The sequence below is a fragment of the Acartia tonsa genome, chromosome 4 (assembly GCF_053477335.1).
Source record: "Acartia tonsa isolate MP-2025a chromosome 4, ASM5347733v1, whole genome shotgun sequence".
NCBI classification, from domain to species: domain Eukaryota; kingdom Metazoa; phylum Arthropoda; class Copepoda; order Calanoida; family Acartiidae; genus Acartia; species Acartia tonsa.
This window is the reverse complement of record NC_137263.1, coordinates 416,240-560,418: the sequence shown is the minus strand read 5'-3', so window position 1 is coordinate 560,418 and position 144,179 is coordinate 416,240. Positions and strand designations below refer to the sequence as shown.

At 32.4% G+C, this 144,179-nt stretch overlaps 10 protein-coding genes and 2 long non-coding RNA genes across 13 annotated transcripts; 7 read left to right on the top strand and 5 right to left on the bottom strand.

Moving 5' to 3' along the window:
• Window positions 1-5,047: 5,047 nt before the first annotated feature.
• Window positions 5,048-16,105, top strand: LOC145318127 (uncharacterized). The gene is made up of 3 exons (XM_080159476.1): window positions 5,048-5,058; window positions 5,448-5,684; window positions 15,982-16,105. The coding sequence occupies exons 1-3, from the start codon at window positions 5,048-5,050 to the stop codon at window positions 16,103-16,105; spliced, it is 372 nt and encodes a 123-aa protein (XP_080015602.1).
• Window positions 16,106-32,935: 16,830 nt separating this feature from the next.
• On the top strand, window positions 32,936-35,650 carry LOC145318126 (uncharacterized). The gene is made up of 6 exons (XM_080159475.1): window positions 32,936-32,949; window positions 33,211-33,280; window positions 33,918-34,054; window positions 34,250-34,382; window positions 35,156-35,218; window positions 35,522-35,650. The coding sequence occupies exons 1-6, from the start codon at window positions 32,936-32,938 to the stop codon at window positions 35,648-35,650; spliced, it is 546 nt and encodes a 181-aa protein (XP_080015601.1).
• A 1,868-nt stretch (window positions 35,651-37,518) lies between these two features.
• On the top strand, window positions 37,519-39,570 carry LOC145318125 (uncharacterized). Its single transcript, XM_080159473.1, has 5 exons — window positions 37,519-37,636; window positions 38,021-38,072; window positions 38,420-38,456; window positions 38,882-39,023; window positions 39,394-39,570. The coding sequence occupies exons 2-5, from the start codon at window positions 38,027-38,029 to the stop codon at window positions 39,568-39,570; spliced, it is 402 nt and encodes a 133-aa protein (XP_080015599.1). The 5' UTR covers window positions 37,519-37,636; window positions 38,021-38,026.
• Window positions 39,571-47,562: 7,992 nt separating this feature from the next.
• On the top strand, window positions 47,563-69,954 carry LOC145318124 (uncharacterized). Its single transcript, XR_013879240.1, has 3 exons — window positions 47,563-47,687; window positions 69,465-69,624; window positions 69,917-69,954. It is a non-coding gene; the product is annotated as an uncharacterized LOC145318124 (long non-coding RNA).
• On the bottom strand, window positions 50,264-55,414 carry LOC145317944 (uncharacterized). Its single transcript, XM_080159233.1, has 11 exons — window positions 55,097-55,414; window positions 54,343-54,553; window positions 53,995-54,157; window positions 53,712-53,765; window positions 53,518-53,576; window positions 53,310-53,435; window positions 52,770-53,097; window positions 52,504-52,643; window positions 52,157-52,385; window positions 51,380-51,931; window positions 50,264-51,283 (listed from the first exon to the last, which is right to left on the bottom strand). The coding sequence occupies exons 1-11, from the start codon at window positions 55,258-55,260 to the stop codon at window positions 50,703-50,705; spliced, it is 2,607 nt and encodes an 868-aa protein (XP_080015359.1). The 5' UTR covers window positions 55,261-55,414; the 3' UTR covers window positions 50,264-50,702.
• Window positions 59,732-62,457, top strand: LOC145316370 (uncharacterized). The gene is made up of 3 exons (XM_080156815.1): window positions 59,732-61,621; window positions 61,827-61,901; window positions 62,245-62,457. Exons 1-3 carry the CDS (start codon window positions 61,583-61,585, stop codon window positions 62,455-62,457), a joined length of 327 nt encoding a protein of 108 aa, XP_080012941.1. The 5' UTR covers window positions 59,732-61,582.
• LOC145315605 (uncharacterized) lies at window positions 63,557-65,238 on the bottom strand. The gene is made up of 2 exons (XM_080155582.1): window positions 63,779-65,238; window positions 63,557-63,672 (listed from the first exon to the last, which is right to left on the bottom strand). Exon 1 carries the CDS (start codon window positions 65,084-65,086, stop codon window positions 64,499-64,501), a length of 588 nt encoding a protein of 195 aa, XP_080011708.1. The 5' UTR covers window positions 65,087-65,238; the 3' UTR covers window positions 63,557-63,672; window positions 63,779-64,498.
• A 6,382-nt stretch (window positions 69,955-76,336) lies between the features above and the next one.
• Window positions 76,337-103,517, top strand: LOC145318123 (uncharacterized). Its single transcript, XM_080159472.1, has 15 exons — window positions 76,337-76,343; window positions 76,420-76,483; window positions 86,942-87,109; window positions 88,047-88,118; window positions 94,365-94,520; window positions 94,823-94,893; window positions 95,621-95,706; window positions 96,657-96,807; window positions 96,861-96,865; window positions 97,143-97,225; window positions 99,524-99,619; window positions 100,173-100,275; window positions 101,416-101,481; window positions 102,013-102,267; window positions 103,506-103,517. Exons 1-15 carry the CDS (start codon window positions 76,337-76,339, stop codon window positions 103,515-103,517), a joined length of 1,395 nt encoding a protein of 464 aa, XP_080015598.1.
• LOC145315604 (uncharacterized) lies at window positions 82,687-84,987 on the bottom strand. Of its 2 annotated transcripts, XM_080155581.1 has the most exons (3): window positions 84,425-84,983; window positions 83,191-84,181; window positions 82,687-82,790 (listed from the first exon to the last, which is right to left on the bottom strand). In XM_080155581.1, the coding sequence occupies exons 1-3, from the start codon at window positions 84,515-84,517 to the stop codon at window positions 82,774-82,776; spliced, it is 1,101 nt and encodes a 366-aa protein (XP_080011707.1). In that variant the 5' UTR covers window positions 84,518-84,983; the 3' UTR covers window positions 82,687-82,773. The 2 variants fall into 2 exon arrangements, with proteins under 2 accessions (XP_080011707.1, XP_080011706.1); XM_080155580.1 differs by having other exon boundaries at window positions 83,191-84,987.
• A 1,137-nt stretch (window positions 103,518-104,654) lies between the features above and the next one.
• Window positions 104,655-110,996, top strand: LOC145318165 (uncharacterized). The gene is made up of 5 exons (XM_080159510.1): window positions 104,655-104,716; window positions 104,937-105,019; window positions 105,620-105,724; window positions 108,816-108,939; window positions 109,909-110,996. The coding sequence occupies exons 1-5, from the start codon at window positions 104,663-104,665 to the stop codon at window positions 109,996-109,998; spliced, it is 456 nt and encodes a 151-aa protein (XP_080015636.1). The 5' UTR covers window positions 104,655-104,662; the 3' UTR covers window positions 109,999-110,996.
• Window positions 110,997-134,049: 23,053 nt separating this feature from the next.
• LOC145315601 (uncharacterized) lies at window positions 134,050-135,347 on the bottom strand. The gene has a single exon (XM_080155578.1). The coding sequence runs from the start codon at window positions 135,325-135,327 to the stop codon at window positions 134,149-134,151; it is 1,179 nt and encodes a 392-aa protein (XP_080011704.1). The 5' UTR covers window positions 135,328-135,347; the 3' UTR covers window positions 134,050-134,148.
• A 1,472-nt stretch (window positions 135,348-136,819) lies between these two features.
• On the bottom strand, window positions 136,820-139,075 carry LOC145315602 (uncharacterized). Its single transcript, XR_013878089.1, has 3 exons — window positions 139,017-139,075; window positions 137,553-137,643; window positions 136,820-136,867 (listed from the first exon to the last, which is right to left on the bottom strand). It is a non-coding gene; the product is annotated as an uncharacterized LOC145315602 (long non-coding RNA).
• Between the last annotated feature and the right edge of the window lie 5,104 nt (window positions 139,076-144,179).

The following is a 144,179-nucleotide window of genomic DNA, read 5'->3' as shown; positions in this document are numbered from 1 at the left end:
CCACCATTACAGGGGTAAATTGCTTTAAATATACTCAAATGTTTTAATAAGGTTTGGTAACTAAAGTTTTTTAGCAGGGAGGAGATAGGTAAATGTTTATGTGCAAATAAAATTCCAATTGTGGTATCTTTGTGTATGGCAGAGTATTTGAGGCAATTCATGAAACTGTTAATAAAAATAGAAAAGGACTGTTGTTCTGGTCGCAGCATTTTTAGCCCACCATTAACCAAATCTAGCTCTATCCTGTGTGATGCTATCTTGTATCTAAATGCTAAACTGCCATCAGGTTTCTTGATACTCCATAAAAATTTATTAGAAATTGTCCAAATTTTTTGGCAAATTTCTTGTCCTGGTGGAAAAACTCTATAGATGTGAAATGCCAGGGAGGATAGTAGGGAGTTACACAGGTTGCGACGTTTTAAGATGTTAAATCCAGATTGCATAGGCATACTGCAAGCTTTTCTCTCAAGTTTAATGCATAATTCTTTGTAAGTTTGTTGTCTGGCATATTCAAGGTCAAAACTTAAAAATATTCCCAAGTGTTTTATTTTGTCTACAATTTGACCGATTGAAGAAAGGTTTTCTGGAAAAGTGCCAAAAACTAGGCTTTTGGTTTTGTTAAAATTGATACATAGACCGAGACCTTTTTCTAATTTAGAGAGTAAACACTTGAGTTTTAAAACGTCTGTTGAAGTTTTAATTTGAGTAATTGCAAGGTTGTCGTCTGCATAGCTTTTAGGCCTTAAATGTGCATTGCCAATTTAAAAAAAAAATATGTTTCAGACTTTTGCTTTCAAGTAATGCAATAAATATATGGTTTAGAATTATGAATTTTGACCCTGATGGTGGATCCCCTTGGCTAACTCCACGTTTGTACTTAATGTACCCTGAAAAAAAACCATTAATACAGGAACGAAACCGGCCGTTTTTTGTCAAAGTTGTAAAGGCTTGAGCGAAATTACCTTCAGGGAATATAAAAAATAGAATGTCATCCATGACACAGTTAAGAACTGTGTCGAATGCACGATGAAAATCAAAACTTATTACTTGGGCATCTTGTTTAACTTTGACAATTTTATTAATAGCTGTTGTTATATTTAATGAAGCATTGGCCATATTTCTCTTAGGAACGAATCCAAACTGTTCACTGTGCACAATTTTATCTAGATGCTTACAAAGTTTCTTATTTAAGGCTTTAGAAAGAATTTTGTAAATTATTTCAAGCAGGGCTATGGGGCGAAAATGCTCCGGTAAAGATAAGTCAAAACCTTTTTTGGGAATATAGATTATATTCCTATCCTTAATGTATTTAAATGGACTAGAATCTATATCTATAAGATATAAATTGTTCAGTGCTTCAGTGATAAATTTCGGCAAAAAGTTGATTAAAAACCAAAATAGTTGTTTTGGTTCAGAGCTATTACCAGGAGCTGACGTGCTTTTCATGGAATTTATGCAATGTTTAAATTCTGCAGCATTAGAAAAAGGATTAGTTAATGATTTAATTTTAGGAAAAATTTTGTCTAATGAAAGGTCATATTCATCCAAGAGTTGTTCTAAATTTGAGCTAGGCAAAGTTTCTGGACTTACAATGTTGGCATAGTTATTGGCAAAAATTTCAGAAATTTCTTTAGGACATGTAATGTTTTTACCATCAATTTTAAATTTATAACTTTTTGACCTAGTTTTCCTAATGTGCCTGAATGTAAAGCTATTATTTCCGCCGTCTGACTGAATTCGTTGCATTATTTTAAATTCTGAGTTTGAATATACTAGAATTTTAAAATATTCCTGTTGTTCTGTTTTAATATGTGTGATTTGTTCCGCTGTTATGCTGCTTGGATTGCATTTGATTTTGTTGATTAGCTCATCGATTTTTTTCTCAAAATTTTGGACTTTTTCACAATTTGCAAGTTTATGTTTAGAAAAGTATTTATCATGTTGTTTTTTTAGATGAACTATTAAGTTAAAAAAAGCAGAGGTTTCATGATATTCAAGATGTGAAAAATCTAATTCATTTTCTAGTAATGTTGGATTATTGAGATAAAAATCCTTGCTGTTTGTAATTTTTCCAGGCTTAGCATTATCTATGAGAAAGGATATTTTTCTTTTTTTAATATATCAATAAAATCTGCTTTGTTGAATAAAAACGTCTTCCACTTAGGTGGACTATAAATAAATGGCTTTTTAAGGAAAACAGTTGCATGTTTATGGTCAGAGAAACTATTGTGTTGAAATTTGATAGTTGAAAAGCCATCAATGTTAGTAAAAAAATGATCAATTGTACTAGTATGAAGCTTTCCATTGCGTAAGGCATGCCAGGTGAAATCTGGTTTGCAATTTAGTTTTTCTGTTAGATCAAAAAGCCTGAATTTTTCAAGAACTTTAATTAATTTTTTTGCTTTTGTTATGTGATTTTTAGACTGAAAATCGATATTAAAATCGCTATACAAGCAAAAAGAAACAATATTCTCTCTATCCAAGAATTTTTCAATGTTGTGTAGCACTTCTAGACATTCTCTTATATTATTAGGTAGATAGACTATTACATTGTTTATGCCCCTGTTTTTTAAGTTTAACTCAACAAAAACAGCATGTTTAGAATGAATAACATGAAATGAGTTAAGATCTAAAGTTTTGTGTCCATACAATAGTATGCCTCCATTAGTGTTGCTTGTTTCTCCTACATACTGAATGTGATTGGGTAATTTAGGGTTTTTTTTGTCAGGTTTTAATTTTGTCTCAAGTAATGCATAAAGCGTAGGGGTTCCATAATTATTGTAATAGTCTAGCTCCTGAATTTTGGATGATACTCTGCTTGTTCTGTAAGATCCATATGTCTGCCCTAAAGAGGCATTCAGGCCTCTAACATTTCCAAAAACAATGTTAAAGCTGAAATCACCAGTCATAATCTAAAACAAATAGAATTAAATATATATATACAAGATATGGGGGGGGAGGGGTGAAGCACACCCCAGAAAGGGTTATAGAAGCCTAACTTCTATTTTTCTTTGCCTGAATTTTAATTAGTCTATGGCTTCAGACCAAGCCAAATACACAATTGTTACCTAAAAAAAACACCAATGAAAGATTTCCCGTACATTTGACATTTTTAACACTTTGTCTACAAATTATAGTATGCAAGGGTTTCTTACTATCATTATCTTTTAATAAAAATAGCTGTAACGAATTGTTATTAATTGCCAAAAAAAATTAGCTCTCTATTATAAAAATAAGGATGTTAACTTCTACAAGGGTAAGCTCTAAATACATCAGAAAGGGTAAGTGAATAATAACTCTTGTAGAGTGTCAGAACTTAATAGTTGAATGTTATTTTTTAAGACTGAATTTTTTAACTAATTTTGAATTCCAAATAAGTAAATGTACGTTCTTACCATTTAGGATTTGATTATAGAGATGCTACACTTATAATATTGTAGCTATTAGTCATTATACAACAAGGATGACAACATCTATAAAAGCGAAGCTCTGAAACGGTCGTACAAACAGACATTAACACTTGTATAGTGTCAGAACTGAATAATTATAGCATAAATGTATAGGAGTCAAAGCAAAAATGTAAGTAATTTTGTTGAAAAAAAACTGCTTGATTCAGGACAATGTTTATGGACATATTTACATTTTTAGGACTTGATTATAGAGTTGCTTCGCTTATTACATTATACTTTGTTGTCCCAGGAATCAATATACCAAATATCAGATCAATCAGATGATAAGTTCACATAAAAAATTTTTTGCTAAAAAAAAACAAAAAAATCAACATGTTTAAGATGGACGTACGGCCATATTGGTAATGATTATATAGTTGCTCCGCTTTCTAAATCATACCTAACTACTAAGGGAATCACCAAGCAACTTTGAATCGATAGGACAATTCTAACATGCCTAAATTAATGAAAAAAGCTATCCGTGACGGACGTACGGACGGACCGACCCTAATTATAGAAAAGCTTCGCTTTTAAAAATGAATGAATAGTTTGTTATTTTATGTGAATATAGATAATAGTTTTTTTACACATCTGAACTGAGTAGGGGTGTGTTTGGGGGGAATGGGACGGGGTGGGAGGAAGAAATTTGTGGGTAAGTTTGATAAGGAGGAGATTGGAGGATGGGGAAATTACTGTTATAACTATAAATATAAGGGTCTGAAATAATCCCTGTGTGAAGAAAGCTTGGAGTTGTAATGGGAGGAGGGATTTGGGATTGGATAAAACAAGTTGGGGGGTGGGTTGGGGTACATGTGGTGTTGGGTAGATGGTTTGATGGGGTGGAGTTGTTGTAATTTGGCTCATTTGTGGTGTTGGGTAGATGGTTTGAAGGGGTGGAGTTAATGTGACTTGGCCCATTTGTAGCTGGTTGGAGGGGGAAAGGAGGGGGGATTTTAGGCAAAGTCTCATCTCTCCCTTTGAAAGCTGAAATAAAAGAAGAATTAGGTCTGGGAATTTTTTTGCCCCTTTCCTGATTGATATCTTCTCTTTGTAGCGGCCTCTTTGAAGGAGATCTAGTAGTCTCTCTATTTTGTGTACATCCTGTGTTGTCCATGCTCTTAGCATTGTCTCTTTGCTCTCGTCCTGCCAGCTTATCTGAAATCAAATTATGCAGGGTTATTTTGGGGGGAGGAGGAGGAATGCCTTCGCATGCTTGGATCTTTTTCACATGTTCTTTGATTAAATCGGCCAGGGATGGGACTTGTTCTGAGTTTTCTTTGGCAGAAATCTCGGAGCTAAAAAAAGAAACTGTTTTACACTCTTTTGTTTTGCTCCATGAACTGTCATTCCTGCATTTCACCTGATAAAGAGGGATAATTACATTATCTGATAAACAAAAGTTCGAAATACAATATTTGGAGATTTCGTTGTTGGCCTTCAGATTGTGTAGGATGCTAGTTGTCTGTTTAACTCTGCTTTGTACGTCTGGAAAACCTGAAAGAGAAAATTGTATATTAGGCTGTTGAAGTCCATTGGCCTTGCACTTGTTGCGTAAATAGCTGACGGCCTGGCTTCTGTGAGTTTCAGAGCTGAAATAAATGTTAATTGGGTAAGATGTCCTGAACCATTTATTTTGGACTGTAGTTGGACAATCTTGACTATGCTAGAGCTATTGCCAAATACTTTAGCGATGGAATCAAAATGTGAATCTTTGAATTTCCATTCACTTGACTTGTTTGTAGTTTATTAGGTCTATAGGGGTAAGACAATGGCCGATAAATTGATGTACTTACCCAATAATGATAACAAAATTACCACTTCTCTAGATTTCAATTACGGGTTAAAATGTTTCAATAAATTAAAATTCAATAAAAGTCCCCAAAGTTGTTGAGCCAACTTATAAAACTTTGGGGACTAGTGTAATAAACAGCCCAATGTCCTCTCCCCCAGACAGCATTCAACTACTTTAGAAAACCATATTAATACATTCATTTTTAGGGCCCGCCGTGCAAGAACAGAACTAGAAGGCGAACTCAAGAAACAAAAAACACCGCCGCCGTCAGAAACCGTCGATTCAACCACCAAAACTTTATCAGCGGCTAAAAAGGATTGGTCCGAGCGGTCATCGACTACTAGCCGGCGGTCACGGCCCAGCGGCCGGTCACAGCGGTCACAAAGGTCGGGACAATCCCATCGGTCGGATGGAAGCGTTCAGTCCAAGCATATTACTATGAGGTATGTCTATCTATCTATCTATCTAATTAACAATCTATCTAACAAACCATCTATCCATCTATCTATCTAACTATCAATCTATATATCAAACCATCTATCTATCTATCTATCTATCTATCTATCTATCCATCTATCTATCTATCTATCTATCTATCTATCTATTCGTCTATCTATTTATCTATCTATCTATTTATTTATCTAGCTATCCATCTATCTTTCCATCTTGAAGTGAATGACACTTTTTGGTCTAAATATAAGAATGATCTATCTATCTATCTATTGATATTTATCTATCCATTTATCTATGCATCTATCTGTCTATCCATCTATCTATTCATCTATCAATTTATCAATCTATCTACGTATATATCTATCTATCTGTATATCTACATTACCCTGTCCCGTTTTAGAAAAAATTTGTTAAAATTTTTGCCCCCAGCCATAATAAGGTTTATTTATGCAAAATAATGACCCATGCAAAATATTTTTTCTGTAATGCAAAAATTGCGATGGTACAAGCACTGCAAAATTTTTAAAATTTGCAAAAAGACCTGTTTTTAAAGCTCTTGTACCATCTCAATTTTAAAGATTTTTAAAAAATTTCAATTCTAGTGTGTCAAAATTAACCTGAAATTTACCAAAAAAAATGGGGGCAGTCTCAATTCTAACATATGAAGAACAAAGGTGTAGCAAGTAATCTTTCAAAGTAAAAATTGCCAGATTTCATACACAAATAATAGGCTTAGGCCGGATTGGATGGATACAGATATCCGGCTGATCTATAATTCTGGATATCAAGTATTTAGGTTTATATTGACACACTAGAATTGAAATTTCATAAAAATCTTTAAAATTGAGATGAAACAAAAGCTTTAAAAACGGTCTTTTTGCAGATTTTAAAAAGTTTGTACAATAAATTTATAGTATAGATGTATAAAGTGCTTACTATTTGATTTCCAATTGCAAAGACCTAAGGCTCAGCAGACGAAAATAATATCATTAAACTTTGCTTTCTAAATTCAGCTGTTTAATGCTTTCTTCTGCTTTTTGAAAAAGAAAGGGACAATTTTTGTGAAAAATTGCCATTTCTGTCTAAACTTATAGAAAGTATTTGAAACTGCCATTATCAATTTCTCACAACTAAGCTCCTGACTATAAAATTATATTCATAATCATCTTTTCCGATTTACACTACTGTATTTTTCAACCTAGTTATTTATGATTAACAAGACATTTTTCCTAATTATGTAAATACTTTCTTGTAAATCATAATTATCAAGTTTTTTAGTAACACCTAGCGACAAATATAGAACTAATATGTTGCAGATGTTCCCAAATTTATTTTTTGCCTGAATTTACGTTGTTTTTAATTATTTTTCCGTAAAGGGTTGAGCTTTCCATGAGGTGTTGGAAAATTATCTATGTCCTTATTTTAAACTTTTGGGTTATTGTCAGTTATATGAGATCAAGAGATAATTTTCAAAATATTTTTCAACAAATGAACAGTATTTAAACAATACAAAAACGAAATTAACTAGGAAAAAATGCAGAAATCATTAAAGGTCATACATAGACGTCCAAGTACAGGGTTTAGGGGTGTTTACCCCTTTAGACTTTGAATCTCTTATTTTACACCCCTCAAGTTTTTTAAAAATACGTTTGATCACTCTCCTTGAACGTATAGAACCCCTAATTTTACCCCAATACAAAGTAAAAAGCTTGGGCGTCCTTGTGTTAACATTAGTTTACAATCTGCCTTTTGTTTTTTTGCCAGCACCCGGTTGTATTTACATTTTTGAAAGATTCAGCTGATTTCAAGGACCCAACCCAAAGTTAGTAAAAGGCCTTTGAGAAGGGGTGATTGTTACATATACTATTTATCGCTCTATATATATTACTTTAATGTTTGTACCATCTCAATTTTAAAGTTTTTACGAAATTTCAATTCTAGTGTGTCAATATAACCCTAAATACTTGATATCCAGAATTATGAATCAGCCGGATATCTGTATCTATCGATTCCAGCCCAACCCCATTATTTATGTATAAATCTGGCAATTTTTACTTTGGAAAATTACTTGCTAACCTTCTTCCATTATATGTTAGAATTGAGACTGCCCCCATTTTTTTTTGGTAAATTTCAGGTTTATATAGACACACTAGAATTGAAATTTTGTAAAAATCTTTAAAATTGAGATGGTACAAGAGCTTTAAAAACTTTTTGCAAATTTTGAAAACTTTGCAGTGCTTGTACCATCGCAATTTTTGCATTACAGAAAAAATATTTTGCATGTGTCAATATTTTGCATAAATCAACTATATTATGGCTGGGGGCAAAAATTTTAACAAAATTTTTCAAATCCGGGACAGGCTAATCTACATATATATCCATCTATCTTGAAGTAAATGACACTATTTGGTCTAACTCTAAATATAAGAATGATATATCCATTTATCTATTAATATATGTATATCTATCTTTCCATCTATTTATCTATGTATATATCCTTCTATCTATATGTCTATCTATCCATATATATATATCCATCTATCTATCCATCTATGTATTCAATCCATCTATCTATTCATCTATCTATTCATCCATCTATCTATCCATCCATCTATCTATCCATCTATGTTGAAGTGAATGACACTACATGGTCTAAATATAAGAATGATATTTATTCATTTATCTATCAATATCCATCTACCTTTCCATCTATCTATGTATCTATCCATCTATTTATTTATCAATCTAAGTTGAAGTGAATGACACTACATGGTCTAAATATAAGAATGATATTTATTCATTTATCTATCAATATCCATCTACCTTTCCATCTATCTATGTTTCTATCCATCTATTTATTTATCAATCTAAGTTGAAGTGAATGACACTATTTGGTCTAAATATAAGAATGATATTTAGTCATTTATCTTAAATATATTATATATCTATCCATCTATATATGTATCTATATATATCTATCTATCTATCTCTATTTAACTATCTATCTATCTATCCATCTATCCATCTATCTCGAAGTGAATGAAACTGTTTGGTCTAAATATAAGAACAATATATCCATTTATCTATCATTATCTATCTATCCATCCATCTATTTATTTATCAATCTAAGTTGAAGTGAATGACACTATTTGGTCTAAATATAAGAATGATATTTAGTCATTTATCTTAAATATATTATATATCTATCCATCTATATATGTATCTATATATATCTATCTATCTATCTCTATTTATCTATCCATCTATCAATCTATATATCTATCTATCTTGATGTGAATGACACTATTTGGTCTAAATATAAGAATGATGTTTATTCATTTATCTATCAATATCTATCTAGCTATCCATCTATCTATGTATCTATCCATCTATCTATATATCTTGATGTGAATGATACTATTTGGTCTAATTATACCCAGCATCTACTAAAGTGGTTTTGTTTCTTCAGAAAGGTTGCATTGACATGTCGTTAATTTTCAATACGTCTTTTTTGTGACGTATTTAAAGAAAATGACTTATTAATATGGCCTTAATTGTTTTTTATTTGCCATTATTTTTCTTAAAAAAAGAAATTACAAATTAATGCCTGATTAAATATAAAAATTAAGGTTGTTTCAATATGTCATATTCTATTTTTTTCCACATATTAATATATGTTATAGAATTACATATTAATGTGACAGTAAATAAAATAAATAATGTGGAATCAAAACGTTCTTTATTTGTAATAAGTCATCTTTATTAATTAAATAATTTAAATGACATATTGATAAATAAGGACGCATTAAAATGATCTTATATAAATTTAAAAAGGAAATGGATCAAATAGTTACTGATTTTGACACCAGATGGCAGTTGAAATCACTAATTGTTTAGCTTTGTTTTCTCAATGTTTTGACCTTATTTTTAGTTTGACAATTATTATTCTGTAATGAAATGCAGGATATTAGAATACAGACACCACTATGAATTTATATTTTAGTTCCTTTATGCATGTATATAATGAAAACTAATTTTTTTGGTGAGACCTTCTAGAAAGAATAGAACCATATATATAGGTCATGAAACTTTATAGTAAGCAATGAAATAATAGAAACATATTATGTGTTTGATTCAAAATTGTTAGATTAATTTTAACCCTGAATTATTTCTACTATTTTGTTTGTAAGTAAATAATACATTACCAAATTTGGTAGTCAAATTGTTTTTTTTGACGTTTTATAAAAATTCGACGTCTTAATACAGCCTTAAATGATTCAAATTGAATTAAATTTAATCATTTTATTTACCACAAATAATAAAAAATTATAATACAATTTTGAAAGTTTGGCGGCCATCTTGTTTTTCTGGACGTTTTAAAGGAAAAATTGACGTTTTAATGCGCCGTTATTTAAGATAAAATGTCATTAAATTCAAAATATTGTTATTATTTATATTTTTTTGTGACGTTTTTTTAAAGATAACGACGTGTTTTTGGTACACAATACGTCCTTTAAAAAAATTTAAAAAATATGAAACATCATTTGTATAGTAATAAAAAAGTTACGTCATTAAGGACGTATTAATACGACATGTTTCTTAAAATAATGCGATAAAAGTATATGCTGGGTAAGAATGATATTTAGTAATTTATCTATAAATATTTATCTATCTATCCATCTATATATTTATATGTCTGTCTATCTATCTGTATATCAATCTATCTAGAAGTGAATGACACTATTTGGTCTAAATATAAGAATGATATTTAGTCATCTATGTATCTATGTATCTATCTATCTGTCTGTCATCTATCTATCTATCTATCTTGAAGTGAATGACACTTTTTGGTCTAAATATTAAATGCTATATCCATTTTTCCATCAATATCTATCTATCCATCTATCCAACTATCTATCTATCTATGTTGAAGTGAATGACACTATTTGGTCTAAATATTAGAATGATATATCACAATTTCAAAATTTACATTCCATAATATACACACAAAATATACGGTAATATTTCATATTTTACAAAAATGTCATTTATCCCCTCCCCCATCCTCTAATTTATCTTTCAGATAATAATTTTGTCAGTGTGGCGTGGGAGGGGACAATGGGCTCTTTATTACACGAGTATCCAAAGTTTTATAACAACTTTGGGGACTTTCATTGAATTTTGATTAAATGTTCAATAAGTTAAGTGCTCAAACGTTTCAACTACAAATTATAATCTTCAGAAGTGATAATTTTGTGTATGATTATTGGGTATTTACATCAATTTATTTGATCATTTTATATATTACTAACAGAAACCTTAATCTACCATGTAGTATCAAAAAAAATTGTTTTCAAAAGTTTATATATATGTATGATAGTGATCTAAAGTTTAAATGATATTATAGATACTGGTAAGGTTTTAGGCTATTTTAAACTGAAAGGAAACTGTTCTCTAAATTCCAAATAATATATAAACTCTAAATATTTGACACTATTCCAAATATTCAGACTATATATTACTCAGGGATCTAAAGGGATAAGACAATAAAAGATAAATTGATGTACATCCCCAATGATGATACACAAAATTACTTCTTCTGTAGATTATAATTAGTGTTTGAAATGATTAATGAACCAACCAATCAAAATCAAAAAACCCCAAAGTTGTTAAGCCAACGAATAGGAAAACATTATTATAAAACTTTAGGGACTAGTGTAATACACAGCCCAATGTCCCCTGCCTCCACGTGTTCTAAAGCAAATATTTATGTCTATTTTCTAAGATTTTAAAACAAAAATTTTGTCGTTTAATGAGCAAGCGTCTACGCATCTATATTTTTTTAACAGGAGCGATCTCTTGCTAGGGTGGAGGCCCCCCCCCCTCCCCCTTCAATCAAGTAATAAACTTTCCCTAGAAGCTACTCACTGTAAAAGGATAATAATATCAGTCCAGTGGTTAGCGATGAGCTAATTTAGCTATAGACAGACACAAAGACGCCTGGTTACTTTATTATAAGGATAACATATATCTTATTTTTTGTGAGGCTTTAAAATGCTTATGCTTTTATTAAATTGCGTAAAGTTCCGCCTCTTTAAACATTATAAAACGATAAAAATATCTAACAAACGAAGCACGAATTAGGCTAGCATATCTAAATTTTTAAAGTAAAATTTAGTTTTTAATTTTGCCGCCAGATGTATCCTTGAATTTAATTAAAATGTTTTTTTCTTATATAAAGTAAAAATTAAAAAATAAAATGTCTTTTTTATGATTTAATGTAAAACATTTTAAATTATTTAAATTCCAAAAAATTGTTTCTTATTGTAAATGTTTTAAACACTAAAAACATATGAGTTCTTTTTTACATAATTATAAAACTCAACAGTATAATTGCTCGCCACTCTAACCAAATCTCTAGTATTTATTGCCGGAATATTTTGAGGGCCATTGCCCAGTAATATAAATTTCTATTATTTTAGTCCTACATGATTCGTATCTTAACCCACTTACTCTTGACGTACATTAATAATCAAAACTGTATTTCTTCATTTGCTTAGAATTTTTGTATCAGATAAAACTTTATAGTAGTTTTCAACCAAATATATATTTTCAAAATTGTTTTTCTATACCATATGATTTTGGAAATATCAATGGACCAAGACCAAATTCCAAGGTTATAGTTTTGATTAAATATCTATAAATGCAGCTAGCTCCCAAACGGCGGCTGTAAAATTATGGTGTCTGCATATCTTTAAAACTAGAATTAAAAGGCCGAAAAGAAAATAAGGAATAGTTTAGAACTTAAAATTTACAGGGATGGCGCAGCAAATCTTTTTTGTGGGGCTTTAAAATGCCTACGCATTAATTTAATTACGTTAAGTTCCGGCTCTAAGCTACTAAAACATTATAAAAAGATATAAATATCTATAAAACGCAGTGGGCAATATTATCTATATTTTTTAAACAGTCAATATGTAATTTTGAATTTTGCAGCTAGGTATGTTATTTTATAGTTACTAAAAATGTTTTTTTCCACATAGATGATAGATTTTTAATTTTTTTTCTTTTTAAATAGATTTTAATTTCAAAAATTGTGTTTTTAGTAGTAACTGTTTTTAAATTAATTGAAAAGATATCTGATCTTTTTACTATAGTAAAAAAGGCCAAATAGGAAGTATCAATCTATCGCGCACAGAAATGGACTTGATACCAAAAATATATTTCGGGCTAGTATTAGAAATTTTGAGTATATTAGGACATTAAATAAGCTTAATTTCACTACATACTATTTGATATAAATTAATCCTGTCATAAAAAAGTAATTAGGGTGTTTCTGTAGCTTAAGATTTCAATAAATGCTTACCAAAATGAGTTCTTTATTATATGTAAGCTTCACATAAGTCCCAGGGTAGTTTTATGCTATTTTTAGAAGCATTAGATTTAAGAAGTTTTTATACGAACTAACTTAGCCTTGAGTTACTTTTCAATATGAATTTTAAATTGATTTTATTTTTTGTGCGACTTTTAAATATTACGTAAAGATACAAAAACTTATGTATATTTTAAGCAAACAATAGTAAAAATTAGAACAGTTTATCAATAACTTTAAGAATATGTACTATCTAGTTTATAATTTTGCCGCTAGATGTATCATTTTGAATTTACTATAAATGTTTTCTTCTCACGTATAGATAGATTTTTAATTTATATTTCTTTTTAATATGAAATAAAAGATAAAATTTTTTTTTTTATTACAAAAAGTAGTTTTCAATTGTAAATGTTTTCGAAACACTGCTGATTTTTAAAAAAATTTTATTGACTGAAATAAAACTAATAGATTCATGTATCAGATAGACGAGCACATAAACTATATTGCCGAAGAATATTTACAGGGCTAATGCTCAATTATATTAAGATATATCATATATCCCTGGTATTTTAAAACGCATTGTGAATCGCTCCAACCGTTGACTTAAATTAATAATCAATATCTAGTATAGGCTAATAACGTTTTTATTAGAAAAAATATTTAGCATTTTCCAAGAAATTATATCTCAAAAAGCTGATTTTTCATAACACCAAATTGGTTTTGACTAAAAATCTTTAAATGCAAGATAGCTTCCAAACAGCATGCATTGAAAGATCGATAAATTAGACAAGAAATAGTTAAGGACTTTAAATTTACATGAATAGCGCAGCAAACCAGAATGCGCGATAATTTTTAATTTTCATCGACAACAGATATACACACGAACATCCTGTTACTTTTATAAAGGGATAAAGCACCCTATATTAAGTTGCAATTAATCTGCGTTTAGTATTAGAGAATTTTTGTTTAAATTTTAGTTCTGAAATAGCCGCTAGGTGTAGCTATTACAAATATAATACGTTAGATTTTTTACAGTTGAAAATTATAAGCTGTATAAACTACGTAATACTTATTCATAAACATTTTTTCAATCATTGAATATTGTTTTATTTTAAATGTATGATATTTAATTTTAAATACATTTCTTTTTAAAGTCATTTATTAAATATAAACAAATCACAAATGGTATGTCTGTCAAGGCCAACTTTTTGCATTAGACTCAGGTAGTTAATTTATGCCGGCAATTTGCCTTTAACAATTATGGTTCTTGCTAACCATGGAATTTAAAATTGATGGTATTCACAGAAGAAATACTTCCAAAATCTGAAATGAACAATACATCCAGTGCTATTTATATATACTAGCGGCTCCGCCCCCTGGAAGACTCTAGGGGCACTAAAGGTAGGAGGGGGAAAATTCGACCTCATCCCATTTTAAATTTGAGTTTCACAAGAGTGAAAAAATATTTTTTGGGAGGAAGAGGGGGTTAAGACACCCTCCCCAAAAATAGTTTAAAACCTTCCCAGGACCTATAAGAAGCTTCACTGTAAAGGAGAACAATATCGGTTCAGCGGTTAGCGAGATCCTTCGGGACAGACAAAAAACACTTACTACTTTATATAATACTAGCGGCTTCGCCCCTAGCCTCTAGGGGCTTTGCCCCAAGAGGTAATAAAAAAAAATTATGGCGAAAATCGTAAAGAACCATGGAAATCTCCTTAAAAAAAAAAAAAAATGGGGGGGGACCTCGCCCCCAAGAAAATAGCTTAAAACCACCACAGGACCAATAGGTAGATACCCTGAAGAGTAGAATCCGATCGGTTCAGTGGTTACCGAGATCTTAAGGGACAGACAGACAGACGGACAGACAGACATCGTTCTACTTTGTATTATAGATTAGACTAGCACCTAGGGGCTTTTTATTTGAAGGTGCTGAGAGGGGATATTAAAATGGTTTAAAACCAACCCAAGACTTAAATTGAATAGCCTAATACCATTACATGACTTATGTAAAGCTTGCTTAAAATAGAGAACCTAATCGGTCGAGTAGTTACTTAGATTTTATGCTTCATACAAAAAAAACTTCTCTCTACATTTAATGGGGTTACAAAGAAAGCAAAAAATTGTCAAAAGCTATTAAGAAATTAAATAGCCTAAAACCATCCCAATATTACCTATGTAGAAAGCTTCCTAAAATGTAATATTTTTCATTTCAAAAGTTATTGAATTCTTAAGGTTAATTAAGGCCCCTTTTTGGTCGAATCTTCTAGCACCTGAAATTTGCTAATAGAAAAAATTCTTATAGAAATAGTTTATTTATTTGCCGCTAGGCGTAACTATTTTTTTATTTTAAAAGTTGAATTTTTTCATATCATGACGATAAACAAAATTTTCTCTAATATTCGTATTTTAATTATTTTCTATATTACATATATATTTTTGTATAACCCAAAATATACTTATATTTTTAAAACATTAAATTTTTGTTTTTGTTTTATTTAAATATTTTAATATGCTCTATAAAAGTCATGTTGGTCTATCTTCGTTTGGCTAAGTTTTGGAGTAATTCTGTTAGGCACTATATTTTAAAATAAAATTAAAAGTGCCAATTTATATAATAAATATGTAGACTAATCATAGATTCCTTCAGAAGCAGTGCTTGACCTCCCGTTCTAGATTAAAATGTGAGTATCTTTTAGTCTCCGAGGACGAGTACCAGCACATTATCTATCTTTTAGTTATCCACTATCTATACTCTTGCTATCCTAGGATGAAATGTGAGTATCTGAGTGTCTCTGAGGATAGCGGGGACGAGTACCTGCACATTATCTATCCTCTAGCTATCCACTATCTATACTCTAGCTATCCACTATCTATCCTCTAGCTATCTACTATCTATCCTCTTGTTGTCCTAGGTTGAAATGTGAGTATCTGAGTGACTCCGAGGATAGCGGGGACGAGTACCAGCGGGACGCGGACATGACCATCAACATCCATCCAGTTAAACAACAAAGTTTTCCAGGAATAATAAATACTTAATCTTAACATGATGAAGTGATGGTGATTTCCCTTAAAGTTGCTATCAAGCACCCCCACCCCTTCAATATAAAACATAAAATAATAGTATTTAGTGGGACTCTAACCCTGCAGGGCCAATAACTGCAGTGCCAAATATAACATAACTTAACCTCACTTTAACTAATAAAAGAAGGAGTTTTGTGCTAGACTTTCAAATTAGTTTTAAAAAGAAGTGAGAATTGAGAAGTTAAATTCTAAAGGAGAACCATATCGGTTCTTCAGTTAGCAAGATCATTTAGCACAAACAGACAGATAAACTCAAACACATCTAAAGGTATAAGATGAAGGCCTATAAATTGATGTATATTCCTAATTTAGATACACAAACTTACCCCTTGTCTAAATGAATATTAGTGGTTGAAACGTTTGAACACTGAACTTATTTATTCAACCAATCAAAATTTACTAGGTCCCACAAGTTGTTAAGCCAACAAATTAGAAAACGCTATTATAAAACTTTTGTTACTAGTGCAATAAACAGCCCATTGTCTCTTCTCTCTGCAGAGACATCCTGGCACTTTTATAAAATGATTAAGTATTTTATTATGAATTAGATCCACCCTATTCATCACCTATTAATCAGCCTGGCTCTATGCCCGATTCTGTACCGGTAAGTTTTAGTTTTTTTTTGTCGCTAGATGTCTATTTCTTACATCAAAGTTTTACTTTTTAATGTTTATATTATGACTTTATAATTTATGTATAAATCTTTGTTCTTAAAACAAAAATTTAATACTTGGATTTAATAATTTTTGTTTATTTGTAAAATTAAACAACGAAAGTAAATACTTTGTACGTTCTTATTATAAACAAATAAATTTGTATGTAGTGATCATTGCCAGCCTTTTTGTATGGCTTTTAACCTACCCTACTAATTTAAATTTTGCAGGATAATATTCCTCTTTACAGTACTAATAAATAGTGGCAATGCCCTTAGCATCTAGAGTAATTTTAAGGGAAGGACAGAAAAACAGCCTAAATAAGACCTATATAAAGCTCCTCTGAATTGGAGGACTCAATAGGCTCATTAGTTATCAAACTCTTAAGCTATAGACAAAAAAACCTTGATTCTATATATATTTGGACTAGCGGCTTCTCCCCTAGCCTCTAGGGGCTTTGGTCAAAGAGGTTTGAACAACCCAATTTTTCGTATTTTAGATTTTTTAAGATAATGTTAAAAAAAAAAAAATATGTGGTCGGCCCCCATTTTATGTTGTTATTTTTCTCTGTATGTTGCACTAGCGTCTATGCATCTGTTGTATGGGGGAGCGTAAGTTTTAGTTAAGTTTAATGTCGCTATGTTTCTATATCTGATAATTAATTTTAAATTTTTTAGCTCAGTCAATCATGCATATATTTTAAGAATTTATTTCTTTGTATAAGTAGAATTATTTAAAAATAGTATTGTAACATTGTTTTGATAAAATGATTAATATTTATTATAGACCTTCCTAAATTTTATTTTCATAATATAATAATAATGATTCTAACATACGTTTACTAGTCGTTGTTTATTCCCAGTAGAGTTGTCATTTGTTTCGCGAATTTATGTCAGGTCAAAGACCTTATTTACATTAATAGTTACCATTTATCTTCCAACGCAAGTATTGAAGCACCAACATCTTTGCATTCTTTGTAAAGTATGAATATTTCAAACTATTCCTGCAACCCTTTTTTTCAAATTAAATGAGTGTTTCACAGCATCCCTTTCCCCTTCTCCCCTCATAAATGACTTTATGTAAGGGTGCCTTCTTTTAGACACTCGTAATTTTGGGGTAAAATATTTTGTGGGGTTATTTACCTCCCACTCCCCCCCCCCCCCCCTCCCACCTTTTAGACATCAAAACACCACCACAATATTTTCCCACTAAGTAAGGATAAATTAATTGAAGTTCTACATATGTTGTCTATTTTACTGAATACATTCTAGTAAAATTTATTTCCGCTAGATGTCATTGCAGATTGTTTTGAATTTCTAAACAACACAAATATGAACTATGTTTACTAAGTTTTTGCGTTTGAAAAATTTTTCAAATATTATGATATAACATATATATTGTGTTTATTTTTTAGATTGAACTGTAAGTAAGAGAAAAAATGTTTTGTTAATTGTTATAAATAAAATTTAACAGACTTTTTGAACGTCACATAATTTTGCGAATAAGCGCCCGATAGACAAAAATTTAAAGTTTGCAGGACAATGTATCTTCAATATGAGATTCTTTTGTACAAACATACAGACAGATTTTTATATAAATATTAAATATTTTTAATAATAGGGAGGGAGGGGACATTGGACTGTTTATTACACCAATACCCATAGTTTTATAACAACGATATTTCATGTTCTGTATGTCTAAAACTTGGGTACTTTTACTGCATTTTCATTTGTTATTTTAAAAGTAGTAATGTCCAAACGTTTCAACCAATAATTACAATGTACAAAAGGGTTAATCTTGTTTATCCTCATTGGGGATTTATATCAATTTATCGTTTATTGTTCTTTCCCTATTATAATGACACTTTTTGTTTTAAACAGTTACAAATACTCTCACATGTAGAAGAAATTTTATTAAATCTGCATTGTTTAGTATTTAGTTGAATTTATTCCTATTAGGTGTCATTATATATTAATTTAAAATTGTTTAACAACAAAAATATGAAATTAATTTTAATTTGGAATACAAATTTTGTTTTAGAAACAATTATAAAGAACATTTGTCAAAATAAGTAATTATTATAATAAATGTAATTTTAAGTAGAAGTACTTACTACATTTTTTATAATAATATTTAAATTTTAATTTTATCCTTAACAGTAGTCCACATGATTCGATACATCCGATCTTAATATTTGAAGGATTTAAATCCTCTAATAATATGCTTAAGTGAACTACACTCGATTCATGTAAAGAATTAAACTAGAAAAAACTCTTCAAATCAAACATTTTACTTCAAATATTGATGCCTCATTTTGAATAATATATTTTTTTTTCTATCATAAATACAGTTTTGTTTTATATTTTTTGATTACTTAAATTTTATAAATTGTTTTAAAAGCAAAATTAACTTGATATTGCTTTGTTCTCTATGGATATAATCTACCTTGTTATTTCAACCAGAGAAGGAGTGGACATAATGCTGTTTATTACACTAGTACCTAAAGTTTTATACAAACTTATTCGTTGGTTTAACAACTTTAGGGACTTTTATCAAATTTTGATTGTTTGGTTCAAATGTTTTAAGCACTAATTATAATCAACAAAATGGGTAATTTAGTGTTTCATCAATGGAGATGTACATCAATTTACAGGCCATTGTCTTATCCCTGGCTATAAACACATGTAAAAGAAATTTATGAAGGCTGTGCAGTTTAGTATTTAGTTATTTTATCCCCGCTAGGTGTCATATATTTTAATTTTAAAATATATAGTTGACAGAAATACAATTTTATAAAAATTTTATGGATTTGTAGTGTATTTTAAAAAAAAGTTTTGATCATTTAAAAATGAGACAGTTCATGTTTATTAGTAAATTTAGGCTGGAAACAGACTGTTCATTACTTTTTATTATAATTTGAATAAGTCAAAATGAATTTATGATCAACCATAATTTTTATTCTGTCGCATATGTCATTACTAATTATGTAGGATTAAATCCCATTTGATTTAAATCGTACTACCTTGAGGATATTAATTATTCAATATTGAATTTACAGGGGAAAGTTTGTTGTCAATTTGGGCTGCTAATATGGACCTCATTATTAGGTCAAGAGTACCCGCTAGTAAAACAACCTAGTATTGATATAGTAATTGATGAAACACATTGCCTTTTACCAGAGATCTATAGGGATAAGATAATGGCTGATAAATTGACACACAAAACTATTCCAATGACCCCCCCCCTTCCCTCCCTGTGTATGCCGTATTTATGAGTTTTAGTAGATTATGATAGTATTAACAAATCAATAAAAAATACCGTTTTAGTTGGTAAATAGCTGAAATATTTATAAATTTGAGAAATCCTTAAAAACATACAAGTTGACCATAGTTATATAGTAGCTGAGCCTCTTAAAAATCTCCCCTTTAATTTTCACCCTTCCAAAATATACAATACAGCCATTTTTTTAAATAAAAAACGGCAAAAAATGGTTGAATTTATTCCGCTAGGTGGAATAGCATGTTGATTTGAAATTGTTTAATTGACAAAAATGTACATTTGAGAATTGTTTTGAATAAAGAATTTAGTTTTGGAAACAAATTAAAACATTTTTTTAAAGATAAGTATTAATTATAAATATGTGATTTTAAGCAGAAACACATAAAAACGATATTTTTTATATACATAATTTAATAAATTGTTGAAAAGTCATTAGAATCGAGTTGCAGCATTTGTAACCCGTCTTGATCAATATTTGTAGGATTATTATTATCCCCTAACAGAAAGGTAAAGTCAACAAGATCAATTAAAAGGTAATAGACTGAATCTGGAAACCAACTCTTAAAATCATCTAATGGGAAAATGGAATGTAGATAAAAATTATTTGGGAAAATTTAATAAAATCTAATTATTGCATACTTCTTGGTTAAATAGTAGCTGTATCTCAAAAATATCTCCCATAAAATTTGTTCACCCTTCCCAAAAATGTTTTCAATATTCTTAATGATTTTGAGTATTTTTATATAGCCTAAAACCAACCATAGACACATAGACGTCCAAGGGGGGGGGGGGTAATGGGGCGATTACCCCCTCCCCCCCAAACGATGTTGGGGGTGCCTACGGCACCCCCAAATTTTTTTTCATTTTACCCCCCACATTTAAAATTTACCCCCACCCATTTAGGAGGGGGTATTTACCCCCCCCTTAAAAAATTTTTACCCCCCCCCCAAAATAAAAAGCTTGGACGCCCCTGCATAGACATGCTTAAAGCTTCCCTGAAAATTAAAATCTATTCCGACAAAATAACCTCACTACTTTTTAGGATAACATATTGATTATAATATTTTCTTGTGCACAATAATCTTGACATAGATGTGCTTTCTTTCAGCGATCTAAAGGGATAAGACATTGGTCGATAAATTGATCTACATCCCCAATTATTAAATACAAAATTAGCTCTTCTGTAGATTAGAATTAATTGTTGAAACGTTTGAACATTCAACATGATAAGCAACCAATCAAAATTCATAAAAGTCCCCAAAGTCGTTAAGCAACAAATAAGGAGGGGACATTGGGATGTTTATTACACTAGTACCCAAAGTTTTAAAAGAACGTTTTCTTATTCATTGACTTAACAACTTTGGGGACTATTAATAAATTTCGACTGGTTGATCCATTAATTTTTATGTCCATACGTTTCAACCAATAATTTTAATTTACAGGAGGTGTAATTCTGTGTATCATCATTGGGTCTGTAAATCAATTTATCAACAATTGTCTTATCCCTTTAGATCCCTGGCTTTCTTTGAATATGATTGACCTTGTTGTTTAAGAAGGGAGTAATGAACATATGTTTCGTGTTAATAGTCTGTTGAGGTTTTTAGTTAATTTGTTTAACGCTAGATTTCAATGCAGATTATTTTATTTTTTGTAATTAACAAAGAAAAACGTTTTTTGGGATTTTTAGATAACATTTTGGTGTTTAATTTAAATTTTTAAAATATTCATAAGAAATTTATGTTTTTTTTATGAAAATAATATTTGACGAAAGAAATTTCAAGTATTTTTACCTATATAGATTCAAATTGACAATCAACAGGTAATCCAGAATTCTTGGCATGCAATAACATTTGGTTTTATTAAACAATTATTTGTGAGTCATAATTTCCATAAACATGGAGTGCTTGACTTCTAAACCAAACTATATTTCTCAGTAAAGGGGTTAAATTAAAATGTTATAAAAGCTATACACTAACGGAGAATCTTATCAGTTATATAAATATTGAATATTTTTCACTATTATAAATACAGTTTTTTTTCATCATATCCTATGATTATGATTATATGGAGGAAGGGGACATTAGACTGTCTATTACACCAGTACTCAAAGTTTTATAACAACATTATCTCATTATGTAGGTCAAGAAAATTAAGTAAGTTTTAAAGTAGTAATGTCCAAACCCTTTAAATAATAATTACAATGTACAGAAGAGTTAATCTTGTTTTTCCTCATTGGGGATGTATACCAATTTATCGTCCATTGTCTTATCCCTTAATATCCCTGTTTTAATGAACCTTGTTATTTTAACCAGCAACAAAAACACTCACATGTAAAAGTAAATTTTATAAATATGTTATAATAAAGTATTTGATTAAACTTACTCCCGCTAGGTGTCATCATATATTATTTTAAGATTGTATAAACGACAAAAATATCCAATTAAGAATAATTTTTGATATTATATTTTGTATTTAAAAATGATAAATGTGTGTTAAGAATAAAAAATAGTTATAATAAAATATGTAATATAAAACAGAAATTCTTACACTTTTTTTTATTAAATATCAAATTATTCTTTCTTAGTTGGTAGCTACCCTAGTATCAAACCACGTTTTCGCGCTGTCTTTGAAGGATTAATATCATGAATTTCATGATTATATCTATAAACTTATTATAAATCAGAAATGATATTCTAAAACTTTAACTTGCCGTGAGTACTATTGGTAAATTCGTTTGTCTTTAATCAAGGGGGGAGCAATCTACACCAGCTGTTATATACACTGGTCCCAAAAGTTTCACAATAACTTTTTCTTATTTGTTGGCTTAACAACTTTGGGGACTTTATTGGATTTTGATTGTATGGTTCAAATGTTATAACCACTAATTGTAATCTACAGTAGGGTAAATTTAGTGTACAATTAATTTGGGGATGTACATCAATTTATAGGCCATTGTCTTGCCCCTGGCTATAAACACATGTAAATGCAAATTTACTGTTTACTATTTAGTTACATTTTTTCTCGCTATTATTATCTCGGTATTATTTTAAAAATGTATAAACGAGAAAAATATGCAACTAAGATTAATTTTGAAAAAATTGTTTTGTTTTAGAAACAATTATAAAAAAAAACATGTGTCAAATTAAGTAATAATTATAAAAAATAAATTTTTAAGTTGAACCACAATTACTTGTTACATTTATATATTAAATAATAAATTTTTACTGTTATCCAATTTTTTGCATAGGTCATTAATTTGTCTTCTAAATATTTGAGGAATTATATCCACTTGAGAATGATTAGGTGTACTATACGCTAGTCAAGAAAGACATAATCTTGAAATAAATCTCTTCAGTTCAAACATTTTGCCTAAAATATTAATGCATCAAATACAATTCTAGTTCATAACATTTATATGATTACATTTTTATAAATTATTTTTAATGTTAAATTTAACTTGATATTGCATTGCTTTCTTTGGGTACAATCGACTTTTTTTAACCATAGGGCTGTTTATTACAATAGTCCCCAAACATTTTTAATAACTTTTTCTTATTTGTTGGTTTAATAACTTTGGGAACTTTCTTATGAATTTTGATTGCTTGGTTAAAACATTTTAACCACTAATTGTAATCAACAAAATGGGTAATTTAGTGTTTCATCAATGGAGATGTACATCAATTTATAGGCCATTATATTATCCCTGGCTATAAACATTAAACATATATAACAGATATTATCAATAAAAATACCATTTTAATAGCAAAGCTCCAATGTTTTTTAAATCCTTCAAAACATAATTGATGTCCATCTATAATACAAAGTAGAACGATGTCTGTCTGTTTGTTTGTTTGTCTGTTTGTTTGTAGCGAAGGATCTCGCTAACCGCTGAACCGATCGGGTTCTCCTTTTCAGGGTAGCTTCTCATAGGTCCCGGGAAGGTTTATAACTATTTTCTTGGGGGGTGGAACACCTTAAACCCCCCAAAAAAATAAAAAATACCCTCCCAAAAATTTTTTTTTTTTTTAACTGAAATCAAAATAGTGGGGTCGACTACTCCCCCCCCCAAAAAAAAAAAAATTCCCCCCCCCAAAAAAATTTTTTTTAAAATTTTTATTTTAAATCAAAAATACGAAAAATTGGTTTTATTAAACCTCTTGGGGCAAAGCCCCTAGAGGCTAGGGGCAAAGCTGCTAGTATATTTATATAGTACCTGTACCTCTTAAAAATCTCTCCCTTAACTTTTCACCCTTTCAAAAAATACAATACAACCCATTTTTAACTAAAAACTACAAAAAATGGTTGAATTTTTAACCGCTAGATGTCAATACAAATTGTTTTAAAATTAGATTATTGACTAAAATATGCAATAAGAAACATTATCAATAAATGTTATTATTTCTTATAAAATTTAGAAATAACATGTATCATGATAAGTGATAATTATATTAAATGTAATACAAAGAAGAACAACTTATTACATTTTTTATTTAAATTAATAAATTAGTGTGAAAAAGCAACAACCTGATAGTTTGACCCTTTGACCGGTGCCATAATATATGTAGCATTATTACTAACCTCAAATTAATATTTATGTTATTAAGTTTCATTTCACGTAACACATAAAGACATAATTTAAACACAAAATCCGTTATAATGTAAACATTGACATACATAGTTATATTGTAGCTGTGGCTCTTTAAAAATTTGCCATCCTCCCCAAAATGCAGGCAATATTCTTAACACTTTACGATTACCCGCCCCCCTCTCTCACTCCAATCATTGTATACCGTGTATGAATTTTAGCAGTTATTATCAACAAAACATTAAACATTTTTATCATTATAACATGAGATAAATAAACGTCTTAGTTATGTAGTATCTGTGCCTCTTAAATTCCCCCCACCCTAGTTTTTTTTTCACCCCCATTAATATAATGCAAGGTTACAACCCATTTTTATTTTTTCTAATTTTAAAGTAGAAAATTAGGGAGGGGGGGAAAGAAGTGTGACCCCAAATAACAGAACTCAGCTACTATGTAGGTTACTTACTTTATATTTATAATTTGTGGATTTGGAAACATATAAAGAAATATGAAGCTTTTTTGTCTGTAGCAAAGGATATCGATAACTGCAAAATCAATACTGTCCTCCTTTACAATGAAGCTTCGTATAGGTCCTGGAAGGGTTTTAGAGTTTTTTAAATTATAAAAAAGTGTGCCCTTTCATATCTCTAAAAATGCTTGGGGCATTGCTGCTAGTAAATTATAATTGAGATATCCAATAAAATGCCATCTTAATGATAAAAAAAATTCCTAAAAATTTTTCTATGACTATAATTGCTTCGCTTAAACAAAATATCTTAAAACCAACCAAAAACATGTATAAAGCTACCCCGAATAGAACAATCTATTCCGACAAAATAACCTTAATATTAGCTTGATAGAGCTTTCTTAGGGATAAGACATTGGTCGATAAATTGATGTACATTTCCCCAATTATGAAACATAAAATTAGCCCTTTTGTAGATTAAAATTAGTGGTTGAAACGTTTGAACACTCAACTTAATTAGCAACTAATCAAAATTTATAAAAGTCCCCAAAGTCGTTGAAATTACAAAGAAGAAAACTGTATTATAATACTTTGGGGACTTTTAATGAATTTTAACTTGTTGGTTCATTAAGTTAGGTGTCCATACATTTCAACCACTGATTGTAGGTATAATTCTGAGTATTATCATTAGGTCTGTATATCGATTTATCGACTATTGTCTTATCCCTTTAGATCCCTGAAGAAATATTTACTTATGTTAAATTTCAACATAATGTTGAGGTTTTCAGTTAATACTTTTCCCGCTAGATGTCTATACAGATTATTTTATATTTTGTAATTAACAAACAAAAAGATTTTTGGACTTTTTAAATAAAATTTTTGTATTCTAATTCAAGTTCTAAAAAATATTTTATTGAAGCTATGTTTTTTTTATAAAATGATATTTGAAAAGAAACTAATTTTAAGAATTTTTTTATATACTTTCAATTTGTCAATTTTTTATCATCATTAAAATAAACAGTCTGATCATTTTCAAGAAATATTTTATTGCCAAGGCCTCTCATTTACAATAATCAACATACTGAAAGATCACCGATTGTTAATCAAGATTAAGATGGGATAAGCATAAATATAGATCAAAACCATTACAAGCTTGTATCCTAACAGAATTCTGAGAAATAGACTTATTATTATATAAATCTTACACCTGAGAATATTGTGTACTCTAATAAAGTGAAACGTGTAGTTGGTTTAAATAACCATTCCACCCGACCCGCTCCTCCCTTTACACTGGATGTAAGTACTGACCAATAAATGTTAGCAGCCTAATATTATTTAATAATAAAATTAGAAAATACCCATTCTTCTGGACCCTTATTTGAAAAGAAAAATTACACCCCCACCCCCTCCTCTTTCAAGTAACTTGGCCCTAAAAATCTTCCATATTTTACCCCTTGATAACCTTCCATGTTTGTTTGCCTGCCTAAATAATAAAGAGGGAGGGGACATTAGACTGTAAAGTACACTTGTACCCAAAGTTTGTGAACACAATTTCATACTTAAAAATTTATTGAATTTAATAATTTTGATATAATATGGTTTACATCATTGGGACGGGTTTATTTATTGTCTTATTCCTTAAGATTCCTTCCAAAATAAAATAGCAACTCTATTATTTGTTTTTGGCCTTACTTTACAAATTACTAGCGGCTTCGCCCCCCTACAGGCCTCTAGTGGCACTTGAGGAGGAGGTAAAAGTAAAAAAAAAATTTGGGGGGGGTCTCATCATCAACCCCTTTTTTAATTTCAGTTTTTAAAAAAAATTGCGGGGATTAATTTTTTCTATGGGCGATTTCTCTTAGGAGGGTGGTGGAACCCTCCCCGAAAATAGTTATAAACCTTCCTGGGACCTATGAGAAGCTTCACTTTCAAGGAGAACCCGATCGGTTGAGCAGTTAGTGAGATCTTTCGGTACAAACAAACAAACAAAAAGACAGACGGACATTGTTCTACTTTGTATTATAGACGAAAAGCTACCCTGTAAAGGAGAACCCGATCGGTTCAGCAGTTAGCGAGAATGAGATCCTTCGCTACAAACAAACAGACAGACAGACATCGTTCTACTTTGTATTATTGATTGTCAAATGTAATGTAAATCGTATATTTTGAGAAAATTGTATTCAAAAAGATAATATTTATTTATGTAGTAAGTATATTTGCCGCTAGGGGATGATTTATTTTTTTTTTTTTAATTGCAACACAATTACCTTATTTTGATTTTAATGTAATTAAAATCAATTTCTATCCTTAATTTTTTTTTTTATAATAATTGTGTTTAAATTAAAATTTTATAATTTTTTAGAACTGTATAAGATAGTTTACAAAATTGTATATATTGATATTTTTTGGACTGGAGAAATACTATTAGGGACTTAATACCCATTAATATACCCAAATATTATTTGTTTGTCATGTTCTCCAGAGTTATGGAGTGAGTGACTCACCAGTTGGTATGGAAATATGTTATTTATGGGAACGTGAATAAAAAATATTGAGATGAATGCATGCTCTTTAGAGGAGGGTGGTAGGAGATAAAATAGCCTAAAACCATCTCACTTCAAAATAATAATATTTAAAGTTTCCCTAACATGGCCATCTGGTTTGAGAGTTAGAGGGGTATCCTGAATGATGATAAACAAAATTACCCCTTTTTGGAACGAATAATTGGTCAAACGATAGGACACTGCAATTTAAAGAACCATCCAATAAAAATTTAATTACTTTTTGGGTACCAATTTAATTTACAGATCATTGTCCCCTCCCTACCTTTGTCGACAGACACACACGACCAGACAGTGAGGCCCTAATTTTAAAGTAAGCTTTTTTTTGGTGTTTATAGACTTTAACAGCTGTTTTAGATGAAATACATTATTATTTTAGTTTAAACTATTTCCGCTAGGTATTGTTAAATTTTATTTAAATTGGTTATAAAGATAATTTAACAAAATATTAATTTCAGTGGATTGTAATGGGTTTTACAATTTATTTATTTAAATTTATTCCAATAAAAGATTTTTTTTTTATTTTATTTTATTTTATTTTATACTGAGAATAAGGTGATTTAAATACTATACAATATCTTAATTTATAATGCATACCTTTCAAGCCTCCTGGACTATTGTGCACCTCTATTTATAGGCGTTGCTAACATTTATATAAAGCCGATAATTTGAATCTTCATAAAAAAGGCAATAAGGATTATTTGCAGGACTGAAAATAGAGCACTCTGGAAAGACCTATTTGTTGAACTAAGACTACTTCCTTTTAAAAAACTAATATTATTCAATACCACTAAGTTCATGTTTTTGTATAAGATACCTGGAAGTTGAATAGAAACATTAGAGAAAGAGAACTAAGGAACGATAACGATTTTCATGTGCAATTTACTGACAAATCCTACTTAAAGTCCTTACCATTAAATAAATTTCCATGCTTATGGAATAATTTACCAACTAATATAAAATCCATACAAGACAAAAATGAATTTAATAAAAAACTTTTCCTTTATTTGTTGCTAACATATTAACGATCCTCACAAGCTAGTCATACGCAAGACAAAGATGGACACAATTAAGTTATAGAGTAACAGTGCAATTTCTATCTATCCATGAATAAACAATTCGTTTAGGAATGACTGTAGTATTATTTATTTATGTCATAGCAGCATTATTATTATTATTATAATTAACAATAAATTAACGAAGCTTACTATTAATTACTGGCAGGATATTAAGTAGCAGGCGATTGTTCATTAATACATTATTATTATCGTAAGAGCTGTGACATAAATAAGCGAGAATACTGATTATTAATCCAATATTTTGACGCTCTGATCAGGTCGGCCACCAATCTCAGAGTCGGAACTCTCAGTGAACGTCGCGTCGTGGGAGGATTCATCACCATGGGAAGGCCCATTGCCATTTTTGTGGTCAACGCCAAGGGCAGCTCCGTCGGCCCCCTCCTTACCAGAGTGTGAATCCGACTCAAGGGACCACTCGCTGACGTTGTTGGCGCCATTGGCAAGGTCGTCGTTGCTTAGTTCGATGGTCAGCTAAGGTCCAGTGCAATGTCGTACACGGTGAGCGCCATCAGGTCGCTCTCCTTGTAGCCATTGCACCGGGCCTTGAGCTCAGAAATCGACTTGTTGTTCTCCTCTCGGGTCCGATCAGAGGAGGGGAGAGCCTCCTGCAAGAACTGAAAGTGCTCTATCCCCTCCAGAAACAACTTGAGCGCCTCATCATTTATTACGAATTGAAATCCGGCTCGAAAAACCAACCTACAGATTTCCCGGAAATACTTTTGTAGGAGTCGTCTGTGGTAATACCAGTTCGGCATTAAATCCGGAAACAAAGCAGGCTGGGGGTCGGCAAACGGCAAAGGATTGGGAGGAAAGTTGATGGGTTGATCGTCGACTACTGCTGGCTCAGGGTCAGGTTGTGGGGCCACTACCAAGATCTCACAAGCAGCGTTGAGCAATACTCGGAGATTATTACTATCACCGGGCCAGACATGGCGAGTAGAGAATGAAAATCGTAGAAGCGTGGGATTTAACTTGAACTTGACTTGTTGACTATATGAAGGTCAGTGAGCAATTGAGCGGAAACACTCGTTTTTCCACTCAGTTTCTTAAGAAGCGTCCTTGCCCGAATAGGGTCCCCTCCCCAAGGATACCTGACAGTGGTTGACTCCCCACTCCCCTTATACATGTCCCCCTTTTCTCTTAACATCGCCCATGCACTTGCTCATCATGGACAGCTCAACACTTACCATTTATCTTTCCATTCTTAAATATACCCCCCATTGAACCCTTTTATTATCAATTATGATGAAATTCACTTTGATTACACAGGGAAATATAGGGGAGGAAGCTCATGTGCTCCCAGAGATTCAGGGAAATGAAAGATTAAATTCAGATTGCCCTTGTAGATGTAAATAAATAAGTACTCTTTCTTTTCATTTTTTCATTATTTTTTTCACTTCCCTTCCCTGGAAATAAAGAGCACATAATTCAGAAGAATTTTTGCAAGAATTTTTGTTGGAATTAATTCTTCAAAACCTAACAAGGAACGCTCTATGCATATAAACGAAACAAGTCAAACCAAAGTAAATCAAGCCATCAATATTTAAATTTAAAATTTAATGTTTAATATTTAATATTCAATTAAATCGCAGCATAAAACTCAATCCCAACTTAGCAGATATTAACGTTTTCTTCAAATACATACCTTACTCATATATTACCACTTACTTATTATTTTTTGCTTATTACTTATTATTTGTTAAAATTAACTTAACATCGTGGAACACTATGATAACTTTATTTCATTACACCACTACTTAATTATTTTGATTACTTAATCGAAATTGCACTCTTTTAGACAAATCTCACGTCCCCCCGTTGTGCCCACCCCCCACGCTCCCAGGGTTGACAACGTGGTCCTTGGACACGTTGTACTCTTTGATGCTTGGACCAGGTATGATATGCCTGGCTCAGGATAAGGACAGTATAACGTGTGAACTAACGCAGCAGCTTGTCGGTCTTAATAGACTAAAATCACAATAGTGATTGGGTGTGATTTCATTCACACCTACGACACCCCTGTAGGATTTCAATAGATACAGCATTGTGGATACAATTATACTAAATAAATACATATAACTATCATTTTTATATAAATGTAAATAGTAAATTGTAGAAAGAACCAAGTGTTATTGACCAATTCCGCATAGCCAGTGTGGCTATTAAACAATGCAATATTGTATTTTTTGTTGATATTCAAAATAAATTATTATTATTATTATTATATAAATTCTTGCATACAATATTATTTAATAACTATTTGGGTCATTTTGAAGAGCTTCACTTTTAAAGGACAATTGTCTAAATAACAAGACTAAAGAAATGATTCTCTGGAGTTGAGGGGAAATTGGTATGCTTATTGCTATAGTCCCCAAAGTTTTGTAACAATGGTTTCTCAATAATCTGCTCAAAACTTTGGTTTCGTGTAATGAAATTTGAATTATATCTAAGTAACAGGATGTCCATACTGTTATTTTATCATTGTATTACAAACAAATTTCCACAAATAATAAAAAAATTAAAATAAGACCATATTAGTTAGCAATAAATAGATATTATCCAGCTATAGACAAACTATTTAAAACTTTTTTTTTATTTTCAGCTTGATATGAGGACAGATCCAATTGACTTGCTTAGAGATCATTGTAGTGGAAGGATTACTACTTGCTGTGAAGGTAATAATAGTAATATTGGCAAGTAATAGTAATAATTATTACCCAGAGATCATTGTAGTGGTAGGATTACTACTTGCTGTGAAGGTAATAAAAGTAATATTAACTAGTAATATCAATAATTATTACTCAGAGATCATTGTAGTGGAAGGATTACTACATGCTGTGAAGGTTATAATAGTAATATTAACTAGTAATAGTAATAATTATTACTCAGAGATCATTGTAGTAGAATAATTACTACTTGTTGTGAAGTATCAATATTATTATTAACTAGTAGTAATAATAATTATTACTAAGAGATCATTGTAGTGTAAGAATTACTAATGGTAAAGAAGGTAATAATAGTAATATTAAAACTAGTAATAGTAATAATTATTACTCAGAGATCATTGTAGTGGAAGGATTACTACTTGTTGTGAAGGTTATAATAGTAATATTAACTAGTGTAGTAATAGCAATAATTATTACTCAAAGGACATTATAGTGGAAGGATAACTACTTGTTGTGAAGGTAATAATAGTGATATAAGCAAGTAATAGTAATAATTATTACTCAAAGATCATTGTAGTAGAAGAATTACTAATTGTAAAGAAGGTAATAATAGTAATATTAAAACTAGTAATAGTAATAATTATCACTCAGAGATCGTTGTAGTGGAAGGATTACTACTTGTTGTGAAGGTTATAATAGTAATATTAACTGGTAATAGCAATAATTATTACTCAAAGGACATTATAGTGGAAGGATAACTACTTGTTGTGAAGGTAATAATAGTAATATTAGCAAGTAATAGCAATAATTATTACTTAAGGATCATTGTAGTAGAATGATTACTACTTGTTGTAAAGGTAATAATAGTAATATCAACAAGTAATGGTAAAATTTATTACTTACACAGAGATCATTCTAGTGGGAGATTTACTACTTGCTGTGGAGGTAATAATAAAATATTAACTTGTAATAGTAATATTTATTACTGAGAGATTATTGTAAAGCAAGGATTACTGGTTGTTTCGTGAAGATAAAAATAGTAATAATATTTATGGTCAGAAGATCCCTTAAATGGCATGTTGCTATAATTTTTAAAATTTAGTTGGAAGGAGGTCAATAGCCCCACAAAATGGACGGTCGAGCCCCATTAATTTAGACTGCATCTCAAGAATCTTGGATTTTCATCCAGGGTAAGTGGATAAGGCCAGGGAGGGAGGAGCCATTCGTGTGTTTATTAGTCCCCAAATTTTTATAATAACTTTTTCTTATTCGTTAGGATTGATTGGTTCAATATGTTGAGTGTCCAAACACTTTAACCACTAATTGTAATATACAGAATGGGCAATTTTGTGTATCATTATTGGGTATGTACAATATATCAATTTATTGCCCATTGACTTATACCTTTAATCCAGGGTAAGTAGATAAGGCGATTTTATACAATGTAACCTTTTGAGCAATGAAAACCCCATCCCCCCTGTCGGTTTTAAAATATAATGGGGGTGGGAGAGTTATTTCTATTTAGAAAATAGGTATACCTAAATGATCAATAATTGTATGGAGTAAATAAAATGAAACATAACATTTTCTTTAACATTTAAGATGAAAAAACAAAAACTTAAATATTGTATGTAAAATTTCATTGGACTTTCTGAATAAATATTCATTCATTGGAAATTTCAATGAATCATTAAATTTAACAATGATTCAGGTCATGTTTTTTTCTCTATCTATCTAATCTATCTATCTATCTGTCTATCTATCTATCTAGAATACTTGACAAGAAGGATGATGAAGGATATACACCACTCCACCTAGCGGTTATTTCTGGAAACTTAGAGGTAAGGCTTTCAACTTGATATATTTTATATTTCTATTATACAAACAGAAAACTTTTGTTATTTAAACTAAATCTTGATTGGTTGTTCAAATTAGGAGTGTCCAAACTTTTCAACCAATCAACAGTACGTCAATCTATCATACATTGTCTTATCCCTTAAGATCCCTGAAAACAATGAAAAGAATAGATATTGTATAAGTGGATAAATTGACAGAGGAAATTTGTTTTCAATTAAGGTTGCTAATATGGATTTCATTTATTGGTCTGTTCATTCGTCTAGTATGAGGATAGAGGATGGGGTAAAAGGAGGTGGAAAGGGGTAACGTCATTTTAGCCAGCTGCAAGCAACACTTTATTAGAGCCCATGCAAATCTGGTGTAACATCTAAGTAATAATATATCCATTGTTTAGGTGGTGTAAATCTTGATTGAGTGTGGGGTATCACTATTTTAGTCAGCTGCGAGTATCACTTTATGAAATATAGTATACCTGGATGTATTGACATGCGGAAATTGGTTGTCAATAAAGGTTGCTTATATTGATTTCAGTTATTGGTCAGGTGGTTCATTCAGTAGAGGAGAGGGGATGGGGTAAATCTGGTGCAACATCCAAGTAATAATAATATATTCATTGTTTAGGTGGTACAATTCCTGATAGAACGTGGAGCCGACGTGAATTGTGTCGACATCGAGAAACATTCTGTTCTACATTGGGCCGTTGTTTGTGGAGAGTTGGACATTCTAATCCTGTTGTATAATAGCGGCGCTGATTTGAGGTATATAGTAGTTATTTACCAAATCGTATTATAGGCAGCTTTCCGCAGATATTGAAATAAAAAAAAGGGCAGTGTTCATAATTATTTTTTTTCAGTATACCAGATTGTCATGGGGCATACCTGCTACACTATGCAGTCCAAATGTGTGCTGATGAGTCTAAAAAGCAGGCAGCTTTTATAATTATTCTTTTTCAGTATACCAGATTGTCATGGGGCATACCCGCTGCACTATGCAGTCCAAATGTGTGCGCATGAGTCTAAAAAGCAGGCAGCCTTCCTGCAATGCCTACAGAAACTTATTGAGTTTGGTGCAGATATTAAAGCATTGGTGAGTTATTGTTTTAAATTGTGAAGCTTCTCTATAAGTCACACTTGTTATTTAGATGATAGGGAGGATGTGGACATTAAACTATACTGGTCCCCAAAAATTATATAAAAATCATGTTCTCTCATATGTTGACTTTTATAATCTATAAACTCTTAGTTAGATGTTACACACTAGCAGTGTCCAAGTTTTCTACCAATTATTTTGATCTCTTCACAAAAACAGTATACATGTACCTATTATGGCTAATTTGTTAGCTATTTATGTGCTATTAGGAACTATCTTTTAACAATATAAAAATCTTAGAATGGCATTAATATTTTATACTGGTTGATATAATACCAATTAAAATGTTTGACAAGAAATTTACATACAGACTCTAATACTATGTAAAGCTGGCTCAACTGCGGCATAATAGTATTGGACAGGAAGGTGTCGGGTTTAAGCCTGGTCCACACCATTATATTTATATTAAAACTGTTAAAAATGGTGATGCTGCTATGTCTGGCATGTAACACTTAGACACAATCAATTACAATGCACAACTAGGACTTACAGACATGGGTCATGTAATCAAAGGGTAGGTTATCTGTTGGATGTTACTTGACCTAATATTCTTGGGTATTAGAGTATCACATCCTATCACAAGTGGATGATGCTATGGCTTCTCTAGATTATTACTTAAATCAAAGGAGAATTCACCCAAAAAAGATAATTAACTAGGTATAGTCTCCAATGCTATGTAAGGCTGGATTGCAAATTTTTTTTATATTCAGGATCGTGATGGAAGAAATCCTCTGCTGTGGGCTGGTTCCTCTGGCTCTGTGCCAGCCATCCAGGTAAATAGATAATTTTTATCGACTTTAATAATTAGTATTTATGGACTATGGACATTGAATATTCAAAAATAGTAAATAAACAATAGTAATTGCAATTTTATGATTTGCTGTATTCTTAATGACTAACTTTGTTAAGTTTTAAAACCTATTGACCCACCTCAACCCAAGGCTTGTTTATTTTGAATTTAATCTCTGATGACTTACTTTATTGTGTGATATTTATGTTTCTCATTGTTAAAGGTTCGAACTTTTTTTGGCATTTTTGGGGTTGAATTTAATTTATTCTAAACATTTATTGAGCAGGTGCTGCTAGCTGCTGGTGCAGATGTGAACACATATGATTATGATGGGTTGACCGTCCTGCACTGTGCTACCTCCAAAGGACACTCCCATCCTCTCAATAAACACATATTAATATTCAGGTGCTTCTAGCTGCTGGTGCAGATGTCAACACATATGATTATGATGGATTGACCGCCCTGCACTGTGCTGCCTCCAGAGGACACTCCCGCACACTAAATATTCTCTTAGAACAGGAAAGTTTTCTTAATTTAGTAGATATACATTGCTGTATTTTCTTGCTGACTCATAGGTAAATTTATTCTTATTAACCCAATTCCAAATGGGAGAGGTTTTTACTACCCCCTCCCCTATGTTTTCCTCCCATCATAATGTACAGTTTTATATCCTTAAGAGCCAATGCTTTGAAAAAAATAGCCTTAAACCTTTCATAAGATAATAACCAACTTCTTGTAAACACTATCTTACCAATTTATGGAATTGAAATTAAAAAAAAAAAACTTGGCAGGAAAACATTCTTGTTGACTCAACTGATACAAATGGATGTACAGCCCTCTTCTATTCAGCTGCTCTAGGAACAGTGATTCAGTCATTTGCTTTTATAGGGATTATGTAGAAGTGCCAGGCAACACGTCCCCCCTTATTTTGAAAAAAATTGAAAATAAAAAATATTTTGTGTGTGTTTGTTTTAACTTAAGGTCAGGATAGGTTAAAGAATATTTGGTACAAGGAAATCTAGCAGGGTTAAGGCACAAAATGTATGGGCCCTAGAGTTTAGCTCCTATATGGATCAAGAATAGGAAAAGAAAATCATATTTCCTTAATTTCAATCCATTTAAAAAAAAGGAGGGTCAGTCACTGAGTTCTGTCAATCATAATAAGTCCCCAAACTTTTCAAAACCTGCTAAACCATTCACAAACACTTTAAGCAAGTCCCCAAGGTTTTTGTTTCTATTTAACATACAAACACTCATTCTATTACTTGATTGAACACTGTAAATATTTGGAAAGGTCATAACAAGTGTACAGAAGTTTTAATACTGAAGGGGGCTGATGTTAACAAAAAAGACATCAAAGGCAAAATGGCGTATTTTTGTATATTTTTATGTAGTGTATAAAAGTCATTATATAAATATAACAGGATGTCTGTCTGTAGAGTACGTTCTTACTTACCAATCAACCATTGAAGTTCTCCTTTACAATGAAGGTTTTGGGGGGAGAGTGGACCAAACCCCCTCCTGAGAAATTGCCCCTGATAAAAAAAACTATTTTTTACAGTTTCTTTTAAGTACTGAAATGAAAGTTGAGGGTTGACTTACACCCCTTTAGCCCTACCTCAATTGTCTTAGGGGCATAGCCACTGATAAAAAATACAACTATACTTACACTAGATAAATATCATTTGTTTCATACTAATTATTGTAACAATATTTTATTTCATAACTATTAAATCTATAAAAAATTGAGAAATGAATTTTGATTCATAATCCCTTTAAGCTTGTTAAGATTAGATATAATACGCCATTGCCATGCTATACAGGACGTACTCCCTCGCATTGTGCCGCAGCCAAGGGCGTATTAACCAGTGTCAAGTGTCTACACAAGAACGGCGCTGACTTGTGGATTAGGAATTTCAAAGGGGACTTCCCCATACATGAAGCTATTCATTCAGGTAATTAAAGTACCCAAGGCATACTAGTAATAAAAGTTTTAAAACTTGGTCTATCATTGTAATTTGTTAATTTGGGGTACTTGCCTGTCTGTATATCTGTATTTCTATCTATCTGTGTTTCTATCTATCTATCTATCTTGATCTGTTGGTTGCTGGTGCAGAACCCTGACGCTGTGAACTAGCACCCAAAGTTTAAACTTTTAAAACTTTGGGTACTTATTTAATCTATCTATCTATATATCATAGGTAACAAGGAGCTGATCTGTTGGTTGCTGGTCCAGAACCCGGACGCTATTTATCTATCTACCTATCTATCTATCCTAGGTAACAAGGAGCTGATCTGTTGGTTGCTGGTGCAGAACCCTGACGCTGTAAACGCAGTGAACAATGATGGAAAAGCTTTGCTCCACCTAGCAGCCCTCTATGATAAGATTGAAATTTGTAAGGTAGTACAGATAGATAGATAAATTATTACTATGATGTTGAACCTATTTTCATGTACTCAATGTACTCATGTAACAAAATGATGCTCGCAAAAAATGATAAAATGATACTCGCAGCTTGATAAAATAAAGATACTCAAACAATTACCCCCTTTAACCCATCCTCTTCCCTTCTACTGGATTAAGGAACTGACCAATAATTGCGATTCTTATTTGGAAGCTAAATCAACAACAAATTTTCCTCTGTCAATATTTTTATGTATATCCTATATCCATTATAGAGGCATAGTAAATAGTAAAGACTGACAGAAACCATACTCCAGGGGGGTTGCCACCCCCCCCCCCTCCCCCAACAGAAGGATTATATTGACCTTCTTTGCTATTTAGGTGTTAATGGACCAAGGAGCTTTTATCAACCCCATAATGAGGAATGTTAGAGGTCAACTATTGACACCCTTCGATGCAGCTATGCACAGGTATCTACCTATATGTTTATTTAACTTTCCATCTATCTATTTATCTATCTCTCTAACATAATGAGGAATGTTAGAGGTCAACTATTCACTCCCTTTGACGCGGCTATGCATAGGTATGTATGTATCTATCTATATGTCTATCTATCTATCTATTTATATATCTATGTATCTAACTATCTATCTGTGATAATGAGGAATGTTAGAGGTCAACTATTGACTCCCTTTGACGCTGCAATGCATAGGTATGTATGTATGTATCTATCTTTCTATCTATTTATCTATCTCTCTATCATAATGAGGACTGTTAGAGGTCAACTATTGACACCCTTTGACGCGGCTATGCATAGGTAAGTTCGTCCTTTTTTGTCTGAGTGAAGAGAAGATACTCTACAAGATTGTTTTTCATAGTTGTGCACAGTGGGGCAAAATTATAAAACAACATTTTGTAATATCAATTAGTATTAAAGGGTTTCTGCGAGAATAAATTACTCATCTGATAATCAAACCTTAACATTTAACAGATGATGTTAAGGTTTGATAATCAGATGAGAATTGTTTTTGTGCACAGTCCCTTTAAGCTTAATTACATGACTTAAAAATATCTGAAACTACACAATAGGGCAAGATATATTAAAACAACAAGAGTCAAGGATAAGGGATTGGTCATCAGGCCAACAATTCTAGAAAAATGTCAACAAAACCTCTTGGCGTATATTCAATGTGGCTGGTGCTAACTTTATTTATTATAACTGTAGTGTATTTTTGTGTTTAGGTTAAACAAGGGATGTGCAAAATATCTGAAACTGCATGGTGGGGTGGGAGCAGCTAAAATCACGGATAAGAATGCTCTACAAAAAGCTTTGGTCAGAGCTTTCTCAGAAAGTCAAGAACGGCTGACAACAACTACCCCACAGGTAAAGAAATTCAAGCTTCTCTGAAAATTCAAGTATTATAGTAATATGATATTTATCTGTCTGTTTCTGTTTGTTTATAGCAAAGAATATTGTTAACTGCTGAACTGATATGATCTTTCATAGTAAAGCTTCTTATAGGAAGGTTCTGGGAATTAAAATTCCTAAAGTTAAGGAGATATATCACACAAAAATGGATTTTAAAAATGCTCTAATAAATCAGAATGTTAAAAAAGAACAAATATACAAAGGTAATAATTATAGAATTGCAATGCTTTCAAAATTGTACGTAACTGAGACAAGAATCATCAAGTTTGAAATCAATAAAACAATTCTAACATGTAAGTTTGATATAACTTCTACCCTATTCTAGGGCAAGGTGTCTGTGTTGGAAGCAATTAAATCCATGGATGAAAAATCAATGATGACAAGTTTTGAGGAAATAAAACCAGAGCTGGCAACCATGGCCGTACAGACATTGGTCATTGAGACACAGTCTAAAGCTGAACAGGTAAATTTGGCAACCATGGCAGTGCACGCATTAATGTAGTAGGCATTCTATTTAGCAACCATGGCTGAACAGACATTGGTCATTTCAGTCTAAAGCTGAACAGGTAAATTTGGCAGCTATGATCGTGCAAACACGATTTTAGTAGGCATTGTATTTGGCAACCATGGCCGTGCAGACATTGGTCATCAAGACTCAGTCTAAAGCTGAACAGGTAAATTTGGCAACCATGGCCGTGCAGGCATTATTTTAGTAGGCATTGTATTTAGCAACCATGGCTGTGCAGGCATTATTTTAGTAAGCATTGTATTTGGTAACCATGGCCGTGCAGACATTGGTCATTGACACTCAGTCTAAAGCTGAACAGGTAAATTTGGCAGCTATGGTTGTGCAGACATTTTTTAGTAGGCATTGTATTTGGCAACCATGGCTGTAAAGACATTGGTCATTGAGACTAAAGCTGAACATGTAAATATGGCAACCATGGCCTTACAAAGATTTTACTTGGCAACCATGGCTGTGCAGACATTGATCATTGAGACTCATTCAAAAGCTGAACAGGTAAGTAATAAGTTGTTTTGGCAGGTACCATCAATAAATTAAATATTTGTAGTATTAATTATACTTTTTTTATGTTTGTCTGTCTCTCTATATGTTTGTTTAAAAAAAATACGTGTATTTCAAAGTGAAAAATATTTCAAATATATGTAGGAAAAAACAGTGTTACCTCTGCGGAAAACCATTGTGGAAGTATCGCAACCAGTAAGCTATCTTAACAACGTTGCCTGTAAATAGCTATTACATTAAATTTTTATTCAAATTGTATATACATTAGAGACAAACACTAGAGGGAGAAGGGGTTAAATAACTACTGTATGTCCACTCTCAAGTGTTTCCTTAAAAATCAACCAATAGTGTCGAGAATATTAAACCAGAAAAGAAATTGCTAGCAGACGAAAAGGCCCTTGTAAAAGGGGAGGGGGGAGGAAGTTATCTGTTTATACATCTATACTATATATGTTATGTATATATGTTAAAGAATAATGAATTAAGATTAGGACAAAGGATAGTCAATATTGACTTTAAAGTCCAGGGTGGAGGGGACATTGGACTGTATATTAAACACTAGTCCCCAAAGTGTTAGCCTTTGAGGACTTTTAATAAATTTTTATTAAGTTGAGGGACCAAATGGTTCAACCACTTATAGTGATCTACAGAAGGGATAATTTTGTTTATCATCATTGGAGATGTATATCAATTTATCTTCCGTTGTCTAATCCATTTAAGTCCCTGTTGTACAGTTACCCTAATATTGTCAATGTAAATAGATAAAATTATGTAATTTATATTTATGCATTAAATAATATATGTAAAAAAATTAATCTGTAATATATTGCTGAAAAACCGATTAGATTCATCTCTAGAGGATAACGCCGTATTTTGATTTGTTACGTTCATCAAGTTGAGTGTTTAAACGTTACAACCACTAATTGCAATTGCACAGAAGGGGTAATTTTGTGTATTATCATTAGAGATATACATCAATTTATCAGCCATTGTCTTATCTCTTTAGATCCCTAGATCCTAGATCCTATCAATCCGTTACCAATATCTTATGCAACAAACTAACGTGTTTTTATTTTCACAGGCTGAATGTGATACAACAGACACTAGCAGTCAGATAATACAGATGGTGGAAACTAGGGAACAACAAACTCTGCCAGAGCAACAGAAAGACGTTGCCAGCAATGAAACACAGGTAGATATAGATAGATATATAGATACGATAGATAGGTAAATAGATAAATAGATAGATAGATAGTCAGATTATTCAGATGGTCGAAACTAGGGAGCAACAGACTCTGCTAGAGCAACAGAAGGACGTTGCCAGCAATGAAACACAGGTAGATAGATAGATATGTAGCTAGATAGATACATAAATAGATAATTCAGATGGTTGAAACTAGGGAGCAACAAACTCTGCCAGAGCAACAGAAAGACGTTGCCAGCAATGAAACACAGGTAGATAGATAGAGGGATAGATAGGTATAGATAGATGGATAGATAGGTATAGATAGATAGATAGCTAGTTAGATAGATATTCGTAAAATAAAAAGTATTTGGCAGCAAACTACTGACCATTTAATGATATTGTGATGACAAATCCGCAAAGTTAACAGGAAAAATCTACAAGGTAATACATAATAGGCTGATTTTAGTGAATATAAGACTAATCCACAAGAAAAATATGCCTTAGTTAACTTTTGAAGCAGCTGGTGGTCAAACAGTGGATCACAAAGACTTACACCAGACATTATAAGAACTGGCATTGTAGTCTAATTAAAAAAAACTGGTATATTTCAGGTTCTTGTGTGCATTTAAAGCGAGCTCACATGAAAAATTAACAAAGAAGATCAATATTATGCCTATTTTTACATATTGTTCACTTATATTACACTTCAGATTCTTGAATATTGAGAATTTCTAGTATGCCATGTCAAGATTGTTCTATTTTTGTGCTTAGAAAGTCTGAGCGACCCACAGTTTGGACCCAAACTAATCTTAAAGTTCACAAAGCAAATATTTTCTTGTGGGTTAGTCTAAATTCAATAAAATGAACCTCTTATGTAATACCTCGTAGATTTTTTCCTGTTTATTTTGTGGATTTTTCATCATTACCCTATAAAATGGTCAGTAGTAGGCTGCCAAATACTTTTTATTTTACTAAGATAGCTCAAATATTAAGGGAGTAATAAGCATTTAAAAAAAAACAGTTTACGTGGGACACCCTGTATATATATAGATAGATAGATAGATAGATAGATTGATTGATAGATAGATAGATAGATAGATAGATAGATAGATAGATAGTCAGATTATCCAAATTGTGGAAACCAGGGAAGAACAAACTCTGCCAGAGCAAAAGAAAGACGTTGCCAGCAATGAAACTCAGGTAGATAGATAGATAGATAGATATACAGACAGACAGACAGACATATGGATGGACAAACACATAGAAACTTACAAATAACTAATTATATATCAAGAATGGATTCATATTACTTGGATATCTTACACCAGATTATCATGTACTCTAATAAAGTGAAAGTTGTAGCTGGCTTAAATAACAATCCCCCCATGCACCCACTTTACCTCCACCAACTCCCCTCCTACCAGAAGAACGATTAAACCTAAATTTTTCCCCAATATCCAAGTATATTCTTTTTCAACTTTTTATTTAGACCAATGCAATGTATAGAAAGCCCTATAGACATCTGTAAAGGATAGATAGATAGACAGATAGACATACATATAACTAATAATTATTTAGACCAATGTTGAAGAGAAGAAAGCCCTATCGACCGTGGAATCATAGACATCTGTAATACATAGATAGATAGAAAGATAGATAGACAAACAAATAACTAATCATTATTTAGACCAATGTTGAAGAAAAGAAAGCCCTATCGACCGTGGAATCCCAAACATCTGTAGATAGATAGATAGTTAGATAGAAAGATAGACAGATAGATAAATAGATAGAAAGATAGACAGACAGACAAATAATTGATTATTATTTAGACCAATGTTGAAGAGAAGAAAGCCCTATCGACTGTGGAATCCCAAACATCTGTGGAGGACCCCCCACCACCCTCCAAGGAAATGTTCACCAAGGGGGCACAAACCTCCATTGAGGTTGTCCCCGAAGAAAAAGAAGTTGTACAGGTTTGTAATATTTCATCTACCATTGTCTTATCCCATAATATTCCTGGTATAGTTCAGGGATATAAAGGGATAAGACAATGGCCGATAAATTGTTGTACAGGTTGGTAATTTTCTTCTATTGTCATATCCCTGGTATAATTCCACTGTAAATTACACTGGTACCCAAAGTTTATTAAAATATTATCTTATTCGTTGACTCAAAATTTAGGGCACTCTTGTTAAATTTTGATTGGTTGTTCCAATATTTTCAACCAATGATGTTAGTTTACAGAAGAGGTAATTTTGTTTATCCTAACTGGGGTTATATATATAAATTTATCAACCATTGTCTTATCCCTTTAAATCCCTGATAATTTTCTAATTTAAGACAGAAATTTAAAAATTTTATCTGCTATAGCAATGGATACAGAATATATTATACGCGGATATTGGATATTATGAAAGGAGAATTTTTTTGTCAATTTAGGTTGCTAATAAGAACATCATGTATTATCTAGTGGGAGGGGAAGGGATGGGGAAAAGGAGGTTAATGGGAGGATTGTTATTTATCTACCAGTTTAACTTTATTAGAGTACATGATAATCTGGTGTAAGATCTATGTAATAAAAAATCCATTGCTTTAGGAGATACCAGTTGTAGAAAAATCCAGCCCACCACCAGAAGAGCTGCCGCCTGAACAGCTAGAGCCGCCGCCACAGGATCAGCCGCCAGGCGGAGCCACTCTCTCCCCAGACCCCAAGACATACGATGTGCCAGATGATTTGTCATCTGTCAGTGATATATCTCTGGATTCAGCCGATGTTGATGGTACCCCTACTAAAGGTAATTTTCTAAGTTTCATGATTTTTTATCTTTAACTTTTTATGGCTATTTATCCCTGACCATATGATGTTCCGGATGATTTGTCATCTGTCAGTGATATATCCCTGGACTCAGCTGATGTTGAGGGTACTCCTACTAAAGGTAATTTTGACATGGAGGGAACATAGGCCTCTTTATTATTCTAGTCTCCAAAGTTTTATAATATTGTTTTCTTATTCATTGACTTAAAAACTTTGGGGGCTTTAATTGAATTTTGATTGGTTGGTTAATAAAGTTGAGTGTCCAACGTTTTAACCACTAATTGTAATCTACATAAGTGGTAATTTTATGTGTTACAATTGGGGATGTACATCAATTTATCGGAAATTGTCTTATTTCTTTAGATCCCAGGCTTAATATTTTCTTTTCTTTAAATTCCTTTTGTTTTATAGGTGAGCACATAGTACTAGATGAAGAATCCAAGGCGCGGCTAGAGAAAGCTCGCCTTGAAAGAGCACAATTCTTTGAGGAGGAAGAAAAAGCGGCAAAAGAACCCACCCCACCTAAGACCCCAACCCCCTCCCCACCTAGGACACCAACCCCACCTCCAAAATCGCCGACTCCTCCACCACCGCAAAAATCGCCAACCCCACCGCCACCAGCAAAAACGCCACCGCAAGTTGCAACCGCTGATGACGCGGCGGCTAGCCTGGCAGCTGCCCGGGCAGTTATTGAGGAGGGTGAGACCCGGCTGAAGCAGACGTATGAACAGCAAATATCCTCCTTGGAGCAGAATGTAGAGAAGCATAAGAAATCCTTTGATGAGCTGGTGGCCTCCAGATTTTCTGAGGTTAGTTAGATATATGACAGGGAGGGATAGAACAGTGGACTGTAAATTTCACTGGTACTGTATAACCATGTTATCTTATTTTTAAGCTTGAAAACTATGGATACTTTTCTTCGTTTTTTTGGGGGTTTAGTGGCCAAATTTATTGTCATTGGGGATGTATAAAAAAAATGTGTCATCCATTGTCTTATCCCTTATGATCTCTGATTAAAAAAAAGATGGATGTTGGTTGATATTTTCAACTATTTCTTTCAATTTAAGGATTAGGGTCAGTGATTTAAATACAAATTCTTTAAAGATAAAAATATGTTTCATGTTATTTATAAGGTTTTGGTTAATACCTTCATAATAATATTCTTTTAAGGTTTAGGGTATTTATGAGATAAAAATAGATCAAAAATGAAAGAAATGTGGTTACTTTTATTTTGAGTATTGGGTTGTTACATTCATTAATATTTTTTAAGGATTGGGGTATTTATGAGATGAAAATAGACCAGAAAAGGAAGAAAGATGTCAATATGGTCAATGAGGTTGTGGAACAAAATCTCAGTAAATTTCAGGTAAATATTTAATTTCATTATTGAACCTGACAAGTTCTCCCTCCATTATAGGACAAAACCTTAAATGACAATCAATTGAAGGAAAACTGTCAATGACAAACTTTCCCATATTTTAGGAGAATGCTGAAAATATAATGACCAACATAAGTTGCAAGTTCACTGAACAGTTACAAAAGACAAAAATATTCCCAAAGAAGGTGTATCAACTATTTTTTTTATAGCTAGCCGGTTCTTTTAGTAAGTAGTAGATGTAAAATTTTTCATAGAATTCAGATATGCAATCGGTTTTTTTGTAGACCTCTTATTTTTTAAGTAATTTAAGTTTAAAAAAAAAAAAATTAAGTCGATTTTAAGGTACTAAAATGCAACAAAAAAAAGAAAGAAAATGGTCATTATGAACAAAAATAGTAAGATCTTTAATTTGACACCTTACTTTTTCAATTCTGTCAGGTAATTATTGAAAAAATCGATTTTTTTAAACCCACGAGAATAAAAACTTTGAACTTAATTTTATTATTTCACAAATAAAAAAATATGGGTTCATATATACCATTAGAATCAGAAAAATATTACGAATCCATTGTAAGCAAAATTGAAAAAAAAAGTTTACAATATAGTATATAAACTACAATAAAAGGAATTATATGAAAATATCATATTATGTTGTACAGGCAACGTCTTAATTCTTCAATTGAGTATAAAAATGGGAAGGGGGTAAAGAGGGGGTAAAGAGGGGGTAAAAAAGGGAAGACAATAGTGTTGTCTGAACAAAAAAAATAATTGGCCATTTCTGTAATTTTTTAATTTTTTAATTTTTTTCAATTTTGCTTACAATGGATTCGTAATATTTTTCTGATTCTAATGGTATATATGAACCCATGTTTTTTATGTCTGTTTGAGAAAATATTTAGGTCTAAAGTTTTTATTATACCGAGGTTAAAAAAATAGATTTTTTCAATAATTACTCAACAGAATTTTAAAAGTAAGGTGTCAAATTAAAGATCTTACTATTTTTGTTCTTACTGACCATTTTCTTCTTTTATTTTGTTGCGTTTTAGTACCTTAAAACCGACTTAATTATTTTTTTTAAAATCTTAAATTACTTAAAAAATAAGAGGTCTACAAAAAAACCGATTGCATATTTGAATTCTATGAAAAATTTTACATCTACTACTTACTAAAAGAACCGGCTAGCTATAAAAAAAAAAGTTGATACAACTTCTTTCCCCTATTTTAGAAATGTTGAAAATTTAAGAGCCATAATATGTTGCAAAATGATGGAAGAGTTACAACAGACAAATAATTACATTTGAGACAAATTATACCCTTACAAATTTTCCCTTTGTTAAAAGACAAAACTTTTATTGTCAAATTTTCCCCTACTTCTGAAGAATGCTGAAAATAAAACGACCAACATATGTCGCAAGTTGACGGAAGAGTCACAACAGATAAAATTACACTAATATGACATAATTTACCCTGACAAATCTCCCTCTACAGGACAAAATTGTCAATGACAAATTTTCCCCTACTTTAGGAGAATGCTGAAAATATAACTACCAACATATGTCGCAAGTTGACAGAAGAGTTGCAACAGATAAAGATGACGTCAGAGAAAAGGCTTTCACAAGAATTGGACCAGGAAACTGTCATATTTACAACTATAGTAAACTAATATACTGGTGTTAATCATTGAATTTTGAGAATAATTTCCAATTTTTCCTTCAGTTTAAATGATTATTATTGAGACCAACTGTATAGTTTTCTATACATTTTATCTCAAGTGAAAACTTTAGGTATAACCTATTAAAAAGGTAATTTTTTCTTTTGTTGAATAACACTGTCTAAATTCAAATATTCAAAGATATCTAAAGTATGAAATTATATATTTTGTTCATTGCTGTCCTCCTTCAGATGGACAGACGGATGGACGGACAAACAGAAATTATTCTACTTTGTATTATAGATATGCTTATAAAATCTAGCTTTTCTGTCCTTTACCTAGCAAAATCTTGCAAAATATAGCTTTTCGGGCCTTTACCAAGCAAAATCTTGCATCATATAGCATTTCTATATCGTCAATATGCCTGGTGTAGGAGACCTCGCACGTGAAGGCTCTGTTCAAGGACATGGAGACCCTGCAGACATCATTCTCATCAGATTTTGATAAGAAGAAGGAGGAACTGGAAAATATTCTTCAGAAAGCTGACACTGTCATCACTAAGGTATTTGTTTGGGTACATTACACTGGTACCCAAAGTTTTATGTTTTTTTTATTCATTGGCTTAATAACTTTGAGTATTTCTACTGAATTTTGATAGATTCATTCCATTGTAGTAGTAGTACCCAAAGTTTTTGAAACAATAATGTAACTTATCATTGTGGATGTATGTATGTCAATTTATTGTCCATTGTCCAATCTCCTTAAGATCCCTTGGATGATTGGATGTGCATAATCTACTTGGTCCGTTGGCCTGTCAGTCATGCATTCAAAGAAAAAAATACATAATTTTTCTAAAGGTTTCGTGGTTTTATGATTTCTTGCAAGTTCTCTTTCCTTTTTTATATGACAATTGGTTTTCTATATTTCTACTGAATAATATTATACTGTCCTTTAAAATTAAAATCATTGTTCGAGCGTTTAATATTTTATTTAGTTATTTATCGCATATATATTGATTAACAACTTTGGGGACTTTAATGAATTTGGATTAGTTGATTCATTAAGTTAAGTGTCCATTAACAGAAGCTAGAAAAATGACTGACTCAGATTATGACGTCCAAAAAATTAACCAATGAGTGGCCAGTATGCACTGTAATTGACTAATGGTAAAATTTATAGTGGACTCTCATTAATTAATTTTTTGATGTCATAATCTGAGTCAGCCTCTTTTACTCAATGATGTGTCTACTAGATATTTAAAATATTAACTATTCTAAACCCTAAACGTATCGTATTTCGAGAAAATTTGGAAGGGAATTTAGAGATATGAAAATATTGAAATTGGGGAATATTTATATACGTGTGCAAGAATTCTATTTCAAAAATAGGATATTTATTCCCCTCTCCCTTCGTTCAAAAATACATCCCTATTTCTATTTTTCTAAATATTCAAATTTCTTAATATTTATATACGAAGTACTTGGTAAATAAATAGAAGATTTTGAAAAATAATAAATTTTTACGTTTTATATTTCTATTTCGAAATAAATCACGCAATCTTAAATTAAGTATGTTCGTTAAACAATTCCGAAATAAAATTTACTAGATATATTAGACTTTTAGGTTCTTTCTATGAAATTAATGTGATGACATAATTTCCTTACTCCAAAAAGTCTACCTGTTAAGAATACGACATTTTAGACGTCTTACTTTTTTCATTGCTTTTTTTACAGGGTAAAATAAAAATTCTTCCTAATATTAAAAAAGGATAATTTTGCATTACGTAAAAAAAGTATATAACGATAATGAAATATATTAAAGTTAACTTATAATAGTTTGTAATTGTATTTGTAACAATATATTTATAGATTCCCTGTTATTTGATATCATCCGTTTCCGGTGTATGCTGTTATATCAGGGATAAATATATACACAAAAATTCCTCCAACAAATTTTTATTATTTACCGTGGTCAAAACATATTAAAAAATCTTATTTTAAAAAATGTAAATATAACGAAATAAATTATATTGAAGGTTCTAATTACCCATGTACATTTCTACCTCGTGCACCTCGTGCACACACACATAGTTCTTCAGTCCTTATTTGAATTTCAGAGTGTATTGACACGTCATACTATGCGTTAGTTAGATACAAAGAAAAGTGAAAAATAATAAAAAATTTAATATTCAATGTGAAAACTTCAAATGGAATTATATTAATACAATAAAATAAAGTGATAAATATTATTTGCATAGTTATAAAAAAAAGAAGAAAGAAACAAAGTCAAGTGTCAACACAAGAAGATCTAATTCTGTACTGTCGTCCGAAAAAAATTATTGTAGTCTATTGTTTTGTGTGAATGTCATAAGAGTACATACACGTCAAAATAATAGGCTATGTTTTCTATTTCGGAAGGCAGTACACATAATCATTTACTGTATATTAAGGTAAGGATTTTGTAATAATTTGTAAATATAAAGTGATAAGTCTGTTCGTTATAACTTAATTATTCTTATTTTGCCTTTTGGTAATTTCAATTTTAAACGCACAGATTTTATACTGTGAATAATTCGGCAAGCTCCATACTTTGTTTTTAATTATGTTTATTTTTTATTTTTTTATATCGTTCCAAAATTACAAAGTATCGGGTGTGTTTTATCGATAAGTCTTACCTAAAAATATTGAATCCCTGTGTTCGAAAAGAATTTCCGTGCATTTTTTTACGTCGTTCAGAACGGCTCGGCTCCACATTAGTTAAAAGTGAGTTTTTACAGTAATAATATGATTTAACGGTCTATTTCCTTAAATTAAACTTAAAAACCATATGTTACCAAATATACACACATCCGCAGCCGTATTTCTAGATTCGGCTCCGCGTTTTTTTGCGTTGAAACTCGGTTTTAAATGTACGCTCATATTAAACCTGATTATCAAGCTGTTTTTAAACAAATTTACTTACAATTTTGCTTAGACTCTTATATATTCGCATTCTGATAATTCAGTTCTGACATTAATGTCCGTATTTTTTTTACATTTTAACAACAAATTTTTATGTGACCTAATTATCCGATTGGTCTGATTTTTGGTTTACTGATGTTTGAATGTACAATAATATAAGCGAAGCGGCAAGTTCGCATTTTTATTTTTTTCCATCACCCTTTAATTGAAATTCAAATTTATTTTTGGATATTTAGTATTTACTTTCATTTGATGTCCAACTTATTTACTCTAGAACCTCGAGCAAGAGACCATCCACGCATAAAGACACAAGACAAGTATGATTTGAGTAATGTTTTTGGCTTCGCTACTTATTGATTATTCATCCTTGTTAAATTAAATAACAATACTGCAAAAAAAATAAATATATCAATAAACAGTTTTTTGGGTTTTATTACAACATTTATTTTATAATGGTAATGATACAGATATTTAAAAAACACAAAATTATTTCATTAAATTATTTGTTTTACTTTTACTTCTACTTTATTTCTTTCCAACATAATTAATATGATAAACATATTTACAAAAATTATTTCACTTTTCCAGTTCCTTGGTTGCTGTCTTCTTGGTAACTTTTACCTGCCTATCCCAAAATGCTTGGACTTCTTGGGGACTAGCTTGTTCATCTTCAAGAACATGATGGCGTGGATGGTTTCTTTCTCTAGGTTATAGCGCCTCGATGAGTAAACTAATTTGAGGTGTGAGAAAATTCTCTCACACCTCGCATTAGAAACAGGTAAGTTGTTGAAGTTGGTCATCAAACTGACAAGTCCAGGTGGATAACATATCTTCTCTGCAACATGTTCATACCTGGCAGTAAGCATCCTGTGGCTTGCGGTCATTGCTCCTTGTTTGTACAGTTTCTGGCGTTCTTCAACATCGAAATCCTTGGACTTAGATTTTTTGACTTTCGCAATTTCCTCCTTTATCTTAGCGACTTCACGTTGGTAACCGTATGTCAAGGCATGCAACTTGGATTCTTCTATGTTATTCCAATCCTTCAGCCCAGCTTTCAGGTGTTTCTTCATGACGTCCAGGGGATCCTTCTGTTTGTCACGTTGTTCTTTCTTTTTCTTCTTGGCTGCTGCTTGAGCCTGAATTTCTTTGAACTCTTGTTGTTTGTTCCATAACATCTTTTGGATGGGTGTCATCATGCCTGTAATACATAAATATAATTAATAAAAATGATAATTGAATTATTTAACTAATGTTATTATTATTATCTATTTTAATTAATATTGTATATCTTTACCTGTGGGAGGTGCAGTTTCTGGAGATTCGTACTCGTCAGCTTCGGAATCCTCATTGTCGGCATCCGCATTAGCTCTACGCAGGTCGGCCTCTTCATCTGCCTTTTCTTCAGGACTTAGGTTGGCTCTCAGTGAGATTCGGTGTAGCCGTTCACCCAACAACCTACAATTTTTGGGTGCTTGTTGTAAAATTGTTTTTGCTTCATCCTGTGTCACCGTAAAGCTTTGTGTGCCACTCGCAATCATTTCCAAATGACTGCGTGACAGGGGGTGTAGGTAGAGACAGACTTGCCAGCCTGCATTAGTACGGACAATCTTGTTAACTCTCAGGTGAAGGAACTTGAATACACGTCTAGCGAATAAGTTGCCAGGCATACTTGTCCGTAGGGTAAAGAACACCGTATCCAGCATGGTGAACATCTGGACGATTGTGGCCTCATGGGCTTGTGCGGGAATTGTCAGCATGGTATCCACACACTCCAACACTTGCAGGACTTCTCTGAGGGCAAGAACCTGGTCAGGTGTTGGCCACAGATTGTCAAACTTCTTGTTGACTAAAATAAAAATTAAAAATTAAAAATTAATTCTATTGATATATACAGTTCTAATTTTTAATTAAGGGAACGAGAGAAGAAATAATTTATTTAGTTTAAATTTTAATAAACTTCTATTTGTTACCTTTCTCTTTTGTTTAATTAAGGGACAGAGAGAAATTTAAGTTGGTAATTTTGTTAGTTTTAAATTGTTGTTTAAATTATAATTAACTTTTTTGGGTTTACCTTTCTGATCCTGCACGGATTTTTTCACCTTCTGAAGTAGTTGTTTGTTGTCAAACAACTCTAAGAACCGCTTTATCATGTTCATTCTGGAGCTCCATCTCGTCTCCACGTATCTGGTAAGCATACGTTGTCCACTCTCTACCAAAATGCGACGCAGCTTCTTGTTATTCATAATTTTACTGACCAGCTTTGCCAGGTTAATTATGGTTCTGTTGTACCCCTTCCCTTTCTAAAAAAATATAATATTTGTTAATTTTCACGTTTTTGTATAATTTATTATTTAACTTTTTAAGTTACTGTATAAGTTATTTAGTTGGTTCTATTAATCATTTAATTAATTTACTTACAACTTTGGCAGCCTGCTTCAACGCCAACTCCACTTGGTGGTTGAGGCAAACACCTCCCACTATAAGTCCACATTTCTGCTCATCACATATCATTGTTTTCTGGATGTTCTCTTCTATTAGTTTCCCGAAATTTGTGATTGCTGAAAAGAAATAATTTAATAAATTAATATAATTTAGTTAAATGCATTTCGTGAAACTACCCCTGTAAATCATTAAATGTAATTCATTGAATTTTTTGGGAATGAATTTAATTTAACTTTACTTACCCTCTCTTTGTTGTGGATCTTTGATGGCGATGGACCTGTAGAAAATCGCACTTGATATGCCGCCATCGCCTTGTCTTGTTCCTGCCAGGGTTTCTTCACCTCCATCCTGACCCTCACCTTCGGCTTCTACAACACCATCCTCAACCTCATCTAAATCTTCTATAACCATATCCAACGGGATTTCATCTTCACTATCAGCCTCAGGTGTGTCTTCCTTATCACTATCATCATCATCATCACTGACTCCCTCATCTTCATCCTCATGGTTCATGAAACTTGTATACTCTGTGGGGGTTTTCCCGTGCTCTTCATTGAGTATCTTGACGGACTAAAGAATGAAAAATAAATTAATGATTTACTTTCTAATGGTATTGTTTTAGAATATTAATTCTCGTATTCATTCAAATATTCATCTAAAAAAACTGGTTTTATCTTACAATTGTACATTTTACATCCGCGGAAAGCCATTTAAAATACGATGCGAGAAAAAACTATTAAATAGTTATGATTTTATAATTATAATTTATAATTTTTCATTACCTTTACACAGTTGGCAGCCGAGTCGGATGTGGAGCTGAGAAGTTGATAATGCTCAAGCCCAAACCTTTTCAACAGTTCTTCGAAATATTCGTAGATGCTGCGGCCGGAAGCATCGGGTTTAGGCATCTAAACATAAGTAATTAATCAAATTATCATTTAGGTATTTGTGGTCATTCTAAATTTCTAAGAATTAATTTTAAACTTATACCTGTTCACAGGCGAGCAACAATTCTTTGGGACCGTCTGCATCGGTATAGTTTGCAGTTACTGAAAAATTAGTAATTCTTTTATATTATTCATTCATAATAGTTTACTTTACTTTATTTAATTCAGGTTATGTAGCTGCTGCAGTTGTAATTGCATTAATAAATAATAATAGTTTATTTATTTTATTTAGGTTACCTGCAATGAAGTCGGTGTGGTGAACATTGCCGAAGTCGAAGGAAAGGTGCAAACCTGCGGAAACAAAGATAATATTGATTATAATTATTTGTTATTTAAAATAATTAAATATTAACATTTTTTCCGCAGGTGTGCACCTTTCCTTCGATTTCGGCAATGTACACACCCGCGGAAGTGAAGATAATTTAAATTAATTATTTGTTATTTCTTTCAGATTTTGAAATTATTTAGTAATGTTTTAGTTTATAAATTATAATACTTAATAGTTAATAGTTATTAATACCTTTATTTTCTAAAATCTTCTTGAAGGATTCCATGTAATACTTGTGCTGCCCCTGCAGCCAGTTATGAAGCTGTTTGCTGGTGGGTGCATCCTGCTTCTTGCCTTTCTCAAGTAAACCGACCTGCTTGGCGATGAGATGGTCAAAGGCATTGGCATCCTTATCCTTAAAGCGAATTTTTTAAAGTTAGTATGTTTTTCAACCTATTTTTAAAAAATACACTATTCTAACTGACATGAAGATATATTTCGATTTTAGCAATCATTTTCAATTAATTTTGTTTAAAAAAATATAGGTATGAGACATTAGATAACAGCAAATATGATCAAAAATATTAAACATACATTTACCTTAAAGCGAAGGAAACTTTCATTATTAACCAGTTTTCCTGTTATGTGGCGCAGCGCTTCTAGGGCAGTGACGTATATTTTGACTTCATGGATAACTTCAGCATCTGCCTGGGCCTGTTGAAACTTCCTCTGAAAGCTGGCCAGGTTCACTCCCTTCCTATACTCTCGGTAAACATCTCTGTGGTCAATGATCCAGTGACGGGTAAACCTCCTAAACAGGTAAGCAATTAATATTATTTTTTTTAGCAAAGCTACTCTATAATTCACCTTGTCCGTCAGTATATATTTTTAATCAATGTTTATGAATACTTAATACCAGTGTTCTGGAGCCAGGAGCAGCAACATTTTTTGTGGAGCCGGATCCGGAGCCGTATTTTTTGTTAAAAACGGCTCCGGCTCCGGACTAGGTAAAAATGATTTTTTAAAGTAATATTATAATTTGGCAACGGTCTATTTCCATATAATAAACTGAAAAACTATTGTTACTTAACAAATAGACACACATCCTTCTACTTTTATATAGCTTTAATCAAATAAAAGCAAAATATTTTATATTATTTATCTTATTTTATCAAATTCAATAATGGAAAAAAATTGATATATTAATTTTAAGGTAGGAGCCGGAGCTGGAGCCGGAGCCGGGAGCCGTATTTCCAAATACGGCTCCCCGGAGCCGGAGCCGCATCAAAATTATACGGCTCCGGCACGTTGCGTTAATACATCATGTTATTTTATGTCAACTTAATATTATTACCTAAGAAGGTTAGTTTCTTGCAGTATAAATTTCTCTCTTGCTTTTCCATCTGTGGGGTATTCTTTCACGTGGTATGTGCCATCCCAGGTATTGAAGTTACAGTATTTGCACCCCCGCCCCCACGGGGTCTTATGCTTACCCTTTCCAGGGTAGTTGGGGATCATGTAAGCATGATCTTCAAGCACTTTAACCAAGTAGACATAAACCTGAAGTAATTTTAATTTTATTAAACATTTTATTTAATAATCTCACACCTGTAACTCTTTTTTTAGTTGTGTTCCTTTCTTGACTTTTAGTTTTGCTTTCAAAAAGTGTCACTTTTGCCCCCCCCCCCCCCCCCTCTACATTTTATTATTATTTTTAGTATTTATGTTTGTACCTTATCACCATTACTATATGTTATCCTCTTCCCATCAAGAATTGCCCCCCCCCCCTCTACATTTTATTATTATTTTTAGTATTTATGTTTGTACCTTATCACCATTACTATATGTTATCCTCTTCCCATCAAGGCGGTCATAGAGCGAGTGTGTGTCCCCTTGTACTGTACCCACGCAGTCTAGGTAATCAATAGAACAGTTAATTTAATATATAGGTAAAGTAAAACAAACTAGTATTCTAGAAATTTATGTATTTACGGTTGAGATTGTATGGTTATTAATTATAAATATAATATAATGTATTTTATTTAAGTACAGACAAATAGACATCCTGTCAATTAAATTTTTAATGTTACTACCTATGTTATTGATATTAATTATACTAATTTAAGCTTACCTTTGATGAACATATGTTCCGTACTGTCACTGTTCATCTTGGGTTTATTCTTGGATCCTGCTTTACGGCCACCTCTCCCTTTTGGCTTTTCTCCAGCTGGGGATGACTGTGCTGAAGAAGGTGTGTCTCCAGCTGGTGTTGTAGGTGTGGCTGCGGCTTTAGGTGTGGCTGCGGCTTTAGGTGTGGCTGTTGTACTTGTAGGTGATGGAGACGGCGGCGGCGTTACGTTGAGTGGGCGCATTGGTGATGTATCTGGTGTTGTTTGTGAAGCTGGTTGTGGGCTTGCTGGTTTTGACCTTAAAATAATTAATTAATTAATTAATATTATTTTTCCCTTGCCCTCTGGACAAAATATAAAAATTATTTGGCTACTTGTTTTTTTTACCTCGATTGGGGAGAAGGTTTGGGGGGTGAAGTTGGATTTTCAGGTTCTGGGCTGTCAGGTTTTGACCTTAAAAAAATAGCCTATTATTTTAATTATTAATTAATATTATTTTTCCCTTGCCCTCTGGACAAAATATAAAAATTATTTGGCTACTTGTTTTTTTTACCTCGATTGGGGAGAAGGTTTGGGGGGTGAAGTTGGATTTTCAGGTTCTGGGCTGTCAGGTTTTGACCTTAAAAAAATAGCCTATTATTTTAATTATTAATTAATATTATTTTTCCCTTGCCCTCTGGACAAAATATAAAAATTATTTGGCTACTTGTTTTTTTTACCTCGATTGGGGAGAAGGTTTGGGGGGTGAAGTTGGATTTTCAGGTTCTGGGCTGTCAGGTTTTGACCTTAAAAAAATAGCCTATTATTTTAATTATTAATTAATATTATTTTTCCCTTGCCCTCTGGACAAAATATAAAAATTATTTGGCTACTTGTTTTTTTTACCTCGATTGGGGAGAAGGTTTGGGGGGTGAAGTTGGATTTTCAGGTTCTGGGCTGTCAGGTTTTGACCTTAAAAAAATAGCCTATTATTTTAATTATTAATTAATATTATTTTTCCCTTGCCCTCTGGACAAAATAAAAAAAAAAATTATTTGGCTACTTGTTTTTTTTACCTCGATTGGGGAGAAGACTCTTTTCTTCTTTTCTTGACCCTTGGAGGTGAACACAACTTTGTTATTATGCGCTTCCGTTGTGGATCAGCTATTTTTGAAGTGACTGGAGTGCAACTGAAATTAAATAAATAAATAAATTTTCAATTTCTCTGGTTCTTTTTAGAACCCACCAAATTTACCAAATTTGGGATTATATTCTAAAAAAAAATGGCCTCTCTTGGTGTGTAGAGCACCGAGAGTTGCTGAACATGGAAGGAATTCGCCCCGGAGGATGGATTACTCAATGCGACCCAACCTAACCTGACCAAAAGTAAGTAAGGATATTTTTTTAACATTTACCTACCCTAAGATAAAAAGTTACTGTAAAAATACAAAGGAACCCACTACTTTTCATAATCCCATTTATTATAATTTTATTAGGGGTATGCATTTGAGCTTAATAGTAAATAAAAAGTAAAAATACGACGAAACCCACTAATTTTATAAGGGGTAGTTTCACGAAATGCATTTGAGCTTAATAAATAAAAAGTTACTGTAAAAATCCCATTTCTATACTTTTTTTAGCATGGGTAGATGCACTTCGTGAAACTATCCCTTTTAGTTTTTTTATAACATTATTAAATATAAAATGAAAATATTATTATTACCTAATGTTATCACTGGGGGTTATTTTTTTTGTGGGGGTCCCCAACCCCTCCTTTTCCTCCAACATTACCGACCCTGGAGTGCAACTGAAAATTAAATAAATAAATAACATTTACCTACCCTAAGATAAAAAGTTACTGTAAAAATACAAAGGAACCCACTACTTTTCATAATCCCATTTATTATAATTTTATTAGGGGTATGCATTTGAGCTTAATAGTAAATAAAAAGTAAAAATACGACGAAACCCACTAATTTTATAAGGGGTAGTTTCACGAAATGCATTTGAGCTTAATAAATAAACTTCGTGAAACTACCCCTTTTAGTTTTTTTATAACATTATTAAATATAAAATGAAAATATTATTATTACCTAATGTTATCACTGGGGGTTATTTTTTTTGGGGGGGACCCCAAACCCTCCTTTTCCTCCAACATATCAAGGTCAACCTCATCCAAAATATCGGGTATGCTTGCATCGTCGATCGTCTTACGTTCACGCAAACTACGAGTACGCGTAACTGAAGAGTCAGGCATAGCTTGGACAACCTCACTGTCAATATTAATAACATCCGAAACATCGGACATGTTGTCATCATCGTCACCTATAACTTTATTAGAGTCAGGCTCAGCCATTCTCTAACGATGTTGTAACTGAACTAAAACTAAAATAAAAAGATTAATATTAATTATGACTTTATGACTTTAAGCCTAAGGTGGTGAAAATGGCCAGGTTACCGCTTACATTGGATGATTGGGGGAAGAAAAGGGTTAACAACTTAACAGTAACTCCACCCATAATTTTATTTTTTGGAATAGTAAGGGATAAAATAAACACACATAAAAGAAAGTGTGGGGGGGGGGGGGTATAACTATAATCCGTATCCAATTACTACGAAGTACGAGGGAAATCATGGGATGTGTTGGAAAATATTTATATGACATGTAAGACTAAGAATTCTCCTAATTTCCCCTTGAGGAGGGGGGAGGATTTGATGCTTAATCTGCAGAAGGGGTAATTTAACACTTAATTTACCCTCCGTAAAAGATTAAAGATTAAAAGATTAAAGATTATTTGAAACCTGCCCCACCCCCCTTTTTCAACACTTCTTATTTGAATATAATTATATGTAATCTTTTTTTCTCCACCCATCATAACGTAATGGTTAGGAGGAGGGGGGGGGGGGGAACCAACAAGATTTAATTTGGATTTAATACGATGAAATTTTAGTAAATAAATTAGCCGTTAGAGGCTGGATATTTCAAATTTGTTTTTCAATTTATACTTAAGTTTCATCATTCATTGGTAAGAAAAGTTAAAAATTATATTTCAAGTTTTAGAAACCTATTTTTAAGAAAAGTTACATTTGAGATGAATAGAATTAAAAAAGTATTCGGTAATGTAGACAAACAAAATTGCTTCATAGTTACATATTGGAAGTTACATAACATTCAAGGATTACCATTTTTATTGTCAGCTTTGATGTCACTTTATGAAGGCTTTTTGGCCAATTATAGAATAGATTGATGATAATGATATGATGAATATCTGTATCATTTCATATCTTTTAAAAACAAAGTTTTATACCAACGTTTTCTTTTTGGTTTGCTCAACAATTTTGGGGAATTTTGGGACTTGGTTGCTTCATTAAGTTGAGTGTAAAAACGTTTCAACTATTAATTGTTATTTACAAAAGGGGTAATTTTGTGCATCATCATTGGGAGTGTACATCAATTTATCGGCCATTATAATATAAGGTTATAATTTATAAAGGTGTCATATATATAAACCTTTCTTAAAAGTTAAAAAAAAAACTCTCTCCCGTCACCCAGCATTAGTGGAAAATTTTTATAAAGGAAAATTTAAATAAATAAAGGGATTATTCATTATTCTTTGTATTTTTTTTTGGGGGGGGGGGTTATAATAAAGGTGTCATATATATATTATGGAAAATTTTTATAAAGGAAAATTTAAATAAATAAAGGGATTATTCTTTGTATTTTTTTTTGGGGGGGGGGGTTATATTCAAAATCAAGTTCAACCCTTTCTTTTCATATAGCAACCCTTCTTAAATAGGGGAGGGGGGGGAGACTAGTGTAAAATAAACAGCCCATTGCCCTTCCCTTTATTTTGGGGGGGGGGGACTATAAAGGTGTTAACTGTTACTTACATGTAAAACCCTTTTCCCCCACCCATATATGTTTGATGATATTGACCTCTAGGCTCTAAATGCGGATGCCACTTATTTTAAAGGGTATGTAAAGATAAAATTTTTTCATGCTATTAGACTATTAGTATTAACAAATTAAAAATCTTAACATTTTCTAAATAATAAATATCGAAGATTGATTTTACGGCATTAGGTTGGTTTATTCGAAGATTGATTTTACGGCATTAGGTTGGTTTATAAAGATAATTTACATTTTACAAATTTGTAATTTAAAGTTAAATTGTAGGTTGGCGACGAACGAGAGATGGGCCAGCCAACTTCAAGTTACTTGGATACTAAGGGGAGAAGAAACGGCGGCGCAACCGCCGAAAACTGCCGAGAAAAGGCAAAATAAATTTCAGCGGCTTATCGGAAGGTAATGAGGAAATTACATTTTTGCATACAACCCCTTTATTTTAATGGCTTTCTCTACCTTTTGACCGCCTTTCTCTTTCTTTTAATGCGTAATTAGTTTTTATATACGCATAAAATAAACTTATAAAGTTAATTATTTTTTAATATTTGATTTTGCAGTGTTTTTATACGTATATTGTGAACGTTTTGAAATTGAATTGAAATTGAAATTAATTATATCTGCATTTGCATTATGAAAAATACTAATTATTAAATTATTATTTATTACCTTAATAATTTATTTCAGTATAAATATCCGAACGAATAATGAAATCTAGACCCAGCAGCACGAAACGAAGGAGCCAGCGAATACTTGAACGACGTCAACGACTTGACCCAGGTATAATATATATTGAATTCTATTTATTTTTAGTTATTCCAAGTGTAATATAATGAATAAATAATCTTTATACAAAGGATCTCGCTAACCGATGAACCGATCGGGTTCTCCTTTTTACCTTTTAATTTACCTTTTTAAAAGCGAAGCTTTTCTATAATTATGGTCGGTCCGTCCGATTTAGAAAGCGTAGCAACTCTATAATCATTACCAGAATGTCCGTACGTCCATTTTAAACATGTTGATTTTTCGTCCGAGATAGTTAGCTTTTATTCGTTAATTTTAGGCATGTTAGAATTGTCCTATCGCTTTCAAACTTTGCATGATGTAGTTACGTACGATTTAGAAAGCGAAGCAACTCTATAATCATTACCAGAATGTCCGTAAATCCCTTTTAAACATGTTGATTTTTCTACTTTTATAACAACAAAATTTTATGTGATCTAATTATCCGTTTGATCTGGTTTTTGGTATATTGATTCCTTGGACAACAAAGAATAATATTATAAGCGAAGCAAGCAACTCTATAATTAAGTCCTAGAAATGTAAGTATAACCATAAACATTATCGGTTATCCTGTATGAAGCAGTTTTCCAATAAATTTACTTACAATTTTGCTTCGACTCTTATACTTTATATTTAAATTATTCACTTCAGACACTATACAAGTGTTAATGTCCGTTTGTCCTACCGTTTCAGTGCTTCGCTTTTATGGATGTTGTCATCGTTGTTTTAAGTATAGCTACTCTTTAGTTTAATTATATTACTGTAGTAAAGTTTAAACTTTTTTAAAGTTAAACTGTCCGTTTGTATAAACTATAGGACTAAGTTAATAAATTTATTTAGTGTATAAGATTTAATTCATTAAGGTGTGGCTGTTGTAATACTTTAACACTCCTGCGTTTGTCCACTCCGACGTTTGGGACTCCTGCGTTTGTCCACTCCGACGTTTGGGACTCCTGCGTTTGTCCACTCCGACGTTTGGGACTTTGAAATAATAAATAAGATTTAATTTATTAAGGTGTGGCAGCTGTTCCTCCTGTTGCTGTTGATGATGGCCATGGACGGGTTGTTCAACCAAGAGGACAAGGTATTATATATAATCATATTTTTATTATTACCTATTCCAAGTCTTATATATCTTGTACATATTAACCTAACCTAACCTGTACAGAAATACTTAAAATTAATATTTTAATTTAACACTCCTGCGTTTGTCCACTCCGACGTTTGGGACTCCTGCGTTTGTCCAGTCCCCTTACTTTGAAATAATAAATAAGATTTAATTCATTAAGGTGTGGCTGCCGTTCCTGTTGAACCCCAGCCTGATGGGAATCGTCGAGGACGCCGTAATGCTCCAAGAGGACAAGGTATTATATATAATTGGGACTCCTGCGTTGAGATATTTTATGATTTTGAAAAATTAACCATTTAAATTAATAGTAAATATCATACAGAATTGCTTACATGATTATTATAAAACAAGGATGAAAACATGCATAAAAGAGAAGCTCCAAAAAAATGCGTCAAAAAATCTAAGCTGGATCTTTAATTAAAATGTATTTTTTTTGGCTCTTTAATTAAAATGTATTTTTTTTGGCTTTTATGGAACTAATTGTAATCTACAGAAGGGAAAATCACTGGGGATGTACATCGATCTATCGACCACCCTCCTGAGAGATTTTAATTTTAATTTTGATTTAATTTATTAAGGTCATGCTCAACAGGTTTACCAGATGGGGAACCATAATAATGTTGGTGTTGCTCCGGGCCCGGCTCCCCATCAAGCACCACAGCCCCCGCAACAACAGCCGGACCCCCCACAACAACCAGACGCCATTCCAAACCCCCCCCAAGAGCCCCCCCAACAGCCCCCCCCACAGCAAGAACCTCGTGAGCGTGTCGTACCGGCTATTTTTAATTTAACTATAGGTGCGCACGCAACAGTCAATATCAACAATAATCAATTTGAATTCTATTTAAATTAATATTTATAATTTTGTAATATTATTTCATAATAGAATTCAAATTGATTATTGTTAATTTTGCAATATTATTTCAATTTGTATATACTATTTAACTATTTTTCTATTTTGTGGTGTTATCCCCCCCCCCCCCCCCCGACTAAATGACTGGATTAGGTAAGGCTTTTCTCAAATTTATACCCCCCTCCCCCCCCCCCCCCCCGACTAAATGACTGGATTAGGTTAGGCTAGGTTAGGTTATATGGCTAGGGGGCCGAGCGCCCGCGGTTATTTTTATTGGTGGGGGGGGGGATAAAAATTGTAAAAATCTATTTTGTATTTTCAAATTTTGTATATACTATTTTTGATATATTTATACTTTATTTACTAAATTTGCAGATTTTTTAAAGGGGTAGTTTCACGAAATGCATTTAAACTTAATTTAGTGAACCGCATATTTTATCCTGGTTAAATGGTTAAACTACATTTATATGGCATATATTTGAAAAAATTTCAATTTTCTACCACATAGTTTTTAAAATGTCAAGACTTGAAAATCGTCTTTTTAAATTGCATATATCACAAAAAAGACAATTTTAAGGTCTTGATATTTTAAAAACTACGTGGTAGAAAATTGAATTCATTTCAAATATATGCCATATAAATGTAGTTTACCCATTTAACCAGGATAAAATATGCGGTTCACTAAATTAAGTTCAAATGCATTTCGTGAAACTACCCCTTTTCTTTAGTTTTAATATTTTCATTTAATTTTTTTTTCAATTTCATTGTTTCATTTTCATTTTTTAGTAGCAAATCTACTTTATATTTCTAAATGTAAATATGTCTGTCTGTCTGTCTGTCTGTCTGTTTTTTTTTCGTTTTTCAATTTCATTGTTTCATTTTCATTTTGTATTTCATTCATTTCATTTCATATTCATATTCGTGATAAAAATAAATGTGATAAGAAACTCGAAATAATACACTTTTTTATTCATTCTTATGGTCGGTCCGTCCGATTTAGAAAGCGTAGCAACTCTATAATCATTACCAGAATGTCCGTACGTCCATTTTAAACATGTTGATTTTTCGTCCGAGATAGTTAGCTTTTATTCGTTAACGATGCAAGAAATAGCTATTGATAATTTTAAATACGTGGAACGCTTACCTAACCTACCTAAGTTTTATCAAATAACTATATCAAACGTCTCTCTTCCTTGGATACAAACGGCTGCGCCCCTAGCATTTAGAGGCTCTATATTCGAACCTACCTACCTACCTACCTAAGTATATCAAATAACTATATCAAACGTCTCTCTTCCTTGGATACAAACGGCTGCGCCCCTAGCATTTAGAGGCTCTATATTCGAAGGGATATGAAAGGGCAGAAAAATAGCCTAAAACCATCTAAGGACCTATACGAAGCTGTACTGTAAAGGAGAACCATATAGGTTCAGTGGTTAGCGAGATCCTTAGCTACAGACAAACAGAGCTTACTTCTTTATAAGTTTACTAGCGGCTACGCCCCTAGAGGCCTCTAGTGGCACTTTAAATGTTTTTGTTTGTTAAAGTTAATACTATAGCTATTGATAATTTTAAATTTATGTCTTCAATTCAAAGTTAAAATAAGTACACAAATAATCACGGCAGAAACATAAGTATTTCGTAAACATATATTAATTAACGACCTAACTAAACTTTAACTATATCAAACGTCTCTCTAGCCTAAAACCATCTAAGGACCTATACGAAGCTGTACTGTAAAGGAGAACCATATAGGTTCAGTGGTTAGCGAGATCCTTAGCTACAGACAAACAGAGCTTACTTCTTCAATTATAATTCAAATTATAGAGCAGCATCGCAATTACAAATTAAATTAAATAAAAATAAGAAAATTATTTTTCATAGTTTTATTATTATAGCATATATATGTCAAGTTATTTATGTGGAATCTAACTAAATATTCACAGGAATGCGATCTCAACTCAACGCAACATCAATGATCAATCCATAATGATCACAGACTCATCAGAGTCATCACCTTCACCTTCGCTCGCGCCACCTTCGTGTTCCAGAACTTCCAGGATGGCGTCAATATCGTCATCATCGGAAGATGGATTTACATCGCCGGAGATATCGGGATATTCGTCTTCATCTGATGATAGATCTACTGTGCCATCTAAATTAATCGCACGGTCATAGACAGCTAACGCCTGGATAACGTCGTCACGGTAACCGTTGCATTTGGCTTCCATTTGCTGCAGAACAAGTTCATTTTCTTCGCGTGTACGCTGAGAAGATGGAAGGGCTTGGTGAAGGAATTGGTATATACCAATTCCTTCACTAAATAGTCTGATCGCCTGCATATTACGAACACTCTGAAACCCCGACCTGTAAAGCAGGTTAGATATATCTTTAAAAGATCTGTGTAGGACCTGATAATGGGCGTACCATCCAGGCATCAGGTCGGGGTATAAACTTGGTTCTGGATCTGTGCAGGTAAGAGTACGGGGGAAGTAAGGAACCAAGTCATCCATCGCTACCGGCTTGCGCCTGCGCCCAACTCTGACTCTCTGTCCTTGTTCCGCCATAATAACGATAGCAAAAATAAAACAAATGTTCAAATGTTGTCACTTCAAAGGTCTGTAAGCAAATGAAATTTCAAGGAATCATTAATTACCCCCTACAAATTTTTCTTTGTTGTTGGTTTCCAAGAAATTATTAAGATTTATAATATTCTAGATATCTTCAAATATGAAGGGAATGGGATGTGTGAAATATTTTTAACAAGGATGACAATATCCATTAAAGCAAAACATTAACATAAATGCATTAGTATAATCAAAATTATAAGTAAGTATTCTGTCTATAAATTATATAAATACTAACATACTGACGTCTATAACCAACACAAATTATAGAAAAGCTTCGCTAATTCCTAGTATTTTGAATTTTCCATATGTTTTGTTTTGTTTTGTTTCTTGGGGGGGGGGGGAACATTAACATAAATGCATAAGTATAATTATAAAGTAAGTATTCTGTCTATAAATTATATAAAATAGTAATACTAACTGACGTTTATAAATTATAACCAACACAAATTATAGAAAAGCTTCGCTAATTCCTATTTTCCATATGTTTTGAATTGTTAACTTATTTCTTGGGGGGGGGGGGAGGGGTCAATATTTGTATCGTAAGTTGTAACGGTCAACCTTCAAATAGGGGAGGGGTGAGACTACACTAGTATAATAAATTATAATCTTACCCACTCCCCAAGTTAAAAATTAATCGTGACCCCCCCCTCCCTCTCATATATATAAACATAGTGAAAATGAAATTATAAGAATCCTTGTTACTCTATAATTAAGGTATGTCCATACGTCCCTCCGTCCGAGTCTTTTTACGGAAATACACTATATTGTTATATATAGAAAAAGATTGTTATAAATGTTTTATCACGTATTTTACAATTTTTTTGTCCATTTTCACCGCTCATTATGAATATGGGCGGAGTGGTAATGCGCGCCCCCCCCCCCAAAAAAAAGGGGGAAAAACATAAATATTAGGAGGGGATAGGACAGTGGACAATAATAATAATCTATATTCTATCTTTATATATTTAGAGGTGTAATTTGTAAAAATCTCATAATTTTTAACATTTTCTCCATGTAACCCCCTGAAATTGGGGTTGGTGTTGTATGTAATAAATATTAGGAGGTAATAGGATATCTGTTTAGCTCCCCCCCCCCCCCAAAAAAAAAAAGGGGGAAAAACATAAATATTAGGAGGGGATAGGACAGTTGACAATAATAAATAATAATCAAAATGCTGAACTGATAAGAAATAATTAATAAACAATTTTAAGTTTAGGCAAATTTAGGATTATGTAATTGTAAATTCAATTGTTTAAGTTTTAACGTTTTTCTATTAGCTTAATGCTTCAAAAGACAACCATACATTGTTCCAAATGGTCTATTTATTATTCATAATTTTAGAGCTTCGCTACTTATGTATGTTTTATTAGGTAGACATGTAAGAATTCTGCTAATTTCCCCTTTGAGGAGGGGGGGAGGATTTGATGCTTAATCTTTCATGTCACACGGTCCACGGATAAAAAACAAATATATAATATCGTAACCAACCTGGTAATGGTATGGTAATAATTGGGATGGGGGGGGGGGGGGGGAGAAACAAGATTAAATTTGGATTTAATACGATGAAATTATAGTAAATAAATTAGCCGTTAGAGGGTAAATATTTCAAATTGTTCTTAAATTTATACTTTCATCATTCATTGGTAAGAAAAGTTAAAAATTATATTTCAAGTTTTAGAAACCTATTTTTAAGAAAAGTTACATTTGAGACGAATTGATTTCACAAAGTATTCGGTAATGTAGAAAACAAACAAAATTGCTTCAAAGTTACATATTGAAAGTTGGAATATAGATATCTTCAGTGATACTATATTCTCTTTATAACACTTTATGAAGGCTTTTTGGCCAATTATATTATAGATTGATGATAATATCTGATAATATCATTTCATATGTTTTAAGTTTTAAAAACATTCTTTCGCAAGGAAGGGAAATTTAAATTTTTTAAAAAGGGTCAACTAAATAACATGACACGGATATGAAGCAAAATTGTAAGTGAATTAGTTGGAAGACTCTAATTGCAATAAAACCTACTCTTTTTGAATAAAACAAATATACAAAGTTTTTACTTTTTAATTCGTTCGTTCTTTAAGACAGATAGCTATTTCTTTCATAGTTAAACGGCTCCTCGGGGCTAAAAAAACTGGTTTTAATAATCAAACGATTGTACATTTCTGTTCTGTCTATATATCATAGTTATCATTGAAAACCAAAGAATAAAATAATAGGATGTCTGTTAATCTCCACGGATAAAAAACAAATGAAAAAAATTATATTTGATTTGCAATAAAAACTACTCTTTTTCTGTTCTGTCTACTCTATATATGTCATAGTTATCATTGAAAACCAAAAAATAAAATAATAGGATGTCTGTTAATATCTCTCTACCAAGGATCTCAAATTGAAATCTGAATCTCGTTTTTATGGTAAATAAAATTAACATATCTTCGCTTAATCGCTGTACAATATTTTTTTTTTGGGGGGGGGGGCGGGGAGGAAAAATTTATGTCACCTGATTAAGGAAGGGAAACTGGAAGGGTCAACTTAACTGAACTCACATGAGAAATATGAGATCTTCATACAGAACAATAATTTTCTATAATTAGGGTCAGTTTGTCCGTCGACTATTTGTCGACTATTCTGAACTATTTAAGTGTTATTATCCGTTTGTTATACAGTTTCAGAAATCGTTTTAATCTTACAGAACAATAGCTTTTTTATAATTAGGGCTGGTCAATCTCCGTAAGAAAGCGGATAGCTTTTTTCATTTCTGGTAATGTAGGCATTTGCTTCCTGTATCCGTTTGTCATAAAGTTTCAGTACTAGTTTTTATGGATGTTTTAATCCTTGTTAATATTCCCCAATATACAAGGTATATTGATAAAAGCGTTTTTTTTTTGGGGGGGGGGGGGGAACATTTATGACCGCATAAAGCTAAGGGTCAACTCATGATACAGGAAATATGAGACCTTAGAGAACAAGGACAAATCGTTACAATTTACAAAACTAACTCCAATCCAAATAAAATAAAAATATTTATTTTCATTTTATTTAAGTCAACATAGTTTATTTATTTATTTAGATTATTTATTTCATTAAAGTAAAAAAAGTTATGATTATTGTTTTGTTAGTATGTTAGGTTAAATAATAAATTAGTACATATTACTTGAGTTAGAATGATTAATACATTATTTAATGGTTATTGGTGGTTTATTTTTTAACTTTTCTTTCACTTTATGATATTAGCAAGTTTGATATATGGTTGAGTTGAAATGTAGAAGACAGTAAGCAGGGTGGAGGGTTGGATAATGTAGGGTGTTGGATCTTTGGAAGGTGGATTATTATAGAGTAGATACGCTGAAAGCCTGAAACAAAAAATCTTAAGTCTTAACAGCTATGTGAGGGAGAGGGGGGGGGGTGGTAATTTATCTATCCTTTACAACCCTCTCACATACTCACACGACAATACAAATACACATAATAAATACTAGGATATGACAATGAAAGAAAAATCGAGATTTTTGGAATAAAGAAAGGGGAGAATAAATTATTTAAAAGTCTTATCTATTATACAAATTTTATATCTAAGTTTTCATATTTATTGAATTGTTTACAAGTAAAACTGATATGGTTCTGATATCGCAAAAACCAATCAACCAATATTATTTTTTTATAATTCATTCTAAAAAAATAAAAAAAACTCATCAATATTTAATTTTTAAAGTTTTCATATTTATTGAATTGTTTAAAAGTAAAACTGATATGGTTCTGAGTTCTGATATCGCAAAAACCAATCAACCAATATTATTTTTTTTATAATTCATTCTATAAAAATAAAAAACTCATCAATATTTAATTTTTAAAAAAAATTGTATAAAAAGTAAAAAAAAACACTGAGAAAATATTAGGTGTAGAGGTTTCGTGTTTTTTCTAGACAGCCATATTGGCTATTTTTCCAAATTTTGACGAAACGAAAAAATTTATTGGAAAATATCAGTAAATATTAACTTTCAGGATCGTAAAAATTTAGAAAAGATTTTAATATTTAGGTTTCCTGTCCAAATTCAACCCTTTCCCTAATTATTATAAACGTCTTTGGACAGTTAGAAAATAGGGGGAATATTAAAGAAATATTGACCCGAGAGTTTCAAATTTCCATCGTCAAAGATCTATTGAATAGATTTCAAGTAGACATATGTCTGCTTTTACTAGCTTCCAATTAAACCAGGTATTTTGTTTACCGATATTGGGGATGTACATCAATTTATCGGCCATTGTCTTATCCCTTTAGATAATAATCCTACTTTACCTGCAGGTGGCAACAACCTGCGAGACCTGGGAGCGAGAGCTGCAAGAGCAGCGGGCCGCAGCCGCCCAGCCGTCCACGTACACCTACTCAGAGGAGGATGCAATGGCTGCCGGAGCTGATGACACTGACATGGAAGACACTCTGGACAGCTCTGTGGTTGAGCCAGGTAGACGGTTTGTTTTTTGATGACTGACAGACGGACGGACAAACCACTAATTGTAAGCTAATGGGTTATTTTGTGTATCATCATTGGAAATGTACATCAATTTATTGTCCATTGTCTTATCCCTTTAGATCCCTGGACAGATATTAAATATTGAAAAACAAGGATGACAACATCAATGAAACAAAGCTTTGAAATGGTAGGACAAACGAACATTAACACTTGTAGAGTGTCAGAACTGAATAAGCAGAATATAAATGTATAAGTCTAAAGAAAAGTGTAAGTTAATCTTTAGGACTTGGTCATAGAGATGCTTCACCTATAACATTGTAATAGGAAACAGTATTTCAAAACTGTTTTCTAAAACGTACATAACTATTATAGGAATCATCATATAAAGTTTTAAAGAGCTAACCGTTACGGACAGATGTACAGGCCATAACTATAGAAAATCTTCGCTTTAAAAAAACTGTTTAGTAAAATTGCAATGGAATTTTACTTTTTGCATAAAATAAGAATTTGAAATTGTCGTAAGTTTTAAAGAAAACCAATGATTAAAATCTTGTGTGCAATTTTAAAGGGACAAACACTGAAATAATTTTTTTTCTGATTTTAACTGGTTTTTAGCCGTAAGAAAAAGTTACCTTGCATAGTTGATTAGGAATATACGTGGATATATTGACAGGGAAAAAATTGTCAGCAATTTAGGTTGCTAACATGGACATCACTTATTGGTCAGTTCTTTTAACTAGTATGATGGGATAGGGTAAAGGAGCTGTATTAAGGGGTAATTGTTTTGGCCAGCTACAAGTTTAACTTTAGTAGAGTACAATAATCTGGTGTAAGATTAAATTCATGGATAACTTTAATCAAGTTTGGAAAAACTGGGATGACACAATGTTATACAGCGAAGCATCTCTAAATATGTTCGTCTATCGTAATTAATTTTTGTTTTGCTTGTTTTGTCATCATTGCATATTAACTTTCTTTGTATCATCTATAATACAAAGTAGAACAATGTCTGTCTGTCCGTCTGTCTGAAGCTTAAGCTATTGGTCCTTTAACTATTTTCTTGTCTAGTGTTCATATATGCTATCTGCTAATGGATCATCTTTGATAAATTTTTATTTCTTTGGACTTATGTCAGTCTTTATGTAGAATTTATATTCTAAAATGAAGAATCTACTTTTAGATCTATAAGTTGAAAAGTTGAGAAATCAATTAAAGAAAAAACCTTGAATTTTATTCAAGAAACCTTTTAAGAATATTTTGTTTTTCGGTAACTGGACAAAGTGTCTCGAAAATCAGCCATGTGACGTCATAAAAATGAGGGAAGTGGGAAAGAAAACCCTTAAAAAGAGACGGATAATCCATAATTTTCATGACGTCACATGGCTGATTTTTGAAACACTTTGTCCAGTTACTTGTTTTTTTTCTTTTTAGTACCGAAGCTATACTATATTTCACTTTGTCTGTCCGTCCGTGCGTAACACAATGGGGAAATTTCAATTACTGAAATTCATTTGTGTATATATTCCCTTTACCAATGAGCAGTCAGTATACAATTTACTTTGTCCGTCGGTCTTTTATTCATGCTACAAAGTTTAAATGTTAAAACAGTCGATATATTATTAATTGGATGTTGCACCAGATATTCTGATAAAATGATACGATACCCCCCATCCACTTTCTTTACATTATCCCCTCCCCTCCTACAAAATGAACTAACTGACCAATAAATAAGGTCCATATTAGCAAGCCAAAGTTATGACACATATCATGTAAATCATATGTGAAAGGTTCCGTGATATTTTCCTATTTTATTCTTGATTTGTTTCATTTTTTTTCATCCAAGATTATTTGTGCTTCATTACATTTATGTAGAAGTTGTCATTCTTGTTATTTAATCATTGTTAAATCAATGGATGTAGAATATACGTGAATATATTGACAGTGGAAAATTTGTTATCAATTTAGCTTGCTAATATGAAACTCATTTACTACCTAGTCAGTTTATTCATCCAGTAGAAGGAGAGGGGTTGGTGGATGGCATGGGGCATATCGTTATTATATCCAGCAGCGAGCATCACTTTATTAGAGAACATGAAAATCTGATGCATCATCCAAGTAATAATATATCCATTCTTATATAATAAAATCTTTTTATATTTTAGTTAAGATAACGTGTACTCCAAGAGAAACGCAGACAGACCAATACCCCAAGTAAGTAAATTATATATTAGAATTTGTTTGTTTATTGAACTAGCTTAAATCAGCCTTAAAAGTATGTAAATTTAGCAAGTTTTTCAGTATGGCTTCAAAAACGATTGATATCTGATGGATTAGAATCGGGTCTCAGCCATACTGAAAAATTATGTATAGCACCGTATTAAAATGAAAACACTAATACAAGTTTTGTTAGCCAATGCGTTCGGCCCATCGGGGCTAACAAAACTGGTTTAAATCTTAGAAAATTGTTTGTAATTCGATGCTTCTTTAATATTCATTTATTTGCCATTGTCTCATCCCTTCCTGAAAGTATAGTATTCCAGAAAGACATTGCGCTGTTTAATACACTAGTCCCCAAAGTTTTATTATAACGTTTTATTATTCGTTGGCTTAACAACTTTGATGACTTTTACTGAATTTGATTTTTTTGGTTTATTAAGTTGAGTGTTTAAACGTTTCAACCACCCATTTAATTAACATAAGTGGTAATTTTTTGTATCATTTATGGGGAAGTACATCAATTTAACTGCCATTGTCTCATCCCTTCCTGAAGTATAGGGGACAATGTGCTGTATATTACACTAGTCCCCAAAGTTTTACAATAACGTTTTCTTATCCGTTGACCTAACAACTTTTAGGAAGTTTTGATTGGTTCATTCATTAAGTTGAGTTTTCAAACGTTTCAACGACTAATTTAATCTACATAAGGGGTAATCTTTTGAATCATAATTGGGGATGTACATCAATTTATCGGCCATTGTCTCATCCCTTGCTGAAATTATAGTATTCCTGAGAGAGAGGGGGGGGGGCATTGCGCTGTTTATTACACTAGTCCCCAAAGTTTTATAATGACATTTTCTTATTCGTTTGTTTTACAACTTTGTGGACTCTAGTGAATTTTATTGGTTGATTCATTAAGTTGAATGTTTGAACGTTTCAACCACTAATTTAATCTACATAAGGGGTAATCTTTTGAATCATTATTGGGGATGTACATCAATTTATCGGTCATTGTCTCATCCCTTGCTGAAAGTAAAGTATTCCTGATAGGGATGGGGCAAGGCGCTGATTATTACACTAGTCCCTAAAGTTTTATAATAACGTTTTCTTATTCGTTGGCATAACAACTTTTGGAAGTTTAGATTGGTTGATTTATTAAGTTGAGTGTTTAAACGTTTAAACCACTAATTTAATCTAAATAAGAGGTATTTTTGTAAATCATAATTGGGAATATGCATCTACTTATCGGCCATTGTCTCATCCCTTCATGTATAGGGGACAATGTGCTGTATATTACACTAGTCCCCAAAGTTTTAAATTAACGTTTCAACCACCCATTTAATCTACATATGTAGTAATTTTGTGAATCATCATTGGAGATGTACATCAATTTAACTGCCATTGTCTCATCCCTTCCTGAAGTATAGGAAACAATGTGCTGTATATTACACTAGTCCCCAAAGTTTTATAAAAATGTTTTCTTCTTTGGGGACTCTAGTGAATTTGATTGGTTGATTCTTTAAGTGTTGAAATGTTTCAACCACTAATTTAATCTTACTAAGGGGTAATTTTGTGTATCATCATTGGGAATGTACATCAGTACATCAATTTATCGGCCATTGTCTCATCGCTTCCTGAAAGTATAGCACTCCGGAGAGAGAGGGGACAATACGCTGGTTATTACACTAGTCCCCAAAGTTTTATAATAACGTTTTCTTATTCGTTGGTTTCAACACTTTGGGTACATTTGATTGGTTGATTCATTAAGTTTAGTGTTTTAACGTTTCAACCACTAATTAAATCTACATAAGGGGTAATTTTATCATTAATGGAGATGTACATCAATTTATCGGCCATTGTCTCATCCCTTGCTGAAAGTAAAGTATTCCTGATAGGGAGGGGGCAAGGCGCTGTTTATTACACTAGTCCCCAAAGTTTTATAATGACGTTTTCTTATTCGTTTGTTTTACAACTTTGTGGACTCTAGTGAATTTGATTGGTTGATTCATTAAGTTGAATGTTTGAACGTTTCAACCACTAATTTAATCTACATAAGGGGTAATCTTTTGAATCATTATTGGGGATGTACATCAATTTATCGGCCATTGTCTTATCCCTTTAGATCCCTGATAGTATTCCCTTGTTCGATGGCCTTGATCAACTTTTATATAACAATAACTTTTAGTCTAGAAACATTCATACAAACTAACTAATAAAGAAATTTGCATCGTTATATAGACAGCTTTCCGCGGATATTGAAATGATAAATTATAATTATAGAATAGTAAGGCCCGGGCTAACACAAAACTGGTACTTATTTCATGATTTTTATTTGAATATTCGTGGAAAATTGTCTGTAATATGATGTTTCAATATGCTTAACAAATTTGTGGACTTTTATTTAATTTTGATTGGTTGATTCATTCAAGTTGAGTGTCCAAACGTTTCAACCACTAATTTTAATTTTTGTATATCATCATTGGGGAACAATTTATCGGTCGTTGTCTTATTCCTTTATATCACTGCTAAAGTTATCTTTTTTTTCCTGTTTTGTAGGCATACCTTTACTTGTATAAGTTATAAAAAAAAAGCAGGAATAAAGAATATATAAAATCTTTTCTCATATTCATTCGAATCCGGTGGATAGGAACCGGTTCTCATCCATACGAAAAAACTATGTCTAACATCGTATTATATCCAGCTTTCTACGAATATAAAAATGTACAATCTTTTATAGCCAATAATCTTAATCTTATAATTGTACATTCTATATCCGCGGAAATCTGTTTATAATACGGTGCAAGAAATAAATATTCCAGTATGGCTTCGAAACCGATTAATATCCGCTGGATTAGACTTAGCAATACTAAAACTCATGTTTAACATCGTATTAGAGACAATTTTTAACGAATATAAAAATGTAAATCAAAAGCCTCGGGGCAAACAAAACTGGTTATAATTTAACATTTTTTTCATTTTCATATCCACGGAAAACTGTCCATAATACAATGCGATAAATGATTTTTTAAGATACGTATTTACTAAAAATATGATGTTGTTATAAGGTTTCTAAAATTGTATTACATTTTAAATACTTTTTTACCTCCATCTTACATAGCGACTGAGAAAATAAAATTTTATTTACTTACTTTTATAAAGTTAGACGTACGGACATATTCTAGATATAGAGTAGCTTCGCTATTATGAAGTGTCTTATTAAATATTTTGGGAAGCATCTTATAGTACCTAATAAAAAATGACGTCATGCAATACAAATGAACTTTGATAGGTCACTATACATTTTAATTGACCTATTGTAAAGCGTATACTGGACTATCAGTGGTCATTTGTTTTGTATGACGTCATTTTTTATTAGGAATTATAAGCTGCTTTATTTTTTTGGTAGATTTTCTAATTCCTTTAGCCCTGAGCAAAAAGACAAGTAAGCTAGGGGAAATTTTTAGCAGATCATTTCTATAGTCATTTTAAATTAAGATAATTACAGTACACTTTATAAGACGTTTAGCCTTCAACTGTGGTGTTACATTACAGTAACAATATATTTATAGAAACCGCCTGTGAAATTTAGCTTGTTGTTGCTTTATTATTTAAATGCAGCAAAGACTTCAAATTTGATGATCAATTAGAAAGAGGGCTAGGTCAACGAACGAAATTAATGGGATTCTGTGAATGCTAGATTGTAAATTTTGAGTGGAAAATTGTATGTCTTAGAATGGTTTTATACTGTTGTATTTAAATTTATGGGTTACGATGGTTTTAGCCATTTTTCTATACCATTAACACTCCCCAGAAAACAGAGTCACTAGATGTTAACTTAAAACGATTTATAGAAAAAAAGAGAGAGATACATATCAAGAATGTTCATGGATAAGACAATGGCCGATAAATTTATATAAATCCCTAAGGATGATAAAGAAAATTGCCTTTTTGTAGATAAAAATTAAGGGTTGAATCGTTTGGCCACTTAACTTAGTGAACCAACCAATCAAAGTCCAGTAAAAATTCCCAACGTCCATATTAAGTCCTGTAAGATCTAAAACACCCCTAAAACTATACTCCATGTACCATATGTATAATTAATGTACCAAATAGTACCATTTTAAGTCATTCTCTACCATTTCTTATCTAAACTACCAGAAATTGACTACTTTTGATACCCTTTATGCACCTCAGAATTATAATAAATTATACACAAATGTACCAAAAAGTACCATTTTTTGTCATTCTGTACAATTGTCCAGACCACCAGAAATTGAAAGCCTCAAAACTATTCTACCTGTACTCTATGTACCAATAATGTTCCATTCTGTCATCCTGTACCAATTCTTATCTAGACTGCCAGAAATTGAGTGCCGGGAGACGCAGTACACGCCGCAGAACTTCATCTCGCTGCATCAGATGTACGATGAGAACACCAGGATCCGTCTTATCCAGGTCAACACCAAGGAGGTCCAAGCTGTCAAGGATGAAAGGTAGGATAGTTTTATACCATTTTAACATAGAAATCATCTTTCTATATTATTTCTTACTACTTCGCATGTGTGTTAGAATTCTATAGAGTAAGGATCATCCAGGTCAACACCAAGGAGGTCCAGGCTGTCAAGGATGAGAGGTAGGACAGTTTTATACCATTTTAACATAGAAATCATCTTCCTATATTATTTCTTACTACTTCGCATGTGTGTTAGAATTCTATAGGTAAGGATCATCCAGGTTAACACCAAGAAGGTCTAGGCTGTCAAGGATGTGAGGTAGGATAGTTTTAGACCATTTCAACATAGGAATCATCTTCCTATACTATAATATTACTGCTGTGTATGTGAGTTAGAACACTATAGGGTAAGGATCATCCAGGTTAACACGAAGGAGGTCCAAGCTGTCAATGATGAGAGGTAAGATATGATTTTGTACCATTTCAGCATAGGAATCGTCTTTCTATACTATAATATTACTGCTGTGCATGTGAGTTAGAACACTATAAGGTAAGGATCATCCAGGTTAACACGAAGAAGGTCTAAGCTGTCAAACATGAGAGGTAGGAATCATCTTCCTATACTATTTCTTAGATAAGATAAGATAAGATAAGATTTTATTTCCTCTAAGGTGCATATAATTAGGGCGAGTTACTAATAAAGTTTACAATTTTTAACTATAGGTTTCTTCCTGAAAAAGATTGCAAGTTAATTAAGATACTAGATTTCTTTCCTGAAAGAGATTGCAGGCATGATAATAAATAAATTATTATATTATACAGTGATAAATAATCCATTAAATTGTAATTTATTAGCAATTTAAGATCCTGTAGTACATTTACTATTTATGTACCTAGCTCAGGGTTGTAGTGAACTTCTCCTTCCCCGTTCACCTACATTTTACATTTTTACAATACAGTTTTATTATTCAATTGAACACTGAGCAAGCTGTGAAGCGAGTGGATGGCTTAACCCCGGCCGGGGTTGTTGAACCGCAGTTCTTCGCGGCGCTTACCAAATCGTTTCATAGCTTTTAGAAAATAGTTGTAACAAATTATTTTAGTTACATAAAGACATATATAAACACATATATATAAGACTACTATACTACGGTATGCTGAATATACCATCTAACAATCATTCCACTAGAATCCATACGGGGTTTCCAAAAATAAGACCAGTACAATTATGTTACCGGTGCCATGGAAGTTGGCCATGTTTTTTTTCCCGTTATAGACTGCGACTCCCACCGACCTAACGTTCCCGGATTAAATGATTATAAGAACTGAGTAATTTAAAATCCTGCGGGATTCCAATCCCACACTTCTTTGATACCTGTAATTTATTTCCCAACCCAACACCATATTCCTACATCCCTGATGGCGTTTATTAAATAAGAATAAATTTACATATTTGAGTTTTTTGTTGGATAAAAACTGGAGGGCATGATGGATTTTAGCCACATTTAAACATTTAACATTGAACATTGCAATAACAAGGAATACATATGCGCGGTAGGCGCACCTATGTACCTAATAAGTTAAGTAAAAACTTAGAAATAAAATAAAGCCAAGCAGAAACCAAACAAAATATAAGGAAAAAACTTACATATATTTTAAAAATTAAGATTTTTAGAGAAAAACTGATTTCATTTGTGTTTTTGTCGGACGTTGCAGGTGGCGATGTACTTAGGTGACTTAAGTTGATCGTGTATTCAATATTGGCTAATCTAGTTGTAGAGTGGCTTCGCGACTTTGAAGTTAAGAAAAATCTTGTTAAGTTTGATATTAAAGAATTGTTTTTGCTAGATTCAAATCAAAAAGGCTAAAAATCATCTTAGAAACACATCAGTATACTGGCATTATTCTTCAAGTGAGGATATTTAAGACGATAAGACGATAAGACGTTAAGACGCTAAGACGTTAAGGCGTTAAGACGTTGAGATTCAAGGAGAGAGTTAAAAAGAGTTAGAGAAAGAGAAGGATGGCGGGTTTGGTGACCGAGTGGCTGCGCACCCGAATTCTGACCGCGGCAATCGGTCCTTGGGATAACTTATCTGAGCGTTTAACAAACGCTTCCTTGTTGGCAGAGTTCTACCTCTGGGAGATTTCAATTGAGGATGTTGTTTACCTCGAAATGCTTAGGATTTATGACGAGATTAATGAGCTGCGCTCATTTATCTTTGTCAGACAACCCCGTAGCTTGACAGGTTGCCTGTCCGGGTTGCTCTCTTTGCGGCGCACGCAAACCGCCGTTCCTATCATCGAAGAACGGCTCATGGCGTGTGCGGAAAGATGTGCTCAGATTCTTAGTGGGCGGCGTCGGTCACCTTACCTGCCAGAGATTGTTGACGCTAATGAGGACTGAATGACTGAGTGATCTGATTTGGGGAGGAACTGATCGACGGTATGGCTGAATTGTGAATAGAGAGAGGAGTGTAAGAAGAAGAGAGTGGGCAACAGACTAAAGACTATGAAACTGAGTGATGGATTTAATTTTGGTTGAACCCTATAATATTGATGCTTAATTTTGTAGTGAATGAATGTACACGTGAAAAAATATGTATCAACCAATCGTAAATTTAGATGAGTCTGCTAGAGCCACCCAGCTCCGACGCTTATTAACCTGCAACTGCAGCAACATATAAAGTAATGAAAAAGTGATTGAGTTAGTTTTGTATGTAATAATTGTTGAAATAAATATTCTCTCCAATTTAATGGATTAATTTTTATGTCAACAACCTTACTGTTGTTGCAGTTGTAAGTACATGTATCGCTGTGTCCCAACCTCACGCCTAAGCTTAATTCTCAGAGACTTAACAATCCAATAACGTCAACGCTGCTCTATAATAGGATGTGTCCGTGTGTTCAAGTATAAGACTATCCGGCCTCAACAAAAAACTATAAATGGATGACAATGAAATTGGTGAAATGATGGATAATGGGAAAAAGAGATTTGGTGAAAATTAATGATGTATGATGAAAATAATGAATATGAAAAATATAATTTAAAACATAATTAAATTAAGTTTGAAGTTAAAAATGTTAGAATGCAAGAATTTGGTGAAGTTTTTGTAGAAAGCACTATATACCCCCCTCCCCCCCCTCCTTAACTACCCGGGTGAGAGTTCGGATCTTACAGATCCTATTTTTGGATTTTTGAGTATAGGACATGGATAAATAAAAATATTGATAGAACACTTACCATTTTTAAGTTAGTTTGTTTGTTATAGGTACCTATGTAAAATCTATTTGGTTAAGAAAGTGAGTAAAACATTTTCTATTGAATTCTTTTTCATTTACTATTTGCTTTATATTATTAGGGAGGCTGTTAAAAATTGTGGGAAAAGAATGAAGGGGTGAATTTAGTAAAAAAGTTCTATTTACTCCATTTGCATATGCAAAGTTGTTTACATTTCTTGTATTGTACCTGTGGCGATCTCGGGAGATTTCCCAGGTATTATTAAAAATTTCTGGCTGTAAGCCATGTAGGTACCTATACATAAATTTACAGACGTTAAATTTTATTAATAGATTAATGGGCAATATCCCATTACTTTTAAAATATTCTGCTGTGTGTGCTCTGCTAGGTAAGTTTTCTATTATTCTTACTGCCGCCTTCTGTATCTTCAAAATGGGATCTAAGAGATAGGCTGGACAGGCTGTGAACAGAAGGCAGCAGTACTCAACACTAGATTTAATATAGCTTGTATATAAAATCTTTAAGTGTTTCTTATCAAGCAAATGGCGCATGACACGCATAGAGTAAATAATCTTTGAGATTTTGGAATGTACTTTTTTGAGGTGATAAGAAAACTTTAATTTTGTATCCAAGCTAATCCCTAAGTGCTTTACAAAACCCTCATTATTATCATCTACAAGGTTTAACTTTGTGATCTTTTCAGGGATGCTTTCACCTACGTTGTTCATGTCTATGAAGACATTAAATTCAGTTTTTAATTGAATTTCTTCAGGGGTAAGGTTTTCTCTGGGGGAAGTAAAGACCATAACTTTGGTCTTGAGGGGATGGATTAAGAGTTCATTTGCGTTATACCAGGCGGTCAGTTTGGGGATGGTTACTTTTGCAAGTTCAATCAGTTCTGCTAATGAGTTCCTTTCCATGAAGGTTAGGGCATCGTCAGCAAAAAGATTAATAAAAACTTCTGGGCTGCAATTTGCAAGGTCATTTATAAAAATCAAAAACAATATTGGGCCGAGGACTGACCCCTGTAATACGCCTATGATAATCTCTTCCAACGTAGATGAAAATAACCCCTTAAAAAACACCTTTTGACGTCTATTGCTATAATAAGAACGGAACCATTGTAATGGTAATCCCCTTATCCCTGCATTCTTTAACTTTTCAAACAACAAGTTCCTAGGGATCATGTCGAAACACTTCCGTATGTCCAAAAATATGGACATACAGGAATTGTTTCGACCTAGACACTGAGTGATCATATTTGAGAGATCAAGGACATTATGGTAAGTTGAGATGTTTTTCCTAAATCCAAACTGTCTGCAGTTGAAAAAGTTTTTTTCATCCAAAAAATTTACCAAGCTATCGCATACGTATTTTTCGAGGGGCTTGCTTAGGTTATCAATCAATGAAATACCACGGTGGTTATCCATTTGATTGAGTGAACCTGATTTGTGGAGGACTAGAATTTTGCTTACTTTCATACCGTCAGGAAAGACGCCAGATTGGAGGGAAAGATTATAGACATGGCAAAGGGGGTGTGCGATAACATCCGCACAGCGAGAAATTAAAAACATGCTGACATCATTGATGTCTGTGGACCTTTTGGGCCTGATGTTCCTAATCAAATTTATTACTTTAAAAGGGTAAAGGGGTTCAAAAAAGATTGAGTCTTGAATAGGAGGGGGTAAAAATTCTGCAAAGTTTTTTTCTGTTGTTGGGATCTCAGGTTTAAGGGAGGTTCCAATCTGGCTAAAATAGGAATTGAATTCGTTAGCGATAGCTTGGTCACCCTCAACTTTCCTATCCCCGACCTCTAAATATGAACACTCAGCACTCTTTTGATCAAATCCTAGCATATCTTTTAAACAACGCCATAACTTTTTACTATCCTTGCCGCAATTTCTTATACTTGACCTATAGTATTCTAGTTTTGCACGGCGTACATTCCTATTATAAGAGTTTCTATAAGAGTTATACAACAGCTCACTTTCCCTTGTTCTTTCCCTAAGAAAATTGTCGTGGAGGGTATGTTTATGTTCCCTCATTCTCAAGAGGTACTCGTTCATGAAGGGCTGCTGGGGCTGGACCCTGGAATTTTTTTTGACTTTTACAATGGGGCATGAGATGTTATATAACTCGAGAAACTTAGCTATGAAATTACTATAGGCAATGTTGACGTCATTTTGGTTAAGTACATTTGACCAATCGGTACTGAAAAGTGCGTCATTTAGTGAATTAATGTTATCATCGCCTAGCAATCTTTTTTCATAGGTATCAGGTTTTTTTGGTTTTTTGTTAGCATTAATTCTGTACGCATTTATCAATAACAAGTGGTCACTTATTTGCGATGTTAAGACACAAGACAACATAAGATTTGGAATAAAATTACCAACGCCAAAAATGTCAATCAATGTTGAGGTGTTTTTTGTGATCCTGGTGGCCTTGGTAATTGTATTCAAAATGCCGTTGAAATTTAGGGACTCTAGCAGACGCATACTAGGGCTGTTGTTTTCATTAATCCTGAACAGGTCAAGATTAATGTCTCCAACAATAAAGAACGGTAGGTTGAGTGACATAATCCTATCCAATAATTCAAGGTACATTTCAAAAAATTCATCAAGTTCAGCACTACTTTGATTAGGGGGTCTATAGGTGTTCAACACTAGGAATTTAAATCCATTAAACGAACATTTGAGACAGATAGATTCACATATACGTTCTTTAAAAGAGATATTGTCAAACATTCTTACTACTTTATAATGTTTTTGCACTAGTAATCCCACCCCTCCCCCCCTTTGAGTTTTCCTAAGGTTGACATGCCAGTTGTAGCCTTCAATATTATACACGTCAAAATTTGCATTGGAATTTGCCCAGAGTTCTTGACACGCAAGAACGCTGGGCCGTATTCCTTTGCAATTAAAATTATCTATACACGCCACCAATTCATCAAATTTAGAGTTTATCGATTGACAGTTTAAGGAGAATAAAATTATCAGTTGTTCTCTAAAAGATTTCAATTTTGTTATTGCTTCATTTTCCGACATGTATTGACAATTAATACCAAATTCTTCATTAAGTCCATCAAAATGTTGGCCATATATGGGGTTTAGGAGGTCTAGTGTAGGGTTAAGATTTAAATTAGCAGGTACCTGTTCATTTAATCCATTAGGGAGGCTTGTAGGGTTCTGGTGTGGAGTCTAAGTCTATCGCAGGAGGATTAGCACGTATATCAACCAGTGGGAACGACTGAAAAACAATATATATCAGCATACATAAAACATGAATATATTTACAATAGTAATAATAGTGAGATAGATAAAACATTTAGTTAGGAGGTGATGTGCCTCCGCTCTTTACTCTTTCCCCCCCCCCCCCGAGGTATTAATTAGATACAAAAAATCTTAAAATCAACATTTTTATCTAAAAGTTGGCATAGGGGGTAGGTAGGTAAAATAGAGTTAAGTTCTTTACATTTTTAATCTTCGTTATTTAATCTTTGACAGACGATGACATGACATTAACATTGACATTTTATGGCAAGAAAATAAACGGATTAAATTTTAGTAATTAATCAATAATCATTTATAATGAGGACAGTAAGTAATTGTTAGCTGCTGGAAAGTACTATCTAATCATTTTATCTTACTGTCGTTGGTTTTCTTTGCAGTTCTTGCAGGCATAGATTTCAGCGGCGGCGGCGGCTGCTGTTTAGGTGGATCCGTATCTGGCTCTCTGGCTGCTGGGCGGGCTGCTGATGTGGCAGGAGCTGCTGCTGCTACGCTGGGTGCAGTTGTTGGAGCTGGCATCTGCTCGGCTGCGTTCTCATCCTCGGCCTCAGGGACATCGGCGGCTGCCGTGTCAGAGGTGGTTGCGGACTCCAAGGGAGGGAACTCATCCGTGTTGGCAGCGTTTGGAGGAGGTTCATAGTTATCCTCAAAATCATCCTCTGTGATGAGGGGATTGCAGAACTTGGAGTTAGGGAAGAATGATCCTCTGTCTGCATAGGGCACGCTGTTGTATTTGATCAGGGGGGGCTCCATTGATGTGCTGAACAGGTTCTCAGTGCCAGGTATTGGTTTAGTCATGCCGATTAAAGTGTCGGCAAATGGGTTCAGGACTTTTTGCCATCTGGTTCCTGTCTTGATTTGAAATCCCACAGTTTCTCCCATTATTTTGGTACGGGAGATCAGCTTTGTTGAATGCAAAAATGTTTGGACGTTTTTATTCAAACGTGTTGTATCATATTGCATTTTTACCATTCTACCTGGAAAATAGGGTGCAGGGGACACACTCTGGCTGGCGGTCTTGTACTGGTTTAACTTAGCTGTGTATTCTTCGAGGACAGGGCGCTTGGATATCATTACCGCTTGGAGGTGGACACGGGAATGAAACCTGAAGATGGCCTGCGGGACTTCCTTCCTCTTGGGGTTAAACGGCAAGTGATGGGCGTACTCGATGACGTCCCCCCAGTACTGGGGGACGAAATCGAGTAGGCCGTTTCTGTGGGCTATTTTCAGCGAGGGCAGAATGAGTGCGTTGTATATCGACAGCATGGTGATCTTCTCTCGGCTGTGGGGCGACTGGAAATTCGTCACCCTCAGTGACCAGGACCTACTACGCTGCTCCCTGCAGGAGTTCTGAAAAAACGAATAGCGTTTAAAATTGTCATCGTTTTTTGCTTGACATTCGAACTTACTCTGAAGGACCGCAATACTATCCTTAATCGCTTTTAACGTTTCTGCCGATAATTGGGCATCTTTAAAATTGTCAATTTGCTCGAGAACAGAGATTTTATCACTAAGTTCGGAGAATTGTTTTTTTACCGCATCTATTTCTTTTTTATGGCTAGAGATTGTGTTAAAAACTTCATCATGTCTTACCTTGGCTTTATTTTTATCGTATTCCTCAAACTTTTTGTCGAAAATCACTTCCATTCTTTCCCAAAATGCGGGAGATGATTGTTCCGGCAACATTTTCTAGCGAGTGAAGCCGTGTGGCTAAGATGGCGGTGATTTTGAGTTCGATTAGCCAATAGGAAGCGAGGAAAAATTAGTGACTGCCAATAGCGTGGTTTGTTGTGGACGCTATCTGCTTACTAGCCAATGAGAGAGCGACACTGGTTTGGCCCTCGTGTGGTGTGGCCAAGTTTTAAAAAGAAATAGATAAAAGTTTTGCGGATTTTTATTTCACTTAAATTGACGATTATTCACAAGGATAGTATTAACGGTTTTACACCGGCGATTTTGCCTAGACGGCGGTGTAAAATATGGTGCCAAAACTATATACGAGTTTGCCCATGGCTACCATATCTTCCCAGTACCAACACGCGGAGGGACCACGGGCGTGGGGTAAAGGGGAATTAGTAAAGAGCGGGGGGTGTGCTGTACAGACTAGTACATACACATGGGCTAGAGAGAGAGAGATGTTGTTCGCTCCACGCTCTGAACTGCTGTGCATGTGAGTTAGAACACTAAAGGGTAAGATAAATTCAATATAAAGTTTCTTTTTATCAGCAAGTATTTGTTTGTATAATAATAAACAATCTGAATCCAGTGTTTATTCCCTTTCTGTTAAATTATAATAGATATGTCTGTGTTTTTAGTTTAGATTATTTCGCCAGGTGTCTCTTAACAATAGTAAACTTGCATTTTATTCTTCAATACTTTTTCTTATTGTTATGCAATAAGTTATTCTATATAGATGTAATTTATATCAAAATTAATTTGATATAATAAAGTTTTAATATTAAATCTGTTTAAAAGCAAGAGATTTATCAATTTTATTGCCTACTTATATATTATGAGTAGAGTAGATTCAAATCGTGTCATGGCGAAGCATTGTTAAATTTGTTTCGAGTATAGCAATCTTATATATGTTGGTCTTGAAGATCATTCGAAGTAAGTATATAAAATTTAAATTCAAACAAGGATTGGATGATTTATGTGTGTCTATTAACATCTACCAGTTTCTTTTAGAGAAGCTTTGGATCGAATCCGAAACAAATAGGCTCAGATGGGTTTCAGTTTTTTTTAAAGCGAAGCTTTTCTATAATTAGGATTGGTCTTTCCGTCCGTTAGGGTTAGCTCTATTGGTTAATTAAAACAGGTTAGAATTGTTCTATCGATTTTAAACTTTGCATGATTATTCCTAAAACAGATTTAGAAAGCGCAGCTACTCTATATTCGTTACCAGAAATTTCGTACGTTCATTTAAACCATGCTGAATTATTACTTTTTTGTCAACAATTTTTTTAAAGTTAAAATTATCCGATTCATCTGAATTTTTGATTACTGATTCTTATTACAATGTACAATAATCAAGTTCCAAAAATTTGTACTGTTTGGTAAAGCTCTGAATTTGATCATACATCGTTATCTAGTTTAAATTTACCCGCTAGGTGTCTCTAAATTTTAATTAAGATATAAAATTTAGCTCATATATATAAAATATAATTTATGTAACTATATGAGTTTTGAATACATTTCAATTAAAATTTTTACTTAAAAAAGATAATCACTGCAACTGTATTTTAAAATTCATAAAACGCCACTTGCTTTTTTTCTATTATAAACAATTTCTAGCACTGTCACTTGTCATTAACATGATGTTCCATGCCTTTGCTTTGATCAATTATTTGAAGGCCAATTAGGTCACTAAAGCATAAGAAAAATTTAGTTAGTTACGTACACATGATTTAAATAGGGAGGTGTAGATATCCCCGATCTGTACGCCTATTAATAATCTGGGTGAACCCCCACCTGTCCCATTATCTACATAAAAAAAAATATATTGTAAATTGTTGTTTTAACTCAATCTTAACTATTTCAGTAATATATATGGAACTTAAATGGATATTTTTACAGTAGAAAAATTGTCGACAATTTAGGTTGCTCACTTATAGTTTAGTGCGTTCATCAAATAGAAGGGGAGGGGATAGGGTAAAAAGGTGGATTATGGGTGTCGTTATTTTAGTAAATTTCACTTTACTAGAGAACATGAAAATCTGGTGCAACATCAAAGTAGTAATACATCCATTATTTCAGTGTGGGCGAGCAGGGTACCTGGTTCCCGGGGGATGACCTCTGTACCCCCCCCCCTACCTCCTTAACTCAATCTTAACTATTTCAGTGTGTGCGAGCAGGATACCTGGTTCTCGGGGGTGACCTCCGTGTCCCCCCCCCCCCCACCCTATCTTCTTAACTTAATCTTAACTATTTTAGTGTGGGCGAGCATGGTACCTGGTTCCTTAGGGCTACTTCTGTTCTCCCCCCCCCCCTTACCTCCTTAAATCATTCTTAACTATTTCAGTGTGGGCGAGCATGGTACCTAGTTCCTGGGGGCTATCTCTGTTCCTCCCCCCCCCCCTTACCTCCTTAAATCATTCTTAACTATTTAAGTGTGGGCGAGCAGGGTACCTGGTTCCCGGGGGTGACCTCCGGCTCCCCCCGCAAGTCTATAGACGAAGGCGGCGGCGAGGAAACCGCAGGACAGCAGCTGGAGCAAGAGAAGCGGATAGTGCCGACAATGTACAAAAAGTCACGCCGCCGACGGCGTAGCAGTGACAGGTAATTGGACTGGTTTTATCTTTGGATATTTTTATTAAAAATTGATTGGTTGGTTCATTAAGTTGGGTGTACTCGTTATAATCTACATAAGGGGTAATTTTGTGTGTCATTGGGGATATAATTATCGACCATTGTCTTATCCCTTTCGATCTGGATAATTAAAGCTATTTTTAGGGATAAGACAATGGACGAAAAATTGATATATACATCCACCATGAAGATAAACAAAATTACCACTTCTGTATAATAAATTGTTTGTTGAAAAGTGAGAACCCTGCTAATTTAAACAACCCAATCATTATTTGATAAAAGTAATAGTTTTAAGCCAAGAAATAAGAGGAGGTATTTGCAAAACTTTTGGTACCATTCAAATTTTCAAACCAATATTTTCGCCTGTCCTGGGTATTTTAAAATTTAGGGATAAGTTAATGTTGGATAATAAAAGCAATAATATTTTTTTTTATTGGTAGAAAAGTTAGAGGCAAAATATTTAGCACATAAATAGATAATTCTTTCTCTAATTTTTAGGGAGGTAAAGGTCAATATAACAAGGATGAAAACATTCTTGGCGAAGCACCTAAAAAAATCATAGAATGAACAAACAGAAAAAAGGGAGTTAAAGAGCAGATATTCAGTTCTCATAAAAGATAAAAAGAGAGAGAATATACAAAAAAAACGAAATCTTAAAAGAATAACGTTTAACCATAACTGACAGACAGACAGACGGACAAAATAGATTAGATGTGCATAATGTATATGTCATAGGAATCTTCACTAATAATTTCCGCAGAAAATCTCATTTTCCCCTCTAACTGCCTAAGAGACTGACTGACGGACATACAAAGTGAATTACAGACTAAATTTGCTACCAAAAAAATAATAAAATTTTTTTTCTATAATCTATAACACTAGATTAAATATTTTTTTATTTTCTTAGTTCAAGTAGTTCGGGCCATAGCCCCACACCAAGATCTAAATCATACAGAAGTACCTATTCTAACTCTGCTAGGTATGTATTTCTTTTTAGGGGGGGGGGTGATCCGGCCGGATATCCGGCTCTATAATCTTTTATACTTTCACCAAAAATCTCTGCTTTTTAAAATCTTAAATGGCTATAATTTTCTTATTATTGAAGCTAGAAGAACATTTTTTCTGAATAAGTTTAACTTTATGTAAATTTATATAAGATTTCTGAAGAAATTTTTTTTTACTACTTTAATATCTGGTAATTTGGCCGGTTATCCGGCCGGATATCCGGTAATTTGGCCGGATAACCGGATATTTACGGGATATCCGGCGTTGGCCGGATATCCGGCATTTGAAATCAGCCGGATATCCGGTATCCGGCCAAAAAAGTATCCAGCCCAACCCTAGTATAAACCCCATCTTAAGATAAAATCATATAGAAATACCTATTCAAATTCTGCTAGGTGAGTTTTTTTTCTAAGGGGGGGGGGGGGGGGGTATAAACACCCCAAAATTAAAATCATACAGAAGTACCTATTTAAATTCTGCTAGGTGTTTATTTTTAGGGGTTTTTTTTTGGGGGGGGGGGGTAACCCTATTTTAAGATAAAATCATACAAAAGTACCCATTTTAAATCTGCTAGTTAATTATTTTTTTTTTTTGAGGGGGGGGTGGTAAATATTAATTGACTATTCTAAATCTGCTAAGTAAGCATTTTTTATTGGGGGTTGGGGGGGTTTAGTATACACTCCCCAAGATCAAAATCATATAGAAGTAATTATACAAGAATATAAATTCAAAAGGTAAATATTCTTTTTTTAGGAGGAGGAACTCAAAAGTTAAAGGGGGGGGGGGGGGTTAAATAATCCTCCCTAGTATTTAAAATGTTTGGTATAAAACTGGATTATGGTCAAGTTATTGGCGATATAATGAATTTATAAATTAATTTGTTTTAGAAATATTTATCCCCGTCGATTTGTTTATTTAAAGAAATGTCTGTTATTAAAAGTTTTGCCTTGGAACACGAAATTATTATTATTTCATTCTGGTGATAGACAGTGTTAATTAGATCCATTGATAGATTGATAGATAAATACACAGATAGTTAGATAGATAGATAGACAGACAGACAGACGCGAAATTATTATTTTTATTCTGGTGATAGACAGTGTTAATTAGGTTCATAGATAGATAGATAAATAGATAGATAGATAAACATATAGATTGCTAGATAGATATATAGATATATAGATAGATAGATAGGTAAATAGATAGATAGACAGACTTAGATTACTAAATATGTAGATCAATGGTCAATAAAAAAAAACATGTTATATAGAGTATTGACATATTTTGATTTTTTCTTTTAAGAGAAGCTTTACTTAGGCCCCGGGGTAGTTTTTTGGCTGTTTTTTTATGTTTCTTTCTTGGGATGGTTTTAGGCTATTTTGCTGTAAAATCTATACCCCTTTGAATCCACATACCCGGGCCGACATGCTAGGAGCGCAGACACTAGTTGATAATAAAGAAATAGTTTTTTTGATAACATCATGGCTATGAAAGAGTTAAAAATAGAAAATGCTATAAGGGAATAATTTTCTTAAAAACACATTGTGACAATCAAAGATGCCACCCCTTCCCCTTCTACTAGATAAACGAATAGTCCAATAAATGAAGACCATATCAGCAACTAAATTGACGACACATTTTCTACTGTCAATATATCCATATATCCATTGTTACGAAAGTGATTAAATTGTAATTATAGATGTCTGATGACAAAGTCAAACATTTTTTTACAAACTGGTTAGAAAAATAACAATAATTAGGGTTAAAAACATTTTTCTCGTATCCATTCGAATCCGATGGATAGGAACCGGTTCTTATCCATACGGAAAAAACTATGTCTAGCATCGTATTATATACAGCTTTCTACTAATATAAAGATGTACAATCATAAGTTTTAAACCAGTTTTTTAGCCCGTACCTACGGCACCTAGGGGCTCAAAAACTAGTTTTAATCTTATAATTGTACATTCTATATCCGCGGAAAGCCGTTTATAATACGATGCGAGAAATAACTATTACTGTATGGCTTAAAACCGATTAATATCCGCTGAAAATAATCTGTTCTTAGCAATGATAAAAAAATCATGTATGGCATCGTATGACAGCCTATTTTTTCACGAAAATTAAAATAAAAATCATAAATTTAATACCAGTTTTGTTAACCCTTAAGGACTAACAAAAAAGACTTTTATAGACAATATAACAATTTACATTCCCAATCATAATCAACAAAAATAGCCTCTTTTGTATATTGGTTGAAAACTTTGGACACTGCTAGTTTGTATTACCAAATCATTATTCAATAAAAAGAGTTCAAAAATATATTTTTGTAACCTTATTTACTAAGTATATTTGCGATTACTTTTATTTAATGAAATCTTCCAATTTTTAACATGTACAAAACGGCCTGCTTATTTGCTTCAAGATCCATGTCAGATCTATATAGGAAATAAATGTCTATAAATGAGCTCAAGTCTTCCAAGGAATATATGTTTAAAACTTATAGTGCTCCAATAATCCATAATAAACTCCCATTGGCCAGAACGATACGACCCATTATTTTACTCTATTAAAAATTAATTCATTTTTTTTCATTTCATGTTGCTATTTACATTATATTGAAGTATTTAATTTCTAATCATGAAAAAGAAAATTTAAATTTATAATAAAATAAATTTAAGAAAACTCTGTTTTAAAAGAATTCGATTGTGGCGACACTTTGTGTGTTCAAATATTAAACTAAAATTGTAGTAATCATATTAACCCTTTGGTGATGGTATTGTAAAGAAAAAAAATATAATTTAAAAAATATTTTTAAAATCATTTAAATTATTAAATATTTACTTTCTTTAAATAGTAATGCCGGGTGAGGAAAATAGATTTATTGAGAAATAGATATGCATATAGAAAACTAGCCAATAGGGAGATAGTTATATCGAGCAAACTCTAGTAGTATTATAACCTTAGATAGATAGATAGGATATTTAATATTTGGTGACGAAAAAAGAATAAATTAGTTGTCTCTGGGTTTTTCAATGTATAACACTTATTATTACTTTTTAGTTTGGAATAGTTATTAATCGCATCGTATTATAGACAGCTTTCCGCGGATATTACAATAAATTATAAGATCAGAACATTTTTTTGTAACCTTATAGTATTACAACCTTAGATAGATAGGATATTTAATATTTGGTGACGAAAAAAAATAAATTAGTTGTATCTGGCTTTTTCAATGTATGACACTTATTATTTGTATTTTAGTTAGGAATAGTTATTAATCGCATTGTATTATAGACAGCTTTCCGCGGAAATTGCAATAAATTATAAGATTAGAACATATTTTTGTAATCTTATAGTATTATACCCTTATATAGGATATTTAATATTTGGTGACGAAAAAAGAATAAATTAGTTGTCTCTGGGTTTTTCACTGTATAACACTTATTATTACTTTTTATTGCATCGTATTATAGACAGCTTTCCGCGGATATTACAATAAATTATAAGATTAGAACATATTTTTGTAATCTTATAGTATTATACCCTTATATAGGATATTTAATATTTGGTGACGAAAAAAGAATAAATTAGTTGTCTCTGGGTTTTTCACTGTATAACACTTATTATTACTTTTTATTGCATCGTATTATAGACAGCTTTCCGCGGATATTACAATAAATTATAAGATTAGAACATATTTTTGTAATCTTATAGTATTATACCCTTATATAGGATATTTAATATTTGGTGACGAAAAAAGAATAAATTAGTTGTCTCTGGGTTTTTCACTGTATAACACTTATTATTACTTTTTAGTTTGGAATAGTTATTAATTGCATCGTATTATAGACAGCTTTCCGCGGATATTACAATAAATTATAAGATTAGAACATATTTTTGTAATCTTATAGTATTATACCCTTATATAGGATATTTAATATTTGGTGACGAAAAAAGAATAAATTAGTTGTCTCTGGGTTTTTCACTGTATAACACTTATTATTACTTTTTATTGCATCGTATTATAGACAGCTTTCCGCGGATATTACAATAAATTATAAGATTAGAACATATTTTTGTAATCTTATAGTATTATACCCTTATATAGGATATTTAATATTTGGTGACGAAAAAAGAATAAATTAGTTGTCTCTGGGTTTTTCACTGTATAACACTTATTATTACTTTTTAGTTTGGAATAGTTATTAATTGCATCGTATTATAGACAGCTTTCCGCGGATATTACAATAAATTATAAGATTAGAACATATTTTTTAACCTTATAGTAATATAACCTTAGATAGATAGATAGGGTATTTAATATTTGGTGACGAAAAAGAATAAATTAGTTGTCTCTGGGTTTTTCACTGTATAACACTTATTATTACTTTTTAGTTTGGAATAGTTATAAATCGCATCGTATTATAGACAGCTTTCCGCGGATATTACAATAAATTACAAGATTAGAACATATTTTTTAACCTTATAGTAATATAACCTTAGATAGATAGATAGGGTATTTAATATTTGGTGACGAAAAAGAATAAATTAGTTGTCTCTGGGTTTTTCACTGTATAACACTTATTATTACTTTTTAGTTTGGAATAGTTATAAATCGCATCGTATTATAGACAGCTTTCCGCGGATATTACAATAAATTACAAGATTAGAACATATATTTTTTAACATTATAGTAATATAATTTTTTATAGAAAGGATATTTAATATTTGGTGACGAAAAAAGAATAAATTAGTTGTCTCTGGGTTTTTCATTGTATAACACTTATTATTTGTTTCTAGCTTGTAATAGTTATTAATCGCATCGTATTATAGACAGCTTTCCGCGGATATTGCAATAAATTATAAGATTAGAACATATTTTTGTAACCTTATAGTCTTATAACCTTGGATAGATAGATAGGTATTTAATATTTGGTGACGAAAAAAGAATAAATTAGTTGTCTCTGGGTTTTTCACTGTATAACACTTATCATTTGTATTTTAGTTAGGAATAGTTATTAATTACATCGTATTATAGACAGCTTTCCGCAGATATTACAATAAATTATAAGATAAGAACATATTTTGTAACCTTATAGTATTAGAACCTTAGATAGATAGGATATTTAATATTGGGTGACGAAAAAAAATAAATTAGTTGTCTCTGGATTTTTCACTGTATAACACTTATTATTAGTATCTAGTTATTAAAAAACGTTTTCTTTAAACTATATAAAGTAGTAATGTATTTTGTTTGTAGCAAAGAATTTCGCTAACCGTTGAACCAATATGGTTCTCCTTTACAGTGAAGCTTCTTACAGATTCATGAAAGGTTTAAAACCATTTTTGGGGAGGGTACCACCACAATCCTAAGCAAAATTGCAAATGGAAAAAATCGCAACCCCCCCCCCCCATCAAACCATTTTTTTCTACTTTTTATTTTCCAATCTAAAATAAAAATCAAGTGTCCCTAGAGGCCTTTAGGGGGCGTAACCGCTACCTTTGTTATAAATTAAGAATAGTTCTAGACTATTTTCTCCATTAGATTACAAATCTTCTGGATGCTTATTAAGAGGGAATGGGACTTCTGGCTGTTTATTACACTAGTTTCGAAGTTTTCTTATTTGTTAACTTAAGAAAATTGTGGACTTACATTGAGTTCTGATGGTTGGTTTACTAAGTTTCAACTACTAATTATAATCTAATTACAGGATAGTTTTATGTATCATCATAGGGGATTTATTTCTTAATTCATCAGTCATAGTCTTATTTCTTTAGATCCCTGGGATGTTTATGTTTTATAGTATTTTCATGTTACTTAGAATATTCATAATAATGTCATTAAAAGAAAATTTATATTGGTGAAAAGCAGGTTTTAGGCAAGTTTTATCGTAGTATATGTCAATTAGTTAAACTTTTCAAAAGATACATATTTAAAATTTCCTTTATCAAAGTTTATATTGATATTTATTTATTTGATATTTATCGATATATTATTACTTGGATGTTGCACCAGATCTTCATGTACTATGATAAAGTAATAATCACAGCTGGCTAAAATAAAAAATACCCCGATTTACCCCATCCACTCCCCTTCTACTGCATGAACAAACTGACCAATAAATGAGGTCCATATTAGCAACCTAAATTAACCACACTTTTTACCCCCAGTCATAATATCCACGTATATTCTATAATCCATTATTATCTGTTGCAGAAGGCGACAGCAACGAATGGAGGAACACCGCCGCGACCAGCAGCAGCGGCGTGACGGCGGCGGCGGCGGACAGAATGGCGGCAGCCAGGATATTGGCGGCGGCAGACACGATTCAGATGCGGAAACACAAAGCAGCCTTCAACTACCGACACATAGGTAGATAGATCCTTATTTAAAAGTAATAGGATGTTTGTTTGTCAGTCTAGCCGCTTAACCTATATGGTTTTCCTTTACAGGGAAGCTTCTTATAGGTCCTGGGAAGGTTTATATCTATTTGAGGGGAGGGTACCACTACCCTTCTAGGAGAAAACGCCAAAAAAAAATATTTTTAAAAGCTGCAATTTTTTACGAGTATTATAATAAAAATCATAAAATTATTACCATAATATATTATATTTTCTAATTTAATATCCGCGGAAAGCTGTCTAGAATACGACTATAAACTGTTCTCCATCTAGGTCCAATGATCCAAAGGATAGCGGATACTCAGATATTGTACGTCCCAGTGGGGATGAAGGCTCTTATACAGGTTAGATAGATAGATAGATAGATAGATATATAGATATATAGATAGATAGATAGATAGATAGATAGATAGATAGATAGATAGATAGATAGATAGATAGATAGATAGATAGATAGATAGATAGATAGATAGATAGATAGATAGATAGATAGATAGATCCAAAGGATAGCGGATACTCCGATATTGTACGTCCCAGTGGGGATGAAGGCTCTTATACAGGTTAGATAGATAGATAGATGATAACACAAAATTAAATTTGTTTTTAATTTAAAACAAATACTATCAAAAAAGTTTTTTAAAAATTGTTTTTACAATTGAATTTCTTAGAATTGATTTACAAATATAAAGTTTTAAAACTCTGGGGACTAAATTGCTGGGGTATCAAAAATATTTTGACTACAATCTTTCCATAAAGTTAAATATTCGAATTGTTAGTAGTGAAGCTCCTCTATAATTCACCACGTATGTCTATATGCCCATCTGTATCAATAAATTAGGGGTATTGAAAAGATTACATTTACTTTTTAAGTTTTTATCAAAAAAGTTAAAAATCAGCATGTTTTAAGTGGACGTACAGACTTTCTGGTAACAAGTATAGTATTGCTACGCTTCCTGAATAATCATGCACAGTTTAGGACAATTCGCATCGCTTTTAAAAATTCTAAATGTGTACACTGTTGTCAACTGTTATAATAATGTAATATGGTAAAGATTATATTTACTTATTAAGGAGGGACATCGAAGCTTCAAAGTCAGCACCAAATGAGAAGGGTCACCAGCGTGGCTGAAGCTGATCTAGAAATTCAAAGTATTGAGGTATCTATCTATCTATATATCCATCTAACTATCTATCTACTTGTTCATCTATTCATCTGTCACTCTAACCAGGAAACAATCGATTCATCTTTTTATCTATCTATCTATTCATCTATCCATATGTCACTCTGTAAATGGACCAATTAATCCATCTATTTATTTATCTACCTATCATCAGACATATACACCCCCCCCACCTTTCTTCCTCCCTAGATAAATATAGTAAGGAGTCATAGAACAATATAAATGTCAATTAATCTATCTACCTATCTGTCTAGAGCATGACACCATACCCAGACATAGTGCAAGGTCACCACTAGACACATTTCTCTTCCTCCCTAGACAAATATAGTCAGGGGTCATGGAACAATCTATCTGTCTTTTAATCTATCTATCTATATGTCTTGAGTGTGACACCACGCCCAGACACAGTGCAAGGACGCTACCAGACACCGCCCCCCCTCACCTTTCCTCCTCCCTAGACAAGTATAGTCAGGGGTCATGGAACAATTTATCTGTCTACTAATCTATCTATATATATATCTGTCTAGAGCGTGACACCACGCCCAGACATAGTGCAAGGTCACCACTAGACACATTTCTCTTCCTCCCTAGACAAATATAGTCAGGGGTCATGGAACAATCTATCTGTCTTTTAATCTATCTATCTATATGTCTTGAGTGTGACACCACGCCCAGACACAGTGCAAGGACGCTACCAGACACCGCCCCCCCCTCACCTTTCCTCCTCCCTAGACAAGTTTAATCAGGGGTCATGAAATAATCTATCTACCTGTCTAGAGCATGACACCACGCCCAGACACAGTGCAAGGACACTACTAGACAAATAAATCTCCCCCATACCACAACTTTCCTTCTCCCTAGAAAAATATAGTCAGGGGTCATGGAACAATATATCAATCTATTAATCTATGTATCTATCTGTCTAGAGCATGACACCACGCCCAGACACAGTGCAAGGACGCCACGCCCCTCACCTCTCCTCCTCCCTGGACGGTGAAGGAGGTAGTCAGGGAGGGGCAGGAGGGACCAACAACAGAGGGTTGAAACAGCAACATCAATCCAATTATTGGCAGGACAGTAGAGATATATCATAAGCATTTTACAACATTTTTTTTATATTTAAAAAAAAGGGAAAGTATCAGGGAGGCAGGGGATATTGGGCTGTTTTTTACAATAGTCCCCAAAATTTTATTAAAACGTTTTCTTATTCGTTTGCTTAACAACTATAGGGACTTTAATTGAATTTTGATTGGTTGGTTCATTAAGTTGTGTCTGAATGTTTCAACCACAAATTGTAATTTGTAGAAGAGGTAATTTTTGTATGTCAATATTGAGGATGTACATCAATTTATAGGAAATTGTCTAATCCCTCAATCATAGCTGCTTTATAACATATTCTCTATTTGTAACAGGAGGTACGTCCGCCCACAGCCCCCAAGAAGAAGGAAAAAATTACTCTTAATCTTTTTAGCTCGGGAGATCAACATCAAGTTAGGTGAGATTAATATATAGATAGATTGATAGATAGATAGATGGATAGATAGATAGACAGATAGATGGACAGATAGATAGACAGATATATGGACAGATAGATGGACAAATAGATGGACAGATAGATGGACATATAGATGATTAGATAGATGTATAGATAGACATATAGATAGACAGATAAATGGACATATAGATGATTAGATAGATATATAGATAGACATATAGATGGACAGATAGATAGACAGATAGATGGACATATAGATGATTAGATAGATATATAGATAGACATATAGATAGATGGACAGATAAATGTACAGATAGATGTACAGATAGATGTACAGATAGATGGACAGATAGATGGACAGATAGGTGGACAGATAGAAAGACAGATAGATTGACATATAGATGATTAGATAGATGTATAGATAGACATATAGATGGACAGATAGATGGACAGATAGATGGACAGATAGATGGACAGATAGATGGGCAGAGAGATGGACATATAGATTAATAGATAGACGGATGGATGGACATATAGATGGACAGATAGATGGGCAGATAGATGGGCAGATAGATGGGCAGATAGATGTACAGATAGATGGGCAGATAGATGTGCAGATTGATAGATAGATTGATGGATAGATGGATAGATAGATAGATGGACATATAGATGGATAGAAAGATAGACAAAGAAGAAGAAAAAATTACTCTTAATCTCTTTAGCTCTGGAGATCAACATCAAGTTAGGTAGGTTAATAGATAGATAGATTAATAGATAAATAGATAGATAGATTGATGGATAGATAGATGGACAGATAGATGGATAGATTGACGGATAGATTGATGGATAGATTGATGGATAGATTGATGGATATATTGATGGATAGATTGATGGATAGATTGATGGATAGATTGATGGACATATAGATGGACAGCCACTAAAAAGAAGGAAAAATTACTCTCATTTTCTTAGCGGATATTAAAATGAAAAATCATAATAGGGACCAGCTGGGCTGACAAAACTGATGATAATTTTATGATTTTTATTTAATTTTCGTGGAAAATAGTCTACAATATGATGCTATACAAGATTTTTCAGCATTAGGGTGGGTCGATTTTTGACATTTCTTTTCTGAGACCAAAGCGGGGATCAGCAAATGATTTGTATGAGTAAAATACACCTCTGGATGATTTAAAATTTATCCTAAGTCTTAAAACCGCTGACGACCAGACATTCAATTGTTTAGCTATTTGAAAATGAGTGTTAAAAATTTATTGAATCAGAACTATGGCTTCATGGTGCTTCCAGGAAAGGCATTGAGGAGTAGAATCACGAACTTTTTACCGTTTAAAAATATCTTGTTCCTAACCTGAGAAAACCTCTACAAATTGAACAATTCTCAATAAACCTTAAAAAATGGTGTTTTTTAGTAATTTCTAAGGCTAGGAACAAGATATTTTGAAAACCTCTACAAATTGAACAATTCTCAATAAACCTTAAAAAATGGTGTTTTTTAGTAATTTCTAAGGCTAGGAACAAGATATTTTGAAAACCTCTACAAATTGAACAATTCTCAATAAACCTTAAAAAATGGTGTTTTTTAGTAATTTCTAAGGCTAGGAACGAGATATTTTGAAAACCTCTACAAATTGAACAATTCTCAATAAACCTTAAAAATGGTGTTTTTTAGTAATTTCTAAGGCTAGGAACGAGATATTTTGAAAACCTCTACAAATTGAACAATTCTCAATAAACCTTAAAAAATGGTGTTTTTAGTAATTTCTAAGGCTAGGAACGAGATATTTTGAAACGGACAAAAGTTCCTGATTCTACTCCTTAAGGCCTTTCCTAGGAACACCATGAAGCCATAGTTCTGATTCAATGAATTTTTTACTTTGATTTACAAATTGTATAATTGTATGTCTGGTCGTTGGCAAAAGGTTGGTAAGTAAAGGGTAAGGAAGCGAAATATGACTGACTGACTTATAGTTGGAAATTCATTATTAAACTGAGGAAATGCACAAAAATATTTAGCCCTCTAGCACTAAAAGGCACTGAGATAATAAGTGAAGTGGACTTGAATGTCGTCTTTGCATATTTTTTATTAATGAAATACATTTTTAAGTGGTCGAGTTCTAAAACTCAATTTTTTAAAATTATTTTTCGGTCATAAATTTTATTTAAGTTAATTTTATCTGTTGCAATCCCCTCTTTGCATAATTCCAATATGAACCCGCCCTATTCAGTATATCCAAGAACCGGTTTTAATCCATATTGAAAAATGTCTTTTATTTTCAGTGCCTTTGCTCCCAGCCATGTTAGAAAGTATCAGATAGAGAAAAGAATCTTCCAAGAGCTTCTGGACATCAAGAAACTTCAGATCAGAGCCCCAAGGTAAGAGATAATATTATTAATTGGATGTTGCACCAGATTTGCATGTACTCTGATAAAGTGATGGTCGCAGATGGCTAAAATAACTATACCCCCCACTTCACCCTTTGTTTTACCCCTCCTCTCCAATTGTATGAACAAACTGACCAATAAACTAAATTTACGACAAATTTTCCTCTGTCAATATAGCCACGTATATTCTATACCCATTTCAAAGTTTTACTTTGATAATTTACAGTAACAGGGTGTCTAATAGTATTCCAATTAAGATCTCTTATACAGCTGGAGTTTTAAACAAGCTTTTAAAGAAGTTATATTTTTGGTTTATTTAAAAAGATACAAAACTCAAAGAAAACCACACAACCTTTTAAGAATAAGGTTTATGTCCTTTAAAGCATAACCAAATCAATATAGGAATCTTCAACTAAAATTTTAGTTGTCTTCAAATCTCTTTTCTCCTATAGCGTTACAGACTTACAGGTAGACAAAATGCAATTATAGAGTAGCTTCGCTACTAAAAATCATCAAATAATATAATATTTTTATTAAATTTTAGAGCAAACGAGGGTGTGATTGTGAAAGAGATTGCGGAGCGCTATGACAATGCCATAAACACCCCATTTGGACGCCCTAGGTACAAGGGCGGTCAAACCTACCAGGTAATCCTTATAAAGAAGTAACTTGACGTATGTCTGTGTGTCTGTCTGTACCGAAGGATCTTGGTATGACAATGCCACAAACACCCCATTTGGATGCCCTAGGTACAAGGGCGGTCAAACCTACCAGGTAATCCTTATATGAAAGGTACAGGACGTCTGTCTGTACTGAAAGATCTTGGTATGACAATGCCATTAACACCCCATTTGGACGCCCTAGGTACAAGGGCGGTCAAACCTACCAGGTAATCCTTATATGAAAGGTACAGGACGTCTGTCTGTGTGTCTGTCTGTACTGAAAGATCTTGGTATGACAATGCCATTAACACCCCATTTGGACGCACTAGGTACAAGGGCGGTCAAACCTATCAGGTAATACTTTTTAGGATCTAGTGCAGTTCATGGTAAAATTTTCTAGGGATCGACCTACAAAAATTTATCAACTTTAAAGACTGTTTATGGCCAAACAGCTAAACCTATATTTCATGTTTGTACAAACTTTTAACCAACATAATAACGCCTACAAATAGCTATTAGTCAATGCGGAAAAAAAAAATATTTTATTAATACAATGGCTGAACAACTTTGTGGACTTTGGTTTTATTTGGTTGATTTAGTTGAGTCTCCAAACGTTTTAACCACTAATTGTAATCAACAGAAGGGGTAATTTAGTGCATCATTATTTATGATGTACATCAATTAATCAGCTATTGTCTTATCCCTTTATATCCCTGAAATATTTAGGAATATGAAGCATATCTGTACAAAGAACTACAACTTATCCAGCTATTGTCTTATCCCTTTATATCCCTGAAATATTTAGGAATATGAAGCATATCTGTACAAAGAAATCCAACTTATTCAGCTATTGTCTTATCCCTTTATATACCTGAAATATTTAGGAATACGAAGCATATCTGTACATACAAAGAACTCCTACTTATTTAGCTAATGTCTTATCCCTTTATATCCCTGAAATATTTAGGAATACGAAGCATATCTGTACAAAGAACTCCAACTTATCCAGCTATTGTATTATCCCTTTATATCTCTGAAATATTCAGGAATACGAAGCATATCTGTTCAAAGAACTCCAACTTATCCAGCTATTGTCTTATCCCTTTATATCCCTGAAATATTTAGGAATACGAAGCATATCTGTACAAAGAACTTCAACTTATTCAACTGCAAAGACAACAAGCAAAACAGGTTAATAGATGGATAGATAGATGAACAGATAGATGGACAGATAGATAGATGGATAGATAAATGGATAGATAGATGGATAGATAGATGGATAGATAGATGGATAGATAGATAGATTGATATATAGATGGACATATACATGGATAGATAGATGGAAATATAGATTGATAGATAGATGGACATATAGATGGATAGATAAATGGATAGATAGATGGATATATAGATGGACATATAAATGTACATATACAGAATATCTGTACAGGTATTTATGTCTGTACGATCTAGATAAAATAAAAACAATTATAATATATTTTCGAGTATGGCTTCGAAACCGATTAATATTCGGTAGATTAGTATCGGTACTCAGCCATAAAGAAATCTTAAGCATAACATCGTATTACAGAAAATTTACAAACAATTACAAAATAATAACATAAAAACCATACCAGTTTTTCTATCCCAGGCCCTTCAGATCTTAATATCCACAGAAAGCTGTCTATAATAGATGCAATAAATAACTATTCCATTTATCAGGCACGCGAATTGGCAAGACAAACAGCCCGATTTCCCTCCGCTACCCGCCGCCTGTCTGGAGGACCCGACACATCCGCCGACTCCTACCACCAGTCCCAAGCAGCTTCTGGAGTGCGGTATCGAAGCTCTGACTCCTACCACCAGTCGCCAGCGGCAGCTGGCGGCCAGCGCGGGGTGACGGTTTCATCGCCCTACATGGTGATGGATGAGGTGGAGGCGAAGGCCTCGCCCCGACTTTATCAATACCAGGGATGGGTTTATGTTATCAATATATTATGGAGGGAGGGGACATTGGTCTGTTTATCATACTAGTCCCCAAAATTTTATAATAACGTTTTCTTATTCGTTGACTTATCAACCTTGGGACTTTTCTTAAATTTTGATTGGTTGGTTCATTTTGAGTGTCCAAACGTTTGAGCCACTGATTATAAACCACAGGTAATTTTATGTATCATCATTAAGGATGTACATCAATTTATTAGCCATTGTCTTATCCCTTTAGATCTCTGTAAAATTTCCCATTTTTTTCATACTGAATGTGGGTTTTATTATACATACTAGTGAATCGGTGGTGCAGGCACCACCTAAAAAATTATATTCTACGTTATCTCACTTCTGAATATTCACCCTATTCTTCCATTGATCTATCCCCGACTAATAACCTTTTTTCTTCCATTGACCTATCCCCGACTATTAACCTTTTTTTCTTCCATTGAGCTATCCCCGAATATTAACCTTTTTTCTTCCATTGAGCTATCCCCGACTATTAACCTTCTTTTCTTCCATTGAGCTATCCCCGACTATTAAACTTTTTTTCTTCCATTGACCTATCCCCGACTATTAATTTTCTTTTCTTCCATTGACCTATCCCCGAATATTAACTTTTTTTCTTCCATTGACCTATCCCCGACTTTTAACTTTTTTTTATTAACCTTTTTTTCTTCCATTGAGCTATCCCCGACTATTAACCTTTTTTTCTTCCATTGACCTATCCCCGACTATTAATTTTCTTTTCTTCCATTGACCTATCCCCGACTATTAATTTTCTTTTCTTCCATTGACCTATCCCCGAATATTAACCTTTTTTCTTCCATTGACCTATCCCCGACTATTAATCATTTTTCTTCCATTGACCTATCCCCGAATATTAACCTTTTTTCTTCCATTGACCTATCCCCGAATATTAATCTTATTTCTTCTATTGACCTATCCCTCAATCTCTCTCTCTCTCCGAACCGTACTGCAAATCAAGTTACTCATAAAGATTACTACGACTTTTATAGTTTCGTTTATTCATCATTTTTTAAAGATTTAATGTCCCTCTCTCTCACTTCCCTTTTCTTCCGTCTTTATTTTAATTTCATTATTTTTATTTAAAACCGTATTTATAATTTTGTCTCTCTTTCTTTAAAATATTTTAGGATCCCAATGTTTTTTGTTTAAGATTATCGTCCTGAAAGGGTTAAACTATTTAGTTAAATGTTAAATTTTAGTTTCATATCTGAACACATTCGGGCGCGTCTCTAGTATCATATTACATTAAAACTTAGTTTTCCTTGATTTACTATATTATAAACTTAAATTTTCTATTTTATGAATAGAAATTTAATACTTCAATATAATTTGAATAGCAACATGAAATAAAAAATTTAATTTATTCTTCATAGAGTAAAATAATGGGTCTTATCATTCTGGTCATTGAGAGTTTATTATTGATTATTGATCCAGTATGAGTTTTTAACAACTGACCTTTGGAAAACTTGAGCTCATTTATAGACATTTATTTCCTATATAGATCTGTCATGGATCTTGATGCAATGCAGCAGGCCGTTTTGTAAATGTTAAAAATTGGAAGATTTCATTAAATAAAAGTATTCGCAAATATAAGTATTAAATAACATATGTAAAGTTGATTGGTTTATTAGAGTAATTTGACAATGAGAGGGGGGGGGGGGATTTTACCTCATATACCTTATCCTACCGGGGTACCCAAACTTATGGTTCCCTCTCAAAATAACCTAATCTAACTTGACCTATAAACAAAAACAATTTTAATATTTTCTATAAAAAATAAGGCAGGTGTTTCAATAATTGTTAAAGCACTGGCAATTTAAAAATTATATTCAAATTTTACAAATTTTACCCTGTCAATATATCCACATATTCTATATCCATTCTTACAATATGCTCATTAAAAAAAAGTTTAACAAACATAAACTGCAATCTTAGTCTGCCCAATCCAAGTATATCTCTGGAACCAAGATGACAACAGCCCGAAGGATTATAGAGCTCCAGAAGTTAGCTGGAGTCCTCCAGGTATACTTATCTCTCAATCTGTGTGTCTATCTATCTATCATTCTATCTGTCTAAATATCTATCTATCTCAGGAATAGAGATGACAACTGCCCGAAGGATTATAGAGCTCCAGAAGTTAGCTGGAGTTCTCCAGGTATAGTTACCTCTCAATCTGTCTATCAATCTACCTGTCTAAATATCTATCTATCTCTGGAACCAAGATGACAACTGCCAGAAAAGATTATAGAGCTCCAGAAATTAGCTGAAGTTCTCCAGGTATAGTGTTCTCTCAATCTTTCTTTCTATCTGTCTGTAATTCAACATGTTTAAATATCTATCTATCTCTGGAACTAAGATGACAACTGCCAGAAGGATTATAGAGCTCCAGAAATTAGCTGGAGTCCTCCAGGTATAGTTTATCCATCTATCTATCTATCTGTCTAAATATCTATCAATCTCTGGAACAAAGATGACAACTGCCCGGAGTATTATAGAGCTCCAGAAATTAGCTGGAGTCCTCCAGGTATAGTTATCTCTCAGCCTGACTGTCTATCTATCTATCTGTGTTAATATCGATCTATCTTTGTATCTTTCCTTCTCTACAAAGTATGATTTATTTATAATTTTAGGACAAGGGAATTTCCTGCACCCCTCTGCCTCCTGCAGGTGGAGGAACCTGTAGCAGTATGGCAGACACAAGGAGTAGTGGAAGGTAATCATATTTATACCCCCTTTGAGAGGGAAATACCTTTTCTGCCACTGACTGGAGGATGGGGAGGAATATGTAGTAGTATAAAAAATTTTATTCCAACACCCCCCTGGGGGAGGAAAGTTTCAACCCCCTGTCACTTGCAGGGGGAGGAACATGTAGTAGCATGGTAGATACAAGGAGTATTGGAAGGTAATAACAATTTATATTTCTACACCCCCTTGGGGGAGGGAGGATGCACCACTCTGCCTCCAACAGGGGGAAGGGGAGGCACATGGCACACACAAAGAGTAGTGAAAGAAGGAGCTTATAGTGCCTAGTAAAAAGTGATGTCATACAATAAAAATGACTAATTATAAGCCAGTATACATTGTAAATGACCATTGGTAAAATGCATACTGACCTGTCATTGGTCATTTGTTTTGTATGACATCATATTTATAGGCTGCTTTGTAGTGAAAGGTTTTATTATTTTAAGTTTCTCCTAAAAACAAGAAATCAAATTGTTAAGGATTAAAAAGCCTTGTTAAAGTTTTAAAATGTGTATGAACAGGTTTTTATGACTGTGCTACGAAAAATTGTACTCATTCGTATTATTTTCAGGGAGAGTCGTACACCAGGTGACGCTAGCAGATGTACAAATTCATCCCACAGATGTCACCACGCGGCGCATGCATATACTGGTCTTCCTTGCAACCGGCCCTATCTGTAAGTATATCCTTACCTGTGTGTGTGTGTGTGTGTATAGATGTCACCATGCCGCGCATGCATATACTGGTCTTCCTTGCAACCGGCCCTATCTGTAAGTATATCATTAAGTGTGTGGGTGTGTATATGTGTATGTCACCATGCCGCACATGCATATACTGGTATTCCTTGCAACCGGCCTTATCTGTAAGTACATCCTTACCTGTGTGTGTGTGTGTGTGTGTAGATGTCACCATGCCGCGCATGCATATACTGGTCTTCCTTGCAACCGGCCCTATCTGTAAGTATATCCTTACCTGTGTGTGTGTATAGATGTCATAATGTCGCGCATGCATATACTGGTCTTCCTTGCAACCGGCCCTATCTGTAAGTATACCCTTACCTCTGTGTGTGTGTGTGTATATAGATGTCACCATGCCACTGGTGTCCTGGATAGAAAACAGGTTTTTTTTGAGTTACGTATGACAAGACCTATATTTCTATGACCGGGCGTGTATGATGGTTCAGCACATCACTTTCATTAAATCACAGCTGATCATTTTTGTGGATTTTTTTGAAAATTACTTTTTTACCCATATTTTCATAGTTTTTCCCAAAATACAATCACAATATTCTCACATTTCCAGCTTAGTTATTCTAAATTCATGCAAAAAAGTATAATAGATGATAGCTATAACAAGATCTATAACCTCAATTGACTATTTTAAGATTTGTAGGTAAAACATAGATCCTGGATGTGATAAAAGTATCCTCTGAGGTTCCACCATAAAAGTTTAAACAAATCAGAATCAGCAATGATTTTGTACAATGTTTTCATTGTAGTATTGACAAGTAAATAACTTCTAGACACCAAGCATATGGAGGACTGGTAAACTTATTTCATTACTGAAACCAGGGAAACTTGACAATTAGGGTTCCAGCTACTGCCCTGTCTCACTTCTTTTTCCTGCCTGCATGATTCGTCCTTACCTGAATGATGCTGTTAAACTTGCAGACCAACATTATGCTTTCACACAGGCAAGTTCACTACCACTGCCTTACAGAGTATTAAAACCTTAATCAACAACAGCCTAAACAATAAGAAACCAGTTATCAGGACAGTGCCAGTTGCCATTTATCTTTCAAAGGCTTTTGACACTGTAAACAATGAGGTTCTACTGCATAATATTAATGCAATAGACTTGAATGAGTACATGTAACGTTTTTATGTGAATACTTTAGAGGTAGACAACAATTTATTGTTATCAGAGGATCTAAATATGCATACAAATCTGCCAAACAGGCTGACCTACAAGGAGGGGTCCTATACCATATACTATTCAAACTGTAAATTTCATAAATGCCAACACTCACTCTAATTACATCTAGTTTCCTCTGCTGACAACTCCAACAGCATAGGTCCCCTTATTTATCCTTATGTCAAGGACATAAAAGCCTACTTAGCAGTTCTTAATGATTGGTTAAAAAGTCAGAACCTTTTCATTTCTCCAGCCAAATCATCTACAATAGTCTTTACCACCTTTTCGAATGAAGCAGGCACGTAGTCATAGTTGAAACAATACCATAAGTCAGACATCCTAAGTTCTTAGGTGTTACATGTGACAATCTTTTCTATATTAACCATCTTGTTAAGGAGCCTAGAAACAAACTAAACCCCCCCAAAAAAAATGCTTTAAGCTCTCTCCACCAGAGGGAAAGAAAAGTAAGTCATAGTAAATACATAAAAAGCAATTTGCCAGTTCCTGATATTCTACTGCAGTTCCATATTTAGTAATGCCAGCTGGGACAGCCTACTGTTTGCTGTAAAAACTGCTCTGAGAACATCCATCTACTGTCATGTCATGAACCAGAAAGCATTCGTTATCAGTAATATTCTACCATGAACTGCAGTAGATCCAAACTCATTACCCAGAACAGCTAAAACCACCCTGTCCTAATACTTTCAGGTTACAATGTTTACCTGAATACCTTAAAGTCCAGAGTAAACAAGAATCTGGTGCAGTTTGTGTCTGACACTGGCAAGAATTTCACACAACCACCATCATTTCAACTGCAACCATAACCCATCAAAACCTTTAAAAGCAGCCACAATACTGAACTGACTGTTTCCAATGATGATGAGCAGGAACAAACAATAACACAGGAACTATTTAGACATCAAGTCAGCAAGGAACCAATATTGAGCAAGATAACTTGTCATATTTAACTGTTTAGACATTAATTCAAATAACAACTTCAAATAACTTTTACCCAACTTCTAGACTGCAAATCTTAGATTAGTTAATTGATTCTGAAAGATCTTGTTATTGATAATAACATAATCTTTGGTGCAGCTATCATCTATTATACTTTTCTTTGAATAAATTTAGATTAACTAAGCTGTAAATATGAGAACATTGTGAGTTTTTGGGGAAAAACTATGAAAATCTGGGTAAAAAAGTAATTTTCAAAAAAATCCACAAAAATGATCAGCTGTGATTTAATGGAAGTTATGTGCTGAACCGTCATACAAGCCCGGTCATAGAAATATAGGTCTTGTCATACGTAACTCAAAAAAAAACTGTTTTCTATCCAGGACACCAGTGATGCCGCACATGCATAAACTGGTCTTCCTTGCAACCGGCCTTATCTGTAAGTATATCCTTACCAGTGTGTGTGTGTAAAGATGTCACCATGCCGCGCATGCATACACTGGTCTTCCTTGCAACCGGCCTTATCTGTAAGTATATCCTTACCAGTGTGTGTGTGTGTAAAGATGTCACCATGCCGCGCATGCATACACTGGTCTTCCTTGCAACCGGCCTTATATGTAAGTATATCCTTACCAGTATGTGTGTGTGTGTGTTGTATAGATGTCACCATGCTGCACATGCATATACTGGTCTTCCTTGCAACCGACCCTATTTTATGTTTTAAGCTTAAGTTCTACTCAACTATTTTATATAAGCTTCACATATGTCCAGTGATGGTTTAATGCTATTTTGTTTTTAGATCTTTGGATGGTTTTAAGTTATTTTTTTATGCCCTTCGTGCCTCTTTTAACAGAGCCCCTAAATGCTAGTTCCATTTAAAATATGTTTTTAATACACAGGAGACGTCGTAAGATGGCACCAGCTGCAGCTGCGTCTAAGTACCGTCCGCCGGGATCAGAGGTCAGCGGCGGCCTGCCCTTCACACTGCGGATCAAGAATGGCAGCCAGACACAGAGGATACAGGTATAGTTTTCATAGTATCATAGACAGCTTTTCGCGGATAAAAAAATTAAAAATTATAGTATTAAAAAGAGTTTTGTTGGCCTTTATGAGGCTGGTATTAATTTTACGGATTTTGTGTTGATATTCGTGAAATATTGTCTAAAATTCCATACTTTACATTATTTTTCAGTAGGATATTTTTAACTGGTCATAATCCACCCGATATTAATAGTTTTTCAGAGAAGCTGTTAAAATTGTTCTATATATAATATAACCCTGACTTCCTATCATTATTTCTAGGGCATGATAGTGCAATTTTGAGGAAATATAAAGTCGTCATCCATAATTATGTTCTAGAAGTTTAACAAAACAAAGCCATTAAAATGTATTTAATTTCAATTAATACAACGCTTATTACCCTTCACAGATAAAAATAGTGGTCAGAAATGTTTGGACACTCAATTTATGAAACCAACCAATCAAAATTCAATAAAGGTCCCCAAATTTTTTAAGCAAACAAAAAGGGAAGGTTAGTATTTAACTTGGGGACTAGTGTAATAAATAGCCCCCTCTCTTTCAGTGATTATTCAGTTAATTAAACACCATCTTTTGAGACATAATTTATTTTTTCTAAATTGTAAATAAAATTATGTTTTTTTTCAAGTATTAAAACTCTATTATTACTAAGGGGACATATTTATTACACTAGTCCCCAAAGTTTTATTATCATGTTTTCTTATTTGTTAGATTAACAACCGTGGGGACTTTTATTGTATTTTGGTTGGTTCAGTAAGTTGGGTGTCCAAAAATTTCAACATCTAATTGTGATCTACAGAAGGGTTAATTTTGTGTATCATCATTGGGTATTTACATCAATCTATCAAGCATTTTCTTATACCTAATCCCTGCTGTTATATAAGTTTTAATGTTTGATTGTCCAACTGGCTGTTTTCAGCTTTTATGATATTGTTATATTTTTTTTCATTTCAGGTGCCTACCAGTTCATTAGATAGAAACAAGAAGTACATGGTCTCCTTTTCATTTAGACCTAAAGATGAAACTCCCCTTCCAGCATTCTAGAACATTCTAGATGTTCTTCTAGAATAATTCTAGAACAAAGAGTACATAGTTTCATTTTCATCCAGACCTTAAGATGAAACCTCTCTTCCAGCTTTCTAAAACTTTCTAGAAGTTCTTCTAGATTAATCCTAGAACAAGAAATACATGGTCTTCTTCTCATTCAGACCTAAAGAGGAAACTCCCCTACCAGCTTTCCAGAACATTCCAGATATTCTTCTAGAATAATCCTAGAACAAGAAGTACATGAGATCCTTTTCATTCAAACCTAAAGATGAAACTCCCTTTCCAGCTTTCTAGAACATCAGATGTTCTTCTAGAACAATATGGATCAGGAAGTGCAAGGGCTCCTTCTCATCCAGACCTTAATAAACCTACTCTTCCAGCTTTCTAGAACTTTCTTGAAGTTCTTCTAGATTAATCCTAGAACAAGAAATACACGGTCTTCTTCTCATTCAGACCTAAAGATGAAACTCCTCTACCAGCTTTCTAGAACATTCTAGATGTTCTCCTGGAATAATTCTGGAACTAAAAGTATAGAACATTTAAGATTTATCAATAAACAAGAAAATATTTCTTTCTAGAGAAATAAACACTGCCTGTATAACAGAGTAATAAAGATTTATATATATGTAAAAGTCATGAAATTTATTGAATACCTTAATACACAATCATTATAAATCTTTGTTTTAAAACCTTTTTGGCTCTGAATAATTTTTACCTTAACAGAAACAAAAGAATCATTCAAATAAAATTTTATATGAAATAAAAAAAGACAAAGAGTTTTTTGTCTAATTTAACTTATTGAAAACCTTTGTAGAAAGTTAAGAATTTTAGTATTTTAAAAACAAATGTTTAATTATAAATTTGTTTACCTCTTAGAAGGAATAAAAAATTATATCAAAATTAAGTAGATATTTATGCAGGAGAGGCAGAAATTTAGATAATTAACTTAAAATATTACAATGATATACTAGAAAGAATTTACATAATTTCTTCCTAATTTTTGTCTGCCCAGTGAGCTTTGTATTTCTAAATAAAAAGTTATACATTAATAAATTTGTATATAAAAAAAAACTTTATAATATTGTATATAGTTATAATTCAGATTTATGTAAAGAAAATCAAAATTAGTTGAAATTAATATATTTATATTAAAAAGCTGTAAAAATTCTATTATAATTGTACATATAGAAGTCCTATATCAAATATATTGTAATATTTGATAAAGTTATTATAAAATAATGTAAAAATAGTTTATGAAAAAGTAATGTTAGATATAGAATATTATGAATTGTTATAAGAAAAATAAATAATTTTTGATGAAATGATTTTCTCAACTGCTATTTAGGATAGAAATATGAAATTCTTGTGAATTCTCAGACCTATAAACCTATACTTATCTCATCCATTAGTCAGTACATTATGCAATTGTTTAACTTTAAATGTTTTTTTAAGCAAAGCTTTCTATAATTAGGGTTGGTCCGTCCTTATGTCCTTCCGTTACAGTTAGCTCTTTTCGTTAATTAAATGGGTTAGACTTGTCCTTTAGATCTCAATGTCCTTTGCATGTTTATTGCTGTAGTAGTTAGGTACGATTTAGAAAGCATAGCCACTCTATAATCACTACCAGAATGTTTGTACGTCCATTTAAAACAAGCTGGTTTTTTTTCCTTGAATTTAAAATTTTAGAATAGGATAATTTTTTAATGTTAAAATTATCCTATTCATCTGATTTTTTTAATACTGATTCCTGGTACAACAAGGTATAGTACTATAAGAGGATCAAGTCCTTAAATAATCAAGTCCTAAAAACGTGAGTATGTCCTTAAACAGTAACATGTATTAATTTACTTACTATTTTGTATAAACATATGCATTAATATTAAGTTTATTCAGTTCTGACATTCACAAGTGTTAATGTTCGTTTGTCATTTCATTTCATAGCTTTGCTTTTATGGATGTTGTCATCCTTGTTTTAAGGCAAATGGTTGAGAGATGTACTTAAGTATAGGGTTATGTCTTCAATAAATTTGGAGAGAAAAAAAATAAAAGTTAATGAAACCTCTCTGTTTATAGAGCACAATCATATTTAGTTCCTAACATTTTTGATAACCCATTAATTCAAAAATAAGGTAACAACAAGGAAACAACTAGTGTTTAAAGGACGCCTGCAAGAAATACCACGCTTAAACTGCTGAAAGACTGCCACAAGTAGACCCAATAACCCAAATTTAAAGCCTTCAGCTTTAATAACAAAAAAGTTCTAGGCATTTCAAAAAAGCATTTTATATACAATGGAAATTTTGAAAGATTTCCGATGCTCATAAAAGAAAAAACAATATTAAATTACGTCTCCTAGACAAAAAATTATAACCTTATCTTTGTCAGAAATTTAGATTGCCTGTAACTGAATACATTTTTACAATAAAAACACCACATTTTATAGTCAAAATCTATGAAAAAAATTCAATTTAAATTGCATTTTAAACAAAAATCATAGCGGAAACAAAGGGGGAAACTTCTGCAAGCTCAGTTGTGATTGGTTGCTAAGCTGATTCAGCCTTCTGATTGGTTACAGTACACTCTGTAGAACGCAAGTTAAACTTAATTTTTTTTTATGATTTTGACTATAAAAGTGAGTATTTTTATTGTAAATATATAATTAGTTACTGGCAATCTAAATTTATGACAAAAATAAGCTTATAGTTTTGTTTCTAGGCCCGTAGTTTAATTTCAAAATTTCTAACATTAGCATTCAAATTCATTCAAAATTTTCATTGTACATAAAATGTCAGTTTAAAATGCCTAGAACTTTTTTGTTATAGAAGCTGAAGGCTTCAAATTTTGGGTATTGGGTCTACTTGTGGCAGTCTTTCAGCAGTTAAAGCGAGGTATTCCTTGCAGGCTTCCTTTAAGGCATAATTTCTTGAAAACCATGAAATATAAAACTCTCCATGTCAATGAAAAATGAGATATTGATGATTAAAATCTGCCATTGGTATGTGGCATAAATTAGCCAATAATTTTATTTTAAAAACCCACTGTGTATCAAAATGAATATCTAATTTCCCTGAAAAAGAATTTCTTTATGTTTCCTTATAAAAACAAACATTAAAATGATTTGTATAGCAGACAAACAATCTTTACGTTTAATGTTATCAAATTATTTTTTGTTTGTATTTTATTTTATTTTTAAAATATTTATCTAATTACTCATTTAAGAGGTCAATAGAAAAATGAGACCATATAAAAAATTTGAAAAAGGATCAACCTTCCCTGGACCTATTAGAAGCTTCAATGTATAGGACAAGCATATCAGTTTAGCAGCTAGCAACATTGTGGATCTCATACAAACTTTTTGTTGCGAAGCCACTTTATAATTTGACATGTCCCTCTGAAAGTTTTTGGAAGAAACCTGATTTTCTTGGCACCTATAAAAGTTAGCATGCTGAAACTCATTTCTATCATTTAGGAGCATTAGCAACTACAAAAATTCTATTGCGGTTGGACTGCTTTTTTAGCAGGTTTTCGGCTATTATAATATTTTTCATATTTTTCTCCATTTCTTTTGTGTTTTTTGGTCCGATTTAGGAATTTTTAAATATCAAAATTAAACATAACTAAAGATGTCAAAACAAGGATGACAACATCCATAAAAGCGAAGCACTGAAAAAGTAGGACAAACGGACATTAACACTTGTATAGTGTCAGAACTGAATAATCAGAAAATAGATGTATAGAAAGGAAGCAAAGTTGTAAGTAATTTTTTTTGAAAAACTGCTTGATATAGGATAATGTTTATGGACATACTTACAATTTTAGGACTTGATTATAGAGTTGCTTTGCTTATAACATTGTACTTTGTTTTCCCAGGAATCAATTTAACAAAAATTAGATCAATCAGATGATTAAATCACATATAAATTAGTTGTTAAAGAAGTAAAAAAATCAACATTTTTAAAATGGACTTACAGTCATTCTGGTAATGATTATAAAGTTCCTAACTAAAGTTCTAAATGGTTCCTAAGTACTAAAGGAATCACCATGCAAAGTTTGAAATCAATAGGACAATTATAACATGCCTAATTAAAAAAAGCTATCCGTCTGTGACGGATATACAGACTGACCCTAATTATAGAAAAGCTTCGCTTTTTAAAATGTTCCTATACTTGTTATTTTAGATGTGTGACATTCATGGACATATTAGGGGAAATGCCTTTGTCCAAAACAGGCATAACTCATTACTATTCACATTTAGGACTTCCAGACAAAGGTCATTAAATCAAAGAGTTGTTTGTTTGTTGGGTGTTACATAACCTAATACCGGTCAGGTGTTTGGACAGAAAAGGAGAGATAAGAATGCCCCTTATCTAGCTATCCTTGGTTGTAAGACCTGATGTTATATATATAGGGTGTCATGGACATCTACCTCAGTCATAATTCATTATTGATGAGATAATAAACTCTAAGATCTACTTAACAGGCACTTTGATAAATAAATAAAATAAAATTTGTAAAACCTTAAAATGATAAACACTCATTGAGTCATCTCTCATGTTTTAGAAGGTTAACATAGACCCACGTTTGATCTTAATCTAAACCCCGAACCACTTCATTATGCAATCTATATTTTCCTGGATATTTTGTCTATGGTAGTCCATAAGTATACAGTTTTACAGTACATTGTTTCTATTTGTTAAAGCAACACGTATGATAAAAGAAAAAGATTCTTTTTAAAGTAAAATGCTTATATATCAATTGAAATCTATATTTTTTTATTTTTTACTGATCCACTTCATTATGCAAATCAAAATAAAATCAATGGGAAAACGTTTGTTTTGCACTTTTCTCCACTTTTCAAAATTGATACTGATAAAATAACAATTTTTAAAGGGTTTTATGCATTAATTATAATGAAAAACAGTTTAAGGTAGATTTTAATGATTTTTCTAACTAATAGATAATTTTAGATATGAAATTCAATCCCTATCACTTTAGAGGACAGCTGCTGACCCCCAGTCTTATGGATGAAGCTAAATACATGTTAAAGATAAAAATAACCCTCAAATGTACACAAAAATGTTTTTTGATGTGTTAAAAAAATCCATTTTAAAATCTTTATTTTGAGGATGATTGCCTTAAAGATGTTCTTACTGGTGGTGATGGTGAGCCAAATGTTATCTAAGTACATGACCATTACAACAACTTGTCTATTAACCTATGTACCATTTTTTGTAGTCATAGCAGCCTCCAATAGAGCCTCACGACATGAAACATAACCATTATCAAAAAACTACATTATTTACTTTATGAATTTTAGTAATTAAAATTGTATTTTTTTTCTTTTTTAATATTGCTTGGCTGGAGGCTGCTATGACTTAAAAAATTGGACCATAGTTCAATATATAAGTATTCATTATGGGCATACACTTTGATAACATTTAGCTCACCATCCCTACCAGTAAGAGCATCTTAAAGGCCATCGTCCTCAAAATCAAGATTTTAAAATGGATTTTTTTTAACACTTAAAAAAACATTTTTGTATATTTTTGAGGGTTATTTTTATTTTTAACATGTATTTAGCTTCATCCATAAACTGGGGGTCAGCAGCTGTCCTCTAAAGGGATAGGAATAGAATTTCTTTTTTAAAATTATTTATTAGTTAGAAAAATCATTAAAATCTACCTTAAACTGTTTTTAAGTATAATTAATGCATAAATCCCTTAAAAAATTTTTATTTTATCATAATCAATTTTGAAAAGTGGAGAAAAGTGCAAAACAAACGTTTTCCCATTGATTTTATTTTGATTTGCATAATGAAGTGGATCAGTAAAAAATAAAAAAATATAGATTTCAATTGATATATAAGCATTTTACTTTAAAAAGAATCTTTTTCTTTTATCATACGTGTTGCTTTAACAAATAGAAACACTGTACTGTAAAGCTGTACACTTATGGACTACCATAGACAAAATATCCAGCAAAATATAGATTGCATAATGAAGTGGTTCAGGGTTTATTAAGTTTTTATATTTATTCTTTGGGATGGTGACAAGCTATTTTTCTGCTTTCCCTCCCCTTTACAGAACTACTAGATGCATGGGGTGCAACCACTATCCTATCTTTTAAAGTAGTAAGATTTTTATTATTTGTAGAAAGGACAATCCTTATATGTTACGGACAAACGTACGGGCAGACGGACCCTAATTATTGAAAAGCTTTGATTTTAAAAATACAAATCCAAATATTTGCATAAAAATATTGTTATCTTATTATTGTTGATTACTATACTAGCTGCTTTGCCCCTAGCCTATAGTAGAGGGCGGGGGAGGTTAGGAAAATAGCCTAAAACAACCCCAAGACATTTATAAAGATTCCCTGAAAAGTATAACAAATTTAAAACAGCATTTCTAGAGATCTTTAGCTACAGACAATATAGATTTCTAATTTTCATTACAGGACTAGTGGCTGCAACTTTAGCATCTAGGGGCTGTATTCAACTAGGTAAAAATGGGCAGAAAAAATGGCTTAAAACCATCCAAAGGCTAAAATATAAATATAAAATATCCTAAAACCATTCCAGGAGCTATATAAAGCTTTCTTAAAAAGAAAAATTCAATTGATTTAGTATGAAATTGTAAGCTTAAGACAAAAAAAACTTACTGTATTTTAAAGAATTTATACCTAATCCTTAAAGACAAGACAAATTATAGAGTAAATGCATAAAAAGATAAATAAAAAGACTGAAAATAATCATTATTTATTATACTAAATTAAATGTATTTATACATTATTGTTAAAAATATGGCATAATAATATTTTCCTTAAAATGGAGGAGTAAATATGAAACCGTTGACTATGTTTTTTTTTATTGATTTGACTGGTCAGTGTTTGTTACTGGTATGTGTTCATGTAGATCATCATCCTCAATTAGGTATAGAGCTTCTTCAGGTGTATTTTGACTGAATGTTTCATAATTTCCATCATGTACAACTATGGCAAACTTTGGTTGAAGTAACATTATTAAATCTCTACAATTTTTATCATATTTATTTCTTCTCTCCTTACTTCGCTCAACTCTAATACTTGTCTTAAAATCTAAATATTTTAGTGAATACTCATTTCCCCAAGCTGCAAATTTATGCTTATGATCAATATTTTCATCAGCAAATACAATTATATTCTTAAATTCTTTTAAATATTGATAATCTGTATGATAATCGTAATCTGGTTTTTCTGGGAAAAGATCAATATTGATATAATTTATATGTCTTGGCTTGTTTATTAGATTGAAACCTCTAAATGCTGACTTGTAGTTTATGTCAGAGTAACTCCAAGATATATCAGCATAATTACTAGAAAAATTTCTCTTTATATCTTCATATAGTTCTTGGATTTCTAAATAAAATTTCTCTTCAACTTGTTTGTCTCTTTCAAATTCAGATAAACTAAGAAACTCCTTTGTATTTGCCTCTCTGATAATATCTTTAGAAATTCTTGAGTATGTTAGAATCAATATACTCTCATCCTGGTCTAATAATTTGTACTTCTCTAATATTGCCATAGTTAAGGCACTAATATCATTTTTATATTTATTATGATAGTGATGACACAATGGAGCTTTTCCTTCAGGATAATTAAATTCATGCAGATTTTTATCTTCAATTGCTCCAGAACTATTTAGTTTATTGAAATCTCTCTTTAAAATAATGATTGCTTGGGACATTGTTCTAAGTATTATATTCCTCATGTTTTGATTCGTGGTAAAGGAAGGCATAATATTACATATGATAATATTTCTTGCTTGAGCACCCTGGAATTCTTCTATCTTTGTTACCAATAATCCCTCAGGTTTTTCCATGTATTCTTTAAAATCTCTGACAACTGATGTAGTTGAGGAAACGTGTTTGTGCAACAGTTCAATTAAATCAGAACAATTTATTTCCCATGATAATATGACAACACTTTCTTTAGGTTTGTGTATGAAATATTTGTTTAAAGCAGCAACAGCTAATAATTTAGGATCAATGCCATAAATATTTATGTAATAAAAATTATGGTTACCCATGACATTAGTATCAAGAGAACCATGTTCTTTTATTGCTTTAGCTAGATTTATAATTTGTTGGCTATTTCTCATATTTTTGGTGAGATTAACATGTACAGCATTAGTATTCACTTTCATAGTTTCTAACCACTTTGTTTTCTTAGTTTTTAAATCATCTCTATAATCTAGAAAGCCATAATCTACTACTTTTAAGTTAACACAAATTGTCTCTATAGAGTCAGGAAAAACAATTTCTCCAATTATCATTTCATCAATGAATACATGATCACAGTGATTATCTTGTAAAAAACTGTTTAATGCATTGATTATATGAATTTGTTTAGGGAATTTTATAATCCTTAAATCTTTAGTAGTAATAACCTTGATATTAGGATAAGAGTCAAAATCTACTACAGCTATATTGTTCATAACAGATGATTCAGCTTGTTCAAAATTTTCCATATCTGAATATGTAAGTGCTGATAGATCAATGTAAAATAATTGATTTTTACTATTATCTCTTGCACATTTTTTAGCTCTTTCCTTTAGTACATATGTTTTACCAGTACCATAGTCACCATCTATGATAAGGATTTTAGCTGGTGAGTGTACTGCTTGCAGCTGTTCATTGTTGAGCATGTACACAGGAACTTTACTCTCTTCTGATAACTCTTCAATCTTTTCTGGTGATTTTAATTGTTCATTAGTTAACATATTCCTAGGAAAAGTACCCTCTCCTGAAAGTTCTTCAGCCTTTCCTGTTAATGCTAGTTGTTCATTAGTTAACTTATTTTTAGGAATAGAGCTTTCTCCGGATATTCTTTTAGCCTTTCCTGTTAATGCTAGTTGTTCATCAGTTAGCATATCTTTAGGAATATAGCTTTCTCCTGATATGCCATAAGTTTTACCAGTGAATGCTTTCTCAGTTTCTCCACTAATGGTAAATGGATCTGATATCAATTGATTGAATCTACTTGACTCAAATCAGTTCAGCAACAAGATTTTCATATTCTGTCTGATCATGATTATCAGATGTAACAAGCTTGTGTTCTATTATCTGCTTTAACCAAGTTGTTGCATTATTAGCATCTTGTAGAATAAATTGCTGACAGTTGACACAGGGAACTGTGGTTTCTTCATCAAAAGTCAAATGTGGAACACATGCAGCCCTGACAAACACCCAATCTTTAGAAAGCATACCTCCAAATAATTTCTGCATAAAAGAAAAGTGCTGTTTTGTTTGATTTGAAGCATTTTCCAATAGTTTAAGTTTGTCACCACTATCTTCTGGTCCAAGTTTTACCTCTATATTTATAATAACATTGTGTTCTGGAATAATGATTAGAGAATCCCATTCTGTTTTTGTTTCTTGAAGTCTGTAGATAAAGTATTGATAGGTATACAATTTCTGTAGATTGCTGGTAGGAAACTTATACAAGAATGTGTTTTCAATTTTGATTTTCTTATTTCCTCCTTGCTGTTTTAGTACCTGTAATATTAAATGTTTTATATTCCCAATGCAATATATTCATGTACTCTAAATATCTTTTGTAGCATATTACAGAAAAAAATATCAAGAGATATTTTTAAAAATTTACTTGCTATTAATCCCCACCCACAAATGAACTTGCATTATCTATAAAACATTCCTTTTTAAACAGCCAGCTTTTTGAATCTTTGAATTCAAGCTTGTTTTCTTTCCATCTTAAATGTTCCTCTATGCATAAATCTAGCTTTTCCTTGGGAATATCTTCAATGTCTAACAATGCCTTTATTCTTTTTTCATGCTCATTAAAATCTGCAGTTTGATCTTTTCCTCTGGTGTCTTTTCCCTTCTTAACTAGTTGTTGAATGCAATCTCCATATTGAAATCCTAACATAACAAAATGTTCAGTCTTTGATTTTCTAGCAGAATTAACAATGTGATCATGTAAGAGTTCTTCACAATGTTTGTCCAAAATTTGATCATCTTGATTCTTTCTTCCTTCTTTTCCTAACACAGTTGGTTTTGTAGGTACTAAATAATGATTTGGAATAGCTATAACTTTACACTCTGGGTCATAGTAATAATCAGCAACTTTCTGTTTTATCTCTTTAATCTTTTCTTTGGCTAGAATTCTTTGATATTCTCCTACAGGACCTTGAAAGTTTATACTCATTTTACTAAACTCTTCAGCCAAATTTGATGATTGAGAATCTTGAGATGTTAGAGGGAAAACTCCAAATTGTAGTCCACATGCAATTGTACACATAGAAGGATTCTCAACTTCATTCTAAATGTATCATATGGTAAGTCAAAAATTTTAGGCCTTTTTTCATAGTCATAGAATATTTAATGCATATAGCATCATGAAAATTGTATGAGATTTTCACAAAATTTAAATATGCAGGAAAAATTTAAGTTTAAAAATGAAAAATTGTGGACAGAAGAGACCTAAAAAGTTTTCTTTGAACAATAAGGATAGGGGCCTGCAGGCTCATACCTGGATTTTAAAATTGTATTATGCTTTAGAATATCTGTTACTAGGTATTATTATTTAGGCAAAATTAGGCACTATACAAATACAGAATACATACCTTTTTAGTTTCACTACCATGATCTGCACATCCTGTGTTTTCATCCATTTTAGTTCCACTGCCTAATTCCTCCATATCTAAATAATTATTTAAGATTATCCTATTTTATAAAGTAGTAAGCGTTTTTTGTCTGTCCTGAAGGATCTCACTAACCGCTGTACTGATATTGTTCTCCTTTACAGTGAAGCTTCTTATAGGTCCTTGAAAGGTTTTAAACTATTTTTTAGTAGGTGGTCTACTACCCCCTCCCCCCAAAAAAAATATTTTTTTACTCTTTGGAAACTCAAATTTAAACTGGGAGGAGGTCGAATTTACCCCCTCCTACCTTAGTGCCCCTTTGAGGCTTCTAGGGGGCTTAGCCGCTAGTATGAAAAAAAACATTTAATCTTTTTTGTAATTTTCAATAAAACTATTTAATTGATTTTTAAAAATCTTTTTTTTTGCTCTGGCAAACTATGTTTTCTTAAAATATTTCTTAAACTTTTTCTAAATTGACTTGCTTTCCCTCATAGTAGATATAGTTCTTTCCAAGAAGTATAAGAAGCTTTCCTCTAAAGTAGAGTTAAATTACAGCTTATAGTGTTGCTGTCAGACATAAATAATTTCTCTTGTGATACTGTAGAATGACTCACCTTAACCATATATATAGCTATCTCATTGCAAACATGTTTATTCTTAAAAGGATTGGAAGTTGTATTTGCAGCACTCCCAGCTGTTGTTGTGGTAGCAAATGAAGCTGGAGTATCTGTACTTCTAGTTTCTATACTTGTTGTACTGTCACCAGTTTTGTCAACATAACTGCCTAAAATTGAAGAGTTTTACTACAATATTTTATCCAATTATGTGAAGTAGTTTTTTTTTTGTTGTCTATAAAAATTTTTTTTGTTTTATATTATATTCATGTTTATTTTTCTCATGATAAAGATAAAATGTAGTATGGGTTTAAGAGAGACTTTACTCTTACTAAGCAAAACAGACAGCTAACAAAGCAACAAGGATGTGCATGGCTAGCTCTGAGAGCGCTACTTATGTAAATGAATAATTTTACAACTTACCTAACAACAGAAGATTGTTGTCAGATTTAGAAATTCAAAGGTAAATAAAAGTTGTAAAATGATTAAAACAGCTAATTAAGTGAAAAGGACAGACATAACCTAATTATAGATAGCTGCGATACTTAAGAAAATGTTTATTTTTCTGCTTACCTAACAACAAAAAAAAGATAAGACCAAGGACAAGTTATTCTGAGGAGCAAAGCTTCTCTAAAACTAATAAAAATAAATAAGAATTCTAAATTAAATGTGTGTACCTAACATTATATCTTCCGCATTTTTTTCATTTTTAAAAACCCTATGTAAGTTTAAAAATCAGTACATTATATATATAGGAAAAGCTGGTAAAAATATACCCAAAAATAGCCTATTTAAATAGAAGCTGCGCTAAACATGAAATTACACTGCTTATCCAAGCACAAAAGATAAAACCAGGGCCAAGTTATTCTTAATAGCAGAGCTTTTCTTAATCTTCTAAATTGATAACCATTAATAAATATTTGCAGTTTACGTATCTAATTAAAATTAAAAGTGGAGAGTCTCTTACCCCCCCCCCCCTTCCTTCAAGTGCCCCTAGAGGCCTTTAGCAATTAATTATCCTTATAATAAAGTAACAGGATGTTTGTGTGTCTGTGTGTCTGTGTGTCTGTGTGTTTGTGTGTTTGTACCAAAGGATCTCGCTAACCGCTGAACCGATCGGGTTCTCCTTAACAGGGTAGATTCTCATATGTCCCGGGAAGGTTTATAACTATTTTGGGGGAGGGTACCACCACCCTCCCTAGAGAAATTAAATTTTTTTTAAATTTCTCAATTTTAGAAAGACAAACATCAAACGTAATTTTTTTTTACTTTTTCTTTTAAAATCTAAAATAAGAAATTGAATTATTAAATTCGACTCTCTCCTCCTCAAGTGCCCCTAGAGGCCTCTAGGGGCGTAGCCGCTAGTATGTATATATAGTAGGTGTGCTAACATTATAAGAAAAATAGGAAAAAATATTTATTTAATAGACCCTAGTTAAAGAGTGAATATACATATAATTGTAATCATTACCTAAGCACTAAAAATATCACCAAGGCCAGAGTTATTTTTTATGAGCAAAGCTTCTCTTTAACTAAAATAAAATATGTACATTAAAATTTCTTCCTTGTATATCTTGTATATGTGTAGAATGAAACAATATATCTTTTATATTGATTTTGATTTCAATTTAAGTTTTAAAATCAGCAAGTTGTCAATATATATTAGTATCTGCAGAAAAGAGAGAAAAGGCTACTTAAAGGATCGGTCAGACATTACATAGTTATATTAGAGTAGCTGGGATACTTATAAAATGATTAATTTTAACACTTACCTAAACACAGAGATAATACTAAGGCCAAGTTCATTGGGAGCAAAGCTTCTCTATAACTAAAATAATAAATATGTCCAGTAATATCTCTAATTTTCTCAAATTTATATAGAGGATACTAGAACAAGGATGATAACATCCATAAAAGTGAATCTCAGGAACATTAGGTCTAATAAACATAAACACTTGTTGAATAAACAGTATATATAAATGAGTAAAACAAAATAGTATTTATTTTTTTGCAAAAGTTATTCGAAAAATTAGATGAATAGGATAAGTATAAAAATTGTTGTGAAAAAGGTTTAAATGTAACATTTTTTAAATGAACGTACTGACTTTCTGGTAACGATTCCTAAATCGTACCTAATCCTTAAAGAAATCATCATGCAAAGTTTAGAATTATAACATGCCTAAATGAACAAAAAGAGCTTACCGTTGTGGACTGACCTATGGACGGACGTGCCCTAATTATAGAAAAGCTTCGCCTTTAAAGAGAATATAGAAAATGTAATTGACAGATATACATTAAATATATAGTAGCTGCGCCATTACTAATTATAAAATATTAAAACTTACATTTACCACGCAGAAGATAACACCAAGGCCAAGTTATTATTTAAGGAGTAAAGCTTCTCATAAACTAAATAGATAAAGACGGCTATTAATAAAGTGTTGCCCCCGAACGCAAAGGTTCCGTGATTTTTTTCAAATTAATTTTGTTGTTGGTACAGGATGCATTTGTCTGTTTGTTACTTTATGTCAGGTTAGGTTAGGTTGGGTTATATTAGGTACTGGGTAGACTTATTTGGGTATGGCTCTTCAATGGAACCCAATCCTATATTTTTAATTTATATCAAGAAAAGGGGGGGGAGTATATGTATATGAAAGCACCAATGTAAATACTTTTGTAATATTTTATAGACTAGTTATTTATCGCATCATTTTCATTATAGCTTTCTGCGGATATTAAAACCAGTTTTGTTAGCCGCAACCATAAAATCTGACAAAATGGTATTAATTTTATGATTTTTATTTTAATATTGGTGGAAATTTATTTGTAATACGATGGTATATTTGATAGTATGGCTAAGAACCAGTTATAATCGTGCGGATATTGATTAATGGTATCGAATCAATACTGGAAATATACATATATATGTTAAGACTCTAGGGGGCTTGGTGTCGCTTCGGGTACTAGGTAACTAGACCTCTCTCCACGCACCTTGAAACATACTCCGCTTGTAAATGCAGTGTAAAGCGTCCAATCGCCCATCAGACAACCAACTCTCTGAGATGCACGACCTTTGTCTGAAAAGTCCCAACTGTGCATGGTAACGAGTTGCGCCAGTTTTGGGCCAAGGCATTCCCCCCACTCTAACTATTTACGTCGCGCATCTGACATAGTAGCAGTGGGAACCATTTTTAACGTCTTTAGTTATGACGCGGTGTAGGACCGAGATTCGAACCTAACACCTTCCCGACGACGAGCGGATTTGCTACGTGTTGAGCCACGGCCGGTCGCGGGTTTTAAATATACATATATATACTATTACTATATATTAATTTTGATTGACAAGAAAAGATTTAATTAGAGAACTGTTAAATGATTGACATAAATAGCTTATAGAGAAGCTGAGCTTAATAAATCTTACCTTTATTACACAGAAGATAACACAGTTATTCCTTGGGAGCAAAGCTTCTCTATAACTAAAATAGTCAATATATCAAGTAATAACTTTTATTGATACGTACCTGAAACTGTATCTTCCTTAATTTGATTTTTTTTTTCATTTTTATAGTCAAATTTCGGATGTAAAACCCTAGGTAAGTTTGAAAATCAGTAAATTATCTATATAATAAAAGCTAGGAAAAATATACCCATAACATGGCCTATTTAAATAGTAGCTACGCTCCTTATAAAAATGAATAGTTTAACACTTACCTAAACACAGAGATAACACCAAGGCCACAGTTATTCTGTGGGAGCAAAGATTCTCTAAAATAGAAAATGTACATTAAGAATTATAAATTAAATGTGTGTATCTACATTCTACATTATATCTTCTTCATTTTATTCCTTTTTTCAAAGTAACAAGGATGACAACATCCATAAAAGCGAAGCACTGAAACGGTAGGACAAACGGACATTAACACTTGTATAGTGTCTGAACTGAATAATCAGAATATAAAAGTATCGAAAGAGTCGAAGCAAAATTTAGGTAAATTTGTTGGAAAACTGCTTGATACAGGATAATGTTTATGGACATACTTACATTTTTAGGACTTGATTATAGAGTTGCTTCGCTTAAATATTGTTCTTTGTTGTCCCAGGAATCAATATACCAAAAATAAGATCAAACGGATAATAAGATCACATAAAAATTTGTTGTTAAAAAAGTAAAAAAATCAACATGTTTAAAATGGACGTACGGATATTCTGGTAATGATTATAGAGTTGCTACGCTTTCTAAATCGTACCTTACTACTACAGAAATCATCATACAAAGTTTGAAATCGATAGGTCAATTCTAACATGCCTAAATTAACAAATAAAAGCTATCTATCTCGGACGGACGGACGGACGTACGGACCGACCCTAATTATAGAAAAGCTTCACTTTTAAAAAGCCTAGGTATGTAAGACTAGTTTGAAAATCAGTAAATGATTTACACAACTAATGCTGGGAAAAATATACCCATAAAATGGCATATTTAAATAGTAGCTACGCTCCTTATAAAAATGACAATTTTACAGCTTACCTAAACAAAGACATAAAACCAATTCCACAGTTTTTCTTAAACTCAAAGCTTCTCTGTGACCAAAAAAATCTACTTATTCATGAGTACCTAACTTTATATTTTTCTTATTTATTGTTTTATTTTTTTTTCATTTTTTTAATCAAATTTCAAAATGTAAATAATTTATACAAGTAAATGTGAAAAAAAATATACCATAGTAAATTAGCAGCTGCGCTACTCATAAAAATGAATATTTTATCACTTACCTAAACACAGAGATAACAGCAAGCCCAAGTTATTCCTTCGGAGCAAAGCTTTTCTACAAAATAAAATAATAATTAGATGGATTTTTAACTTTACAAATAATGTATTGTCCAAGCTTATGGACAAATTTTTCTTTTAGGATGGAGGGGGGGGGGGGGAGTTTTTCGTGTATTTGTGGCTTGTTTTAATTCAAGTTTGGTTTAGTTATACTATGTACAGATCGGCACAGCAGGGATAGGGTGCCGCAGTGGTTATGCATAAAGAAAAACTATTAAATAACTGACACCCTTGTTTCAATTTATTGATAAGTGGTAGTTTTATGTGCTTTACAAGTCACTTATGGGGAAACTGCCACGAATAATATTTCCAGTATAGCTTCGAAACCAAGTAATATTTGGTTCTTAGCCATACTAAATATCATGTACAGCGTCATATTATATCCAGTTCTACGCGGAAAGCTGTTTACAATACGATGCGATAAATAACTATTACTTGTCCGTCTGTACTATTGAAAACCATTGTTTCTCGGCAAAAAAAAATGCTTTGATTTTTAACATTCAAATTGCGCGGCTTTTGTTAATGGTAGAAAAAAAGTATGCATACCGTTAGAATCGATATGATATCTAGTTTTTGAAAATATAAAAACAATTCCAGAAATATTAAAAATCTCAACATTTTATTGCAAAATAAACAGTAAAAAACATTTGTTTGTGATGTACTTTTAGTTGAATAGATATGGGCAAAATAATGTTTACACAGCTTCACCTATTTATGGATGTTGTCATTCTTGTTATATTTGTTTAAACTTATATGTAAATGTTTTAATATTTACTTTTTTAAAAAGAGAGAATTATTACAGGCTATTATCACGACAATAAAGAAACAACTAAAATATGTATATCCCTTCCTTATCTTTCAGTTTGATTTTTAAAAGGACGTGGCAGTAATCCCAGGGATCTAAAGGGATAAGACAATAGCTGACTAATTACTGTATATTCTCAATATTAATACACAAAATTACCACCTCTGTAGATTAGTGGTTGAAACGTAAGGACACTCAATTTAATAAACCAACCAATCAAAATTTATTAACAGTCCCTAAAGTTGTTAAACCAACGCACATTGGGGCAAATCAATCAAAAAGGAGATTTAATTATTTAGTACCCTTAAAATTCATCCCACAAAAATTTCATTTTATACTTTTTTGTAGGCAATTTAACAACGAACAAATTTGCTTTTATGTTTTTTTTCTGTCATTTGAAATGAACATGGAGATAAAGGTCATTTAATGAAGGTAGATGGAAAATTACCAGATTAACCCCTCCCCAAAAATAGCGCCCCCTTACCCTACCCATCTATCTATTAATCTATCTATCTATCCGTCTATCTATCCATCTATCTATCCATCTATCTATCCATCTATCTATCCATCTATCTATACATCAATTTATCCATCTATCTATCCATCTATCTATCCATCTATCTATCTACCCATCTATCTATCTATCCATCTATCTATCTATCCATCCATCTATCTATCTATCCGTCTATCCATCTGTCTATCCATTTACTCATCCATCTATCTATCCATCTATCTATCCATCCATCTATCCATCCCTCTATTCATCTGTCTATCCATTTACTCATCCATCTATCTATCCATATATCTATTCATCTACCTATCCATCTATCTATCCATCAAAATATTCAAAATGTCAAATTTGGGGTCATTTAATTCATTTCAGTAGAAGGGGATGGTGTAAAGGGGTGGATGGGGATTCTTATTTTAGCAAGCTACAAGTTTCACTTAATAATAAATCCATTATAAATGTGAGCATGATTGACATAAACTTTTATTGGCTAATATCTATATTTATAATGATATTATGATTCTTGTTTACTGTTTGTATGTATACTAGCAGTTTCGCCCCTAGCCTCTATGGGCTTTGCTCCAAGAGGTAATTAAACAAGGATGACAACATTCATAGAAGCGAAGCTCTGAAATGGAAGGACAAACGAACACTAACACTTGTGAAGTGTCAGAACTAAATATAAATTGTAATTAAAACTGATTAAATACATGTTACTCTTTAAGGACATACTGACGTTTTTAGGACTTTTATAGAGATGCTTCGCTTATAACACTATACCTTATTGTACTAGGAATCAGTATTCAAAAATCAGATGAATAGAATATTTTTAACATTCAAAACCATTATTTGTTGTCATAAAATTAAAAAAATTAGCTTGTTATAAATGGATGTACGGACTTTCTGGTAACGATTATAGAGTTGCTGTGCTTTCTAAGTCGTACCTAACTGTTGTAGAAAACGGCATGAAAAGTTTGAAATCGATAGGACAATTCTAGCCTGTTTAAATTAACTAAAAGAGCTAACTGTAACAGACGTACGGACGGACTGATCCTAATTATAGAAATATGAAAAAATTTAGAGGATTTTTTTTGTAAAATAGCTTTAAACCACCACAGGACCAGTAGATATATTCCCTGAAGAGTAGAATCTAATCGGTTTAGTGGTTACTAAGATCTTAAGGGACAGACGGACAGACAAACAGACATCAAGCTACTTTTTATTACAGATTAACGCCCATGGATCTAAGGAACAAAACAATAACCGATTAATGTATGTATATCCCAAATATTGATACATTAAATAATAATTCATATTACAAAATTGATTGTCTGTAGATGACAATTAGTGGTTGAAAAGTTTTGATACTCATCTTAATGAACCAACCAATAAAAAATCAATCAAATTTCCTAAAGTCGTTATGCCAACGAATATAAAAACGTTATTATAAAACTTTGAAGTTTGGGGACTAGTGAATTGTCCTCTCCCTTTCTAAATAAAACTGCTAAAGCTAAACATGAAGACCATGTACCTACATAATTTAAAAACAAAGCATTACCAATAGACAGACAGATAGACTACTTGCTAATTCCAAATTAGAATGATTATAAGAACACTTCGTTATTTGAATATTGTTTATAAAACTAGTCCCCAAAGTTTTACAGTTGTGTGTTCAAACGTTTTAACTACTAACTTTAATCTACACAAGGAGTAATTTTGATAATTATCATTGGGGATGTACATCAATTTATTGACCTTTGTCTTATCCCTTTATATCCCTGATATTTGTAATAATCCATAGAAAAGATTATTCAGTTACATTAAAACATAAAGAGGTTTAGATTTAGGTTTAGCCCCCCCTCCCTCCCCTCCCCATCATTTAGTGCAATAGAACTTGAAAATATTCATTATCAACTTTAATTCAAAGTCTGATCAAATAAATATTTCTCATAACTATGTTTTTGCGTCTTTTATTTATATGTATTACATCTCACATAGTGACTTTAAAAGCGCGTTTAAAAGATTTTCCTAACAAACTTTTCGTGCACCCAGCCTCAGAAAACGCGCTAAAAACCCCTACGGGGCGCGGGGGGGTAAGTGAGACCAGTACAGGCGATTATAATATGTCTTTGGGTAATCAAATATCGTTGTTTTAGCCGGTGACACCCGGCGAAAACTTATTTCCTCTTACTGTCTACTCAAATGTTGATTATAAAACAAACAAAAATAAACTAAAATCTTAACTTCAACTAGAATTATTTAGAACTAATATCTTTATTTTGTGTTTTGTCTTTTATATTGTCAAAATACGACACCATGGAAACTGTCCCAATTTTGTATAACTTTTGCGGAACATGTTCCAGTTACGTCATATTTTTCTTTCCCGAAAAAGGGAAAGGGGAAAAAAAGGGAAGGGGGGAAGAAAAAAGAGATGGGAGAAAAGGGGGTTTTCCCCATCTCTTTTGAAGAGATTTTCTTCCCCCCTTCTCTTTTTCGGGAAAGAAAAATATGACGTAACTGGAACATGTTCCGCAAAAGTTATACAAAATTGGGACAGTTTCCATGGTGTCTCAAAATACATGTAGTGCATGACTCACCTGAAGTTATTTTGTCTAATTACGTTAATTCTAAGAGATTTTATAATACTTTTAAAATTGTTGGTGAAACACAAAATATATGCCTTTTTCTGTAAGAAAATTTTTGCATATCTTGACTTTCAGACTTTAGAAAGCTTACTTAAAAAGCGTATTTTCACGATTCCTTTGAAATCTGATGTACATTGGGTATGATAATACTCATAGAATGATTGAAACTTGATTTGGGGGTGGTGAATTGATGCCCCTTGTTGCCCCTATGTGCAACGAATAACAATAAGTTATTATAAAACTTTGGGGCCTTTTAATAAATTAAACAGTCCACTGTCCCCTCTCTCTCTCTGGCAGAGCATTGTTTTTTATTGACATAAAATCTAGGACAGGGATATAATACCTGTAGATAAACTATTTTACCCCAAGCTTTATAATTGTGTTGATAAGGATTATAGCAATTTTTCCAATATAAGACTGAGGGGTTCTTTGTTCAATAAGGCACATTGAGGGAAACAACCTGTCAAACAAAAAGACAGAATAATTTAAAGAGTAGAACTTTAGTAAAAATCACAACAAAATCAACCTTTTAGCTTATAACTTAAAAAACATTTCCTTAAAAACAATCTAACTTTACATGATTTAAATCTACTAAAATTTCTGAAGAACTATCTATGTTTCTTATTTTAAACAAATACTGCAATGACTAACATGCCTAACATATCCATAAGTAGCGCAGCTATAAAAGTTAACAAACTTTAGTTGCAATATAAAGTGTTATATTATCGGCAAAATGAGAGAGAGAGAGAGAGAAGGCAAAAGAAAAAGAATAAGAGTTAAAGCAAATGAGATAAAAAAGAGAAAAAGCAAGAAAAGATAGATTTATTTTGTAAATAGAGAAGGACATATACAGAGAGAAAGACATTGAGTAAGCTTAGAGAGAGAGAGAGAAAGAGAGAGAGAGAGAGAGAAAGAGAGAGAGAGAGAGAGAGAGAGAGAAAGAGAGATAGAGAGAAGGAGAAAAAGAAAGATAAATTAAAAGACTGAAAGAGATGAAGGAAGAGAAAGAGGTAGTAAGAGAGAGTAAAGGAGATAAAGCAAGTTAAGATAGAGATATATAAAAAGAGAGAGAAACACAGTGAGTAAATTAGAGAGAGAGAAAGAGAGGGAGAGAAAGTTGAATAAAGGAAGAGAGAAGGGTAAAAAGAGAGAGAAGAATATAAAAACCAACAGAGTAGCTCTGCTATAAAAGAAAAAACCTTGCTTATTTGCTTAAATAAAACAAATATTTGAAATTTAACAATATTTTCCTCCGGAATTGATTCATATCCGCTGGATATGAATCAGTTCCGCAAGGTGATAAAACACTAACCGGGTTCTTGTAAAATTTTCACAGAATCATAGACAAAATTATAAAATTAATAATCTTATTATTTTCGCGTCCGCAGCCAACTGACTATGAAACAATATGTATAAAAGCTTGTCTGAACAAAATGTATATTGCAATATTTTTGGCGATTTCACACAAAGTACCTAGTTGAGCACTGAAACCCCCATCCACTTATTTTTCTCAAGTTATTTCAAAATAGGGGGGAGGGTTTTATCATAGCTCACTAGGGTGCTTTGTGTGAGCACCATATTTTCTTTAAAGTTTTATCTCAACTATTCTTCTTTATTTATTTTTAAAATTTACCCCTACGAATTCGCGCCATTTTACCCCCTCCCTCCCCGTTAAAAAATTTTTACCCCCAACCCAAAAAAAAAAGCTTGGACGCTACTATATTCCTCATTTATTAGTCACTACTTTATTCTAGTAGTCAAGGAGGGGATGGGGTAAAAGGAGTGGAGGGGGCTATTGTTATATTATCCAGCTGAAATGACAATTGTATGAGAGTATGTGAAAATATGCCGCAACATCCAAGTACTATATATCGAATAGCAGGTAATAAGACATGTGTAAGATATAAAGATATATAAAGATCTTGTAAATGGCTATACTGATTACTGTCCTTCGCCCGGTTATATAAAGAACAAACGGATGGACATACAAACAGACAAGAGGCGGATATCCGTAGAGTACTAGATAGATAGATAGAAGTATCCATCTATAAATCTATATATGTATCTATCTACCCATCTATCTATCAAACCATCTATCTATCCATTTATCTTTCCACAATTCTATCCATCTATCTATCCATCCATCTATCCATTTATATATCTACCTATCTAGGAAATGGCGAAGTACAAAAAGTCTACAGTTGAGGGGAAGGGTAGCAGCAGGCTGAAAAATAACGACAGTTCCACCCCCATTGCCTTATCCCCTCTTCTCCTATATTATCAGAATTAAACAATTAGGTTTTTAATCTTAAATCTTTTTTACTACTTAAATATAATACTTACTAATCGAATCGTATTATAGACAGATCAGATATTAAAAGGAAAAAGTATTACAATTTTTTAACTTTAAATGGCTGAAGTCCCGGACTAACAAAACTGATATTAATCTTAAAATTTTTATTTTGATATTCGTGGAACATTGTCTGTAATACGATGCTACACATGATTTTTCAGTATGGCTTAGTACCGATTCTAATCCAGTGAATACTAATCAGTTTCAAAGCCATACTGGAACATTTATTCTCCTGTGATTTATGTATTTTTATTATATACATAGATAGTAACTTTTCAAAGCCGCGGATAATTATTAAGAATGGCTTGAAGAAAAAAAAAACATTTAGAAAATAAAATATCTTCCATGGAACTATCCTTGATATAATATATCCTAAATTGTTTTAAATATACGATACCATCTTAAATATTAATAGATAATTTATTTACTTTATTAGTTATATATTTCTGTTTTTTCCTACTCATGGATTTTATCATCCTTGACAACCAACTCTTTGATTGTACCACCTTTGTCTGGAGGTCCTAACTATGCATGGTAATGCCTGTTTTCAAGCCATCACATTCATGTACTACACATAACATTTTTAATGTCTCTAGTATTTCGCAGTTCAGTCTCGAACCCGACAGGTTCTTTATTAATATTATTTATTCAAACTGTTTCTTTACTTTCGTTATTGAGGGGCGTCATTATGATCTGTATATTATATAGTAACATTGTGTTAGTTTGTCTGTTTGTTCCAAAGGATCTTGCTTAACCACCGGACCGATACGGATTTCCTTTACAAAGAAGTTTCTCAAAAGTCCATCCGAAGAGAAATAGCCCCTGGAAACAAATATTTCACCCCTCAAAAAATATTTTTTTCTTTTAAGAGGGGCATCATTATGATCTTATTGTAATAAAGTAACATATGTCTGTTTGTACCGAAAAATCTCAAGAACTGCTTGAACAATATGGCTTTCCTTTATAGGGCCAGTGATGGTTTTATTAGTTTCATTAAAAAAAAACTTTTTCCACCAAAAATTATTATTTAAATATAAGCTCCCTAGAGACTTCTAGTGGCGTAGCCGCTTGCAAAGTATCAAATCTTGATGCAAAATTGCGTACATACAGGATTCTGTTGAAGAACTTATCATACCCTATTATATAAAAAGTGGTTGTCAAAAAAAATAAGGACTTTCTTTTAACGATTATAAAGTTGCTTTGCTTTTAAAATCGTACCTTACTTTAACAGGATTTATTATCCAAAGTTTAGAATCAACCAGACAATTCGAACATGCTTAAATATTTAAAGAGCTAACCATGACGTGCCTACGAACATAAAGAACCTAGTTATAGAAAAACTTTGATAAGAAAAACAAATATTTAGTTAATTTTACATTATTTATTGTACATTATAGAAACATGTTGTCAAAATATAAACAAAATATTTTTCATTTTCAATAAATCAATACTAAATACAAATTTTATATCATATGAACTAATAGGATGTCTTTGTGTATATATGCATACATGGTCAATACTCTCATCTCATAAACGGCTGGATGAACAATTCACTAATTTAGAAAGTTTGGTATTAAACTGAGAAAAGAGTCTTTAGGCAAGGAGCGATGCTTTTAGTAATATGATAAATTAGAGATTTACGGATATTTTTTTTAATTGGATAATAAATTATGTTGTATGTTTGGATTTTTATATCAGAAAGTAAAATAATATTTATAATTCACTGATAAAACTATTTACAACACTCTCATTCATTTACATTTCAATAGAGAGAGGATCAATATTGTCAGCTCTCATCTGGATAGAGAGAGGATCTTCATCAAATATTTCTTCTTCTTTAATTTCTTCCTTGATATAAACTTCTTCACATTTAATTAAACTAATAGATACAAAAGGTGGAACTTTATTGCAGCTTTTTATCATTTCTAAATGTCCAGGGGATTTTTCATGTCTTGATAACTCTAAACCAGAGATATAATGTTTGTCACAAAGTTCACATGAGTATGGCTTCTCACCTGTATGGATACTTTCATGGACAGCCAATTCCCAACCAGATTTAAATGTCTTTTCACATTGATCACATGAGTATGGATTTTCGCCAATATGGAATCTTTTGTGTCGAGTCAATTCACTACTAGTTGCAAAGGTATTTCCACATTGATCACATGAGTATGGCTTCTCTCCAGTATGATGGATCCTTTTGTGATTAGTCAATTCATTACTTTGTCTGAATGTCTTTTCACATTGATCACATGAGAATGGCTTCTCACCAGTATGAATTCTTTTATGGACAGTCAAATCACGATTTAGAGAAAATGATTTTTCACATTGATCACATGAGTATGGCTTCTTACCAGTATGGGTCCTTTTGTGTTTAGTCAAATTACTACCTTCTTTGAATGTCTTTTCACATTGATCACATGAGAATGGCTTTTCACCTGTATGAATTCTTTTGTGTACAGTCAAACTACTACTATTGGTGAAAGAGTTTCCACATTGATCACATGAGTATGGTTTATCACCAGTATGGATCCGTTTGTGTCTAGTCAAATCACTACTTTGTCTAAATGTCTTTTCACATTGATCACATGAGTATGGTTTATCACCAGTATGGATCCGTTTGTGTTTAGTCAAATCACAACTTTGTCTGAATGTCTTTTCACATTGATCACATGAGTATGGTTTATCACCAGTATGGATCCGTTTGTGTTTAGTCAAATCACAACTTTGTCTGAATGTCTTTTCACATTGATCACATGAGTATGGCTTCTCACCAGTATGGATCCTTTTGTGAACAGTTAAGTCTCTATTTGTAGAGAAATATTTTTCACATTGATCACATGAGAATGGTTTCTCTCCCGTATGAAACCTCATATGAACAACCAATTTAGATTTCTGTGTAAAATTCTTTTTACAAATATCACAGGTATTCATGCTGGTATATCCTCTCTCAATCTCCTAAAATAATATTTTTTATTAATTAAAACACAAAATATAGTTTATCCAATATTATTAATCAAACACAACATTCAGGTTAAAACTAAAAAAAAAACGATAACAGCTTTGTTAAAGGAATCATAGGAACAATTGTGATATGCCTGAATTTACGATAAGAGCTACTGTTATAGACGTACAGACAATTGTAAGAAAGCTTCGCTAACCTAAATGAGGGATTTCAAAGTTTGGGGTAAGCACCCCTTTACCCCCATCCTAGGACAACTATGAATTAAGTAGGTAAATATAAATGAATACATAAAACTGGAAATAAATTGTTATTATAGAAGAAAAACATTGATGACAACATCTATTAAAGCCAATCTCAAAAAAAAACAGACTAGCAGAAAAATCTAGGGTTCTAAAGGGATAAGACAATGGCCAATAAATTGATGTACATTCCCTATGATGATGTACATAATTACCCCTTCTGTAGATAAAAATCAATGGTTGAAACGATTGAACACTCAACTTAATGAATCAACCAATCAAAATTTACTAGGTAGTGCCCCCTGAGTTGTTAGGCAAACGAATAAGCAAACGTAATTATAAAATTGGGGACCACTTAGAAAAATCTGCAATCTATCTTTGATAAAAGCTGAGGAATGCATATTTCTTATAAAATTTGGGATCTACTGCAGTTCACGGTAAAATATTGCTGGTTACGCAATTTTCCAAAAATCTATGAATTTTAAAGGCTGCTAGCTGCCAAACGGCTGAACGTACAGATCATGCCCGCACACTGTTTTAAGCGGCATAAGAAGGCCTAAAAATAATCTGGAATAGCCATAAATCAATAATGCATAATTATCTCGCAGTGCAGAGAAATGCGCGAAAAAGACCTATTTTGCGCGTTTTTTCTTTCATGAAGCTTTCCCTGTGCATCATTGGATCTTGGCTATTTCACATTATTTGTAGGCCTGCTTATGCCGCTTAAATTGGTGTGCGGTTATGATCTGTACGTTAAGCCGTTTTGCAGCTAGCAGCTTTTAAAATTCATAGATTTTTGGAAAATTGCGTTACCAGCAATATTTTACCGTGAACTGCAGTAGATCCAAAATTTGAAACAGAGAAGTACAGACAGACCAACACATCAAGAGATATATACAGTAGGTGCGAATTATTTACAAAACAAGAATGACAACATCCATAACGGCATAACTCTGAAATGGAAGGACAAACAATCATTGACATGAGTTTCAGAACTGAATAATCAGAATATATAAGGGGGGGGGGGGAGTTTTGACACATTTGCGTAAACAGTGAGTATAGGCTTTATCTTTGGACTGAGAGGATAGGTTATGAGGGATAAAATCATTCTTATATGATGGATTTTAGCATAAGAGAAAGAGCCTGGGGTAATGGCATGAAGCACAAATAATATATAAATACCTCATAAAATAAAATAGATTTTTAGCATGGATTTCTCTCTGTTCACTGTGATTGTTAGTGACTGACTGACAGTGATATTTTTGTCAACCTAAACCATAAACAATAGTTATGTCTACTAAAACTAAATCTCCGCCCACTTACTTATTTATGATACTCAAATTATATAGGACTCCTCCCACTTTTAATTATAAGCTGGACAAGCAATTTTTTTGGGTTGTAATGTTATTTTAAAAGAATCTGGTGGCAAATTATTAATTAACATTCATTATTTGATGGTGTAGGTTTTTAAAATGTATGTATGTAAATAAAATTTGTTATTATATAAAATAAATGTAACAGGGGCGTCCAAGCTTTTTTTTTTGGGGGGGGGGGTAAAATTTTTTTAAGGCGGGGGTAATTCGGTAATTTTTTTTTACCCCGGGGGTAAAATTTGCTTAAATTAGTATTAAAAATGCGCGCAAAGCGCGCCAAAATTTTTTTTGTTAGAGATTTTTTATTTTACCCCTCCAAAATTATTTGGGGGGGTTAAATACCCCCTCCTAAATGGTTGGGGGTGCCTACGGCACCCCCAGGGTAGGGGTATATTTTAAATGGGGGGGGGGGAGGGGGGTAATCGCCCCATTACCCCCCCTCCTTGGACGTCTATGAAATGTAATGTAGCGGCTAAAACAGAAGAAAAGTAATCTTTTTGTGTTTTATAGACCAATACAATTAATGGACAACAATATTATAGATTTGCTCCGCACATTATTAATACTAAGAAAATAAAGTACCTTTATTGAGTTTATTCCAAAATTCCTCTGCAGATTTCTCTCTGTTCACTGTGAATGTTAGTTGCTGACTGACATTAATACAATTATCAACCTAAAAAATAAACAATATTTATCTCCTTTTTAATGAAAACGAAATCTCCGACCTTCTAATTGTTATGATGCTTAACGCGGACTCCTCCTACTAATACCTAATCAGAAACTTATTCAGCGGGAAATTATTGTTTATCTTCATGAAAAAAGACTTGTAATGAATAAAGACCAAGTCTACCCTACTTACAAGTTACATGTCAAGTAGTAATGTTAAGTAGCCCCGCAGGGTTAGGGCCTCCCGATTTATGGATGCTGTAATCCTTGAATTTATTCTATATTTAATTTAGGCCTTTTTGTAGGATTAGGTCTTTTGTACCATATGACCTTTTAAGTCCATTACCCCTTACTTTGCTGCTCGAAAGGGAGTATTAGAGGTGGTTTAAGAGGGAGTCATAGGTGTACAAGCCTTGAAGTTGGCACGGGCAAAAAAACCATCTAGCTGTGTTTTGCTGGTTTTAGAAACGACATCATATAAGATTTGTGAAAGGTGGTGGCTCAAACAGGACAAATGGAACGTAGACTGTACATACAAACAAACGGACAACAATATTGTAGATTTGCTTTGCAATTAAAACCTAATATAAGAAATTAAAGTACTTTTCATGAGTTTATTCCACAATCAAAATTCCTCTGCAGATTTCTCTCTGTTCACTGTGAATGTTAGTTGCTGACTGAGATTAATTCTATTATCAACCTAAAACATAAACAATAGTTTATTCTTTTTTTTATATAAAATAAAGCTAAACGAAATCTCCGACCTTCTAATTGTTATGATGCTTAACGCGGACTCCTCCTACTAATACCTAATCAGAAACTTATTCAGCGGGAAACTATTTTTGTCTTCATGAAAAAAGACTTGGAATAAATAAAGACATGTCAAGTAGTAATGCCAAGTAGCCCCACAGGGTTAGGGCCTCCCGATTTATAGATGCTGTAATCCTTGAATTTATTCTATATTTAATTTAGGTCTTTTGTACCATATGGCCTTTTAAGTCCAATCCCCCTTACTTTGCTGCTCGAAAGGGAGCATTAGACAAGGTGGTTTAAGAGGGGGTCATAGATACACTAAGCCTTGAAGTTAGCAAAGCAAAAAGGTGTGGAACTCTTGTATTTTCTTCTACCAAATTTCTATCTTTAGTCTATGTCTTTTCCCCTCTACACCGAGATTAAAGGGTTTAACTGTCTATGATTAAAATTTCTAAATCTCATAGAACTTTTTAACAAAGAACAAGGAGAAAGAGTCGTCGCTGGACGTACCAGCGGCGCTGGATCTCGAGTAGGAATCATATTTCTAGAACCAGCCATGTTAATCCTATTAAGTTGGACCCCTTAGAGAATAATGTGGAGCCTTAAGTATAAATAAAACTAAATAACCTGTGCATTTAGAAACAATATTGGTAGGAAACTTGTTTTCTTTGTAACATTGCTATCATCTATACTTGGTGCATTTTTATTCATTATTAATGTTTATCTGAAAATAATATATTTACATTTGATAAATATTCTATTCACACAGAAACCAATAAATTAATGATTGTCATTATGCTTAAAAACATCAAAATTATTTACAGAAAATTAATGTAAAATAAATCATTTTAAAAAAGTCTCTAAAAAAATATTTGTAACATACATATGACAATTAAATAAAAATAAATTCTGAAAATAAAATATTTACACAACACAATAATGTAAAATTATGTACAAAAATTAATTGAGGTCATTAAAATAAAATTACAACATTAAACATTAACAAATATGATCTTTACAGTTCTATTTTATGATAAATAATGTCAATAGTATAAATTCTATCTTCATCATAATTCTGTTCACAAGAAAGAGTATCTTTAATAGTTTGTTTAATATTTTCTTCAATATTGTCAGCTCTCATCTTGATAGAGAGGGGATCTTCATCAAATATTTCTTCTTCTTTAATTTCTTCTTTAACATCAACTTCTTCACATTCAATGAAACTAATAGATACAGAAGGTTGAACTGTATTATTACAGCTTTTCATCATTTCTAAATGTCCAGGGGATTTTTTATGGGTTGATAACTGTGAACTAGAGATATAATGTTTGTCACAAAGTTCACATGAGTATGGTTTTACACCAGTATGAATTCTTTTATGTGCTGTCAAAGAACTAATTTGAGAAAATGTCTTTTCACATTGATCACATGAATATGGTTTCTCACCCGTATGAACCCTCCTATGGACAGTCAATTCACCATAAGTTTTAAATGTTTTATCACATTGATCACATGAATATGGTTTCTCTCCTGTAAATCTTTTGTGGACATTCAAATTACTAATATCAGAGAAAGTCTTTCCACATTGATCACATGAATATGGTTTCTCACCCGTATGAACCCTCCTATGAACAGTCAATTTACTAGAAGTTTTAAATGTTTTATCACATTGATCACATGAGTATGGTTTCTCACCATTATGGATCCTTTTGTGAACAGTCAAGTTACCACTATCCGCAAAGATCTTTTCACATTGATCACACGAGTATGGCGTTTCGCCAGTATGAATTCTATTGTGCTTAGTCAAATTAGTACTAGTTGTAAATGTCTTTTCACACTGATCACATGAGTATGGCTTCTCACCTGTATGAATCCTTTTATGGACAGTAAATGTACTATTATTAGAGAAAGTCTTTTCACATTGATCACATGAGAATGGTTTTTTACCTTTATGAATCCTTTTATGGACAGTCAAGTTACTATTAGTTGTAAAGGTCTTTTCACATTGATCACATGTGTATGACTTCTTACCAGTATGAACTCTTTTATGGACAGTCAAGTTACTATTAGTTGTAAAGGTCTTTTCACATTGATCACATGTGTATGACTTCTTACCAGTATGAACTCTTTTATGGACATTTATATCACTTTTCCGAGAAAATGTCTTTCCACATTGATCACATGAGAAAGGCTTCTCACCAGTATGTACCCTCCTATGAACAACTAAAGCAGATTTGCATGTAAAATTCTTTTTACAAATATCACAGGTATTCATGGTATATCCTCTCTCAATCTCCTAAAATATTATTCTTTTTTGATAAAAAATAAAAAAAAATTTTCCAGTATTTTCATATGAACACAACATTCAGGTTAAAACTGAAACAAGGATAACAACTTCCATAGAAGCAAAGCAATAAAAAACAGCCTGTCAGACAAGCAATACAAATTGTAAAAGTCATATCCAAGTTGTTGTCAATAAAGCTAAATAATTTATAAGAACAAACAACCTTTCTATCAACAATTTTACAGATCCTTTACTTATTGTTAAAGGAATCATCTGAACAATTTTGATATGCATAAATTTACGATAAGAGCTAGTGTTAGAAACGTATATACAGACAAATGTGAAAAAAACTTTGCTTTTAAAAATTATAGAAAGAAAGTAATAAACAAGGTGACAACAAATATAAAAGCGAAGCTGACTAACATGGAATGACGGCATTTATATTTGTGTGCAGAGGTTGGTGTGGTTTTATAACTCAACCATCTCCCCAGTTTTAGTTTATTATTAAAAGAATATTTAGCTCCTCCTCCTATTTTAATTGTCTTCAATGATAAATGGGCGGAGTAAAAATAACATTTGAGACAGGGGAGTAAAATGAGGGATTTCAAAGTTTGGGTTATGTAAACACCCCTTAGGACGTACATGAGTTTGGGCGGTAAATATAAATAATACATTCATATAGAACTGGAAATAAAGGGGGGGGGGGGGGGGGGGCGTAATGACATAAGCTCTTAAACCGTGAGCAAAATGGTCTAAATATTGAGCTAGACCCTTCAAACTTGGTATATAAGCTTAGTCCAATAGGTATTACATCTAAATGGCAAAAAAATCCAAAAATTTTTATTTTTAGGTTAGGTTAGGTAAGAAAAACCCTGCGGAAATGGGGTTTTTAGGCTCTTTTTGGTCTATTTTGATGTGGAAACTTGCCTAAATTGTTTATTCTTAGGGTTTTAACTTAAATACACTGTATCTATTCATATGGACATTATTTAAGATGATTCAGCAAGTCGGAGACCGACCCCAGGGGGCTAGGTGGGTGGCCCGCAGGGGTTAAGTTCATTTTTCCCAATATATTTGTTGTGATACATCAAATTATAGGTTTTTTAGGTCAAGGAACTCAAATTCAGAGCTAAAATAAGCATTAGACTAATCTGAAGCTAGCCCCAGCGGGCTAAATTGGTGGCCCGCAGGGGTTAAGTGCATTTTTTCTAATATATATCTTGTTATATATTAAACTATAGGTTTTTTAGGTCCAGAAACTCAAATTCTGAGCGAAAATTAGCATTAGACTGACCTGAAGCTAACCCGCCCGGGCTAGGTTGGTTTTCTGCAGGGCTTAAGAGGATTTACCTAACCTAACCTAGAAACTTACTTATATTTTCACAGGTTTTTTTCTTGAATAAACTGTGTCTATTAATGAGGACTTTATTTAAGATGATCCAGCAAGTTGGGGACCCACCCCAGTGGGCTAGGTGGGTGGCCCGTAGGGGTTAAGTGCATTTTTTCCAATATATATGTTGCGATACATCAAATTATAAGTTTTTTAGGTCAGTTAACTCAAATTCAGAGCTAGAATTAGCATAAGACTAATCTGAAACTAGCCCCAGCGGGCTAGGTTGGTGGCCCACAGGGGTTAAATGCATTATTTCCAATATACAGCATGACCCTCGAAAAAGTATTTTTAAGCATCTGCAGCCCTTATTTCTCAATGAATTATTTAAAAATGCATATGTCCTTGTTCTCCATAGTATTCCACGTAAGTAGATATAAAAATATTTTTTTTACCTCCATTAACACCGGAGATTTTTAGAGCTAAAGTTTTGAAAAAGTGACTGAGAAAAACAATTTTTTTTGTTTCTCTTATTTTTTGGATGGTTATATTATGTTTTTCTGGCAATTGAATAATGAGACACAAAGAAAAACAAGTTAACTAAATATTTCTTTTTATTCCACCAAAAAATAAAAATTTTTAATGGCAAAAAATACTACTGAATGAATTGATTATTTGCAAATTTTAGGTTATTTATTAACCCTTATTTATAGAAAAGGATTAATTATGACAGTTGCTCCGCCTACTTTTCTGACATCTCAATTATTTAATTAGGGGTAAATTAAGCTTTTTAGACTAAAAAATCATTATGTTTTATTTTTATTTTCTTTATAACTTTTTTGTTATTAAAGTTAGGATTGTGAAACAAAAACAATTTTCCTGCTATATTCATAGAGATTTATTTGGTTTTTTAATCTTAAACAATTTTGCCTAATAAGTAAGTTTTTCAAAATATAATTAAACTAAAAAGACTCAAAAAATATGTGTAAAAAAAATGCTTTTTACTCAAAAACTAAATTTTTTATTTCATTTTTGTATAAAGTCTCTGCTAGTAACAAAAATAAAAGGATTTCTAGCTTAATTTAGCTAAAAAAGTCGTATCATGTTAAAAGTTACTTTTTCCTCAGTCACTTTTTCAAAACTTTAGCACTAAAAATCTCCGGTGTTAATGGAGGTAAAAAAAATATTTTTATATCTACTTACGTGGAATACTATAGAGAACAAGGACATACGCATTTTTTAATAATTCATTGAGAAATAAGGGCTGCAGATGCTTAAAAATACTTTTTCGAGGGTCATGCTGTAGATCTTGTTATATATCAAAATAAAGATTTTTAAGGTCAAGAAACTCAAATTCAGAGCTAAAATTGGCATAAGACTTACCTGAAGCTAACCCCTGCGGACTAGGTAGATTTTCCACAGGGCTTATGTGCATTTTACCTAACCTAACCTAGAAACTTACTTATTCTTTTTTGGTTTTTTCCTTGAATAAACTGTGTCTATTAATTAGGACATTATTTTAGATAATCCAGCAAGTTGGGGACCGACCCCAGCGGGCTAGGTGTGTGGCCCACAGGGGTGTAGTGCATTTTTTCTAAAGTATGTGTTGTCATACATCAAATTATAGGTTTTTTATGTCAAGAAACTCAAATTCAGAGCTATTTTAAGCATTAGACTGACTTAAGGCTAGCCCCCTCGGATTAGGTGGGTGGCCTGCAGGGGTAAATTTTCCAAATTATGTGTTGTTATACATCAAACTATAGTTTTTTTAAGTCAATTTGGAGCTAAAAAAACACAATAGCAACCTGATGCTAGTTTTTTCGTGGTATGTGGTATACATTAAATTAAAAAATTGTATCCTATTAGCATATTAAATTCTTCCACTGCTAACATTGTACTATCAAAATTTAAATTCTTTCAAATATATGCCATATAAATGTAGTTTAACCAATTAACCAGGAAAAAATATGCAGTTCACTAAATTAAGTTCAAATGCATTTTGTGAAACTACCCCTTTGAATTTCTGGATCTAAAAAACCTATAATTTTATGTATGACAACTAAAAATGCACTTAACCCCTGCGGGCCACGCACCTAGCCTGCTGGGGTCTTAAATCTTAAATAATGTTCTAATAAATAGACACAGTTTATTCCAGAAAAAAAAACCCATAAAAAAA

Excerpts from the sequence above, each read along its gene's own strand:
- LOC145318127 (XM_080159476.1), top strand. Across the intron at positions 5,685-15,981 it reads TCCAAGCATATTACTATGAG|GTTGAAATGTGAGTATCTGA; the intron begins GTATGTCTATCT and ends TTGTTGTCCTAG.
- LOC145318126 (XM_080159475.1), top strand. Across the intron at positions 33,281-33,917 it reads TTATTTCTGGAAACTTAGAG|GTGGTACAATTCCTGATAGA; the intron begins GTAAGGCTTTCA and ends TTCATTGTTTAG. Across the intron at positions 34,383-35,155 it reads GTGCAGATATTAAAGCATTG|GATCGTGATGGAAGAAATCC; the intron begins GTGAGTTATTGT and ends TTTTATATTCAG.
- LOC145318125 (XM_080159473.1), top strand. The coding sequence starts at position 38,027 with ATGGACCAAGGAGCTTTTATCAACCCCATAATGAGGAATGTTAGAG. Across the intron at positions 38,073-38,419 it reads CATAATGAGGAATGTTAGAG|GTCAACTATTGACACCCTTT; the intron begins GTCAACTATTGA and ends GGACTGTTAGAG. Across the intron at positions 38,457-38,881 it reads TTTGACGCGGCTATGCATAG|GTTAAACAAGGGATGTGCAA; the intron begins GTAAGTTCGTCC and ends TTTTGTGTTTAG.
- LOC145317944 (XM_080159233.1), bottom strand. The coding sequence starts at position 55,260 with ATGATCCCCAACTACCCTGGAAAGGGTAAGCATAAGACCCCGTGGGGG. Across the intron at positions 54,554-55,096 it reads CAAGAAACTAACCTTCTTAG|GAGGTTTACCCGTCACTGGA; the intron begins GTAATAATATTA and ends TTACCTGTTTAG. Across the intron at positions 51,932-52,156 it reads ATCCGTGCAGGATCAGAAAG|TCAACAAGAAGTTTGACAAT; the intron begins GTAAACCCAAAA and ends TTTTTATTTTAG.
- LOC145316370 (XM_080156815.1), top strand. The coding sequence starts at position 61,583 with ATGATGGCCATGGACGGGTTGTTCAACCAAGAGGACAAG. Across the intron at positions 61,622-61,826 it reads TGTTCAACCAAGAGGACAAG|GTGTGGCTGCCGTTCCTGTT; the intron begins GTATTATATATA and ends TAATTCATTAAG. Across the intron at positions 61,902-62,244 it reads TAATGCTCCAAGAGGACAAG|GTCATGCTCAACAGGTTTAC; the intron begins GTATTATATATA and ends TAATTTATTAAG.
- LOC145315605 (XM_080155582.1), bottom strand. The coding sequence starts at position 65,086 with ATGGCGGAACAAGGACAGAGAGTCAGAGTTGGGCGCAGGCGCAAGCCG.
- LOC145318123 (XM_080159472.1), top strand. Across the intron at positions 87,110-88,046 it reads CGACGGCGTAGCAGTGACAG|TTCAAGTAGTTCGGGCCATA; the intron begins GTAATTGGACTG and ends TTATTTTCTTAG. Across the intron at positions 95,707-96,656 it reads TAGAAATTCAAAGTATTGAG|AGCATGACACCACGCCCAGA; the intron begins GTATCTATCTAT and ends CTATCTGTCTAG.
- LOC145315604 (XM_080155580.1), bottom strand. The coding sequence starts at position 84,517 with ATGTTGCCGGAACAATCATCTCCCGCATTTTGGGAAAGAATGGAAGTG.
- LOC145318165 (XM_080159510.1), top strand. The coding sequence starts at position 104,663 with ATGACAACTGCCAGAAGGATTATAGAGCTCCAGAAATTAGCTGGAGTC. Across the intron at positions 105,020-105,619 it reads GACACAAGGAGTAGTGGAAG|GGAGAGTCGTACACCAGGTG; the intron begins GTAATCATATTT and ends TATTATTTTCAG. Across the intron at positions 105,725-108,815 it reads CCTTGCAACCGGCCCTATCT|GAGACGTCGTAAGATGGCAC; the intron begins GTAAGTATATCC and ends TTTAATACACAG.
- LOC145315601 (XM_080155578.1), bottom strand. The coding sequence starts at position 135,327 with ATGAATACCTGTGATATTTGTAAAAAGAATTTTACACAGAAATCTAAA.